The 135,615-nt window shown below is 59.7% G+C and overlaps 6 protein-coding genes and 2 long non-coding RNA genes across 15 annotated transcripts; 3 read left to right on the forward strand and 5 right to left on the reverse strand.

The window, feature by feature from the left end:
• Positions 1 to 8,725: 8,725 nt before the first annotated feature.
• Positions 8,726 to 32,484, forward strand: ONECUT3 (one cut homeobox 3). Its single transcript, XM_055247028.2, has 2 exons — positions 8,726 to 9,911; positions 31,337 to 32,484. The coding sequence occupies exons 1-2, from the start codon at positions 8,726 to 8,728 to the stop codon at positions 31,627 to 31,629; spliced, it is 1,479 nt and encodes a 492-aa protein (XP_055103003.1). The 3' UTR covers positions 31,630 to 32,484.
• On the reverse strand, positions 29,661 to 35,339 carry LOC129465247 (uncharacterized). Its single transcript, XR_010116518.1, has 6 exons — positions 35,192 to 35,339; positions 33,759 to 33,996; positions 32,445 to 33,417; positions 31,414 to 31,547; positions 30,448 to 30,790; positions 29,661 to 30,357 (listed from the first exon to the last, which is right to left on the reverse strand). It is a non-coding gene; the product is annotated as an uncharacterized lncRNA (long non-coding RNA).
• Positions 35,340 to 38,245: 2,906 nt separating this feature from the next.
• Positions 38,246 to 72,908, reverse strand: ATP8B3 (ATPase phospholipid transporting 8B3). 6 transcript variants are annotated; one of them, XM_063620613.1, is made up of 31 exons: positions 71,931 to 72,908; positions 70,824 to 70,980; positions 69,853 to 70,222; positions 69,167 to 69,550; positions 68,308 to 68,369; positions 67,005 to 67,096; positions 65,200 to 65,313; positions 64,133 to 64,231; positions 63,584 to 63,645; positions 63,052 to 63,124; positions 62,843 to 62,913; positions 62,325 to 62,407; positions 59,234 to 59,392; positions 58,379 to 58,494; positions 56,683 to 56,873; positions 56,370 to 56,578; positions 53,898 to 53,929; positions 53,635 to 53,803; positions 53,043 to 53,231; positions 52,838 to 52,950; positions 48,951 to 49,115; positions 48,730 to 48,841; positions 47,751 to 47,826; positions 46,667 to 46,766; positions 46,138 to 46,504; positions 45,627 to 45,850; positions 43,834 to 43,917; positions 41,905 to 42,144; positions 41,596 to 41,734; positions 41,238 to 41,365; positions 38,246 to 39,688 (listed from the first exon to the last, which is right to left on the reverse strand). In XM_063620613.1, the coding sequence occupies exons 4-31, from the start codon at positions 69,412 to 69,414 to the stop codon at positions 38,711 to 38,713; spliced, it is 4,695 nt and encodes a 1,564-aa protein (XP_063476683.1). In that variant the 5' UTR covers positions 69,415 to 69,550; positions 69,853 to 70,222; positions 70,824 to 70,980; positions 71,931 to 72,908; the 3' UTR covers positions 38,246 to 38,710. The 6 variants fall into 6 exon arrangements, with proteins under 6 accessions (XP_063476683.1, XP_055103222.2, XP_055103220.2 ...); XM_055247247.2 differs by lacking the exon at positions 63,584 to 63,645 and adding an exon at positions 63,276 to 63,379 and having other exon boundaries at positions 53,647 to 53,803; positions 58,379 to 58,467; positions 69,279 to 69,393; positions 69,864 to 70,980; XM_055247245.2 differs by lacking the exon at positions 63,584 to 63,645 and adding an exon at positions 63,276 to 63,379 and having other exon boundaries at positions 53,647 to 53,803; positions 58,379 to 58,467; positions 67,005 to 67,120; positions 69,279 to 69,393; positions 69,864 to 70,980.
• Positions 72,909 to 73,028: 120 nt separating this feature from the next.
• Positions 73,029 to 106,484, reverse strand: REXO1 (RNA exonuclease 1 homolog). 3 transcript variants are annotated; one of them, XM_055247251.2, is made up of 16 exons: positions 106,202 to 106,484; positions 85,098 to 86,842; positions 84,037 to 84,141; positions 81,591 to 81,804; positions 79,190 to 79,353; positions 77,905 to 78,036; positions 77,575 to 77,698; positions 76,663 to 76,776; positions 76,398 to 76,535; positions 76,174 to 76,287; positions 75,481 to 75,554; positions 74,995 to 75,105; positions 74,472 to 74,587; positions 74,211 to 74,349; positions 74,005 to 74,125; positions 73,029 to 73,934 (listed from the first exon to the last, which is right to left on the reverse strand). In XM_055247251.2, exons 1-16 carry the CDS (start codon positions 106,356 to 106,358, stop codon positions 73,846 to 73,848), a joined length of 3,657 nt encoding a protein of 1,218 aa, XP_055103226.2. In that variant the 5' UTR covers positions 106,359 to 106,484; the 3' UTR covers positions 73,029 to 73,845. The 3 variants fall into 3 exon arrangements, with proteins under 3 accessions (XP_055103226.2, XP_055103225.2, XP_063476684.1); XM_055247250.2 differs by having other exon boundaries at positions 73,029 to 74,125; positions 106,202 to 106,479; XM_063620614.1 differs by lacking the exons at positions 73,029 to 73,934; positions 74,005 to 74,125; positions 74,211 to 74,349; positions 74,472 to 74,587 and having other exon boundaries at positions 75,096 to 75,232; positions 106,202 to 106,479.
• Positions 79,790 to 80,865, forward strand: LOC134733008 (uncharacterized). Its single transcript, XR_010116519.1, has 2 exons — positions 79,790 to 79,856; positions 80,101 to 80,865. It is a non-coding gene; the product is annotated as an uncharacterized lncRNA (long non-coding RNA).
• LOC134733005 (histidine-rich glycoprotein-like) lies at positions 86,853 to 92,521 on the reverse strand. Its single transcript, XM_063620637.1, has 2 exons — positions 88,565 to 92,521; positions 86,853 to 88,404 (listed from the first exon to the last, which is right to left on the reverse strand). Exon 2 carries the CDS (start codon positions 88,146 to 88,148, stop codon positions 86,916 to 86,918), a length of 1,233 nt encoding a protein of 410 aa, XP_063476707.1. The 5' UTR covers positions 88,149 to 88,404; positions 88,565 to 92,521; the 3' UTR covers positions 86,853 to 86,915.
• A 3,968-nt stretch (positions 106,485 to 110,452) lies between the features above and the next one.
• Positions 110,453 to 121,946, reverse strand: KLF16 (KLF transcription factor 16). Its single transcript, XM_055247039.2, has 2 exons — positions 121,234 to 121,946; positions 110,453 to 112,831 (listed from the first exon to the last, which is right to left on the reverse strand). Exons 1-2 carry the CDS (start codon positions 121,688 to 121,690, stop codon positions 112,530 to 112,532), a joined length of 759 nt encoding a protein of 252 aa, XP_055103014.1. The 5' UTR covers positions 121,691 to 121,946; the 3' UTR covers positions 110,453 to 112,529.
• LOC134733007 (telomerase reverse transcriptase-like) lies at positions 118,581 to 120,179 on the forward strand. Its single transcript, XM_063620651.1, has 3 exons — positions 118,581 to 118,618; positions 119,665 to 119,825; positions 119,954 to 120,179. Exons 1-3 carry the CDS (start codon positions 118,595 to 118,597, stop codon positions 120,150 to 120,152), a joined length of 384 nt encoding a protein of 127 aa, XP_063476721.1. The 5' UTR covers positions 118,581 to 118,594; the 3' UTR covers positions 120,153 to 120,179.
• Positions 121,947 to 135,615: the final 13,669 nt, after the last annotated feature.

The following is a 135,615-nucleotide window of genomic DNA, read 5'->3' on the forward strand; positions in this document are numbered from 1 at the left end:
GCCGCCCTTGTCACAGCCTTTCCTGAGCGCTGTCAGATGTCCTCAAGGGTGCACTGTGTGTGTTTTATCCCCATTCCACAGATGGGGAAAGTGAGGCTCCAGAAGGGTCCCTGATGTGGGAAATGAAGGTGGGGCTGGCATTTGAGTCTGGAACCCACCCTCAACCCCAAGGGGGTGAAGCCCCGGACGCCACGCAGGCACTTTGGGAATGAGGCACACTTGGCGGATGGACTGGGCGGGCTGAGGTCAGAGGCCACCTGCCCCGCCAAGCAGCCCCATGGATATCACCCAGTAGCGCGCAGGAGCCGGGGCTCCCACCTGTGAACCGGGGACACCACCCATGGAGATGCAGAGCTGGCTGGACACGAGCCACCTCCATCTTTTATTCCCCTCTGAGAGCTGCGGGGGTCTTTGGCTTTTCTCCGGGGAATGAGAGGCGCCCTCTCTGGGGAGCAAGAGCCTTGGATCTGCCTCAGTTTCCTCATCCGTAAAAGCAAGGGGTCAACAGGATGACCCCATCCCTCCCCAACCCCCTCCTCTTCTTGCTGGCGCTATGACCCCTAGGGAGCCCCTGCCCCCCACGCCTGGCAGCCCCCAGGGACCCTCCTACTGGGGCCTGCCACGGGGAGGACGATGCTTCCCACTTTCTGTGGAGCCCCCCCCAACTCTCACCTCCAGGCAGAGGTGGGGTGATGAGGGGCTGGAGGAGGCTCCCCTCCAATTCCATCCCTGGGAAATGCCACCTTCTCACCTCCTGGCGCCCAAGGAGTTCAGTAAGAACAGAAACGTTTTGTTTGGTTTTGCTTAAAGCGAGCAGGAGGGAGAGCGTGAAGCCAAGGCTCCTGCCCAGCCCAAGTGTGGGGATTTATCACGGAGGCGATTACTGAGCGGAACTGCAGGCGGCTCTGCTAGGAGGGTCCCGTGCTTGTTAGGGAGGTGGGAGAAACAGCAATTACAGCTGTTAGCACCGAGGGGAGGGGAGGAGGAGGAAGGAGAAATGGAGGAAGCAGAGGAGAGGGGAGCAGGGAGAAGGAAGAGGGAAGAGTGGATGGGGGAGGGAGAGGAGGCTGGGAGGGAGGAGGGGAGGGCTGGAAGGAGGAGGAGGAGTAGAAGGAAGGAAAAGGAGGAGCCAGGAGGGAGACGAGGAATGGGAGGAGGGGGGAAGAGGGAGAGGAGGAGGGGGAAGGAGGGGGGAAGGGGGAAGGCGAGTAGAGGAGGGGGTAGGAGGAGTGGGAAGAATGGGGAAGGATGGGGAGGAGGGAGAAGGGGGGAGTAGAAGGGGGAAGGATGGGGAGGGAGGGGAGAGGACAAGTGGGAAGAATGGGGAAGGATGGGGAGGAGGGGGAGGAAGGGGGAAGAGGGAGAGGAGGAAGGGGATGGAGGAGTGGGGAGGAGGAGGGGGGATGGAGGAGGAGGGGGGATGGAGGAGGAGGATGGGGAGGAAGGACAGCAGGAGGGGGATGGGGGAGGAGGAAGAGGAGGAGGGGGATGGAGGAGGGGGGGAGGAGGATGGAGGAGGAGGGGGAGGAGGATCCTCACCCTTCAAGAGCATCAAGTTTTCCTTCCCAGTGGGAGAAGCTGAGGACCAGAGAGAAGTCTCTGCTCTGACACCCCACAAGCGCTTTCCCAACCAACAGGCCCCTCTGGGTCTCCCTCTATGCCCTGCCCAGGGCCCCACAGGGCTGGCTCTGCTTCCTGCTGGCTCGCTGCAGGCCTGGAGCTGGGAGGTGGGGAGGTGATGGCCAGTGCAGGAGGCGGCTGGCCCCTTCCCCTGTCTGCTGCCTCTAATAATTAACCAGTGCGGCTGGAGTGAGGAGCGGACGCTGGGAGCCGGTTCCTCAAATGCCCTCCCCACGCCTTTGGCCGGCTCATGGGCCAGAACGGGGAACCCCTCCAGCTCAGGCTGAAGAGCTCCCCCAACTGCTGCCGGGTCCAGGGGGTCCTGCATTCCTGGGATCGCCTGAAGGGCCGGGTCGGAGGGGGACCCTGGCGCAGGGAATGATCCTCGTTTCTACCCAGGAACTCAGCTGAGACTCCCTGCGTGGCCAACCCTCTCCAGAGACTGGCTCCACCGCCAGCCAGACTGGATGCTGAGGGTGTCCACATAGCACGCACACACTGGGACTCACCGTGTTGGGACTCAGCTCCAGGCTGCCCAGTCCCTCGGGCCTGAGGTCAGCTCGCCAGCTGGTGGCCTGAGGCAGATCTCAGGACCTCCCTGTGCCTCAGTTTCCTCATCTGAAAAACGGGAATAATTAGAGTTGCCTCCTCAAAGTACCCCCACCCCTAGCTCCCTGCAGATACAATGGGGATGGGGCGGGAGATAAAGTGGGGATCTGCAGGATGCACCCCTCCCCCAGGGAATTGGGGACACCATCCCCACCCCTGGGGAGCCCGGAAGGAGGCTGCTGATTGAACAAAGGGAGAAACAAGCTTTCTTCTAGCACAAGGTGACTCACCTGCTGGCCCAGGGACAAAGCTCCCCCAGCCACCCCCCACCGCCTGCCACACACACACACACACACACACACACACGCTGCACAGCACGGACGGGGGTGAGTCATTCTACCCCACCACGTCTGTGATGGCCTCCCTGGGTGTATACTAACCTGGGGGGTGGGGGGATTATTCTAAGGGCTGCCTGGGACCCTCCCTGCTTGGCCTCACAGCCAAGGAGAGAACGCCCAATCCCCCCCTTAGCCTGGCATTCAAGGCCTGGCTTTGAACACATCCCCCCCCCCACACACACACCCCAGCTTCATTCAGTTTTATCTCATTGACTCATTCAACAAACATTCCCTAATGAAGTCCTGTGAGGGCCCCGAAACTGGGCTAATGCCAGATGCCTCCCCAGCCCCACTGCCTCCTCCTCAGATGACAAAGAGTCTTTTCGTCCTTCCATTGGCCTACCTGACTTGGACTCCTACACATCCTACAAAACCCAACCTCAGGGCTCCTCCTGCAGGAAGGGAGGACTGCTACCTCCCCAGTCCTGATCTCAGGGGGATGGGGATGACTTTTTCCCTCCCTAACTATGGGAGCCCCAGCGGGAGGGACAGGGGCTGAGGCCGCAGCTCTAGGGTGGTGGGGGCAGGGGAGCAGGAGTGATCTGAGAAGTTTGTTAAATCCAGGGAATGGCCTGGTTCCCCTCCCCCATCCCCGGTCTGCAGATTCTGCCTAAGGAGGTGCGAATTCCTTCCCCTTTCCCCATTCCCCAGTCCAACACCCCCTCCCCACCCAGAGGTCCAGGAAGCGAGACAGACCCAAAGACAGAGGCAAGGACAGGGGCGTTGGTCGGTCTTGCGGGGAGAGGGTGCCCTGCCCTCCCCACTTCCTGACCCAGCAGAAAGGGCCCGGGCGTGTCCAGATAAACCGCGCCTTAATCGAGGCGCCATTCCTGCCCGGAACAGGCCAGGCCCAGGTGAGGCTCAGAGCCAGATGCGTCCAGCCTAACCCACCTGTGGACGCCCCTCGGACCCTCCCGGGGTGGGGTCCTCACTCCCCACCAGGACCTCTGTCTCTGCATCTGCGAAGTGGGCGCCCCCAGGGCTGTCCTCCCGCCACCCGCCTGTCGTCTCGTCTCGGCTTTCAGAGTGCAGAGTGGACACTCCCAGGTGTCCAAGCCGGCGAGCTCGGGTCCCGCAGAACCGGCGGCCCTAGAGACGCCCCGAGGGGCAGCCCCGCTGCAGCCTTGCTCGCGTCCCCTAGCCCAGGGCCTCCGCAAACCAACCCACCGCTGGCCGCCGAGCCCCGCTCCAGGACCCTCCGGCTGCCTCCATCCCACAGGAGTGCGCAGAGAATTAAATCTAGATATTTACATGTTTAATGGTCAAAGGAGCCTGTCTTCCGGCAGGGCAGGGAGGGCGCTCAGGTGGTTTAACTCAGCGCCGGGATCCCGCTCAGCTGCGGAGGCCGCGAACCCCGCCGCGGGGCCGACGATTGGGCCCCTCCGGAGCGCGGCGCCCAACACGGGTTTCGTTGCGTCGGGGAAGTCCGTGGCCTGCAGCGCCCAAGCCCCAGGCTGTCAGCCGAGTCTGGGAGTGGGGCGTTCTCCAGGTCCCCACCCCCTGATCCAGGCCGTTCCCCTCCCGCGCACCCTCCGGGGGGCTGCAACCCGCGCCCCTCGCCGCCAAGCCCCATTTTCCCAAACTGCAAACTGCAGCAAACGAACTGGTTTTCTCCTGAGCGCACGCTGCGGTGAGACGATTCCAACGGCGTCCAGTGAGGAGGGGTCCAGGCCTGGGAGAGGGGGCGCGTTCCTGTCCCCAGACCCCTCCCGCTGCGCCTCAGCCCCCAGCCCGGCTCTCTGACCTGCATTGGTCGGGCCGGGCACAGAGGAAGCAAAGCAGGCGGAGGCCGCGGGAGGAGAGCAGCCTGACCTCTCGCCTGAGCCCGGACCCTTCCCCTCCCCTCCGGCACCCTCGGATGCCCTCGCCCCAACGTGTTACTTTCTAGATGGGGAAACTGAGGCGCGGCCAGGGCGATGCGGCTGAAGTCCTGCGCCCGGCCGTCTCCCGCGCCTGCCGGACAGAGCCCCGAGAAGGGGGCATGGAATTCCCTCCTCTGATGTGTCCCAGAACTCCGGGACGACGGAGGCCAAGCTGCTGAGGGAGAGGACGAGGACGCGGGGCCCCAGGGACCACCCCCTCCGCTCCCCGGCCAGCCGCGGCCGCCCAGCCTCGGTGCCCCGGCGCAAACAAGCGCGGTGTTTGCCGAGCGCGAGACGGCCGGCGCGGCCCGAGAGCGATGAGGATTCGATGGAGCCGCTCGCCGCGGCGGGGGCAACGGAGCCCGGGCGGGCGCGGGAATCGATCGGGCACAGCTGTCGCCTAAGAGCCCGCGGGAGCATCCACCCGCGGGCCAGAGCTGCCCGGGCGCCCCGCAACTGCGGGCAGGAAATCCGGGACGTCGGGCCCGCCAGGGGCGAAACCCCAAAGTCGCGACACCCGGGGTGGGGAGGTCAGGACGTCCCCACGGCCAACGTGGAACCTTCGGGAGCTGTGCGCTCAGCCCCGCCGGGACCCCCGCCAGGCCGAAAAAGCCCAGAGTCTCCCCCCAAATCTAAATAAAATCCCCGGACCCCGCCTGAACGAAGGCGGCTGGAGTCCAGAGGGAGAACTCCTGCCACACACTAGGCGCCGGCGGCCGGGATGTGGGGCGCCCGCAGGTTTCGGGGGCCGGGAGTGGGAGCAGGGCGGATCTAGGGCTGGGGCTGGGCTTGGGTGGGGCGGGCATTCATTGCCATCGTTTAGTAAAAGCTCGCTTTAATAAAAGCAGGGAGGGGTGCGCAGAGCCCGGACACTTTCATTTCGGTGGGAGACAAATCCAATGAGAAAGTCAGTTGGGGGCGCACTGGGGAGGGTTCTGGGGGAGCCCCAGGAAAGGAAAACTTGAGGTATCTAACTCTGCCTTTGATATTTTTAGCTGCAATGGGAGAGTCAGTAACAACAGGGAAGGTGGTGTGTCCCAAAATGGGGGAGGTGTGGAGGATTAAAGAGGGGGTTCAAGCTTAGGGGGTCGGTTTAGGGAGGCTGAAGCCGTGGAGAGTGCGCACCCCTGGGGCGTGGGTGGAGCCCCCCAATCCTCCCCTCCACCCGCAGGACTCACCAAGCCCTGAGGTTGGCAGGACCAGAGGCTGCCCTTTTTGACTCCTCCCAGACGCAGGCCAGGCACAGAGAGGGTGGGCGTTGGTCTGACGCAGCCCAGCACCTGCTGAGGTCCCCCTCCCCAACTCCCAGACACAGACTCGGGCTCTGGGAGTCAAACTTTAATTTTCCTGGAGGGGACACTGAGGCCAGAGAGCTTCCTCGAGGTGGCTGAGGTCCCTGTGGGGCGGAGAAGGGGGACTTCTTGTCCCAATCCAGCCCACCCCTCCCCCTGCCCACAATTTGCCTAATGACCCAGGATCGATCTGGGCCTGGGCAGCCGGCCTACCCCGGCCGGCTCAATTCTATTTTACTAATTACTAAAAGGCCGCTGCTGGTAGAGAGAAGCAAGCTGGGGGCTCCAGGGGGCCACACTCCCTCTCTTGGGGCCAGCAAAATTCTGTTCAATCTCCCAGCTGGACCACAGCCTCTACAAGGAGTGAGATCCCCATCCCTGGGGGAGTCCAAGTCTCTATCAGCCGAAGGGAGGGGTGAGGGGCTTCGCAGACCTGGATAGGGTTAGGTCCACCGGGCTGGGCTGCCCCTTTCAAGTCTAGGGAGCTTTGGAAGGGGCCTGTGGCCACCTTAGGGTGTCCTGAGGCAGCAGAGGGGAGAGGCCCCCTTCCTCTCCGAGTCCCTGACCCTCCTCTTCTCTTTCAAAATGGATGCTTTCCCTGCTAGAAAAGCCACACACGCTTGCTATTAAAATGAACATGATAATCAAGCTGTAAAAAATATATTTAAAAGGAAGCCTGCAAAATCCCAGCTCCCTAGGAGCTCCCCCACATTGGCATTTGGGGGAACTTCCTTCCACCTTGGTATCCTCCCACCCAACCCACCCACAGAGACCCCCAGCCCCCACCTGGTCTGCACTTCCTTGAGCCTGGGATGCTAGCGTTTTATGGCGGGCGATTGATTTTTAGATCCCACGATTATTTTTAATTATCTGTGATTGTTGGAGGATGAGATTGAGGAGTGCAGGCTGGGGCTCTGTGCAGCCACTCCCCCCCCCGCCCCCCGAGATTCAGCATCTGCACGGGGAGTGGGGTATGCGACTGTTCAGACCTGCCCCTCTCTTCCCGCCTGGAAGATGGGTGTAATTATGTAAACTCCAGAAATTATACCTGAACCCTGGAACTGGAAAGTTTAGGGACCGACACTTCAGGGGGCGGGAGTTAGCACTTGGGCAGATGTAGGAATGAACGGGGGAACTTTAGGGCCACCACCACCCCCACCTTGGGCCAGAGACACCCAGAAAAATTGTGATTTGACTTCCCCCTCTCTGGGGCTGAGAGAGGAGAGTGTGCCTGGTAAATCGCAGGCACTTACTGATGCTGAGCCCTAAGCAGTGAGTACTAACAGGGGTCCCCTTCAGCCCTATCCCCTCCCCCCAGGACTTGGATCAGGCCACCTCAGGCTGGGGGCCCAGATCGTTCAGGCCCCCTCTCTCTCTGGCTGTTGTGGTCAGCACAGACTCACCTCCTGCCCCCAGCTGGGCAGGCTGGAAGGCACCCCCTCCCACACCAGAGAAGGGGAAACTGAGGCACAGAAAGGGCCCTATTCCAGAACCAAACCTAGTCTTGGTTCAGAAAATCGCATCTCCAATGTGTAGCCACGTCTACAGGGGCCAGGGAATCTGGATGCAGGTGCAAAGCTGGGGCTGGGCTTTGCCCAAAAGGTTTGCACCAAAGGGGAAGTGACAGCCTGACTGTGTCCTCCCCTCTTCCTTCAGCTTTGAGCCCTGATGCAACCCACTGAGATGGGGGTAACTGGGGGCTCCCGTGAACCGAATGCCTGACCCATCCTTTTCCTCTTCTAGAAAGTGCACAAGCGTTACCCCGGGGGGGCAGAGGCAATGGGGAAGCAGGAAGGGGCTGAGGCTGGTTTTTGGACTCTGCGCCCCAGCCGCTGGCCTACAAGACAGGGCATCCTCTAGGTTCTGGTCTGGCCCCTCCAGATCCCCAGCCCTGACCTTCCCCCACCGGATGAATCCAGTCCCCTGGGGGTCTCTCTGATTGTAGGAGCCCTTCCCCAACCTATCCCAGTTCCCAGGGGCCCCTGGAGCTCACCTGTCTCCAGGTGGTGAGAAAAAGGAGACCCCTGCCTCCCCCCACATTGAAGAGAAGCCCCAGGGACGTCTCAGAAGACAGGGCATCCAGCCTCAGCCTCTGTGGGCTGAGGGGTGACAGGGGCTCTTAGTGGTAACCCCCAGGCTCCAGTGCCTCTGGCGGCTGCACCGTAAAAAGGCCCTGTAATTAGAAGGGGCCTTTGGCAACCCTGAGGCCAGGCAGCCCATTGTACAGTTGGGGAAACGGAGGCCCAGGCGCCCACACATGGGCAGATGCTGACCCCTGGGGCGCACGGAGGCCCTGACCTAGCCTGAGGACCTCCCTTTTCCCCCACTTCCCCCACAAAGAGGTTGTGGGAACGGGGCTGTGACTCCGTAGGTGTGAGTGAGAGTCGGGGGGAGCTGAGCTTCAGTGGGGATCTAGCTCCTGGGGGTCTGTAGGGAAGGGGGGGGACACGTGCATTACAGGCGACCGTCCAGCCACACTCCCAGAAACTCCCTGGAGATGGACTTGGGGGCGCCAGGCAGGAAAGCCCCATCTGGGACTCTAGAGAGAATCACACAGAGACGCGAAATCGGAGACTCAGGGTCGAGGTCCCCAGCCCCACCTGGGCAGAGTCTGTCCTCGGACCCCCGCCCGCTGTCCCCCGGGTACGGCCTGCCCCGGGGGGCGCGGGCGGGCGCAGTGGCCAGGGACGCCGAAGCCCCAAGTCTGGCCGACTTCGGCCTGCCTGGTGCTCGAGGGGGCCGGGGCGGGCAGAGAGCGAGGCTGCGGGAGGCAGCGGTGGCGGGAGCGGGTGGGCGGGGGCGCTGACGTCAGACCCGGGCCCGGGCGCCGGCGGCCGCTCCCCTGCCACATCCTGGTGGCCGCGCTCGCAGCCGGGCCGGGCCGTGCGCCGCGCAGCCGGGCAGCCTCGCGCGCAGCCACCGGGGAGCGGGCGGGAGTCATGCAGCGGCCTTGAGCACGAGGGGCCGGCGCTGAGGAGCGCGCGCGGCGGGAGGGCGGCCGAGCATGGAGCTGAGCCTGGAGAGCCTGGGGGGCCTGCACAGCGTGGCCCACGCGCAGGCAGGCGAGCTGCTGAGCCCGGGCCACGCGCGCTCGGCGGCGGCGCAGCACCGCGGCCTGGTGGCGCCCGGGCGCCCGGGCCTGGTGGCCGGCATGGCGAGCCTGCTGGACGGCGGCGGTGGCGGCGGGAGCGCCGGGGGCGCGGGCGGCGCGGGCAGCGCGGGCGGCGGCGCGGACTTCCGCGGGGAACTGGCGGGCCCGCTGCACCCGGCAATGGGCATGGCCTGCGAGGCGCCGAGCCTGGGCGGCACCTACACGACGCTCACGCCCCTGCAGCACCTGCCGCCGCTTGCGGCAGTGGCCGATAAGTTCCACCAGCACGCGGCGGCCGCGGCCGTGGCCGGGGCGCACGGCGGCCATCCCCACGCGCACCCGCACCCGGCGGCCGCGCCGCCCCCGCCGCCCCCGCCGCAGCGTCTGGCGGCCAGCGTGAGCGGCAGCTTCACCCTCATGCGCGACGAGCGGGCGGCGCTCGCCTCCGTGGGCCACCTCTACGGACCCTACGGCAAGGAGTTGCCCGCCATGGGGTCGCCGCTGTCGCCGCTGCCCAACGCGCTGCCGCCCGCGCTGCACGGCGCCCCGCAGCCCCCGCCGCCGCCGCCACCCCCGCCGCTGGCCGCCTACGGCGCGCCAGGCCACCTGGCTGGGGACAAGCTGCTGCCGCCCGCCGCCTTCGAGCCGCACGCCGCGCTGCTGGGACGCGCGGAGGACGCACTGGCCCGCGGGCTGCCGGGAGGCGGCGGCGGCACAGGCTGCGGCGGAGCGGGCAGCGGGAGCGCCGCGGGGCTGCTGGCGCCGCTGGGCGGGCTGGCGGCGGCCGGGGCGCACGGGCCGCACGGGGGAGGCGGCGGCCCCGGCGGGAGCGGCGGCGGCCCCAGCGCGGGCGCAGCGGCCGAGGAGATCAACACCAAGGAGGTGGCGCAGCGCATCACGGCGGAGCTGAAGCGCTACAGCATCCCGCAGGCAATCTTCGCGCAGCGGATCCTGTGTCGCTCTCAGGGCACGCTCTCCGACCTGCTGCGCAACCCCAAGCCGTGGAGCAAGCTCAAATCCGGCCGCGAGACCTTCCGCAGAATGTGGAAGTGGCTGCAGGAGCCAGAGTTCCAGCGCATGTCGGCGCTGCGCTTGGCAGGTAGGAGCGTGGCGCGCACGGCCAGACCCTGGGGGCGCCGGCTTTGGACTCCCGAGCACCTAGCAGGGCGGCGGCCTGATGCCCGGGGCTAGCGCCCCAAGCCCCTCCCGTGCGCCCCGGCAGCCCGGGACCCCCTATCAGAAAGCTAGACAGCGATCCGCGCCGCTGCCTGTTTGTACCGTTGCCAAAAGGGAGAAAGGGATTGTGCCGCCTCCCCACCCCCGGTCGCCGCTTCTGCCCCTTTCGGGAGCGCGTAGGGGTTCTCTAGTCCTTGTTAGACTGCTGGGAGGCTCCGAGCCTCTCCCCAAGCCGCCCTCAGGAAAGCTCATTGTGTGTGTGTGTGTGTGTGCGTGTGTGTGTGAGCGCGCGCCTGTTGGGGGGAGCTGTGTCCCCGAACGAGCTGCTGTTGTCCGCTAAGGTGCCACTCCCCTCCTCCAGAATGGGTGGAGAGGGGCTGTTGAGCCCCCAGCCCTCGGCCACAGAGCTCCGAGACGTTGCGGCGGGCGCCCGCAGCTCAGCAGCAGAGGCCGAGCCCGCGCTCATCCCCCTCCCCGCCCCAGCACGCGCTTCTTTGTAGTTCGGCCCCGCGATCGATACCCCCTCCCTCTCCCCTCCGGCCGCTGGCAAAGGTCACCCGAGAATGGCGGGGGAGGGGCGGCCCGGGGGACCCTCGGCCCGCGCCGCCCGGAGGCCTTCACACGCCGACCCGGCGCCCGCCCCGCGCAGTTTGGTCGTGGCTCGGGTGCGCGCGCGCCCCTGCCCGCCTGGCTTTGGGGTTTTGTGTCTCATGTCCACTTCTCTCCTCTCTCGGTGGGAACACTGGTATCTCTATGCTTTTCTCTTGCTCTCCGTTTTGCTCTTGTTCCTGCTCATTTTCTCTTCGCCCTGTCAGTCTCTCTGCCTCTGTCTCTGTCTCATACTCAGCCACCGGCCCCCTGGGGACCCTCCTCCCTCCTCCCTCCCAGCTGACAACAGCTAAGTCCACACCTGCCCTCTGACAGGCAGCCCGGCCGGGCCCCCATTTCCTAGGTGGGGCTGTAGGGGTGCAGGAGGGCCCCTGGCCTCGGTGGGGTTTTCTTTCCCTGGTGGGGCTGGGGAGGGGGCTGTCCCCCCGGGCCACAGGGACAAACAGCCGCGGCGGCTGGCGCCTGATCGATCGCTTCTCCGAGCACAAGGGCGAGAAAGGCGGGGGCTCTGGGAGGCGCCCCACTAGCAAAGAGGCAGAGGGGGTTGCGGCTGTGCCCCCAGGCAGCCCGTTCAGGCAGGGGGGGCTGGGGAAAGAGACGAGAGCGGGGGTCCTGTGCTGTTCCTTCCTAGCAAGCCATTCCCTCCCGCCACCCCAGGAGGACCAGACAACCCCCTGGGAGCCTGGACCCACCGGCCGGCCTCAGTTTCCCCCTTCTGCAGAGCAAGCAAGGTGACTAGCTGGAACCTCTTATGGGATTCTTAGATTTTTCTGCTTTGGGGCACGGGAAAATAAATAGTCTTTCGCGTGTGGCAGGGTAACCTTGTGCTCAGGGAGGTCGCATGAACCTGGACGGTTTCAGTCTGTCCTGCTTCCCTCCCCATGACACATACAGCGGCACTCGTGTGCTTACCACAGACAGGCGGTCATATCCGCACACAGCCACGGCCCTCGAGGTGCAGTGCGAGGCCTCAGGTGGCAGAGGGCACAACCCTGGCAGCTCTATTTATTTATTGAGACGGAGTTTCACTCTTGTCGCCCAGGCTGTAGTGTAGTGGTGCTGCAGCCTCTGCCTCCCAGGTTCAAGCGATTCTTCCGCCTTAGCCTCCTGAATAGCTGGGATTACAGATGCCCGCCACCACGCCTGGCTATTTTTTTTTTTTTTTTTTTTTTTTGTATTTTTAGTAGAGATGGGGTTTCACCATGTTGGCCAGGCTGGTCTCAAACTCCTGACCTCAGGTGATCCGCCCGCCTCTGCCTCCCAAAGTGCTGGGATTACACAGGCTTGAGCCACCCCGCCGGGCCTAGCTCTGACGTTTAAACACCAAGTGGTTGCCATCACACCAGTAAGGCAGGGACAGTTTCTATATCCCGATACCCACCACCTCCTGCCTCCTCTCTAGCACATATTTGGGGGACATTGTGGCCACCGTGGGTGCACCCGGAGTCCACACCACTCTCCATTTTTCCCACTGTCACGTTATGTAACTAACGACCCGTTAGCAGTACTGGAATTGCAGATTTGGGGGCCACAGAAAACATCAGCCAGAGCGTCACAGAAGGGTAAACCGCAAGCGAGAATTCCCATGGGGCGTGGGCTCCCCACAGCCGGGTCAGCAGCACCCAGCACCCGCCCTGAGTGGACACCGCCTGCTTCTCCTGCACCCGACCCTGCACCCAGGTCGGTGTTCCCTTCTGCCCGCCCCACCGCCATCCAGGCCTCCGCCGTCCCCTTTCCGCCACGGTGAGAGTTGCAGATGGGGAAACAGGCTGCGTTTGTACCTCGCCTTCCTGACTTGTGACAATGACAGACAGTCTCAGCTCTGGGAGTCTGGGTTTCCCGTCGAGGAAGGGAGAGTTAGAACAGTCGCCGTCTCCGGGGTGCGTGGGGGAACCGGAGGGGTGAGTGCAGCTCCTGGCACCCCGGACCCTCCCGCAGGGCGCTGGGGTGTTGAGGATGATAAACCCGGACCACCCTGCCCGCCTCCTCTCTGCCGGGTCCGCTGCCCACGCCGTGGCCCCGCCGCGCGGCCCCGCAAAGCCCCGCGGCCGCGGGGTTCACGCCGTCAACCTTGCGCACCTGTCGCGTCTCAGGTGCCCTGGGGGCCGCATCTACATCACCGGACTCCGCCTGGGACGTAAGAGGGGCGGGGGCAAGGGCCGCGGGGTCATTAGGCTCCGGCCCAGGCCTTTAGTTCCGGTCGCTGCGCAAATGAAAAGCGGTTAAGTGGCGGCAAATCGCGGCGGTTAGGGGGAGATGGCCGGATGCGTCCCCATCTCCACCTAACACGGCGACGGCGACGCCCCAACGCTGGTGCTCGGAAAGGGAACTCTGCCCCCCACCGCCCCCGCACCATTTCGACCCCGCAGCAGAGGACTCGCCACCCTTTCTACTCATCCCCATCCCGCTCCGCGAGCACCGCGGGCCTCCCCAGGCCACCTCCAAGGAGAACTTTGCGCCCCGGGTCTCCCGTCGCGCTTGCCCGGCTCGGGCCGGCCACGCGTTTCCTCAAGTGCCGAGTGTCCCGCCGGGGCGCCGGGGCCAGGAGAGAGACGGGGACAGGGAGGGAGAAAGACCCGCAGGTGCAGACAGAGAGGGAGGGAGGGGGAGATGGAGAGAGAGGGAAGGGGAGAGGGGGAGATGGAGAGAGAGGGAAGGGGAGAGGGGGAGATGGAGAGAGAGGGAGGGGTCGCGAGACAAAACCAGAGAGTGGGGAGGGAGAGACCGGGAGCGGGAGAAACAGATGCGGAGGAGAGAAAAAGAAGCCCAGAAAGGAACAGAGGTGAAGGAGACACGAAAAGCGAGGCAGAGAGACAAAAAAAAAGAGAGAGAGAGAGAGAGAGGCAGAGACGGGAGAGGAACTCTGGGTGCTGGAGGCTGCCTCTGTGCCCACCCCCGCCCTCCCACAGCCCCCTCCTCTTCCCCATGGGGTAGGATTGGGAAGGGGGAATGGGTGGTTTCCTTGTTTCACCAAAGCACGCAAGAAATCCCACTGCAGACCTCGGAGTCCGGGCCCCACTGCCTGTTCTGCGTGCCTCAGTTTACCCATCTGTAAAATGTGCGTGTGGTGGGCCGAATTCTGGGTCTGACACTGTCAGATTCTGGACCCCGTCGTCTGGGAGTCCCGCAGCCCCCAAGCCCATTCCCATGGGGCTGGGAGCCTCACCCTACCCCCACCCCAAGGTCCTCTGAGTCCCGCACTTCGGAGCTGCCTCCTGGTCAAAGCCCTCCCCTGGCGCCGTCTCCAACAGTACTTATGGGAGAGGGGCTGGGGGAGGGGCGGGCGGGCTCCTCGGCGGGGGTGGGGGCGGTCGATGAATTCGAATTACCGTCTCTAATTCATCACGGTCTCCGGGTCGATAGCTTCGGCCGTCTTCAAATATTGTTTAAATTGCAACTCCGGAGGAAAAGTATTTTTTGTAACTGATCAGAAAAAAGCTATGTATATAGATAATACAAAGTTAGATGGAGGTGGTTGAAGGAAGGGCCTCATCTCCTCCTGTGGGCACCACGTGGAGGCAGGAGCCCAGAATCCTGAGGGATGGTGGAGCCCAGCATGGGGGAAACTGAGGCAGGGAGGACCCCCCACCCCCAGGTGGATGGGATGCTTTGCCCTTAAGCAGAACAAATTGTCCTAGGGACAAAAACCAGAGCTGTGTATGGAGTTCCATGCTGAGGGCACCTAGTGCAGGAATTGGGCACCTCTGTTTGGTGCTGGGTGAGCAAGGGGGATGCCAGGGACTGGGGACCTGAGGGGATGGACATGGAAAGGAAAAAGAGGCAGAACCTCTTTCCCACCCAGGGTCACACAGGCCCTCCCTCCCCCACTTCTCCCCCCTACCCGCTGCCACCGTCAAGGGCTGAGGTTGAAATGGGCGAGGCAATCTGGGAGTCCCCCTCAAAGGGACAGGTGCCCACCCCCCACAAGCACTCTGGAACCCCCACCCCAACTCTGGATGAAGGGGAGGGATGAGCAGGGAGAGGAGGAGGAGGAGGAGGAGGAGGAGAGGGAAGGGAGGGAAGGAAGGGGAAGAGAGGAGAGAGGTAAAGACCCCTGTGCCTTTTGCAAAAACCCCACTTTCCACTGCAAGAGGTCCACGCCTCTTACGGACACCCCCAGAAAAAGATGCCCCACGCCACTAGACAGTAGAGATAACCAAGGTCGGGGGCTTGGAGACCCGGGCCTCCCCTGGGCTCTGTCCCTGGCTGATCCCTGGCAAAAGGGCTTGAGCCTCAGTTTTCTTATCTGAGAAACGGGCAGAATGAAATGACGCCTAGGAGAGGGGGTATGAGGTGCTGGAGGGGCTCAGGGGTCTGAAGGGGACACCGTAGGTTTCCACAGGGATGCACGGAGTGTGGATAGACCCAGACCGTGCCCAGGGCCATGAGAACCAGACCCATGTGGGGCTGTGCGTGAGACCCAGGTGACTCTGGTGCACCCTCCCACAAAACTTCAGGGCTGGGGAGGAGCAGCCCTAGCTAGGGAGCTGGGCCAGGATCAGGCATCAGGCTCCCGCCTCCCGTGCAGAGGGGGAGGGAGATGGGGAGGGGTCCCACTGCGTGCCCACAGCCCTCCCCCTCCTCCTCAGCTCACCTGCCCGGAGGCCGAAGGGCGCTTGCCAGAGCGCCGCGCTGCTTCTGCTGTGGAGTCAGCTTCCGCCAGGAGGGGCCATGACAGGACCAGGGCATGGGGGGTTTCAGCTCCCCCGACCCCACTGAGTCTGGTGGGCCTAACACTAGGCTGGGGATGCCCAGGCTCCCTGATCTCCAGCAGAGATGGGGGAGCATTCCAGGAAGGTGACGCTTCGGGACGAAGGCTTGGAGGTGTACTGAGGTCAAGGATCACAGAGAAGGAACCAGAGGGGGGTGGCACTTTCCACGTTCTCAGCCACTTGGCCGATCCTCAGGTGGGGCCAGGTGACTGACCAGTTGCGCCTCCCCACCTCACAGGAGCCACATCCTTTAAGGGCGGTGAGGCCTTCGCTGCGCTTCCCCCTGTCCCCTGCCCCCGTCCCCCAGCTCCTCCAAGTATGATGGTGTGGGCATGTGAGTCCTCTTCCCTGGGAGACCACCGGAGACTCCCAGAGAGGATGGGGGGCCAGGTCCCAGCCTCATCAGGTCCAGCTCAGAGCCCCGAGGACCATCCCCACTTTTGCTTTTTCCAGAAGACCTCCCCCTCCCAACGCCAGCCTCAGCCCCAATAATTCCTTTCTGTAGCCTGGGAGACAGGGACACTCGCCCCCACATCACAGAGGAGTCTGGGGGAGTCTCTTGAGTGGTGAGGGGCTGGAGCTGGCCTTTGGCTCTGAAGTCCTCTTAGCCTGAAGTCCTAGAACTAATCACGAAACATTCATTCTTCTCCCTGAGTCTCCCTCGCATTCCGTGCTGCTTCTCCAACAACCATTACCACTGTAGTCTAAACCACTACGATGCTCTCCTCCTCCTCCTCCTCCTCCTCCTCCTCCTCCTCCTCCTCCTCCTCCTCCTCCTCCATCATGGCCTCCCAGCTCCATTCCCGCTCTTTTTTTTTTTTAGAGATGGAGTTTTGCTCTTGTCGTCCAGGCTGGAGTGCAGTGGCGCAACCTCGGCTCACTTCAACCTCTGCCTCCCAGGTTCAAGTGATTCTCCTGCCTCAGCCTCCCAAGTAGCTGAGATTACAGGCACCTGCCACCACGCCCAGCTAATTTTTGTGTTTTTAGTAGAGACCGGGTTTCACCATGTTGGCCAGGCTGGTCTCAACCTCCTGACCTCAGATGATCCACCCGCCTCGGCCACCCAAAGTCCTGGGATGACAGGCATGAGCCACCGCGCCCAGCCCACTCCTCCTTCTCGCTGCCATCGCCCCCACATCCTAAGGGAGCTTTCCATGGCCACTTTGGAGCTCGTGTGGCCCGGGTCGGCACCCTGCCCCGTGGCTCCCCAGAGCCCTAAGGTATAAATGTGGTTTCCTGTGGTGGCCTACAGTGCCTGACCCTGGCCTCCCGCGTGGATGTGGGAGGGGACTTCTGGCTGGTGGGACCAGCAGGGACAAAGGCTGGGAGGTGGGAAAGTCCTGAGCGGCTGTTAGGAGGGAGGCTGAGTCGCCAGCAGGTAGCCCGGCTTAACCGGGAGAGCTGGCGCTGGTTGGAGTCAAGTTCTTAATGAAATATGGGCCCTGATCAATAGGGAGGGAAGCACTGGTGGGGTAGGGGAGAGGCTGAACCAGGAGCCAGGAGACCCACCTGACCTTGGGCAGCCTTGGGACACCTACGGCCTCAGTCTCCCCCCTGCCAAGTAGGTGCTAATGCGAGAAGGGCTGAGAAACCAGCACCCCTCCTGAGTCCCGAGTCCCGAGTGTGGGCAGATGTGGGGGGCGATGGGGGACCCCTCCGAGCTACCAAGTCATGAGCGCAGAGCCACAGAGTCCCAGCAGAGAGAAACAAAGACTCAAAGATGCGCCTGGCACAGGCTGCTGGAGAGGCGTGCCCGGGTCACAGGTGTAGACGCACCCGGGGACACGTGTGTAGACGCCTCCGTTTACACTGGGACGAATGCAGACTGACCCAGGACCCCCATCCGCCCTCCGGCAGAGTCTTGAGCCAGCAACTCCCCAAAGTGGGGTGCGGGCACATCTGGAAGAAGCCCCATCTCCCCCTGGACGCAGCGGCTGCACCATCCGGAGACCCTCGTGCTGGCTGCTGGGGGTCCTTCGGGCCTTCCGTGCGCCCCCAGCTGCGCCCTCCAGCCCTCCTGCCCTCCTGCCCTCCTGCCCTCCTCTCTGGGAGTCGGGAGAGAAGCTGCTGGGCTCTCCTCCCTGGAGCTGGGGCTTTGGGAAGGTCGAGCCGACCCTCAGGGAGTGGGATGCGGGAGTGGGGGACGCTAGTTGCGGGGCAGCAGGGGTCCACGCATTTCCAAGCGCCCTTTCCCGTCCAAGGACCTGCTGGGGGGATGACTGTGCCTCAGTTTCCATCTCCCAGCAAACGCCGTCCCGCAGCACCCGGGAAGCTGCGGAGTCTGGCTGGGGCCGCCGCGTTGCGCACGTCGGTCCTTGGCGGGTGTGTGAATCCCCGAGCGCGCCCGGCCCTCATCAGCCTGACATGACCTGGACGCACGTGCCCTGGCGCCAGGAGACCCGGGACCCGGGACCACGCGCCCGCGGCCTTGGAGCCTCGGGGTCACTGGTGCGGGCTCCGCAGGAAAGCGCAGCCCCCAGCAGGCTCCCAGCATCCCACCCCCGCATCCCACCCCAGGGGAAACCGCGCTGCACCAGGCGCCAGTGGCTTTCCTCTCTGTCCGTCGCCCCAGAACCGCGGGCGGCCGTCCCGGGTAAGCTCCGCTCCAGCGCAGCGGGAGGACAAGACACGTTCCCCCTCCCCTCCCCCACCTCCCTTGGCTTTGCTCCCTGGTTCCCTAAAATATTCTACATTCTTTTGGCCCGGCGGGGGAGGCTCACGCCTGTAGTCCCAGCACTTTGGGAGGCCAAGGCAAGAGGATCTCTTGAGGCCAGGAGTTCCAGACCAGCCTGGGCAATAGGGAGACCCCATCTCTACAAAAATGTTTTTAAATTAGCCGGATGTGGCCGGGCGCGGTGGCTCACGCCTCTAATCTCAGCACCTTGGGAGGCCGAGGTGGGTGGATCATCTGAGGCCAGGAGTTCGAGACCAGCCTGGCCAACATGGTGAAACCCCATGTCTACTAAAAATACAAAAATTAGCCTGGCGTTGTGGCACATGCCTGTAATCCCAGCTACTCCGGAGGCTGCGGCAGGAGAATCGCTTGAACCCAGGAGGCAGAGGTTGCAGTGTGCCGAGATTGCACCATTGCACTCCAGCAGCCTGGGTGACAGAGCGAAACTCCATCTCAAAAAAACAAAAAAATTAGCCGATGTGGTGGTGTACACCTGTGGCCCCGGCTACTCACGAGGCTGAGCCGGGAGGACCTCTTGAGCAACGGAGGTCGAAGTTGCAGTGAGACATGACTGTGTCAGTTCATTCCAGCCTGGGCAACACAGGCAGACCCTGTCTGAAAAAATGATAAACAAATAAATAAATCTACATGATTTTACAATAGTTCGCGCATTCGCCAGATTCCGAATGTAAATGCAAGACGTGGGGGCCTCCATTGCCCTCCCTTCTGCAAATCACAGTCTGTATTTCTCCTTCTTGCAAAAGGCTGCGTTCCAGGGATAAATTCTTCTTATTTCCCTTTTTTGTTTTTTTAACAGAAAGGGGAGCTTCAGCTGCTCTGTGATTCTTCCCCCCAGCTCAGATCCGTGAAGTGCACATCCTGGTCATTTTTGCCGGCCGCCTAGTACTCTCTGACGCGGCGGTGGTGTCAGGCTTTCCTGAACCGCTTCCCCGCCCCGCTGACATTTAGGCTGTTTCCAGTCGTTCGCGGTCACCATAGCGGCTGCAATGAATACGTCCGGGGCGGATCATTTTATGAGTGTGAGTTTATCTGTGGATTAATTTCCCAATAATTGAAACGCTGGGTCAGCCTCCCCAGCCCCTTTCTGGGTGGCCGCTTCAGCCGCTTCTTATCACTGAGTCCTTTCCTGTCATCTTTTTCAAATCCATTTCCCACTGCAGGCGCTGCGTCTCTGTAACATTTTTTTTTTTTTAATTCAACGCCTTGTGCGTGTTTGTGTTTGCCCACTCGCTTTGCTCCTGTTTGAGGGTGCCTAAATGGGGTGGGTCTCTGTGGCTGAATGTCCGAGGGTGAGAGGTGCCCCCGACACCCCCCTGCCCCCATCCCATGGCGGCCCAGCCTCCAGATGGAGCCACGAAGGAGGGACAGCCCGAGAGTCCAAGTGGAAACGCGTTTCCCGGTTAAGTCTTTGAAGGCTCAGAACTAATTTGAAAATGCAGTCATTAAAATCCCATCAGGGGAGGCTGGCGGGGAAAGCTGGAGGCAGAGGGGTGGGGACAAGAGGGAGGCGGGTGGGGACCTTCCAAGGCTGGGCGCCTGCCAAGGCCAAGGTGGGCTCCGAGGTCGCGTGAGATGTGGGCAGGGCAGGCATGGGGAGGGTAAGCCACCCAGAGTGGAGGGGTAGCGGGAACAGAGTGGGGCCAGATGAGGGGCTGGGGAGGCCTCTGGGGGTCCACGCCTGGGGCATGACTCAGCCCTGTCTCCTTGGAGAAGGTTCCACTGCCTCCCACCTACGGGCATCAATTTTCCAGCTCCCCCAGGGGTGCAGGGTGTAGACAGAGGGTGTAGGTATGTGATCCGGGCCCCCCACAGTAACTGGACATGTGATCTTGGGTAAGTCACCCACTGACTTGGGTCTGGAGAGGCCATGGGTGGGATGTGCAGGGGGACAAGACACCACCATAGGGGGCCATCAGTACAACCCACATCTGGGGCCAGGAAGCTGGTGGCGGGGGCAGGACGCGTCGCCAAGGAAACCGGTTATCATCCCAGCGGGAGACTGGGCTCCATGTTGAATTATCTGCTCCATGAAGCCAGAGCTGAGCGCTAGAGGTGGCTGAGGGAGGGGATATCGGGCTCCAGGACACGGGGTGGGGGCAGGCACACAGCGGGGTAGACTCACGTGGCTTGGTGGTTTGGGTCACTGTACAGACTGTCGGGCACAGAGGGACAGGGGACGGTCACTTGAATCGCCCATTGATGCATCCTGGGCATCTTCTTCTTCTTTGGGCATTGCCCAGCTGGTCTCCATCTCCTCTAGTTGCTCTTTGATCTCCTCCCTGGACCTTGGGGACCCCCAGGAGCCTCCACGTCCCCCTCCTCCTGGTGCCACCCTGGCTTGTGCCTCTCCTGCTGTGCTGCCCCCAGCACTGCCAGCATCCACTGGGCTTCAGGGACCCTCCCTGCAGCTGTCCCGAAGCCTGGGCCTGGTCTTCTGGTCCATCCTCCCTCCCAGCCAGCTGTGTATCCACTCGGAGGCCTCACAGAGCCCAGTGCAGCCCGCGCCCCCCTCCAGTACCCACCCAAAGGCGTCCTCCCTCCCCCTTTCCTGGACTCAGAGCGGAGCTGGCCTCCTCGTTGGGGAACAGAGTCCCAGGCAGCCGCAGCTTCACGCTGCCCTGTGACTGTGAGCGGAGACCGGCTCCTGGAGCTGCCTCTCTCTGGCCTCACGCGGTAGCTGCTCCCTGAATGGTGAATGGATGAGTCGGTTGCAGGTCCGCGCTTCGGCGTTCATTCCTTCATGACTCTCGGGACTGCAGCCCGGTGGGGACACAGGGGTCTGGGTCACTGCGTCCACTTGGTAAACCAGGAAGCTGATGTCCAGAGAGGCCAGGGTGCACGTTCAAGGCCATTCGGCCCACAGAGCCCACCCGCGTCCCCGTGGCTGCAGTGGTGAGGGGAGCAGGGGGAGGCAGAGAGGAGCCACCCTGGGGCTGGGCGGACATGGATGCGTATCCCACACTGCAGGCTTCTGCGGGGTGACACCCACACTCACCCCAAGACCCTGCACACCCCACAGCTCTCACGTCTCACGTCCACACCGCGAGCCTGCTGCATCCCACACAGGGATGTCACACCGAGATCCGTGGCCTCATCCACCGCCTGTCCAGGGCCCCACAGGCTGACCCCTGTTTTCCCCCCAGAACAGGATCAGCTTTCCTAACAGTCATGGGTTTCTTAGCTTCTCACTTCGGTGGGGTTTGGATGTGCAGGGCTGCCGACCCCCATCGTGGTTAAGCGCCTGTGCAGGCGCCGCCCACCCACACACAGTACCTCGCTCAGACTTCACTCTCCACCCCGCCGGGACATTTGGGCAGCCTCAGGCAGCCCCACGCGGGCACACCCGATGGCGGACGGAGGCTGGCACCCTCAGCCCGCACGCGGCCAACATCAGGCGCGCGCAGAGGCACCCACGGGCCCGCCTCCAGGGGCGAGGCGGATGCTGCATCCTGAAGGCTCCCCCGTTACAAGCCCAGCCCCTCCAAAGGCCTCTGGATGAAGGGGAGGATGAAGGGGGAGAGGAGGAAGAGGAGGGGGAGAGGGAAGGGAGGGAAGTGAGGGAAGGAAGGGGAAGAGGGGAGGGAGGTAAAGAGAGGGAGGGAAGGAAAGGGAGGAAAATAGGAGCAGAGAGGGGAGAGAGAGGGAGGGTGAGTGGAAAAGGGGGGGTGAGGAGGAGGAGAGGGGCTGGTCCCCTGTTGGAGGGTGATGGGGGTTGACAGATGGGCCCCAGCTTGGGCTGCAGCAATGAGTGAATTCAGGGCCCCTGCTCAGCTACCGGCCTCCTGCTGAGGGCACTTGGGGAGCCCCACTGTCCCACCCGGCACGCCAGGGCAGTGGCTGCTGGTCTTCCTCAGCAGGGTCTTGCAGTCAGGGCTGAGACCCCCCCCCCCGATGCTCCACCACCCTCATGTGGGACAACCCAGGAACGTGTTAGTCACTGCACAGTCACTCAGCCACTGCCTATACCTCCACTCTGTGCTGGGCCACAGAAAGATCTCAGGCCCCACGAGGCTAAAAGGAGGAACAGTGGCCCCTGGGAGTCCCAGAGGAGGGGCCCCGGGCTCCGCTGCGGGGGGAGGGAGGGACTTCCTGGGGAGAGGCCATTGCTCCTGGGCGTTGAGGAATGTGTAGGAGTTCTCTGGCTGGAGTGACCCGACTTTCTACTCTTGGCCCCAGTTTCTCCATGTCTCCCCTCTCCAGGAAGATCCTGAGAGAAAACCTGAGGCTCAAGGCCTTCCTTGAGGGAGGGGGAAACTTTATGGTTGGAAGGCAAGTGTCACCCAGAGCCAGCTCCTCTCCCTCTCAGGGACCCCCAGATGGGAGCTGGGAGCCTCTTGTTAGCCCTGCCGTGTTCATTCAGGACTTTTCTGGCCAGACCCTTCCCCACAGCCCAACCATGATCAAGACTATCTACAGTTGGGGAAACTGAAGCTAAGATGGTCCAACACCAGGCAGGGCCCAAGAGGTCAGAAGGTCAGACCACCCTCTCGGGCCCCGGGGTAGTCGGCTGTCCCCAGCAACTTTTAGAAAGGCAGGAGGTGGGACAGAGCTGGTGTGTGGGGGCCAAATCCCAGGGGGTCTGCAGGAAATGCCTTCATCCGGGACTTGAGGATCTCCCGCTGTCCAGCCCCCTTCCGCCGCCATGAGACACAGCCTACAACCCTGGCCCTTTCCTGGGTTGGGGCAGGGACGGCTGCCCTCTGCTGGACCCAGCGGGAACAGCAGGGATAACTGAGCGAAGGGGCGGCCACGCTCCCGGGACCTCCCCGCCCAGAGATTTCCTGATCCCACCTGCCCAGAAAATAAAACGACCGCCTTGTTGATGCTGGGGCATCAACATGGAGGCGGCAGGGCAGGCCCAGGACGGTGCCCTGGGGCGGGAGGCTGGACGCTACGGTAAAGCCACCATGACTGCGTTTGCCGGGCTCCCTGTGCATGGGCTCAGATGTGGGCGTGGGGTCTCCGTCTCTTCTAGTTGATCTTTGATCTCCTCCCAGGGCCCCGGGGACCCCCAGGAACCAGCCCCAGATCCTCCTCATCCTTAGATTCCAAAAAGACTGATAACCGTTGGGGAGACGGGATGGGTAGGGTACCTGGAGTTCTCAGATCAGAGCCTCTCGGGGGTCATTGCTCCTGGAATCAGGGCCTCAGCCTCCAGGGTCCTGGAGGAGGTGCAGGGCTGGCTGCAAGAAGTGGGCATCCTGTCGGGACCCAAACCCTCACTCAGTGGGGCCCCTGGACACAGCGGGTGAATTGTTGTAAAAAGAAGAAGGGGTGTGGCCGGGGTGACAGGGAGAGTTGTGGGATTAGACAAGGGGTGTTGGGGTAACCTCGCAGGGAAGGAGATACCTGAGCAGAGACTAGAAGGAGCTGAGGAGGGCGGGAGGGGACTTGGGGAAGAGCAACCAGGAAGACAGAACCGTCGTGCAAAGGCCCCAGGCTGGACCCTGCCAGGGAGGCGGAGCTGAGTGAGTGAGGCCAGGGCGGGAGGCTGGACAGAGAGGTGGCTGGTGGTGGATGGGGTGAGGGAAGGGCCTGGAAAAGCTCAGGAGCCCAGGGAGGACTGGCCTGCACCGGGACATGCCTGAAGGGGGCGCACTGTCTTTACAAAGGAAGGGACTGAGGCCTCCAAGGGAATGAGACTCGCCTGGGGTCCCAGAGCAAGCCTGAGAGCCTGGCCCCGCCCCACTCCTCCTCCAGCTTGGTGGCCAAGGTCTGTGTTGGGGGCCACTCTCTATCCCCCCAACTACAGATCGGGAGCCGCTGGTGATGGAACCAGGGGCTGAGTATCCAGTGCTGGCCACATACTAGGAGAATCCCAGGATGGGGTTCAGCAGTGTTGATGAGGATAATGAAGGAAATCAGGGGGAGGTGAAGAAAACAGAGGAAGGGGATGAGTAAAAGAAAGGTCATAGAGGAGGTGTGGGGAGGTGGAAGGTGGAGGTGATGGAGGTGGAGGTGATGGGGGTGGAAGGTGAAGGTGATGGAGGAGGTGGTGGAGGTGGAGGTGGTGGAGGTGGAGGTGGAGATGGTGGAGGTGGAGGTGATGGGAATAGAGGTGATGGAGGAAGTGGTGAAGGTAGAGGTGGAGGTGGTGGATGTGGAGGTGATGGGGGTAGAGGTGATGGAGGTGGTGGTGGAGGTAGAGGTGGAGGTGCTGGAGGTGGAGGTGATGGAGGTGATAGAGGTGGAAGTGATGGATGTAGGGGTGATGAGGGTGGAGGTGGAGGTGGTGGAGGTGGAGGTGGTGGAGGTGATGGAGGTAGGGGTGATGGAGGTGGAGGTGGAGGTGGTGGAGGTGGTGGAGGAGGTGGAGGTGATGGAGGTAGGGGTGATGGGGTGATGGAGGTGGAGGTGGTGGAGGTGGAGGAGGTGGAGGTGATGGAGGTAGGGGTGATGGAGGTGGAGGTGGAGGTGGTGGAGGTGGTGGAGGAGGTGGAGGTGATGGAGGTAGGGGTGACAGAGGTGATGGTGGAGGGGGTGATGGAGGTAGGGGTGATGGGGTGGAAGTGGAGGTGGAGGTGGAGGACGTGGAGGTGCTGGAGCTGGAGGTAATGGAGGTAGAAGTGGAGGTGATGGTGGTGGAGAAGGTGGAGGTAGAAGTGCTGGAGGTGGAGATAATGGAGTTGAGGTAGTGGAGATTATGGTGGAGGTGGAGGTGGAAGAGATGGAGGTGGTGGAGGTGATGGTGGAGGTGCTGGAGGAGGTGGAGGTGGTGGAGGTGATGGTGGAGGTGGAGGTGGTGGAAGTGATGGAGGTGGAGGTAACGGAGGTGGAGGTGGTGGTGGAGGTGGAGGTGGAAAACGAGGAGGTGGTGGAGGTGATGGAGGTGGAGGTGGTGGAGGTGATGGAGATGGAGGTGGTGGAGGTGAAGGTGGAGGAGGTAGAGGTAGAGGTGCTGGAGGTGGAGGTAACGGAGGTGGAGGTGGTGGTGGAGGTGGAGGTGGAAAACGAGGAGGTGGTGGAGGTGATGGAGGTGGAGGTGGTGGAGGTGATGGAGATGGAGGTGGTGGAGGTGAAGGTGGAGGAGGTAGAGGTAGAGGTGCTGGAGGTGGAGGTAATGGAGGTGGAAGTGGAGGTGGAGGTGATGGTGGAGGTGGTGGAGGTGGAGGTGGTGGAAGTGGAGGTGGAGGTGATGGAGGAGGAGGTGCTGGAGGTGGAGATGATGGAGATGGAGGTGGAGGTCGTGGAGGTGGAAGTGGTGAAGGAAGAGGTGCTAGAGGTGGAGGTGGTGCTGGAGGAGGTGGAGGTGATGGAGGTGGAGGTGGAGGTGGTAAGGAAGAGGTGATGGAGGAGGAGGTGCTGGAGGTGGAGGTGGTGCTGGAGGAGGTGGAGGTGATGGAGGAGGAGGTGCTGGAGGTGGAGGTGATGGAGGTGGAGGTGGTGAAGGAAGAGGTGATGGAGCAGGAGGTGCTGGAGGTGGAGATGATGGAGGTGGAGGTGTTGCAGGAAGAGGTGATGGAGCAGGAGGTGGAGGTGCTGGAGATTGTGGTGGAGGAGGAGGTGCTGGAGTTGGAGGTGATATGGAGGGTGTGAAGGGATAGGACTGACATTGGTGGTGCAGGAGTGATGGTGGAGGAGAGGACAGAGGTGGAGGCCGCACTGGAGGCTGGTGGAGGTCGCGTGGCAGAGGTGGCAATGGTGGGCCCTGGCAGCATGAGGCTGGTGGTTGGTACCAGGGCCAAGTCCAGGGCTTCACCCCCGTCCCCACTCTAAGCCCCGTCAGTCCTTCTCTCCAAGCCTCAGTTTTCACTTCTGCACAAGGGGTCCATAACCACCATGGTCTCTGGGGTTGGCACAGGGGTGGTCTTTAGGACTAGCGTGGGGGTGAACCTGATGTCGGGTGGGGTGCTGGCGGGGGTCAGGTGGCGATGGTGATGGGTAGGGGACGCACGGAGGGGGCGTCCAAGAGGCCCCCCTACTCCAACTCACACCTCTGTCGGCGGCCGTGGGGGATGGGAGCGATGACAAAGCTGCTCGCGGTAAACAACTCCGACTGGATCGATCTGGGCTGTGAGGAGCTGTAATTAGATTGAACGCCGGGAAGGGGGGCAGCAGAGCCTCTTTTTGCTGCGATCGACAAAACGAGAAGTTTTTTCAGACTCTGCCTGGCCCGGCCCCTCCCCCAGCCTCTGCCTCTGGGGTCCCCATTAAGCACCAGATTGAAGCCTGGGAGGTGGGGTGGGAAAGGGACTGTATGCATCCTACCTCCCTCCCCCATCTAGGCCAGTGGACTCTGTTTTCTGGGCTGCCCTATTGGGACTGGATGGGCAAGCTTGAGGGTGGCTCACATTCTCTGAGTAAATTAGGAGAAAACCTCTTGCCTTGTAGAATTATTGTAAGGATTGAGGCTGGGTACTGTGATTCATGCCTGTAACCCTAGCACTTTGGGAAGCCGAAGCTAGAGGATTGTTTGAACCCAGGAGTTAGAGACCAGCCTAGACAACATAGTGAGACCACATTTCTACAAACAAAAAAAAACATATATATGTGTTTGTGTGTTTTTTTGTTTTTTGTTTTTTTTTTTAATTAGCCCGATATGGTGGTGTGCACCCATGGTCCCACCTACTTGGGAAGCTGAAGTGGAAGGACTGCTTGAGCCCAGGAGTTCAAGGCTGCAGTGAGTCGTGATTGCACCACTGCACTCCAGCCTGGGCGACAGAGCAAGACCCTGTCTCAAAACAAAACAAGAATTATTGTTAAGAATTGAGTGACCAGATACATGTAAAGCTGTTGACACAAACATCTTGTGAGCTTTCTGAGGAGCATTTGTATTTCTGTCCCTACTGTAAATGTAGGATAAATTTGTGAGTAAATTGCTAACTGAATGAATGAATGAGTGAGTGAGTGAATGAACATTACAACAGGTGAGCAAGAAGGGCCTCCCTTGGAATTTCAAGGCCCCAGTTGAGTTTTGACTCAGCTTGCCCTTTGAAAGAATGGAGGACTGGGTCCTCTCCTATAATCCTCACAGGGTGGCCGAGTGCCAAAGAGGTGAGAGGTCAATTCAGTTTTTTGCATTTCCTTCCATGTTTCTTTATGCAGATAAAATATAAACATAGGTTCTTGTCTCTCCTTTCACACATAAAAGGCTCCCTGGTACACCGTTCACCCTTCAGGTTTTCCTTTGCCATCTTTCCAGATTCATACCCATACCCTCCCTCTCTGTCAGTCTCTCAATATAATTACAAATACAGTCTGTTGCCTAAATTAACATTTAGTAATTAACATTATTATGCTTTTGCAAACATTGTCCACAGCTGAGCCATGTAGAGTACTAGGACTGCATTTCCTTTCCTGTACAACTCTTTGGTTTTCCAGGAGTTGATAGCTGCCAAACAAAAATTCTTCCCATGCTCCCCAACAAAATTTGAAACCAACTCAATAGGACTTTCCACACATATTAGGTCATCTCTGATCTGGGCGGGGCTGCCCTCCATACCCTGGGTCCTTTTGTCTAGCTGTCTTCCAGGGTCCTCCTCGTCCTCATTTGGAGGACCCCTTTTCTCTTTCAGCTAGGTTGGATCACATTTTCTGAATCCCACACCATCCTTTTTTGATTTACCTCCTCGTTTGAATGGAACACATCCTCCAGTAGCTTTCTGAGAAAGGGTATGTGGGAAGTCAAGTTTTGGAGTCCTCGAACATCTGATTATATCTTTATTGCACCTTTATGTTTGGTCTTTTGGTATTTAGCAATTCTAGCTGAAAATAACTTTTCCTTGGAATTTTGAAAGCCTTGCTCTGTTGTCTGCTAGTTTTTGCACACCCAAAGCTGCTTGGATTCTTGATCCTTCGCATGACATCTGGCTTTCCTCTAAACGCTTTTTAGGATTTTCTCTTTATTCTTGGTGCTCTGAAATTTCACAATGAGCCTTGACTGTCTTTTTCATTCATCGAGCTGGGGACTTGATGTCCCACCCCCATTTTTTTAGAGCTGGGGTCTCGCTCTGTCATCCAGGCTGGAGTACAGTATCATGATAACTCACTGCAGCCTTGACCTCCTGGGCTCAAATGATCCTCCTACCTCAGCATCCTGAATAACTGGGACCACAGGTGTGAGTCACCATGCCTGGCTAATTTTAAATTTTTTGTAGCAATGGGGTCTCGCTATATTGTCCAGGCTGCTCTCAACATCTTGGGCTCAAGTGATCCTCCCACCTCGGCTTCCCAAAGTGCTGGGATTAGAGGCATGAGCCACTTCATCCAGCCTATTTATTTATTTATTTATTTTTGAGACGGAGTCTTGCTCTGTGCTCAGGCTGGAGTGAGTGGTGATCTCGGTTCACACCTCTGCTTACTGGGTTCAAGCAACTCTCCTGCCTCAGCCTCCCCAGTAGCTGGGATTACAAGTGCCTGCCACCACACTCAGCTAATTTTTTTTTTGTATTTTTTGTAGAGACAGGGTTTCATCATGTTGGCCAGGCTGGTCTTGAACTCCTGACCTCAAGTGATCCACCTACCTCAGCCTTCCAAAGTGCTGGGATTACAGGAATGAGCCACCATGCCCGGTGGGCCTATTTATTTTTAAAAATTATTTTAAGAGAGAGTCTTACTCTGTCACCCAGGCTGGAGTGCAGTGGTGAGACCATGCTCACTGTACCCTTGAACCCCCAGCCTCAAGTGATCCTCCTGCCTCAGCCTCCCAAAATGCTGAGATTACAGGCATGAGCCACTGCACCTGACCACCTTTAAACTGGAAACTCATCTTTCAATACTAGATGTTTTTTCATTATTTGATCATCTCTTCCTCTATTTTTGAACTGTCTCTTGATCAGGTGACAACCCTGCTTCATCTTAATTCATCCTCTAACTTTTTATTCTCTTTCATTTCCCATCTTTGCAGCTGCTTGTGTTCCATTTTCTGGGATATCTGCTTAACTTTTTTTTTTTTTTTGAGATGGAGTTTCGCTCTTGTTGCCCAGGCTGAAAAGTGCAAAGGCACAATCTTGGCTCACCACAACCTCTGCCTCTCAGGTTCAAGCAATTCTCCTGCCTCAGCCTCCCGAGTAGCTGGGATTACAGGCATGCACCACCATGCCCAGCTAATTTTTTTTTTTTATTTTTTTTTTTAGTAGAGACGGGGTTTCACCGTGTTAGCCAGGATGGTCTCGATCTCCTGACCTTGTGATCCACCTGCCTCAGCCTCCCAAAGTGCTGGGATTACAGGCGTGAGCCACTGCGCCCGGCCAATATCTGCTTAACTTTATCTTCCAGCCTTTACATGGAATTATTTTACTCTGGCTGTTATATATTCACAGTTCAAGAGCATTTCCTCACTCTCTAATGGTCGCTTTTACTTAACAGCATCCTGTACTTGTTTCATGGATACGATATTTTTCTCTTACCCCTCTGGGAATATTAATTATAGCTTTGCCCGCCTTATCGGTTCCTTCTGAGTTTATTCCTCCCCCACCAAACCATTTTTCTCCATTGTTCTCCCCCCCCTCCCTCCCTCCCTCTCTCTCTCCCTCTCTTTTTCATGTTAGACGCTTTCCTAAAATGTGCAGTAACCCACAGGCATCACTTGCATTTAATCATAAAACCTGAAACCGCAGTTAGAAGCCCCACACATTCCAGGTCACAGGGAGTGAAGTGTGTGTCAGCTCACACCCTAGACGGGTGAACCTGTTGTCCCCGAGACATGAGTCACGGCAGAGGGAACATTCATTTATTTCTGTGGACGTGTATGGGCATTGATCTAGCATGTCATGTTCCAGGCTGTTCTGCAACCGAAAGAAAAGCTCTCTGTGCCATCCCAGTAGGCCACCACGGCTGGCACAGAGAAGAGACTGGGAGCAGAGACCCACTAGTACAACCTGCACCACCGGCCACTTCTGGGGGTCACAGAGTAGCTGGAACTCTGGGATGGAGACAAGGGCAGGACAGCCTCTCCAGCACCACAGTCCCAGTCTGGATGCAGGAGAGAAACTGAGATTCTGATGGAGTTTCAAGCTGATGCCACAAATGAGCCCATCTGACTTGTGGCCCAGCTCCTAGGTGGGGAAGCCTGTGTTTTGTACCCACTGACACCCACTGCATTGACGGGAGGGGTCCGCTTTGCTGCTGGAGCAGGAAGAGCAGGACTCGGCTTCAGCCCTGCTGCATCACCCCGTGCCTTTGCTTTTCTCCCCTTTGCAAGTGTCTGGTCTGCAGGCCATGGGGCAGCCTCCTTCAGCCCTCTCCCCGATCTGTGCGGGCTGACCAAGAGGAAGGGTGACCTGCTCATCTGGGTGAGGAAGAGGTGGTCCCTGCACTCTCCCCTCCTCCTCCAAAGTCTTCTTCCTTAGATGTTCTGTGCTCCAGAGGGTCCACTGGATGCTCGAGGGAGGCCAAGTCTGGGTGGTCTCAGCCTGTGGATAAGGACAGGGGCAGGAGGCAGGGCTTCAGATGTCAGAATTGGGCTGTGGACTCACAGAGTCCCTAAGGGTATCAGGCCTTACAGGAGTGTCGCTGCTGTTCATTCATAGAGCTTGGTTGTCAGAGTCAGTTGCCATGGCACACACCTGTAATCCCAGTGCTTTGGGAGGCTGAGGCCAGAGGATCACTTGAGGCCAGGAGTTCGAGACCAGGCTGGGCAACATAGCAAGACTTCCCCTCCCAAAAAAAAAGAAAAGAAAGAAAGGAAAGGCCCTGGGTGGCTCATCAATTCTGGGGAAGACTTCTGGGTTTTGTGACGCACCCCAGGACCTAGTAATTAACCAGTTATTTCACCCAAGTCTCCACTGAGCCACAAACTCACATGTGCAGTTTCCATGTCATTTCCCCAACACCCCCAGGTTGGGGCTGCAGAAAGGAGAAGAGAAAGTTACCAATATCAATTTCTGTGGTCTTTTAGGTCGGGAGCGTTTGAGGGGAGGACGGGGTTTTGCGGGGTATGAGGCTTGGGGGGTACCTGAGTGGGCTCCATGGAGAAGGGGGCTGGAGGGGGTGGTAGCCATGCCTGCAGAGGGGCACTCACACTGTGTCCCCTTCTTTGTCCTCCCCCCACCCCCACCGCATCTGCTTTCCCTGCCTGTCCTCGCCTTCCATTCTGTCTCCACCGCCCTCTGGGTGCATCCTGGACTTTCCTGTTGTCTCCCTGTTGACCTTGCTGTTTCCCTGTCTCTCTGTCTCTGTCTCCGTGCGTCCCTGTGTTCCCGGCTGTCTCCCCCTCCGCCTCTCCCTGAATTCTTGTTGCTTCTGGGCTCTCCCTGGGTCCTTATGTGCATCCGCCTTTCCCCAACGCGTCCCTTCTCGCCTCCTCCTCCTCCTCCCGGCGGCGTGCGCCGCCTGCCTCTCCCCGGCCGGCCACACGGCGGCGCTGTGTCCCGCTCGCCCGCCCGCCCGCAGCCTGCAAGCGCAAGGAACAGGAGCAGCAGAAGGAACGGGCGCTGCAGCCCAAGAAGCAGCGCCTGGTGTTCACCGACCTGCAGCGACGCACGCTGATCGCCATCTTCAAGGAGAATAAGCGGCCGTCCAAGGAGATGCAGGTCACCATCTCGCAGCAGCTCGGCTTGGAGCTCAACACCGTCAGCAACTTCTTCATGAACGCACGGCGCCGCTGCATGAACCGCTGGGCTGAGGAGCCCAGCACGGCCCCCGGGGGCCCCGCCGGCGCCACGGCCACTTTCTCCAAGGCCTGAGGCGCCCCGGCCCCGCGCCCTCCCTGCCTCCACGGCCTGGGCGCTGTGCCCCCACGTCTCCTCCCCCCATCCTGCCGGCCCAGAGACCCGCCCCCAGGGGGCACCTGGAGGGGGTGCTATCCGGGCCCCCCAGACCCGGGGAGGGAGAAGCAGCACACCCCCCAGCCCAAGTGCACAAAAAGGGCCCCCCTCCTCCCTCCATGCCCACTCCCTCCAGGCCAAAGGAAGCCCTCCACCCCCCTGGAGGGGAGGGAGTGACAGAAAGGGGTTTCCCAGCCCCCTCTCCATTCAGGACGCCCAGAGGGCCTCGAGAAAAACCGGGGCTCACTGTGTTGTCCCCTAAAGCGGGTCAAGAAGCACATACTAGAAATATAAACCGGGTATTTAAAAAAGGAATTTTAAAGAATAACCCCTCCTCCGTCAGATCCCCTGCCCCACCGAGGGAGGTAGGAGAAACCTTCCTTCCTCCCCACCCGCCCCGGCCCCCTCCCCAGAGACCTCAGCCTTTTCCAAAGTCGCCAAAAACCCACATCAAGCCGGATCCTTACGGACCCCCACCCTCCCCAAAACCAACCCCACCCGCTGGCAGGACGGCCCCTGCGGCCGAGAACTGAGCTGCCCCTCTCAGCGGCCAGGATTCCTCGTGCCAAGAATCGCCTGCCTTAAAGTCTGGGGAGGGGCCTGCGGCGGGCGCCCAGCACCCACGGGCGAGCACCCTTCCCACCCCATCCCAGGCCGCAGAGGACGGGGGGGCTCCCACATGCGGGTAAATTCCAGACGCCCCCGCCCCGCCCCGTCTGTTGAGTTCACTTTACCTTTAGGCACCTTCGTGGAGCGCAGGGATGGACGCAGCTCCGGACACGGGAGACCACGCCCAGGCTCCCAGGAGAAGGGGACCCGGACGGAGAAGGCGCCGCTGGGGCCGCCCGGAGGAGCCGCTCTGCACGGGCCCGACGAGACTCTTCCTGCGTGGAAGCGTGGAACCTTGGAACCTTCTGGAATTCACCGCCCCCCTTTCCGCCCGCGTCGGGGGCTGAACTGGGCTTGCAGGGGGCAGCGGGGTTGAGCCTGGTGTTGGTTTCCACTCTCGCCAGAGAGAGAAGAAGCCGAAGAAGGTGGAATCCGCTTGCTCCATTTTTTGCCAAAAAAATTTACAAATGGGAAGGGTCGGAAATGAAGATGAGCGCCCCCCGCCACCCCGTGCCCTCCCCCGCTCCTCTCATCTGGTCTGGGTGACCTCCGAGACTGGCCGGCCGCGGGATCCCAGGAGCCCGCCTCCTCCGGGGGTTCAAGATCCGAGGCCGGAAGGAACCCCCTCCCTTAAATCCCCCCACCCATCGGCTGCCTCCCAGGGAGGAGGCGGCCCGCCCACCCCCCTTGAAAATGCAAAAGACATTTCTAGTGAAATGCCCCTCCCCTCCCCCAGGTAAAGGCTACCTCACTCAAGCTCATGTCTGTGATTGGAAAATCACGCCTGATACCAAAGATTTCTCCCAAGGATTTGTGCTGGATGACAGGATTCCCTGGCCTGGGACCCGGCCCGGGGTCCCGCCTGCCGGGTGCCACCCCTTCCCGAACCTGAGAGCGAAAGAGAGAGAGAGAGAGAAAGAGAGAGAGAGAGACCAGGAGAGAGGGAGGGAGAGGATCGTGAGGTCGATGAGTGCCTTCTTCTTGAACCAAACACGTGTATGGAGTGTTCTCTTGTCCTTATCGACTTGCTCTGCTCCCAGCTTTCCAAGCGACCGGATCTGAGTGATGCTTCTAGAACATTTGGGTGTTGGGGGGTTCCTAATAGTAGAAAGGGTCCCCATTCCTGCTCAGCACCCCACCTCTCCCCGCCCCACAGACACACATGCAGACACACACATGCAGACAACACGCAGACACACACATGCAGGCACTCACATGCAGACACATGCACACACACATGCGCACACACGCAAAGACACGCAGGCACACACGCACACATGCAGAGACACGCATGCAGGCGCACACACGCAGACACACACATGCAGATACACATGCACACACACTGGCTCCTGTTTTCCTGTGGTGTCACTGGGTGCCAGCAACTCAGTATCTCCCACCTCCCACTAAAACCTGGGCCTCAATTTCTCTCCCGTCCTCACCCCTAAGTTCCTGATGGATGAACCTAAGCTGTCCTGTCCACTCCAGGCCGGACTGACATAGCCTATGGGCCCAGCAGGTCCGGGGTCCACGTTTTAATTTCTTCTTAAAAAGCTTTAGGTCTTGCCGGGCGCGGTGGCTCACGCCTGTAATCCCAGCATTTTGGGAGGCCGAGGCGGGTGGATCACAAGGTCAGCAGTTCGAGACCAGCCTGACCAACACGGTGAAACCCTGTCTCTACTAAAAATACAAAAAAATTAGCTGGGCGTGGTGGCGGGCACCTGTAATCCCAGCTACTTGGGAGGCTGAGGCAGGAGAATCTCTTGCAACTGGAAGGCAGAGGTTGCAGTGAGCCCAGATTGTGCCACTACACTCTAGCCTGGGCAACGAGAGCAAAACTCCATCTCAAAAAAAAAAAAAGCTTTAGGTCCAAGAAGGTGCAGCCTATTCAACATACCACATTATTTGTCTTTATACCGAGGTAGCCTATAGATATACAATGTTTTAAATTTCTTTTTTAGAAACAGGGTTTTGCTCTGTTACCCAGGCTGGAGTGCAGTGGTGCAATCGTAGCTCACTGCAGCCTCGACCACCTGGGCTCAAGTGATCCTCCTGCCTCAGCCTCCCAGTAGCTGGGGCCACAAGCATGCACCACCATGCCCAGTTAATTTTTTAAGGGATTTCTTGTAGAGATGGGGTCTCGCTATGTTGCCCAGGCTGGTCTCAAACTCCTGGCCCCAAAGGGTCCTCCTGCCTCGGCCTCCAAAAGTGCTAGGATTACAGGTAGATAGATATTTAGTGGAGGAAGAGGCTCTCAAAGGCAATAAAATGCTTCTGATCCAAGAGAATCACACTGCAGCCCTGGCCCAGTGAGCTTCTTAGAAAATCAATGCCTGGGCCTCAGGCACGGGCCTGCGGGGAGCTGGGTCTCCTAGATGCCCTCTGCTTGGCCTTCAAGGCCCCAAGGGTAAGACGCTAGGGGGCCTCCAGTTTTGTCCCCTGCTGGAAATTTAGGACTTGGCTTGGGATCGTTCTGGTTGTGGAACGTTTTAGCTATGCTGAACTGTGGTCAGATCGGGTCAAGCCTCTTGGTCACAGAAGTGGCCCAGCAGCACTTTGGGAGGCTGAGACAGGAGGATTGCTTGAGGCCAGGAGTTTGGGACCAGCCTGGGCAACACAGAAAGACCCCACCTCTACAAAAAAAATAAATAAAGTGGCCCAGGACTCCTGGATCCTTTTCAGATATCTTCATATCTCTCTCTCTCTCACACACACACACACACACACACACACACACACACACACACACAACCTGTTTCCGGACCCCACCCCAAACTTGGCCAGACCCCCACAGAAGGCTCTATCCCCGACCTGCCCCCCCTGCCCCTCGGGCCCTCTCCTGCTGCCCCTCCATGCCCACTTGGCTGTCACATACCAAAGAGCATCCGTTAGGCCGGGCGCGGTGGCTCACGCTTGTAATCCCAGCACTTTGGGAGGCCGAGGCGGGCGAATCACGAGGTCAGGAGATCGAGACCACGGTGAAACCCCGTCTCTACTAAAAATACGAAAAATTAGCCGGGCGTGGTGGCAGGCGCCTGTAGTCCCAGCTACTCGGAGAGGCTGAGGCAGGAGAATGGCGTGAACCCGGGAGGCGGAGCTTGCAGTGAGCCGAGATCGCGCCACTGCACTCCAGCCTGGGCGACAGAGCGAGACTCCGTCTCAAAAAAAAAAAAAAAAAAAAAAAAAAAACAAAGAGCATCCGTTCTCCATGCAGGGAACACCACCTCCAGCACAATTCCTTCGAGCCTTTGACAATTTTCTCTGAAATACCTCAAAATATTTAATGTATAGTTTATGTGATTAAAAAAAATCCTTAGCTAGTTTTTGGAATACGTGACTTGAAGCTTTATACCGTTAAATTATAATTCTGCAGACGATGGCATGTCGTTTCTTTGACGAGTTCCGTGGGAGACGCATTGAATGTCAGGGCTGGAGACCAGAGGGAAAGTCAGAGGCAGCGTGATCGCGAGAGAGACTGCGGCAGAAAGGACCAGTGGCGTTTACAGATTTCTTATTTAAACGAGTCCTTTGGAAAGACAGGGAGAGAGAGAGAGAGAGCAAGAGAGAGAGAGGGAGAGAGAAAGGGAGAGAGAGAGGCAGAGGTATACTTTTCTGTTCTCTGGCTTGTTCTGTTTCTTGTTTTCTGGAGTCATGTCTTATAAGAGTATTTATTATTCTCTGTGTTCTGTGTTCAAATGTAATTTAAGAAAAAAAAAGGAAGAAAAATGCAAAAAAAAAAGACAAAATGGAATTTGAGTTGGTGCATGACTAATGTACTCTTTCTTGAAGCTAATTGTAATAAAGTGGTCGGGGTGGGGGGCGGGGGGCATGGCCCGGTTCCGTGTCGCATCTGTGTGTCTGGTGCCTGATTGGTGCTGTTCGGTGGTTTTTCGTTACTGTTTCTTTCCTCCTTTCTAAGGAACTGTGTACAGCCAGGACAGGCAGATGGGGCCCCAGGTAGAGGGGGCAGGAGCAGAGCCTCAGTACCCGGGTCTCCTCCACCTCCCAGCCCCGAGATGCCACCTGCCTGCCCCAGCCAGGTGGGAGCCATCGAGCGCCCCCCGCCCAGTTCCCGGTTCTTGGGGGAGCTCCGGTGTCATCGACATCTTAGACCACCCCAACCCCCCATCACCCGGTTGGTTTCACTTTAGCATGAACTCCCAAGTGTCTTGTTCAGAGGAGAGAGACAATCAGCCTATTCTTGTCTTGTCGCCCAGGGTGGTGGGGGACAGGGGTGCGCCCCAACTTCCTGAGATCTGAAGGACCCTCCTGAGGGCCCCAACAGCAGGCACCAGCACCCCCCCACCTCCACCCAGACAGCCTCGGCCTCCCTCCCTGGGCTGGGCCTGAGTCCGCCTTTCTGTCTAGCCCAGGAGGCAGGGGGTGTACGCCTGCAGAGACCCCTCCCTCCCAGCCCACTTTGGGAGCCTAGAGAACAGAGGACTCCCCAAAATCATCAAAGGGGACTCTGGGACAATGTCCTCTGCCTCTGACTCCTCTTGTGCCATGAGGCCATGTCCCTGAGCCATCCCCAGATAGCCCCTGGAGGTGGAAAGGGGCACAGATGTGCCGGCTTGGGAACAGAGGCTGGAGGAGAGGGCGGCAGGGGAGAGATGAGAGGGGCCGCTTTCGGGGACAGGCCCCAGTTGGGGGGACGGGGTAGCTAAACGGGGTGCTTCTCACCCCATAAAGCAGAAAGCCCTGGTCTGGAGGGCTGGGCCTGGGGCTGAGGGCTCAGCCGACCTCAAATCTGAAATGATGACGGGGCCAAGATGCTCCTTGCACCAGCCGGAGCTTGGGCCATTTCACATTCTCTGCCCCAAGCGGTTTAAGCAAAATCAGGCCAGTAGACTCCTGGGGTTCCTCCCAGTGGCCATGGGACCCCGCAGGGGCTGGTTTTGGTGGAATGAGCTCAGCCGGGGGTGAGGGAAGAGCCAGGAGGCCCTGTGGCCTTGAGTGTTTTGAATAGACTGGAACTGAGGGCTGCTTTCAGGGCAGACACCACTTGGACCCTCCAAAGTCCCCTCCCCTCCAGGGACAGGGGGAGAGAAGCCCTTTTCCACCTTCACCCTCGGGCGACAGGCTTGAAAGTTAAAAAAAAAAAAAAAAAAATCTCGTCATTGTTAACCATTGCTGTGCTGGGTTTGTTGATTTGTTTTTCTTCAATAAATTATTTTCTAGTCACTCACCTGGGCGCGTGTGTTGGCCGACGGGTCGGGCACAGATAGGGGGCGGGAACGGAACTCGTCCACCTCGAGGCCGGGGAGGCAGGACTGGAGTGCAGGGAAGACGGACTTTGCTTCCACCCAGCTCGCCCCTCTCTGCTCTGAGTCCCGTCTTCTTCCTGGGCCAGTGGCCTGCTCTGAGCCTCCACCACCCACACAACTCCACCACCCACAGGGAATGGTTAAGAATCAGAAAGAGGCCAGGTGCGGTGGCTCACACCTGTAATCCCAGCACTTTGGGAGGCCAAGGCGGGCAGATCATGAGGTCAGGAGACGGAGACCATCCTGGCCAACATGGTGAAACCCCCTCTCTACTAAAAATACAAAAAATTAGCCAGGCTTGGTGGCGGGCGCCTGTAGTCCCAGCTACTTGGGAGACTGAGGCAGGAGAATGCCGTGACCAGGAGATGGAGCTTGCAGTGAGCCGAGATGGCACCACTGCACTCCAGCCTGGGTGACAGAGTGAGACTCCGTCTCAAAAAAAAAAAAAAAAAAAAAGTCAGAAAGAAAAGCTTGGCATCTTTGAAAGAAAAGCTTGGCGTCTTTGAGTCAACCAAGCCCCAAGATGCAAACCTTGTCAGGACCTGCTTCTGTGACATCACTGCTCATTGCTTTCTGGGGTCTAAAGTGAACGGAGGCCCCAGTGAATGAAGGTGTATTTGAATGGGAGAAACCAGGGCTTCCCGATAGAAGAAGCAGCTAGATGGTACCAGAACGGGAATTTATAAACTTTCTTGGGAGGGGCCAGCTGTCAGGCAGTGGGGGAGCCACAGCTTTTAATAAGCAACTTTTGAGAGCAATGAAGCTTTACCCACATTATCTTACCCCAGTATGAAGAAAAGTTTTCCCTGCAAATACCCAGCTGGACCACGAGAGGTCAGTGCTTTGATTTTAAAAACCAGGAAGCAATATTCCATCACAAAAAAAGTGTGGGGAAAGAGTGAGCCTGAATCAGCGCTGGGGTCAGATGGACCCTGGTTTATTAGAAAAAGAAAAGCATGAGAGACCTTGTCTTTAGAGGAAGGTCCCCTGCATGCTAGTTGACTTGCAGCAGATCTGGCTGGTGCTGCTTCTTCCCCAGGAAGGACTTCTTCCTGAGGTGCCAATGTGACTCCTCTGGGCTCGAAGATGCCTCTTCATCAGATGGGTCTAGGGATTCAGACGCTGTGTCACTGCTGACCCCTGGTCCCCTCCGCAGACGGCAATGACTGCTCCTCTGGGGGCAAGGATGGCTGCTCCTCCCCGGGCACCAGCAGCCACTCCATGGATGATGATGACTGCTTCTCTGCGGGCCAGGGCTCCACCTCCATAGGCTGCTCGCTCGTGGACGTGGACGATTCTTCCAGACTTGGTGGCCGAGTCTCCACCTGAGATTTGTGGGTCTTGTCTGGAAGTGGCACCGTCCCCTCCTTGGGGGTGTGGGGCTCCTTTTGCCAGCTCTTCCAGAACGGTGTGGAAGGCTTCAAAAATGCTGACTTCTCCTCTGAGGAGTCTGGCTGGCTCTCCAACGTCAGCTGGCCTGAAAGCAATGGCTGGCTCCCCAGAGGCTGTGACTGGCTCTCAGATGATGACGGCTGGCTTTCTCTGTGCAACGGTGGTTTCTCCTGAAGAGATTGTGACCTCTCCTTGGTCAACAGCAACTTCTCAGGAGAAGGTGGCCTCTGCTTGGGTGACAGTGGCCTCTCCTGTACCCTTGGCAATTGCTCTTGGAAAGATCCAGATAGCCTGTTGGTGCTGGTGAGCACATATTTGGGGAGGGCACGTTGGTTTTCTGAATGAAGAGCGGATTGTCTATCCATAGAAAATGATGAGCTAGGTGTAGGGAGGTGCTGTACTTCCTGGGAGGACACCAGCCCCTGTGGCTGGCACTTCTTCTTCCCTAGGAAGGACTTCTTCCTGAGGTGCCAGTGTGACTCCTTTGGGCTCGAAGATGCCTCTTCATCAGATAAGTCTAGGGATTCAGATGCTATGTCACTGCTGACCCCTGGTCCCCTCCGCAGAATTGTGCCCTGAGTGATGAGGTCTGCGTATCCCTCATGGTGGGAGAAAGCATAGCTGGAACGCCGGGCACAAGACTCCCAGTATACATGAGGCAGGGGCTCCACGGTGAAAATGTCCTCACTGGGGCCCTCCTCCACCTTCTCCTCCTGAAAAGCAAAGGGGAGAGCAGGGGAATCAGACTCCTATGCTTGGCTGATGGCTCTCAGGTCCCCCAAGTAGGAGAGGCAGGATTCAAAGCCCTTGACCACTGTTGATTGGCTAGGTTCTTCCCTACCCAAGTTGAGCCAATCAGAGTCCTCAACTCCCAGTGTTGAGTTCTAAGGAGGACTCTAGTCCTTTGTTTTCAAGACCCACTAATTGGCCTTGCCCTGGAAACTAACCCTGGATCAGCCAATCAGAGTTATTCCCTGGGACTTAACTCTGGACCATCCAATCAGAGTCCTTCCCTGGGACTTAACCCTGGCTCAGCCAATCAGAGTCCTTCCCTGAGACAACTCTGGACCAGCCACCAGGTGCCTTGGCTGCCCTTTGGTGGCAAATCCAGGAGAGGTGAGCCTGGGACAGCCAGGTGTCCAGCCTATGCAGTAAAGGTGGCAGGAGCTGGGCAGGGAGAACAGAGATGGCAGGGCAGGTACACCATTCCAGTCAATTCTGGGGCCCATCTCAGCTGCAACCTGCTTTTCCATGCATATTTTGGTTACATGGGCTAGTAAGTCCCCCTCTCTTTTTTTTGAGGTGGGGTCTTGCTCTGTTGCCCGGATAGGAGTAGAGTGGCAAAAATCATAGCTCACTGCAGCCTCAACCTCCCAGGCTCAAGCAAGCCACCTGCTTCGGCCTCTCGAAGTGCTGGGATTACAGGTGTGAGCTGCTGCGCCTGGCCTTCAGCACATGTCCTCAAGGTGCATCCACGCTGTGGCCTGTGTCAGAGCCTCACTCCTTCTCACGGCTCAGGCGTGTTTCATCGCACAGATGGAGCATGCTGTGTTGACCCACTCATCTGTCAACGGACTCTCATTTCTAACTTCCTCCTTTTGCCTAAACCATTTCAAGGTTGTTTCCGTCATCTCAACCCCCAAGCCCTAGATCGTTCACGGTAGAATCTGATGGTGTCAGCCAGGCACAGTGTGCCTCATGCCTGAAATTCCAACATGTTATGAGGCCAAGGCAGGAGGATTGCGTGAGCCCAGGAGTTTGAACCAGCCTGGGCACCATAAGGAGACTCCATCTCTAGAAAATAACTACAAAATTAGCTGGGCGTGGTGGTGCATGCTCGTGGTCTCAGCTACTTGGAAGGCTGAGGTGGGAAGATCCTTTGAGCTCGGAAGGTCGAGGCTGCAGTGAGCCGAGATTGTGCCACTGCACTCCAGCCTGGGTGACAGCACAAGACCCTTCTCAAAAAGTAAAAGTAAATAAATAAAACCTTAAGAGCCGGATGGCATCAGCACTGGAACCTAGGGCGGCCTTTGGGTGCTGTCTGCTGCGTTGTCTGGGGAGTGAGGTCTCCCTTCTTGGGAAATCGGGCCCCGTGGGCACTGGGTGTGTGTCCGGGGCTCCGCACCCACCCTTCCCCACAGCCCAGTGTCTTGGAGGGCCGAAAGGGGCCGGGACACCTTGCAGTCCCTACGCCCTGCATGGCTCCCCAACCAGGGTCCTGGAATGTACCGGGTGAGGACCCCGGGCCCAGGCCCACCTCACCTTGGCGCGTAGCTCCTTCAAGGCTGGGAAGATGACTCGGAGGGCCAGGACAGGGACGGTGTTTATGGACACGCTCAGCAGGACCACCAGCAGGATGGAGGGAGAGGACAGCACGCTGAGGTCGGCGTCTGGGGACAGGGCAGGGTAGCAGCAGAACCTGCTCGGAGGCTGCGCCGCCTTCCCTGCCCCCTGCTCCGAGGATGCCCCCAGGCTACGGAGCGCCTTGGTGCCTGGTTCATAAAGGAGCCCCTTCCCCAGGACACTTTGCCGGACGACTGTCATGAGCAACCTGCAACCTCTTCCATTGGGGCCCCCCCTGCACCACGACCACCCGTCCCACTTCCCCATGGAGGCTCACACAGAAACGGGAAGGTCTTGGGGGATACTCTGAAGAGCCAGAAGCTCTGGGTGGTGGTAGTCATGACAGCGTAGAAACCAAGGCTGAGGAGGATGGTCGCCACGCACAGGGCGGTCCAGTACTTGATGATAAGAATGACCTGGACAGGCAGCGTGGGGTCAATCCGGGGCCCAGCAGGGCGTGCACCAGGACACCAGCCCCTGGGGTCCAGGAAGGGCACCTGGCAATGCCCCCAAAGCAGGGGTCCCCAGGGGAGGAGGCCTCCACAGGCCATGTCCAAGGCCCCGGGGAGGTGAGGACTTTGCCCACCTCCATGGTGATGGACAGCAGGCAGGACAGGGCCACCACGACCGCAAAGGACTGGTGGTCGCTGAAGCTGGCGGGTCCCGCCGTGTCGCGGCTGATCCACAGCGTCATGAAGAAGTTGACCAGAGAGGTGGTCACGCCATGGGCAATGGCTTGGACAAAGACCCAGTAGTTGAAGAGCTCGTCCTTCTGCCCTGCCACATACAGCTCCGGCTTCTCCAGGCTCTGCTCTGCGCTCACGTCCTTGGGGCAAGGGGAAGCTCTTGGGATCAGGTGGGGGGCAGGGGACCCCCACCAGAGATCAGGACCTCCTCAGGCAGGTCAGTAGGGTGGCCACTCTCTGTGTGTGGCTCTTTTTTTTTTTTTTTTTTTTTTTTTTTGAGACGGAGTCTCGCTCTGTCACCCAGGCTGGAGTGCAGTGGCGCAGTCTCGGCTCACTGCAAGCTCCACCTCCCAGGTTCACGCCATTCTCCTGCCTCAGCCTCTCCGAGTAGCTGGGACTACAGGCGCCCGCCACCACGCCCGGCTAATTTTTTGTATTTTTAGTAGAGACGGGGTTTCACCGTGGTCTCGATCTCCTGACCTCGTGATCCGCCCGCCTCGGCCTCCCAAAGTGCTGGGATTACAAGCGTGAGCCACCGCGCCCGGCTGTGTGTGGCTCTTTAAGTGAATTAAAGTAAGGCCAGGCACGGTGGCACATGCCTGTCATCTCAGCAGTTTAGGAGGTCAAGGTGGGAGGATCGCTTAAGGCCAGGAGTTTGAGACCAGCCTGGACAACACAGTGAGACCCCCCCATCTCTAAAAAAAACCTTTTAAAGTAGCCTGGTGTGGTGGTGGCACCCGTAATCCCATCTACTTGGGAGGCTGAGGCAGGAGGATCATTTGAGCCCAGGAGTGGAGGCTGCAGTGAGCTGTGACCGCACCACTGCACTCCAGCCTGGGTGAGAGAATGGGACCTTGTCTACGGAATAAAATAAAATGAAATGGAAAGAGCTCTGGAGGTTGGTCCCTTGGCCACATGAATGCACTAGGTGCTGCTGAGCTGTGCGCATGAGTCTGGCTGAGACAGGGCAGTTTACGTGATTTGTATTCCACCACGGTTAAAGATGCCAGCAAGGCCGGGCGCGGTGGCTCACGCCTGTAATCCCAGCACTTGGGGAAATGAGGTGGGAGGATCACCTGAGGTCAGGAGTTCAAGACCAGCCTGGCCAACATGGTGAAATCCTGTCTCTACTAAAAATAAAAAAATTAGCCGGGCACGGTGGTGCACGCCTGTAATCCCAGCTACTCAGGAGGCTGAGGCAGAAGAATCGCTTGAACCCCAGAGGCAGAGGTTGCAGTGAGCTGAGATCGTGCCACTGCACTCCAGCCCGGGCGACAGAGCGAGACCCTGTCTCAAAAAAAAAAAAAAGATTCTAGCAAACATGAAATGAGATGTAAAATCCGGTCCCTGGGTCACACAAGCCGCAACACAAGCGTTCCTCCCTGGGCACGTGCGGCTGCTGGCTTCTGTGCTGGATTGCATAGCTGTGGGACACTTCCATCACCTGGAACGTTCCACGTGACCCACCCTCCCAACCCCGGATCATGTAGCCAGGGCCTCTTGGAGCTGGGGGATGACAAACCTAGCAGAATCATCTGCTCTGATCCCCTCTCCCCATTGCACGGATGGGTAGACAGACGCACGGGGGCTCCAGCACGGGGTGGGGGCTCCCACACACAGGAGGATCTGGATGACCCCAGGATGGGTGTAGGCTCCGGTGGGAGAAGGTCAATGGCAGTGGGCAGGGAGAGGTACTGGACTGCACCCCCTGAGCCCCACCCCATGGCCTGAAGGTCTCCCAGGCTCCCCCTCCCTGCCCCAAGGAGCGGAGGAGAGGAGGCGAGGCTGAGCAGAGACCTGGAAGGAGGACCCAGCCTTGCCCTGCTCACCTGCTCAAAGAGCCCAATGTAGAGAACTGGCAGGGTGCTGTACAGGAGGTTGAAAAGAGCCAGGAACCATCCTTCGTACAGGGGCTGAGCCGGGGGAGAAGGGCACGGAGAACAAGTCAGCCTCCAGGCGCCCAAGGAGCCTGCCAAGCAGGCACCCAGGGAGGGTTCTGGGTGAGGTAGAAAGTTGAGTTACACTCAAGGTTGGGGCTGGGACTGGGGTGGGGTGAAGTGCGGCCTGATAAAGGCGGCAAGATAAAGAGAGGGAGAAAACCATGATCAAATTCCCTCATAATGGCACCTCTGAGTTTTTGTTTTAATTGGATGGCATCAAAAAAGGATACAGGCTGGGCACGGTGGCTCACATCTGTAATCTCAGCACTTTGGAATGCCGCGGCGGGCAGATCACTTGAGGCCAGGAGTTCGAGACCAGCCTGGCCAACACAGTGAAACCCCGTCTCTACTAAAAATATAAAAGTTAGCTGGGCGTGGTGGTGGGCGCCTGTAATCCCAGCTACTTGGGAGGCTGAGACAGAAGAATCGCTTGAACCCAGGAGACGGAGGTTGCAGTGAGCCGAGATCACACCATTGCACTCCAGCCTGGGCAACAACAGTGAAACTCTGTCTAAAAAAAAAAAAAAAAAGGCTGAGTGCAATTGCTCATGCCTGTAATCCCAGCACTTTGGGAGGCTGAGGCAGGCAGATCACGAGGTCAGGAGTTCGAGACCAGACTGGCCAACATGGCAAAACCCTGTCTCTACTAAAAATACAAGAATTAGCCAGGCGTGGTGGCGGGTGCCTGTAATCTCAGCCACTAGAGGGGCTGAGGCAGGAGGATCACTTGAACCTGGGAGGCAGAGGTTGCAGTGAGCCAAGATCGTGCCATTGCACTACAGCCTGGGCAACAGGGCGAGACTCTGTCTCAAATGATAATAATGATAATGATAATAATAATAATAATAATAATAAAAACAGAAACCAATATATAACTAAGGGGTTTCTGTAAAATCCCTCTCAAATGCCCAGGTATTAGTGATGGGAGCTCATTCCTTCTCCAAGGCACCTGATTCCCAGCAGTTTCCCTACACACAGGGAATAGCAGTGCCCTGGGGCTCTTCTAGTCCTTGTCGGGATACCGCTCAGAGTCTTGAGCAGAGCCCCAGCTCCCACAATCGGATCTTCTCTGGGGTTCAAGGTCTTGTTCGCTCAACTCTCCCAGAAGAGGAGGCCCATGTGCAGTGCCTGCCCTTGCTTGAAAGCTCTGAGTGTGCCGGACACGGTGGCTCACGCTGTAATCCCAGCACTTTGGGAGGCCGAAGTGGGCAGGTCACCTGAGGTCAGGAGTTCGAGACCAGCCTGGCCAACATGGTGAAACCCCATCTCTACTAAAAATACAAAAATTAGCCAGGCGTGATGGTGCACACCTGTAATCCCAGCCACTAGGGAGGTGGAGGCAGGAGAATCACTTGAACCTGGGAGGCGGAGGCTGTAGTGAGCCAAGATCGTGCCATTGCACTCCAACCTGGGTGACAGAGCGAGACTCTGTCTCAAAACAAAACAAAACAAAACAAATGTCCTGGAAGGTGTTGGGTACAGAGCTAGACAGGGACCATTACCTCCCTTCACCTGGACTCTAGGCCTGTACTAACGCAGCCTTGCCATGTGGCCTCAGGCAAGCGCTGTCCACCGAGGATCCCGGGGTTCTCAGTGTGTCCATTGCTGCTCCTGGCAGCTATGGGAGGGGCACGGTATCCCCAGAGGCCCTGGTCATGGGGCAGCCAGGGTGGGGGATGCACCTGGCCGGTGAAGCCGTTGTAGCACGCGAACCAGACCTGCACCATCATGCTGGCCATGGTCTTGTAGAAGGAGTAGCGCAGGAACTTGCAGATCCGTACGTAGGACCAGCGGCCATGCACCAGCAGGAGGCGCTGCAGGAAGCAGAACTGGCCCAGCACGAAGTCGCTGTTCTGAACTGCCTGCATGCCCTCCTGGCCCGCCAGCCCCACGCCCACGTCCGCGGCTGCGGGGCACAAGCAGCTGGTCAGCCCCCCGCACGCCCCCCGTCCCACCCGCCCCAGGCCCCCCCACCGTTCTGCCCCTTATCAGCCCCCCCAACCTGCTTCAAGTCCCCCCAGTCCCACCGCCGCCCGCATCAGCCACCCCCCACCTGTCCCAGGTCTCTCCAGTCCCACCGCCGCCCGCATCAGCCACCCCCCACCTGTCCCAGGTCTCTCCAGTACCACCACCGCCTCCATCAGCCGCCCCCCACTCGTCCTAGGCACCCCCAGCCCCGCCGCTGCCACCCACTCTTGATCATGTTGATGTCGTTGGCGCCGTCCCCGATGGCTAGGGTCACCACCTGGTGGTACTTCTTGACCAGGGCCACGATCAGGGCCTTCTGCTTGGGTGTCACGCGGCAGCAGATGACCGCCTGGCACTTGGACGCCAGGTCCACGAAGGCGCGCTCCTGCAGCACCTCGGAGCTACGGCGGGCTCCGGAGTCCTGGGCCAGCGGCGCGGCCAGCGGGAGCCCAAACCTCCGGCGCAGCAGGGACAGGCGCCTGGCGTAGAGGAAATCCCTCCTGGACTGGCCGGGCTCCTGCCACGCCTCGTCCATGTTCACGTTCTGCACCAGGGCGCGCGGCTCCTTCCGCAGGGACACCAGCAGCTTGTCCTGCCCGGCGGGGAGGGGGCTGTGCCAGGCGCCGTGGCCTCCAGTCCAGACTGGACCCTGCCCGGCCCTCGGCCTCACCAGCAGCCCCCACCCCGAGCCCGCCGCCTCTCCAGGCCCCTCCCTGGCGCCGGGACCCCGCCGTCCACTCTGAGTGACACTGACCAGGAAATCTCCGTTAATGACCAATGCCAGCTTGACCTGCGACAGGGACTTCTTGGTTAGAAGGTTGTTACTGTTTTCCCTGTAGGTCTCCAGGATGCGGCTGCGGGGCGCAGGGATCAGCGAGGCAGGGGAGGGGGCGGGCTTCTCCCCACTTTCCCGGGGGCTCCACTGCCCCTCCCACCCCTTCCACTGCCCACTCCCCCACCCCTGCCCCTCCTCCTCCCCCTTTCCCTCTTCCTCCCCTCCCCTTCCCTCCTCCCCTCCCCTTCCCTCCTCCCCTCCCCTTCCCTCCTCCCTTCCCCTCCACTCCCTCTCCCCTCCCACCTCCCTCCACTGCCCCTCCCCTCCCCCTCCACTACCCCTCATCCTCCTCCTCCACTGCCCACTCCCCCACCGCTGCCCTTCCCCCTCCCCTCCCTTTCTCTTTCCCTGTGGCTCCACTGCCCACTCCCCCACCCCTGACCCTCCCCCTCCCCTCTCCCCATCCCTCCTCCCCTCCCCTTTCCTCCTCCCCTCCCTCTCCCCTCCTCCTCCCTCCACTGCCCCCCCTTCCCCTCCACTGCCCCTCATCCTTCCCCTCCACTGCCCACTCCCCCACCCCTGCCCCTCCCCCTTCCCAATCTCCTCCCCTCTGCCTCCTCTCTGCCTCCACTGCCCCCTCCCCCACCCATGCCTTTCCCCCTCCCTTCCTTCTCCCCTCCCCCTCCACTGCCCACTCCCCCCCGCTGCTCCCCCTTCCCCTTCCCTCCCCCCTCCCCTTCCCTCCTCCCCTCTGCTTTCCCTCCCCTCCCTCTCCCCTCCCCGTCCCTCCACTGCCCCTCCCCTCCTCCCCACTGCCCCTCATCCTTCCCCTCCACTGCCCACTCTCTCACCCCTGCACCTCCCCCTCCCCTCCCTTCCCTCTCCCCTACCCTCCCCCTCCACTGCCCACTTCCCCACCCCTGCCCCTCCCCCTCTCCCTCACCTTCCCTCCCTCTCCCCTCCCCCTCCCTCCTCTGCTCATCCCCCTCCTCTGCCTCTGCCCCCTCCCTCCATTGCCCCCCCCACTCCCCTTGCTCACCCCCCCCAACTCCCCACTTCTTACCTAATCTCCTTCTCCTCCAGAATGAGCATATTCTCTGACAGCAGCTCGCAGGCGAAGCCGACGTTCACAGCCGTCTCTGCAAACCAGACCTGCTCAGCACCTCTGCGACCCGCCCTGCACTGGCTGCCTGGGGGCCACGCCCACTGTGCCCAGTGAACATCGCCCGACCAATGACAGCCACATGCTCCACCCCCTGGTCATGGTGATTGGTTCAGAGAAGGGCTTGTAACCCAGGCTCGCCAATGAGAGCCAGCCCTGAGATTTTGGCTGCAGCTCTGGCTGCCCAGAGATGTGTCTGAGGCCAGGATCATCAGGCACATGTGCCTAGGATCCATGGTGCCTTCAGGAACCCACAAAATGTCTTAATATCTTTTTAAATCAGAAGGGAAATGATTGAATATGTTTCCCTGGGCTGGCTCCTGGCCAACAGAGGGCACCCTGAAAATCACTTTTTTTTTTTTTTTGACAAGGGCTCACTCTGTCACCCAGGCTGGATGGCAGTGGCACGATCACGGCTCACTGCAGCCTCAACCTCCTGGGCATAAGAGAGCCTCCTGCCTCAGTCTCTGGAGTAGCTGAGACCACAGGCATGCGCCAGTGCGCCCCTCAGAGAGTTGCAGCTTTTTTTTTTTTTTTTTTTTTTAAGACAGAGTCTCACTCTGGCTCCTAGGCTGGAGTGCAATGGCGCGATCTTGGCTCACTGCAACCTCCGCCTCCCAGGTTCATGCGATTCTCCTGCCTCAGCCTCCTGAGTAGCTGGGATTACAGATGCGCACCACCACACCCGGTCAGGCCCATTTTTGTATTTTTAGTAGAGACGGGGTTAGACCATGTTGGCCCTGCTGGTCTCGAACTTCTGACCTCAAGTGATCCACCTGCCTCGGCCTCCCAAAGTGCTGGGATGACAGGCATGAGTCTTCAAACTTCAAACTTCCCCATGCTGCAGGGGCTCAGCCACCCAGAGCCGCCCGGTACTCACCCTGCTTGTCCCCGGTGAGCACCCATATTTTGATGTTGCTCTTCTTGAGACATTTGATGGTTTCAGGGACGCCGTCCTGGAGTCTGTCCTCAATGGCTGTGGCTCCCAGCAGCTGGTGGGGGAGGGGGGCAGGGCGGGGAAGATGCTGAGCAGCCGCCCAGCTCCCTGGCAGGGGCAGGAGAGTCCCAGGGCCCCCTTGGGTGCCCCCGCTGCCCACCCACCTTGAGGTTCTGCTCCATCTTGTTGTACACCTGTTGCAGGGCCTGCGCCCGGTTCTGCAGCAGGAGGCTGGCCTCCTGGTGGCGCTGCTGCCAATCCTCGTAAATGTCCTCAGCCACCTCCCTGTAGGCCAGGCACAGTGTCCGCAGGGTCTCCTGGGCAAAGGCCTGGGGGCCGGGCAGATGGAAGCTGTCACCATCCTGAAGCCGACATCCGAGGCTCAGCCCTCCCCAACCCCCTGCCGGGCTCTGGAGCCTGGGCCCCCCAACCAAAAGCCTGTTGCCTCCCCTGCCAACAACAGCCAGAAGGGGTTCAGAAAACTGGTCTGCGGCTGGGTGCAGTGGCTCATGCCTGTAATCCCAGCAAGTTGGGAAGCTGAGGCAGGCGGATCATTTGAGGCCAGGAGTTCGAGACCAGGTTGGCCAACATGTTGAAACCCTGTCTCTACTAAAAACACAAAGATTAGCCAGGCTTGGTGGTGGGCGCCTGTAGTCCCAGCTACTTGAGAGGCTGAGGCAGGAGAATTGATTGAACCCAGGAGGTGGACGTTGCAGTGAGCCGAGATCATACCACTGCACTCCAGCCTGGGCGACAAAGTGAGACTCCATCTCAAAAAAAAAAAAAAAGAAAGAAAGAAAGAAAGAAAAAACAACAGAAAGAAAGTGGGGAAGAGGGCTGGGTGCGGTGGCTCATGCCTGTAATCCCAACACTTTGGGAGGCCAAGACAGGCGGATCACTTGAGGCCAGGAGTTTGAGACCAGCTTGACCAACATGGTGAAACTGCGTCTCCACTCAAAACACATAAAAAATTAGCCAGGTGTGGTGGCACACGCCTGGAATCCCAGCTACTCAGGAGGCTGAGGTGGGAGGATCCCTTGAACCTGGGAGGCCGACGTTGCAGTGAGCTGAGATCACCCCCTTGCACTCCAGCCTGAGTATCAGAGCAAGATTCCGTTTCAAAAAAAAAAAAAAAGAAAACTGAGCCGCCCCTGCTCCCCACCTGCTCTGTCTCAGACACCCGCTCCCACCCCCAGACTCTCAGCTCTCTTTTGCCTCCAGACCTTCTCGGAAGACTGTTTCCCTGCCAGGAACACCTTCCCTATGCTTTGCACAGCCAATTCTTTTTTTTTTTTTTTCGGGGGTGGGGGATAGGGTCTCACTTTGTCACCCAGGCTGGAGTGCAGTGGCTCGATCATAGCTCACTGCAGCCTCAAACTCCTGGGCTCAAGCGATTCTCCTGTCTCTACCTTCCAAATAGCTGGGATCATAGGTGCATGCCATCACACCCGGCTAATTTCTTTGTATATATATATTTTTTAAATACAAGTGGTCTCACCATGTTGCCTGGGCTGGTCTCGAACTCCATCTGGCACAAGCAAGCTGCACACCTGAGCCTCAAAATGCTGAGATTACAGGCAGAAGCCACCACACCTGGCCTGCATGGTGAATTCTGACTATCGCTCAAGACCTTCTATGCAGTCCACCCACCCGGAACCTTCCCCAGCCAAGGCTCCCCCAGTCCCAGGACCCTCCCTCTGACCGCTCAACTTTGGGATCTCTGAGCCCCTTCCTTGGGCCCCTCACTTCTCAAGAGCCGGACCCAGGGTTGGGGCCTCTAGGGGCTGGGAGGAAACTGGGCAGGCCCAGAGAGCAGGCACCCCAAGGGTGGCCTGAGGGTCAAGGGGGTCCCCAAGGAAGGTGCCCTTATGGCTTCTTACCCCCCGACCCTGCCCCCAGCTTTCTGCTCCAAGGGGTGGCCTTAGGTCTCAAATTTATTTACTTATTTTTATTTATTTTTTGAGATGGAGTCTCACTCTGTTGCACAGGCTGGAGTGCAGTAGCGTGCTTTCGGCTCACTGCAACCTCTGCCTCCCAGGTTCAAGCGATTCTCCTGCCTCAGCCTCCTGAGTGGCTGGGACTACAGGCCTGCACCACCACACCTGGCTAATTTTTTTGTATTTTTAGTAGAGACGGGGTTTCACCAGGTTGTTCAGGCTGGCCTCGAACTCCTGACCTCAAATGATCTGCCCGCCTCCCAAAGCACTGGGATTACAGGCATGAGCCATCGCGCCAGCCTGTTTATTTAGAGACGGGTCTCGCCCTGTCGCCCAGGCTGGAGTGCAGTGGTGCGATCACAGCTTGCTGTAGCCTCCACCTCCTAGGCTCAAGCGATCCTCCTGCCTCAGGCTCCCAAAGTGCTGGGACCACGGGCGCGCGCCACCATGTCTGATTTCACTTTTATTGTTGATTGGGCATGGGTCCAAGAGTTTGGGCTTGACACAGCAGAGGAGCTTCACGGACATCGGCAGCCTCCCACAGGCCTTGACACTTCTTTGGGCCTCAATTTACCCATCCATTCCCTGGGGTGGCTGAGCTAAGCCGACCTGCTGAGCTCCTGGGCTCTAGGTCATTATTGTGACTGCACTTCCAGTTCAGAGTCCCCCCACATCCTGGCAGAGTAGGGGACACAGGACATCTTCCCACACGCACCCCGCTGCCCTGTGCTCCATGCTGCTGGGGCCCCAGCAGAACCTGTGAGGAGCCCCCGGGCTGGACACAGAATCCTCTGGCCCTGTAGGGTCAGGGCTGGACCAGGGGGAGGCAGCCTGGGGTGATGACAGCCCCATGTTGGCAGGGGGTGGGGCAGGAAAGGCCCCCTGTGTGGGGAGCTTGTGGCTGAGCCATGAGGACATCAAAAGCTTCTGAATGACAAAGGTGCAGGGAAGACCCTCCGAGCAGAGGGAACAGCATGTGCAAAGGTTCCAAGGCATCACCTGAGCATGGGGAAGTCACAAGCCACAAACTGGGGTCCTGGGGAGTCCGTTGGTGAGGCCAAAGAGAGACCAAGCTGGAGAGGTCAGCAGGGGACAGAAAAAGCCTCAAATCCTGGGCCGAGGAGTTCGGGCTTCACCCAGAGTGGAAAGCTTTGGAGTAGACAGAGCTGAGTGTGTCCTGGCAGCTGGACCAGCTCAACCACGTGGTGGTCTTGTGCAAATGGAAAAATACACCCTCGGCCGGGCACGGTGGCTCACACCTGTCATCCCAACACTTTGAGAGGCCGAGGCGGGCAGATCACCTGAGGTCAGGAGTTGGAGACCAGCCTGGCAACATGGTGAAACCCCATCTCTACTAAAAATACAAAATTGGCCGGGCGTGGTGGCGGGCGCCTGTAATCTCAGCTACTCGAGAGGCTGAGGCAGAAGGATAGCTTGAGCCTGGGAGGCAGAGGTTGCAGTGAGCCAAGATTGCGCCATTGCACTCCAGCCTGGGCAACAGCGCAAGACTCCCTCTCAAAAAAGAAAAGGAAGGCTGGGCGCGATGGCTCATGCCTGTAATCCCAGCACTTTGGGAGGCCAAGAGGGGCAGATCCCCTGAGGTCAGGAGTTCAAGACCAGCCTGGCCCACATGGCGAAAACCCATCTCTACTAAAAATATTAAAATTAGCTGAGTGCACTGGCGTGTGCCTGTAATTCCAGCTCCTCGGGAGACTGAGGCAGGAGAATCACTTGAACCCGGGAGGCGGAGGTTGCAGTGAGCCAAGACCGTGCCACTGCACTCCAGCCTGGGCGACAGAGCAAGACTCTGTCTCAGAAAAGAAAAGAAAGACAAGACAAGAGAAGACAAAGAAAAAGATGCTCTCTCTCCGGGGGGCTACACTTTGGAGTTCAGCTGCCTCCCAGCCTGTGTGTGTATTGTGTGTTGCCGGGGGAGGGTGTTTTGTACAGTGCACAACATACCTAACTGTACATGGCCATCCCAGGTACCTGCAGCCATCCATTTCTCTGTACAGTCTCCTCCCCTGCCTCCTCCTCCTCCTGTCCCTACACACACACACACACACATACACACACACACACACAAGCCAGCCCTCCTCCCTGCAGGGACTCACAGCCAAGGCCTCCTCTGTGGCAAATTCCGTTGCCCCTCTCCTGTGCAAGCGTTCAAAGATGACCGTGTCGGCGCCCTTGGTGTACAGGCAGATGGTGCCCTCTGGCTTTCGGACTGTGGGGGAACAGGCCCTGCTGCTGCCCATAGAGGCTCCCCGTCTGCCCGCCCCACCTCGGGGGGCCCAGGGCTTGGGCAGCAGGGCTCACCCAGCACCGACATCCGTTTGCGCATGCTGTTGAAGTCCATTATGGCCAGGACCTGGTAGACCCGCTCCTCCCCCAGCTCCACGATCGTGATGGTGTCCTGGGTGCGGGACAGGAACACGTAGCCGAAGTTCCGGGCCGCGGTGACCAGCGCCTCCTCGTCGGGGCAGGCCGCCTGGTACAACAGCTGGTCTGGTGGGGAGGGGGGCCGTTTTGGGGTCACATGGTGGAGCCCATCTCCATCTCTACAGTGCAGGGAGGAGATGGGTATCGCCAGGGCTACACCTTTATTGATGGTGGCCGGGGACCCCCGCCTGTACAACCTCTCAGCCCAATGCATGGAGGTGAGCACTTGAGACTAGACGAGCTTCCCGATCAACAACAGATCCTTGGGCTGCAGCCGCAGGCCTGGACATCCTTTAGCCCTGATGATGACACGCCCACCCTCGAGGTGCAGCTGGGGTCACCGGCCACAGCGCCCCCTAAGCCAGGTGAAAGGAGCCCTGGAAGGTGAGCTGGGTGAGCTGTGGGGCTGGGACACTGCCATGCCCCGGGGGCTGAGCGGCCTCAGAGATGGGGAGGTGGGTGGGCGCGCCTGGGCACTCACGGTGGCTCTCCCGCACCATCACCGTGTGGCAGATGGCCAGCAGGCGCCAGAACTCCCGCACGGCCTCGTCCCTGTTGCTTCGCACGAGGTGCAGCAGGGCCGCGTTGTGGAAGAGCAGCTTCCCGTCGGCGAACTTGTTCCAGAGGTAGGGGTTCTCCTGGGGGTGGCAGGGGCACGGGCCGGCTGTGGGCAGGCCACTCCCTGTGCCCCATCCCCCTCACCGTCCCACGCTGCAGGGCAGGCAGGCTCACCTTAGGTCGGGTCGTGGCCTCTGAATCCGGCCCTGGGGAAAGACACAGCCTCATGCTTCAGCTCCCACAGGCCCCCCATTCGGGATCCCACAGCCCCTGACCCCTAGTCTCAGGCTTCCGGGGGCCACTGGATGCACCCACACAAGCCAGGCCTGCGGCCCTGGAACTGACACCCTGAGCAATCTTGGGGCGAAAGCTGACCCCAGTTTCCACCATCTGCAGAAAGCAGGGAAGAGGGGAGCATGCCCGTCCTGTCTCCCAGGGACCCCAAAAGGACAGCCTGGAGCGGGATGCGGCCCCGTCCGTGGGACACATTTCGTTCCCTCCTCCTGGGGTGAGTTTTTGTTTTTATTTATTTGTTTATTTTTAAGACAGAGTCCTGCTCTGTCACCCAGGCTGGAGTGCAAGTGGCATAAGCTCAGCTCACTGCAACCTCAGCCTCCTGGGTTCAAGCGATTCTCCTGTCTCGGCCTCCCAAATAGCTGGGATTACAGGCTCATGTCACCACACCCGGCTCATTTTTGTATTTTTTAGTAGAGATGGCCTTTCACCATGTTGGCCAGGCTGGTCTCAAACTCCTGACCTCAGGTGATCCGCCCACCTCGGCCTCCCAAAGTGCTGGGATTACAGGCGTAGCCACCGCACCTGGCCACGTTTGATTCTTTATTGTTCTTAGAGATGGGGTCCTACTCTGTGGTCCAGGCTGGAGTGCAGTGGTGCGATCACAGCTCACTGCAGCCTCAACCTCCCAGGCTCAAGGCATCTTCCCTCTTCAGCCTTCCAAGTTGCTGCGGCAACAGGTGTATGCCAGCCCTTTGTGGTGTTTTTTTTTTTTTTTTTTTTTTTGAGATGGAGTCTCTATCATCCAGGCTGCTGGAGTGCAGTGGCATGACCTTGGCTCACTGCAACCTCCACCTCTGGCTTCAAGCAGTTCTCCTGCCTCAGCGTCCTAAGTAGCTGGGACCACAGGTGCGCACCACCATACCTGGCTAATTTTTGTATTTTTAGTAGAGACGGGGTTTTGCCACGTTGGCCAGGCTGCTCTCGAACTCCTGACCTCAGGTGATCCACCTGCCTCAAACTCGGGCCCATTTTCCTATAGCTGAACTTGAACCATTTCTTGGGGACTTCTAACTACACTAAATTATGACCCAGTCCAAACCACGTGCCCTGGTTATAAATTAGACCCGGGGCTGTCAAACTACACCCCACCACATCATCAATTTTTGTACGGCCTGTGAGCTAAGAATTGTTTTTGGATTTTTAATGGCCAGGAAAAAAAATGACTAGAATAATACTATTTTGTGGCCAGGCGCGGTGGCTCACCCCTATAATCCCAGCACTTTGGGGGGCCAAGACGGGCGGATCACGAGGTCAGGAAATCGAAACCGTCTTGGCTAACACAGTGAAACCCCGTCTCTACTAAAAATACAAAAAAATTAGCCAGGCATGGTGGCGGGCGCCTGTAGTCCCAGCTACTCGGGAGGCTAGAGGCAGGAGAATGGCGTGAACCCAGGAGGCGGAGCTTGCACTAAGCCGAGCCGAGATCGCGCCACTGCACTCCAGCCTGAGCGACAGAGCGAGACTGTCTCAAAAAAAAAAGAAAAAAACTATTTTGTGATCTAGGAAATACTCAGAAATTCGAATTTCAGCATCCACAAATAAAGGCTTGTGAAAGTCAAAAGAAGAGCAGTGGCCGGGTGTGGTGCCTCACATCTGTAATTCCAGTGCTTTGGGAAGCAGAGGCAGGCGGATCGCTTAAGCCCAGGAGTTCAAGACCAGCCTGGGCAACGTAAGGATACCCTCTCTTGACAAAAAATACAAAAATAAGCTGGGTATGGTGGCATGCTCCTGTAGTCCTGGCTACTTGGGAAGCTGAAGTGGGAGGATGGCTTGAGCCTAGGAATTCGAGGCTGCAATAAGCTATGATTGCACCACTGCACTCCAGCCTGGGCAGCAGAGCAAGACCCCATCTCAAAAAAAAAAAAGTACTGTTTAAAAGTTTGGCTAGGTGTGGTGGCTCATGCCTGCGATGCCAATATTTTGGAGGCTGAGGCAGGCGGATCACCTAAGGTCAGGAGTTCGAGACCAGCCTGGGCAACATGGTGAAACCCTGTCTCTACTGAAAAGAAATACAAAAATTAGCCAGTCGGGGTGGCACGCAATTGTAATCCCAGCTACTTGGGAGGCTGAGGCAAGAGAATCAACCCGGGAGGCGGAGGTTTCAGTGAGCCAAGATCGTGCCATTGCACTCCAGCCTGGGCAACGAGAGCAAAACTCCATCTCAAAGAGAAAAAAAAAAAAAATTTGCTGGCCCCCTCCAAAGGAAACCACGCCATCTGGCTACAGTTCTCTGGTTCAGGTTCGGGCAGGGGTGCCGGGCATCGGGCCAGACGTGGCTGTGGTCCTCGGGCACCCTGAGCCCCTTGAAGATGGAGGACCCAGCCAGGAGCTCAAGTGTTGGGGCCGCACCGTAGACACGGCCGTTGATGCAGCACTTGTTGAAGGTCAAGATGTTCTGCGTGAGCGTGCCCGTCTTGTCCGAGAAGATGTATTCCACCTGGCCCAGGTGGTCGTTGAGGCTGGTGCTGCGGGCCTTGGCGGGCACGTCCTGCGGCTTGTAGTACATCTGCACGTCCCAGTCGATGAAGATGCTGTTCCCCAGGTAGATGAACTCAGACCTGCAGAGGCACTCGGGGTCACGGTCAGCCCCGCCTGCTGTGTGCCATCCCCCATGCCTCCCCGTTCCGTGTTTGCACCGGGGATGCGGCCGGCAGGGACTCACAGGATGAACATGGACATCGGGACGGTGACACTGAGCAGGATGAGGAAGCCCCAGAAGGTGAAGAAGGACTCTGCGGCCACGCTGCTCCCATGCAGCCCCGAGAGGTAGTAGTGGTGGTCTTTGAATTCTTTGACCGAGAAACCGAAGCTGAAGGCCAACACCAGGCAGACAAGCACCACGGAGATGAGGATCTGGAAGGCGGACGCGACAGGGTGGGTGAGGGGGCGGGGGTCCCCCACTCTGCCATCAGGATGGTGTAAACACAAAGATAAGGCTGGGGCTGGGCACCATGGCTCACGCCTGTAATCTCAGCACTTCGGGAAGCTAACGCAGGCGGATGGCTTGAGGTCAGGAGTTCAAGACCAGCCTGGGTGACAAAGTGAGACCTCATCTTGACGAAAAACTTAAAAAATAAATTAGTCAGGCATGGTGGCACACACCTGTAGTCTCAGCTGCTCAGGACGCTGAGGCCAGAGGATCGCTTGAGCCTAGGAGGCTGCAGTGAGCTATCATGGCGCCACTGCACTCCATCCTGGGCAATAGAGTGAGATAGAAAAACATTTATTTATATTTTTTAATTTTTTTTTTTTGAGACAGAGTCTCGCTCTCTCTCCCAGTCTGGAGCGCAGTGGCGCGATCTTGGCTCACTGCAAGCTCCGCCTCCTGGGTTCACGCCATTCTCCTGCCTCAGCCTCCCGAGTACCTGGGACTACAGGCGCCCCCCACCATGCCCGGCTAATTTTTTGTATTTTTAGTAGAGAGGGGGTTTCACCATGTTGCCCAGGATGGTCTCGATCTCCTGACCTCGTGATCCGCCCGCCTCAGCCTCCCAAAGTGCCAGGATTACAGGTGTGAGCCACTGCACCTGGCCGAAAAACATTTATTTATTTTTATTTTTTTTATTTATTTGAGAGAGTCTTGCTCTGTTGCCCAGGCTGGAGTGCAGTAGTGCAATCTCAGCTCAGTGCAACCTCCACCTCCGGGGTTCAAGTGATTCTCCTGCCTCAGTCTCCCAAGTAGCTGGGATTGCAGGCGTGAGCCACCATGCCCAGCTAATTTTCAATTTTCTGTAGAGATGGGGTTTCACCATGTTGTTCAGGCTGGTCTCGAACTCCCAACCTCAGGTGATCCACCCACCTCGGCCCCAGAACGTGCTGGGATTACAGGCATGAGTCATCTCACCCAGCCTAAAAAAATATTTATTTTGGCCGGGCATGGTGGCTTATGCCTGTAATCCTAGCACTTTGGGAGGCTGAGGAGGGCGGATTGCTTGAGCTCAGGAGTTGGAGACCAGCCTGGGCAACATGGTGAAACCCTGTCTCTACTAAAATACAAAAAAATTAGCCAGGCGTGGCGGCGTGCACCTATAGTCCCAGCTACTCGAGAGGCTGAGGCAGGAGAATTGCTTGAACCCGGGAGGCAGAGGTTGCAGTGAACCAAGATCGTGCCACTGCACTCCGGCCTGGGTGACAGGGCAAGACTCCGTATCTAAAAAATAAATAAACAAATCATTATTATTATTTTATAAAACTATTTTTAAAAATTACTTTAATGAAAGATTTTTCTGGCCCAAAGACCTGCCCACAGGATCAGGCTGCACATTTTGCAGAAGAAGGAAACTGAGGCCTGGAAGATGACATCCCTGACCCTGCCCTCCTCTGTGTTCCTGGGGCAGGGGTACTTGTTGGCAGCTCACCACAACCACCAACTTGTTCATCAGGAGGTCCAGCTTGGTTCTCTTCAAATGGATCTTGCCACAGTTCTTCATAATTTTTGTGTCAAAACCTGCAGGGTTTGCAAACATGTATCCATCTATCCACCTATCCACCCACCCACCCACCCATCACTCACCCATCCACTCACCCCCCACGCATCCACCCACCCATCACCCACCCATCGCTCACCCACCCACCCACTCATCCACCCACCCACCCAACCATCACCCACCCACCCATCACTCACCCACCCACCCACTCAGCTACCCACCCACCCACCCATCACCCACCCATCACTCACCCATCTACCCACCCACCCATCCACTCATCACCCACCCGTCACTCAGCCATCCACCCACCCCTCACCCACCCATCCATCACTCACCTATCCACCCACCCACCCACTCAGGCACCCACCCACCCACTCATCCACCCACTCACCCACCCACCCATCACCCACTCATCTACCCATTCATTCATACACCCACCACCCACCTACCATTCATCCATTCATCCATCCATTCACTCACCCATCCAAGCACCCATAGATCCATCCCCCTACCCATCTACTCATCTATTTGTCTATCCATCCATGCACTCATCCTTTCACACATCCATCCTCCCACCCACCCACCCATCCCCACATCCATCCACCCAGCCACCCACCCATCCCCACATCCATCCACCCAGCCATCCATCCACCCATCTATTTGTCTATCCATCCATGCACTCATCCTCTCACATATCCATCCACCCAGCCACCCACCCATCCCCACATCCATCCACCACGCCCCCATCGGTACAGCTCCCACTCCAGGACCCTGGAGCGGCCATACCAGCATAAATGACCAGTCCATAGCAGGTGTCTGTGTTGCGAATCCTGCAGCCTCGGAGGAGGAGGTTGCCAATGTCCAGGGAGTATTTCTTGTCATTCCATTCCAGGCACCCCACGAAGTGGTGCATCCGACTGTTGGGTGCCTCACACATCACTGTGCCTGTGGGAGGCCAGGTGGTCAGTGGGTCAGTGGGCTCAGGCCCTCTTCCCCAGGTTCCCTGCGCCGGGTGCAGGTGAGAACATTCCGGCCACCCTCATGAGCCCCAGTGCCCCAAACTTGCCCTATAGCACCCCAGCACAGGGCCACCTCAGGAAGGCTCCAAAGCCTTCCTGTCCCTGCGTGGCCTCAGGGACTTTAGGCAGGCTGTTCCTTCCACGGGGACTCACACTTCCCTGATCCTCCAGCCAGATCAGCCCCTCCTAGCTCCTAGCTCCCTCCCTCGTGGTTCTGATCTCAGCATGTGATAAGATGTTTATTCATGCAAAGCTATTGTTAGTGTCTGTGAGCTCCATGAGAACTGGTGCCAGCCTCGTCTCAGCCACACTCTGACCCCAGGGCACGGCCCAGCACCTGCACATAGTAGGTGCTCAGTAAATGTGTCAAGGGGGAAGAGGAGAAGGGACACCTGATCGATGAGCCTCCTTTTGGGTGCCGGAGCCTGTCCACAACCACCACCACCCCCCCATTCACCAACACCCTGCAATGACCTCACTTCCATTGGAGAAAACAGGTTCAGACTACACAGACTGGCCCGGGGCAGCATTCAGTGAGGGTTAAAATGACCATGGGGCATGGGTTGGGACCCCAGAAGGGAGAGGGGCCACAGGGTTCCTGAAGGGTCCTCACCTGCCTCCCCATCACGTCTTAGGGATGGGGAGCCTGACTCCATCCTGGATGTAGGAATTGGAGACACCCATGGTGGGATGGCCAGAAGGCAGAGAACCATAGGGCAAGCCCACACCTCAGGCCACCTCTCTGAACCTCAGTCTCTTCCTCTGAAAAATGGGTCCATGCCCAGCGAGAATGCTGGGGCAGATGGACAAGGCCAGGGCCCACAAAAGCCTCCTTGCTCAGCCCGGGAGGAAAGGCTAGAGGAAGAGTCACTGCCTGTCTATGATTCTGTGTCCCGATGGTGTTAAATAAGGGAGCCGGCCGGGCGCAGTGGCTACGCCTGTCATCCCAGCAATTTCAGAGGCTGAGGCAGGTGGATCACCTGAGGTCAGGAGTTCGAGACCAGCCTCACCAACATGGTGAAACCCTGTCTCTACTAAAAATACAAAAAAATTAGCTGGGCGTGGTGGTGGGCGCCTGGGATCCCAGCTGCTCGGGAGGCTGAGGCAGGAGAATCGCTTGAACCCGGGAGGCGGAGGTTGCAGTGAACCAAGACTGCGCCACTGCACTCCAGCCTGGGCGACAAGAACAAGACTCTGTCTCAAAAAAAAAAAAGAGGGAACCTTTAGCCGAGTTCTGGGACTGTCAGGGAAGTTAGAGAGGATGGGTGTGGCCCCCTCCACCAGGGCTAAGCCTTTCCCCAGATATCACAGACAGATGGGGAAAAACTGTTTGGGTGTGAGGAGCAAGGAAAAGATTCTGTCCTCAAACCAATTAGAGTGACTCTCCTTCGCAATAAGACAAGAAAACCAAACAAAACTGTACCCCCAGGCTGGGCTGCAGCAAAGAGTAACTGTTCCCACATCACCTGTGAAACATCTCCAGGTGGAAAATAAGAAACAGTCACGCAGGCCGGGCGCAGTGGCTCACACCTGTCATCCCAGAACTTTGGGAGGCCGAGGTGGGTGGATCACCTGAGGTGAGGAGTTCGAGACCAGCCTGACCAATATGATGAAACCCCATCTCATGCCGGGCGCGGTGGCTCACGCTTGTAATCCCAGCACTTTGGGAGGCCGAGGCGGGCGGATCACGAGGTCAGGAGATCGAGACCACGGTGAAACCCCGTCTCTACTAAAAATACAAAAAATTAGCCGGGCGTGGTGGCAGGCGCCTGTAGTCCCAGCTACTCAGAGAGGCTGAGGTAGGAGAATGGCATGAACCCGGGAGGCGGAGCTTGCAGTGAGCCGAGATCGCGCCACTGCACTCCAGCCTGGGCGACAGAGCGAGACTCCGTCTCAAAAAAAACAAAAAGAAACCCCATCTCTACTAAAATACAAAAATTAGCCAGGCGTGGTGGCAGGTGCCTGTAGTCCCAGCTACTCAGAGAGGCTGAGGTAGGAGAATGGCGTGAACCCGGGAGGCAGAGCTTGCAGTGAGCCGAGATCGCGCCACTGCACTCCAGCCTGGGCGACAGAGCGAGACTCCGTCTCAAAAAAAAAAAAAAAAAAAAAGAAACCCCATCTCTACTAAAATACAAAAATTAGCTGGGCGTGGTGGTGTGCACCTGTAATCCCAGCTACTCAGGAGGCTGAGGCAGGAGAATCGCTTGAACCTGGGAGGTGGAGGTTGCAGTGAACCAAGACCACACCACTGCACTCCAGCCTGGGAGACAAAAGTGAAATGCTGTCTCAAAAAAAGAAAAGAAAAAGAAACAGCCAAGCAGTAGAGGGGGTCAGCACTCTGTTCTTAGAGGCCTTCCCGCCACAGGAATTGCCAGCCCACGCACACAGGTGCCTTTTCAATGAAACAACCAAATGTGACTGTGTTATGGTTAAATTTTACACTTAATAGAATGTAGCACTTTATTTTTGGTTTTGACACAGGGGTCTCACTCTGCTGCCCAGGCTGAGTGCAGTGATGTGATCACAGCTCACTGCAGCCTCAGCCTCCCTGAGCTCAAGCGAGCCTCCCACCTCAGCCTCCCAAGTAGCTGGGACCACCGGCACGTGCCACCACGTCCAGCTACTTGTTTTATTTTTTGTAGAGATGGGATCTCGCTATGTTGCCCAGGCTGGTCTTGAATTCCTGGGCTCAAGTGATTCTCCTGCCTCAGCCTCCCAAAGTGCTGAGATTCCAGGCATGAGCCAGTGGGCCTGGCCAGCACATTTTTTTAAAAAAACAGAAATACCAACAACAAAATACCCTAACTTTTAACTTTTACAGATTCGGGGGACGTGACTCCCTGCTCAATGCCTCTCACCTTGAAAGGACGCCATCTTCTTTGTAGTGGTCAGTTCTTTGTGGGTGACCATCAGGGCCTGTCTGAACTTCAAGTTGGTCTCCCTGGTGACGAGGAGAGGAGGGAGGTGAAAAGAGGTGAAAATGGAGGTGACGGATGCTTCGAGGAGCCCCCAGACCCCTTCTGGAGTCACTCAAACATTTTCACTGAGCACCTACTAGTTTGCCAGCTGCCAGTCGGATGGCTGAGTCCCAGAGAGGGAGAAAGCCTTGCCCAAGGCCACACAGCATGTTTGCCAAAGTGCTGAGGCCAGGGCCTAGGGCCTCCTGCCCGTATGCACCCAGTGGAAACAATGCGGACCGTGGGCATCTTCCTCCCCTCAGTGCCTGGCAGCACCCACCCCCCAGACACTCTTGGGGTGAGTGACCAAAGTCTCTGAGCGACCTTGGCTGGCCGCCTCCTTGGTGACCGGGGAAGGGGGCTTCTCCGGGCCATGCGCCCCACCCCCCAGGGTCCCCAGTGATGCCACAGCTCCTCACCCGTCAATGTCCACCGTCTCCACATAGCACAGGCTGCTGGGCTCCGTGCTGGCCAGCAAGAGCACGTCGGCCTGGGGTGGAGTTGGGGGAAGCATCGCAAGAGGGGATGCAAGACAAGTTGGGGGCGCGGCCGCCCTCCCCACCCTGGGAGGGGCGCTCTCGGTGCAGGGGCGCGTGGTTCTGGGACCTCGGGGTCAACCCCAGCTCACTGGGACGATGTTGTCTTTGCGGAGACAGACCACATCCCCCACGCACAGATCCTGCCATTTCTTCCACTTGAAGCTGAGGGAAGAGGGGGTTGCGAAGGAGGCCCCTCCCTCTGCCGACCCTCCCCACACCGGGAGAGCAGAGGCACGGGATGATGTGGGGCCCGCAGCTGCAGTCCCCACCTCCAGGCATTTACCCCCTCAGGAAGCCTTCCCCAGCCTCCCACCCTACTCCCCGAGGGTCCACGCTCCCACCCGGTGATCTCCAGGGTCCTGCACCCACATCCTCTTCAGACTTTCCTTGTCCTCCCCATCGCCCGAGCCCCGAGCTCTGCAAGGGTTCGCCATCAGGGCCTCGGCCTCTGTCCTCATCCCGGCCACACGCCTAATGAATGCAGGCCTGGTTCCTGTCGGACTCAACCAGCCGGGAGATCGGGGAGAGTGGAAGGTGATGGACACTTGCTGAGGCCGATGACCCTGCTGGGCTGGAGCCCCCCATGTCCCCGTGGATCCCCAGCTGCAGCCCCAGCCTCACCTCTTCCCCATTAGAATCTGGCAGGGTCTGTTGTTGATGGCTCTGTCACTCTTGTGCCTCCCCTGGGCCAGGAGGGAAAGGATCAGAGAGACCATCTAGCCTCTCCTGCCCCTGCCCGGGCCGCTGCCGCGTCGCAGCCCAGCAGTGCCCGTGCCTGCCCGCAACACAGGGTCCCTGTCCACTGGCCCCATGCCACGTTGCGTCTGCCCAGGGATCCCGGGCATGGGGGCCGCTGGACCCACTGCTGCTGGCGGGGAGAAGACAGGCGAGCTGCCCACCACCTAGTGTGCCTGCCAGACCACTACCCCACCAAAGCTCAACGGCCCCAAAACCACGCAGCCGACAGAGCCAACGCCACCAGCAGCACCTGCCCAATGTGGGTGCTGGCAGATAAGGACAATGTAGCCCAACAGCTGAGGCTCCCAGGCCCATGTTCCCCTAATGCTCCAGGAAGCCCAGCCCTCCTCCCGCTCTCGCCCAGGGCTCAAGAGATGCCCCCCACTCGGCCCCTGCTCCCTCCCCCAGGCAGCTGCGTCCAACAGCACTCACGATGTCGTCCACCAGGTCCCGGGCGGCACGGATGAAGAGGAGGCAGACCATGGGGGCACCGAGCGAGAACCAGGGCAGCGTGGAGATGTCGGGAATGCTCTGATGAGGAGGCGGCCGCAGGAAGGGTCACAGCAGCCCACTCCCCCGTCCCCTGCCCTTCCACCGAGCCAACCCAGCCCCGCACTTGACACCATGTGACGCATCTGCTGGCCACCTTGGCCGGAGTCCAGCCATCACCCCCACCCCCCAGCCCTCGGGACAAACCCCCCGGCATCCCTCCACCTGCCTGGAACTTCTCCCACACGCCTCGTCTCCCCAGCAAACTCCTCTTCTCCCATCCAAGCCCAGCTCCCACATTGCCTCCTCCAGGGAGCCTTCACCAGCCCCAAGCTTGGCCGCCACTGCTCCCCCTCCCTCCCGTGTCCCTGCTTCCCCAGGTCACCCTGCAGGTGTGAGCTCCACCATCCCCCACCCTGGTGCCCGGCCAGTGGCCTGCACACAGTAGGTATTCCATTAATGCTGAATGACTCGATAGATAAAAGGAGAACCTCTCTATCCAGAACAGAAATGAGATGTCGGGTGAGAGTGGGTGCTCTGAAAACAGCACCGCTGGCTGGCTGCTGGCCCCACACTGGCCTGGACCACCCAGGTACCAGGAAGTGGCTCTGCAGGTCCCAAGAACATGCTCTGGGGCTCCTCCTTCCCCCTCGCCTCTGAGGTCAGCTAGGAGGGCGGGGGCCAGGGGAGCTGCGTGGCCAAGGCCATCTAGGCTGGGGAACAGCTATGCCTCCCGACGCCCAGCCCTGCCCAGCAGGAACCAACGGGGTGTGGAGAGGGTGCTCGTCATCAGACCTGGAGGGTCTGTCCATCCACCTTCGTCATTCAACGTGTATTGAGTGCCTTTTGTGTGCCAGGCCCTGGGCAGGGTAGTAGGGACTCAGCACTGAGGGTCCCAGTCTGTGGGGAGTCTGTGGGGAGTGGGACGTGAACCCACCCATCACATAGACGAATACATCGATGCTGCCAGGTGGCTGGGGGGACTTCCTGGAGGAGGCGACGCGCCTCACCTGCAGGATGATGATGAGGAGGAAGTACAGGTTGGACACTCGGTGGAACTGCTCGTACAGGTTCAGCGGCAAGAATGAGAAGAAGCTGTACTTGGCCGTGCGGACGACGTTGGTCTGGAACGAGAGCCGCAGGCCGCCTGGCAGGGGGTGCCATCCAGGCCAGGGGATGGGGGTGCCCGAGGCCAGACCTGCCCCACTTGGCCTTGCCCAGCATCCTCTGGGCTATGGGACACCTCATTAAGCACCTACTGAGCCAGCGGTTACCGAGCACCTGCTGAATGCAAGGCCTCAGGCCAACATTTACTGAGCATCTGCTGAATGCAAAGCTTCAAGCCAGCATTATTAATAAATGAAAGACCTCAAGCCAGCATTTACTGAGCACCTGCTGAATGCAAGGCCTCAGGGCAGCATTTACTGAGCACCTGCGGAATGCAAGGCCTCAGGGCAGCATTTACTGAGCACCTGCTGAATGCAAGGCCTCAGGGCAGCATTTACTGAGCACCCGCTCAGTAATGCAAAAGCCTGCAGCCAGCATTAATTGAGCTTCTACTGAGTGCAAAGACTCATTGAGCTGTGACCAAAGCAAGACACCCAAGAGGATTTCAGGTAGGGCCCCGATGGACACATTGTACTTTCAGGTTGGGTATTAACTGACCCTCACGTGCACTGGGACAGGGCAAATGAGATGCACAGAACTCTTGTGCCAAACCAGTGATTTGGTTAGGACAGGCGCTTTGGTCCTCGAGAGGAAAATAAAAATGTCGGCCAGACATGGTGGCTCATCCCTGTAATCCCAGCATTTTGGGAGGTTGAGGCGGGTGGATCACTTGAAGTCAGGAGTTCCAGACCAGCCTGGCCAAAATGATGAAACCCCATCTCTACTAAAGATGCAAAAAATCAGCCGGGTGTGGTGGTGGGTGCCTGTAATCCCAGCTACTCGGGAGTCTCAGGCAGGAGAATTGCTTGAACCCGGGAGGCAGAGGTTGCAGTGGACCGAGATCTCGCCACTGCACTCCAGCCTGGGCGACAGAGCGAGATTCCATCTCAAAACAGAAAAAAGAAAAAAGAGGCCGGGCGCAGTGGCTCACACCTGTAATCCCAGCACTTTGGGAGGCCGAGGTGGATGGATCACCTGAGGTCAGGAGTTCGAGACCAGCCTGGCCAACATGGTGAAGCTTCGTCTCTACTAAAAATACAAAAATTGCGCCGGGCGCGGTGGCTCACGCTTGTAATCCCAGCACTTTGGGAGGCCGAGGCGGGTGGATCACGAGGTCAGGAGATCGAGACCGCTGTGAAACCCCGTCTCTACTACAAATACAAAAAATTAGCCGGGCGTGGTGGCGGGCGCCTGTAGTCCCAGCTACTCGGAGAGGCTGAGGCAGGAGAATGGCGTGAACCTGGGAGGCGGAGCTTGCAGTGAGCCGAGATTGAGCCACTGCACTCCAGCCTGGGCGACAGAGCGAGACTCCGTCTCAAAAAAAAAAAAAAAAAAAAAAAAAATACAAAAATTAGCCAGGCGTGGTTGTGCACGCCTGTAATCCCAGCTACTTGGGAAGCTGAGGCAGGAGAATTGCTTGAGCCCCGGAGGTGGAGGCTGCAGTGAGCAGAGATCTCGCCACTGCACTCCAGCCTGGTCGACAGAGGGAGACTCTGTCTCAAAAAAAAAAGAGAAAAAGAAAAAGAAAAAAGAAAACTATCGAGCAAATACAAGCAGAGGCAGGACTCAGGAGGTGCAAAAAATAGATTCTCCAGGGGTACCAGGCAGCTCCTCTGGGGGCCGGGGAGGTGCGGGAGGGGCCACCCACCTTGTACTTCTTCCTCCGCCAGCACAGGAACACCTTCTCCTTGAACTGTGCGTTGTAGGCGCGGTTGTTGGCCTGGACCTCCCAAGTGAATGCTGCAGCGAGACAGCCGGGCGTCGCTGGAGATTGAGGCCCAGGACAAACACCCCTAATGACTGCCTGCAGGAGGGCTAATGGGGCCCACGGGACGGGATGCAGGCGCCGGGGAGGCCAGAGATGTCGGAGCCCGTAAACAGTCGGGCAGTGGGCGCCACCTGGGGACCTACCAGACCCCTGCCCATAGTTGGCGCCGGCACAAGTGGATTCCGAGAGTGGCCACCCACGCCCCCCGGCCACGGGCCAGTCCTGAGACGCAGAGAACAGGCCCTGGGAGACCCATTCAGGCCTATATATATATATATTTTTTTTTTTTTTGAGACGGAGTCTCGCTCTGTCGCCCAGGCTGGAGTGCAGTGGCGCAATCTCGGTTCACTGCAAGCTCCGCCTCCCGGGTTCACACCATTCTCCTGCCTCAGCCTCCTGAGTAGCTGGGGCTACAGGTGCCCGCCACCACGCCCGGCTAATTTTTTGTATTTTTTAGTAGACATGGGGTTTCACTGTGTTAGCCAGGATGGTCTCGATCTCCTGACCTCGTGATCCACTGCCTTGGCCTCTCAAAGTGCTGGGATGACAGGCGTGAGCCACCGCGCCCGGCCCAGGCCTATACATTTTACAGAGGGGGGTAAACTGAGGCTCGGTGATGGGCTGTCGGGTGTCCAAGGCCATACATCCAGCTGGCGGCCCAGATCTTTCTGGGCATGCAGCCCCCAAATCCTGAGCCAAATCCCCCAAACCCAGTCAGTACTAGGGTTGGAGACTACTAGAAACCAAATGAGAATCCTAGGCAAGGCCTGAGGTGCAGGTCTGGGGGGCCCCAGCCTGTCTCAGCCTCAGCCTCAGCCCTGCACTTTTTTTTTTTTTTTTTTTTTGAGATGGAGGCTCGCTCTGTCACCCAGGCTGGAGTGCAGTAGCACAATCTCAGCTCACTGCAACCTCCACCTCCTGGGTTCCAGTGATTCTCCTGTCTCAGCCTCCCCAGTAGCTGTAATTACAGGCATGCGCCACCACGCCCAGCTAATTTTCGTATATTTAGTAGAAACGGGGTTTCTCCATGTTGCCCAGGCTTTCGAACCCCTGACCTCAAGTGATCCACCCGCCTCAGCCTCCCAAAGTGCTGGGATTATAGGCGAGACCCACCACGGCCTTGCCAGCCCTGAACTTCGTAATCCCTCCCACCTGCACCGCCCCCTCTGCCCAGGATCAGCACCTGAGTTCCTGTCCTCATCTTGGAGATCTTCTCTCTGGCCGAGGCTGCCCATGCTGGTTGGGCTGTGGGAGAGAGGGGCCCCGGGTCACAGCAGCGGCCCCAGCCCTTGCTGGGCACCACTCCGTCTTCAAGGAGCTCACAGCCTAGGGGCCAGCCCTCTCAAATGCTACCTCCCACACTCATCTGCAGCCTCCCCTCCAGGCTCTGAATGTCCAGCCATAGGCTGTGTGTCTTGCCTTGGACACCCTGAGACCAAGGGGACCCCAAGATGATCCTCAAACATGCAAAAGCCCATCTGCCAGTGTCCCCCACCAGCCACCCTGGTCACCTCCCACCAGTACAGCCTAGAAGGACTCTCCCGCCAGCCATGCCAGCCTCTGGCCATGCCAGCCTCCAGCCACTGCTCCCCACACCTCGCTTTTCCTGGAAGGACCACTCTCACCTCCTGGTTTCACTGACGGCCTCCTGCCCCTCTCCCCATGTGGCACCAGCTTAGGGGCTCAGTCGTCTGTTCACTGACTGAATGGGACCCCCGGGCTATATGTTATATCTCAAAACACAGCATGAGGGTCAGGCACGGCCACCCGCCTCCTCACCCCTCCGGCTGGGCAGCAAACTCTGATGGGGGCAATGCAGGCAGACGGCATATCGTCGGAAGATCCTGGAATCTTCTCCACTAGCAGGTTCAGGAATGTGGGTCTAGCTCTAGCCCTGCACCGGCAGCCCTGATTTGGCCCCCTATGAGGCAAACCACCCCTAGACGCCAGCAATTGGCCCCCCACCTGCCAGCTCTCTAGCAGCACCCTCTCCACCAAGCCCCTGCCCCTGGGTTCCGGCCGCCCGGTGCACCCGTCCTCACCCTTCCAGTCTCTGTTCATACTTCCCAACCCGGCCAGCCTGGGCCTTGTGCCTCCTCTGGGGTGCCCCTCTGTCTGGGGAGTCCCCCATCCCAGCTCTGATCACCTTCTCACCTTCGCGGATGCCAGCAGGACCTGAGACTTCCTGAGTCACGTCTGAGTCACCCGTGTCGCCAGGTCCTGGTGGGGCAGGGCTTGGCTCAGGGCCAGCTCTGGTGCTCCTGGGAGTCTGAGCGGAGCCAGTGCCCATTCACCACATGAGGAAAAGGGAGGTTCAGGGCCAAGAGGGGTTTAGGCTGTGGGATGGGGGAGAGGTGGGGGAGACCCCCGTGGGGGCAGACTAGGGGTTGGAGAGTTGGAGAGAATGCTCAAATGGCCAGAATCTACTCAAAGTGTATCTGGGGGCAGAAACAGACACGGACACAGCGCTGGCTTCCTGCCCCCTCACTAACCGGGACGCCCATTACTCGGAAGCCCCCCACCCCGTCTTCCCGCAGCCGCAGAGGCACAGGGACCGCCCTGGACAGGGCTCCAGAGTCCAGGGCTGTCTGCACCCGCCCCGGGGCCCCGACCGCGCGAACCTCTAGGGGCGCCCTCTCCACCCCCGCCACCACGACCCCAGCTCTCAACCCGGGTGGAGCCCAGAGAGGGTACGCGGGCTCCCGGGGACGCACAGCAGTGGGAGCACCCGCCGCTCACCTGCGCAGGACAGGCAGGGAGGGGCAGGCCGCGGGCGTCCAGGGCGGCGGACGTGGTGGAACCGTTAGCCCGGTGCCAACGGTCCTGAAACGGGTGACGGGGTCTCGGGGCGGGGCCTCGGGGCCCGGCCAAGGCGAAGGTGGAGCCAGTTCGGAGCCCAGAAAGGGGCCGAGGGCGGGGCCTGGAGGGGTGGGTGGGGCCAAGGCGAAGGGGCGGGGCCTCGAGGGTGGGGTCGAGCGGAGCACGGCCGAGCAGGATCCGGGCCAGGCCTCAGGGACATGGTCATGGCAGAAGGGCGGGCCGAGCAGAGCCTCGCAGAAAAGGCCAGGATAGAAGACACTCGGGAGCGCTGCCTGGGTCTGGGGAGGGGCCGGGACTTTAGGGAAGGGGCTAGAAGGAAGGCGAGGCCAAGGGTGGTCTCGCTGAGCAGAGTCAGAGTAGGGGCGGGGCCAGGACCCAGGGGCTTGGCCAAAGCGGGAGGCGGGGTTGAGCGCGGCCTTGCGGAGCAGTGTTATGGTAGGGGCGGGGGCTGCGATCCGGAGCTGTTACAAAGGAGGAAGGCGGGGCCGAACGGGGATGTCGCTGAGCAGAGTCAGAGTAGGGGCGGGGCCAGTACCCGGGGCTTGGCCAAAGGGGGAGGCGGGGCCGCGCAAAGCAGGGTTTAGGTAGCGGCGGGGCCAGGATCCAGGGGCGTGGCCAAAGAGGGAGGCGGGGTTGAGCCTGGCCTTGCAAAGCAGGCTCAAGGTAGGGGCAGGGCTAGGATCGGGGGCGTGACAAAGCAGGAAGGCGGGGCCGCGCAGAGCAGGGTCAGGGTAGGAGGGCGTTCAGGTTAGGACAGAAGGCAGGGCCTTGGGAGGGCCTTAGGGAGCAGTGCCAGTGCAGGGGCGGAGCCTGAAAGGGAAGAGGGTGTCAGGGCACGGCCGGGCCGGGCTTGGTCAGGCTGGAATGGGCCTTGCAGACCTGACGGGGCTGAGGCTGGTGGGGCCAGCGTGGCAGAGAGCAGGAGGAAGGACCACAGGTAACGGCCGGTGTGTAAGTCGTGTCTGATCCGTGTCCTGTGTTCGTTCATTCATCCCATACACGTTCAACGAGCGCAGATGCAGGGCTGAGCACCAGGCTGGGGAGAGGCGGTTATAGCCATTGAGACCACTCTAAGGCCAGGAGGAAGCCCGCAGGGTTCTGTCCAGCAGGTGGCAAGGGCTCAGGGATCCTTAATGAAGAAGTGGCAAGGGTGAGTTCAGCGACAAGGCTAGGGCGGGTCCAGGCCAGAGATAGGGCCGGGAGCCAGGGTCAGAAAGTGTGTGCGGAGGGGCTGCTGAAGATGAAATGCCCCCAAGAGTGAGGCTACCTGGGGTGAGGGCCCAAAGGGAGAGGCAAACATGGGTGGAGGGGGATAGGGAGGCCACCTCCCCCATCGAAGTGGCAACCACCTGAGGGCTCTCGGTGATCACAAACCCTCTTTCTTTGGAAGCCCAAACTGGAAGACTGCTTGGCCCTGGAGGCTGCCAGGGAACCTCTCTTTTTTTAGACAGAGTTTCACTGTGTCACCCGGGCTGGAGTGCAGTGGTGTGATCAGAGCTCACTGCAGCCTCCGCCTCCTGGGCTCAAGCGATCCTCCTGCCTCAGCCGCCAGAGTAGCTGGGACCACAAGCAGGCAGGCAGGCCACTGTGTTTAACTTCTCTCCTTTCATTCCTTCAACACTTCCCCTGCGCTTGCTTGCTCAGTGGTTATGAAAAAGAGCCAGGGCTGGGGGTTTGAACACACCGTTCTCATAAACTGTAGAAGAGACCCGGTTGGGTGCAGCTGTGAGGACCAGATTCCCCCACCCCAGCCTTCGCAGGGGGCACCATCTGGGGGCAGGAGCTTGCCCAGGGCACTTGTGCAAAGGCCCTGAAGCCTCCAGTGGCAACAGGTGGCTTCACAAGCTGAAGGGAGTCCCTGGGGGCTGAAGCCAGGGCAGGCCAGCCTTGGGACCCCCCGTGGGCTGTGTCCTGAGGCACCACGTGCGTTCTGGGAAGGGGGAGGCTGACATCACATGGGAATGCACAGAAACAGCGAATACACACCTGCGCCATTTATTTAGAACACAGAGCCGGGCACAGTGGCTCACGCCTGTAATCCCAACACTTTGGGAGGCCGAGGCAGGTGGATCACTTGACGTCAGGAGTTCGAGACCAGCTTGGCCAACGTGGTGAAACCCCATCTCTACTAAAAATACAAAATTAGCCAGGTGTGATGGCACGGCCATAATCCCAGCTACTCAGCAGACAGAGGTTGCAGCAAGCTGAGATTGCGTGACAAAGCGAGACTGTGTCTCAAAAATAAAGAAAACTCCTTTACAGAAGAGGTGGGGAGAGTCACCTAGTCACAGGAACAGCCCTCGAGGGTGGAGGGCCCTGGAGGGATGCAGAACCCAGAACCGGGAAGGTAACCCTTCTACCTCTGCAGCCTTGGGACGGAGTCCTCTGGGGAGGGCCCCCACGTCCTCATCCCGGGCCCTGCGCCCTTGGCCTTGCCCTTCAGCAGAAGCCTGAGACCAGGGTGGCAGGAAACCCCCTCCAGGCAACCTGCCCCCAGCTGCTGGGTCCTGTCCCACGAGGCTCATCACTTTTTCTACTTGAGGTCAATAAAAAGTGGGGCCCAAAGACCCCTGGGCCTCCCATTCCCAAGTGGGGTCCCGACGCAACCAAGATTGCCTGAGATGTCTGTGCACCACACGATGTGTGGCATTTCCTGGTAAGGGCCGGAACAGCTTTTCGTGTCTGCACTCCATCCTTTGACGGGCAACACGCAGCAGCTCCCAGTCTCTTTAACCCCCTCACCATCTGTGTGCAGTCCCTATCTCTGGGCAAGACAGAGAGGGATGCCAGCTCTGTGCGCAGGGCCCAGCTCCACACAGGACTGGGGACACCACCCACTGTCCAAGAGGCACTAGAAGCTACAGGATGGTGGCCCATGATCTGGGGCTGGAACTGGGACCCCACAGCAGGTGTGGCCCAGCCCTGGGGGAGCCAGCACTGGGCGAGCTTTTGTGAGGGAAAGTTTCACTGCTGTTTTCTCTGCGTTGATGGGAAGAGAATCAGTCCTGGCTGCAGGGACAGTGGCCTCCCTGGGGCACATGCAGAGGGCTCACCAAGTACCAAGACCAAGACCACCACAAAATCTAAAATCCATACAAACATTTATTCTGTCCCTGCCTGGAGGTGAGGGGGAAGGGGGTCCGGAGAGCCCCGCAGAGGAGGACGGGGCTCTGGCGGGAAGACAGTGTCCGGAGGCCAGTGGGCTCCCTCCGGACGACGGACCCTGGGGCTAATGAGGGGCCGCCTGGGTTCTCAGAGGTCACGGAGTGCAGGGGTCGGGCGGCGAGTGGTGGAAGCCGGCGCCCCGAAGACAGGCCAGCCCCTGGAGCACAGAGGCCGGTCCAGCCCACGCTGGGCTGAGTGCGGCCCTGGCCCCCACTGGGGTCTGTCCCACCCCCACCCTCCAGGAGGGAAGGCAGCAGGCCCGCTCTTCCCGGTGGGAAAGATGCTGTGCAAGTCATCAGGTTTAAATTAAAAATAATAAAAATAACAATACAAAATAAAAAAAGACTGTCTCAAACAAACCCGGGACAAGCCCGCCCCTCGACCCATGTGAGGAGCAGAGGTGCTGGCCACCACCTGGGGAGGAAGGCCTGGCAGGAGGGGCAGGAGGGGCTGCAGGCCGGGTGGGGGCGGACTCTGTCCTGGTCTCCGTCAGCAGCAGTTTCTAGAGACGCCAGAGGGCTGGGGGGCAGAGGGTGGGGACGGGCGGAGGGGTGGGGCAGGACGTGAGCAGGGGTGGGCTGGGCTGGGCGTTCTCTGGCCGCCAGCTCCTCCCGCTGCTCTGGGCTGCCTCGGCCAGGTGGACGGGTTACCAGAGATTTATTGCACTGTTTTGGAAGAGGCCTGGGGCTAAGGACCAGTGGGGAGGCAGGAGAGGCGGGTGGGAGGCGGGCAGGCGTCATCGCTTGGTCTTGGCGTCTTCTCGAACCTTCCAGATCACCAGGTGCATGCAGGCGCCGGCGTCCTCGCTGGAACTGTGCCCATCCACTGCGGGGCAGATGCGGTGAGCACGTGGCCCCTGCGCAGGGACGGCCCCAGGGCAGGCACCGGCACTCACCATTGTCCTGGATGATCTGTCTGAGGTAGTCGGCCATGAGGTTCCGCAGGGACCGCTTGTAGGGGAGGCCCAGGCGGTGGGGGAAGAGCACAGACGTGTCCACCACGGTGCTGTGGATGACCTGCGGGCAGCGGCAGAGGTCAGCGCACGTGGGGCCTGCGCAGGTCCTGCTGGAGAACCGCGCGGGACCCGGGCCGGCAGGGCACCTTCAGGGCCAGGAGGTCGCTCTCCAGGCTGTGTCCAATGAGGATGGTGTCAGCGCTGAACATGCTCAGCAGAACGGCCTGGACGTCACGCAGCGTGACGCTTGTGTCAGCAAGGTCAGCCTCCGTCACCCCCGAAAACCTGGGGGAGCGGGCAGGAGGGGCACCAGGGCTCAGCCTGGAAGCTCCCCTGGGTGGGGAGGGTGGGTCCCTGGGGAGAGGCAGCGGGGAGGGCTCCCGGCTCCCGGAGGGCACTGGCCACACCTGGTGTTGTAGTCCACGATCTCGTTGTCGGGCTTCACGAAGGTGTCATAAACCACATGCACGTCCGTGTCGACCACCGTGACGCGCGTCAGCTCCAGGCCATACGTGGTGTAGGACTGCGGGTGAGGGATGTGCCTCAGATGTGCTCCAGGCACCGGCCTCCCTCCCTCCCCTCTCCTGCCCCCTTTCGGGTCTCCAGAACCCCGCAAGGCAGAGGCAGTGGCCAGAGACTCTGTGGGACTTCTAGGAGAGGCCAAGTGGGGTGTCACCTCAGCAACCCCCTTTCCCAAAGCCCTCCTGCCTCCCATTCACAGGCAGAGCCAGGGCCCAGTGCCCGGTGCACTTGGCTCTGCTGGGAAGTATGGGGTGTTGGTCCAGGGCAGGAGCCACAGGCACCAGTGCTGCGAGAGAAACCCTGAGCACTGGCCGGTGAGCCAGGCCCAGATGGGGCCATATGGGGCAGCTGCACCAGGCCAGGTCCTCCCCCATCCTAAACCGGAGGCTGGGCAGAGAACGGCCTCACCATCTCGCAGTCCAGGGCGTAGATCCCCGGGTGGGCGTCTCCTGAGAGCTCTTTCTCAAAGGTCTTCACGAAGCCCTCAAGGCGCTCCTTCCGGCCATCCTGCACATGTTGCTGGGGGGTGGAGAAGGCAGGTGAGGGCGGCTTCGGGGTGCAGTGGGGGCGGGGGTGGCAGCAGCACATCTCTGAGCCCTTCGGGACCGTTCTATCCATCCATCACGCCCGTTCACTGGTTGGGACCCTGGTGAGCAGGTGGGGAAGGGGGCTTGCCAAGAAGACACAGGGAGGACGGCTTCCCAGGATGGGAAGTGGCCAGGGACAGGGCCTGGGGCCTACGGGTGCTACGTTCTCTGGGTAACACAAAAAAGGCTGCCCAGGGACCCAGACCCTGAGCCCAGGACTGTGCTGTGTCCTGAGACCCCACACCAACGACGGGGAGGCAGAAGTCTGTTGAGAACAGGCAGAGGGGACCAAGACGCCAGGGCTCACCTTTGCGACCTGGCAGCCGACAGAGCCGGCAGCAGCTGAGCAGCACATGTACTGGGTCTCCCAGCCTCCGGCCACTGTAGGGGACACAGACACACAATCAGGGCCCGGCCAGGCCCACTCCACAGTCCCCAGGGCACTGACCACCTGCATCTGCCGAGCCCTACTAGGGAGTGAGGACTGAGGACGGGAGGCCTCAGCCTCTTGGCAGAGCTGGAAGCAGACCAGGCTCCGGCAATAGTCTGGCAGCCAAGACACCCAGGCCTGGATCCAGGGAGACCAACACACTCTGCAGAGGCCTCTCGGGCAGCGCTGCCTCTGGCAGGACCCTCCAGGTACCCCCGAGGCGATGGCTTTAGGGGCCGCCACAAGGCTGTGCAAGGCTGGCCATGTGTCCTGAGCATGGCTGCGTGGTTGCCTGGGGGATTGAATGGAACCACCAGGCCAAGGGTGGGAAAAGCCCCTCCGCTCCTGGGGCCAGCAGCCTCCACATTTCCATGGACCAAGGGCACAGGAAGGCAGGGACACAGGGCCTTTCAGGTGGTGGCATTTGAACACTGTCATGGGAAAGCTCGTCTTACTTTTGCATAAAGAACAGGTGGAGAGAAAATGAGGCCAAGGGCTAGTCCCGGCTCTGCCAGGGATGGTGCAGCCCAGGGACCCTGGGTGGGATGGAGGACCTGGGTAAGGCCTTACCCCGGTTCCGGCGCAGCCGTCCCCAGTGGTAGTAACACTCCTCATCCCGGACGCAGCGGCCTGAAGAGGACACGAGGTACTCGGTGCCACAGCGGCAGCAGGTCCTGCAGGAAGCTGTGGGTGGGGACCCGGGTGGAAGCTGAGGCTCACGCTGGGGCCCGCGTGCCCGGCCTTGCCCATGTCCTGCACCTGCCCGCCTAGGCCATCGCAGGCCAGCGACTCACAGTCCTTGGGCCTCTTCTCCTCAGCTGTGAAGATGATTGCGCCCCCGGGCCGCTCTGGGTGCGGGAAGGGGTAGCCGTTCTCCTTGAGCTGGTCCTGGGTAAGCAGGTACTCCCTGAGGCGGCTGTACAGGGCAGCCCCTGTGGACAGGCACGGTGGTCAGCCCCTGCCTGGGACGGCCCACGGGGCGGTGGACACCACCGGGAAAGGCGGCTGGGCCGGCAGAGGCCCACAAAGCACCACCGCAGAGCAGGGGCGGGGCCTTACCTTTCAGGTCCTCCACCCGGGGGCTGCTTGGACGGCTGAGCGAGAAGCTGGTCTTGGCGGCCAGCCTGCCTCCCAGCACCACCTCATGGGACACAACCCTGCGGCCGCTGGTCTCTGGAAGGGGGCGGTGGGGGGAGGAGGGTGTTAACTAGCTGGCTCAGACCCCCGCCCCGCCTGCTCTCCCACCCACCCTGCCCTCCTCAGACCTCTGCCTCAACTCCCCCTTCCTGGGACAGCACCCCACTGACCCCGGGTTCCAGCCTGACCCGAACAGGAGAGGCAGACATGTGGTGGGCCGGGGACGCAGGGCAGCCCCCAGCTCTGCAGGCCCCAGAGCTGCACAGAGGCCCCACGGCCGAAGTCTTCGTCCCCTCCCCTAAAGCGAAGGGAGAAGGGCTGGGAGAACAGCACGGGGGATCTAATGGCTTTCGAGGGCTTTGAGCCTCCATGGGCCACCCAGCCTGCGACGCCAACCCCGGGCCCCTCCGAGTGCTAATGGAGGCGGGGACAGGGGTGGGGGCCGGTGATAGCTTAATGCAGCCTGGAGAGGCTGCAATGAAACGCCCAGGTCTCCGCTTTCTTCCTCTGCAGAGCTTAACGCATGGAGCTCGCCCAGCCCTGGGCCTCCTGCTTTGAAGAGGCTGCGGCGGCTCCATTAGCAGGTGGCCCCTCGGCTCGGCTCAGAGACCCGACTCAGCAGAGGAAGGTGGCTGACAGAGAGGACGCCAGGGCCAGGCCCGTCCTACACAGAAGCCTGGGAACCATGCAGCAGGCAGCCCCCTCACAGCACCCGCGCTTTCCTTTTGTCTGAGACTGTGGCTGAGCTCAGGGCTGTGAAGGTCCCAGCGAGGGTCCCAGCCCAGCTGCCACCCCAAGAGCAACCCTGAGCCTCCCCCACCCACCGGGACTCACTGCTGAGGCCGGGCACGGCGCTGGGGGCCAGGCCCCTGAGCTTCTTGAGAGTGTTCACGGCCACATTCAGGTAGATGTTCTTGCTGGGGCTGCGGTCATAGGCCACCTTCTCCTCGTTCAGTGCCTGGGGGACACGCGGTGCCCAGCTGAGGCCATGCCTGCCTGGTGCCGGGGAGCCCCAGTGGTGGGGTCGCCATGGGGTCAGGGACTTGCATCTCTCCCAGGCAGCTCCGGGTCGCAGCTGCGGCTGAGAGGCCGGGGGATGTCTGGGGACCACCCTGGACCCCTGGTCCCCACCCGGCCGGCCAGACAGGAACTCCAGGACCTCACCTTCTCTATGGCCTCCTGGTTGGAGGTACAGAACTTGAGACACTCCTCGATGAACAGGTTGAGATAGCGCTGGCGGATGACAGTGGGGACTTTGCCCCCAAACTCTTTGGGGATAATGGGTTTCTTTAAACTCTAGGGGGAAGGCAAAAGCAGCCGTGGGTGAGGGCCTCTGCAAGGCCTCCAGCGGGAAACGCAGACGTGATGAGGCTGTGACCGTGGCTGGAGGCAACAGTGAGGTGCGCTGTGACAGATCAGCCTGGCTCCAGTAGGGACAGACACTCCAAGGCAAGACAGGAGCGGCAGGGGAAACTGAGGGCAGGGGGAACTAAGGGCGTGGGAAACTGAGGCCATGGGGGCACATGGGAACTTGCTGTACTTTCTGCTCAATTTTCCTAGAAACCTAAAGTTGCTCAAAAAACATAAAGTCTATTAATTAAAAACAAAATAAGGCCAGGTGTGGTGGCTCATGCCTATAATCCCAGCACTTTGGGAGGCTGAGGCAGGAGGATCACTTGAGGCCAAGAGTTCAAGATCAGCCTGGACAACATGGCAAAACCCTGTCTCTACAAAATAAAAAACAACATTATTAGCTGGGGTGTGATGACACCAGTTTGTGGTCCCAGCTACTCAGGAGGCTGAGGTGGAAGGATCGCTTGAGCCCAGGAGGTCGAGGCTGCAGTGAGCCATGATTGCGCCCCTGCACTCTAGCCTGGGCAACAGAGACCCTGTCTCTAAAGAAAAAAAAAAAAAAATACCAACCGACAAAAAACAAGACAAAAAAAAAACCACCAGGGTGGTCGGGTGCGGTGGCTCACGCCTGTAATCCCAGCACTTTGGGAGGCAGAGGCGGGTGAATCACGAGGTCAGAAGATCGAGACCATCCTGGCTAACACAGTGAAACCCCATCTCTACTAAAAATACAAAAACTTAGCCAGGAGTAGTGGCGGGCACCTGTAGTCCCAGCTACTCAGGAGGCTGAGGCCGGAGAATGGCGTGAACCCAGGAGGCAGAGCTTGCAGTAAGCCGAGATCGCACCACTGCACTCCAGCCTGAGGGACAAAGCAAGACTCCTGTCTCAAAAACAAACAAACAAACAAAAACCACCAGGGCATGGGGAGGGAAGGTGAAGGCTGTACTGCAGTGTGGAGCACGAAGGCCCGCAGGGCAGGGGCGAGGCTGGCCCTCTGCAGGTCCCATGTGGCCAAAAGGGGCTGGGCCATCATGAGGCCGGGCCTCAGGGCGTGGTCTTGGGGGTGGTGGTCCTGGCCGAGATGGGAGGGGCTACCTGTAAGGATGGACTGTGGGCAATTCGCTTAGGGGTGATGGTGGTGGTAGTCTTGGACGCCATCCCCGACAATGTGCGTGTTTTCAGCTGCTGGCCGCCCGGCTCGGGGCCGTTGGAAGGCTGGCTGCCGCTGGCCACAAGGGTCCTCTTGACACCTGTGGGGGCTGGCGGGGCACAGGGGGTGAGGGCGCAGGGTGAGTGGCTGCCCATCACCACGCGGCGGAGCACCAGGCAGCCGCGGCCGCTCAGCGCCAGCAGCACGTGCATCTCTGCGTGCAGGGGGCCAGGTCGGGGCGAGGGGCGAGGGCTGCGCAATGACATCAGGCTCTAGCTGCCTTCAGGGAAGTCCATCGAGGCTGAGGACACAGGTCAGGCTGTGGAGGCCGCTCAGGCCAAGTCACCGGTGGGGCAGTCCAGGCCTCTGCCACGTGTTCTGACCCCAAGCCCAAGGCATCGATGTCTGAGGGAAAGGCCCTGGCTCCCAGACAGAGGACCGGAGGGGTCTGGGTGCCCCCAACCTGCTCATTGTGACTAGCGGCTAGCCCTGCCCTGCGGCCTCTTGTGTTCTGCCTCGCCCTTTGATGAAGTCACAAACCAGAGGGAGGCGGCCAGGCCTGCAGGGGCTGTTTTGGAGGGCTGGCCATGCGGGCAGCTGCAACCTGGGCATGTATGTCTGTGTGGCAGGGGGGCGCTTCTGGACTGGGGGCTCGGCACCGACCCAGGAAGGGGAGCTGTGAGCGGGGACATCTGGCCCTAGTCTCAGAGCAACATCCCTCGAAATGCCATCTGGCCCCGGAAGGTGCAAGGGAGGCAGGCTGAGTCTGCTCATGCTACCGTGGGCCGCCCAGGAAGGAAGCAGGCTGCCCGCCAGGCTGGCATGTGCCTTTTGCAGTGGAGGGTTTACTCTTCAGGAACAGACAGAGACCCTCCAAGCTCCCTCGGCCGCACGCTGGGGGTGAGCACAGGCAGCCACAGGCGTCTTCCAAGCCAGATGAGCCCGCCCTGCAGCACTGCGAGCACTTGGGACGCCAGACTCTCCTCAGGCGGCGGGCCCCGAGGGCGCTGCGACAGCTCAGCACCCACTACAGATCAGCGACAGGACAACCCCAGTGCAGAGACACAGACGGGAAGCGTGTGGGGGTCCTGGCATAGGCCCAGTTCAACGATTTCCCCTCCCTGGGGCTAAGGTCTCAGCCGTGAAGGGCTCTAGGGAGGGGAGGTCAGAGTGGCCTGGAGAGCTCTCCCTAAGGAGGGGCCTCAGTCCAGGTCCAGCACGGGAGGGCCGTGGGGTCCGTGGGATCTGCAGGGGAATCGCCGGGGCTGGCCCTAAGGCTCTCCGGCCAGCGCCAGGGAGGCAGGGGCTCCAAACCAGCAGGCTGCTCAGGGTGGTCCTCGGACAGCAGCCATGCCCTCCCAGGGAGCGTGCCAGACACACAGACCTTTCCCAGCCTCCAGACCAGAACCTGCATTTTTTTAGGAGCTTTCTGGGGCACCCTCATCTGTGACCTGCCTCCAGGGACACTTTCTCACTCTACAGACAACACTGATGTGAAGATGCAGGAGACAGGACAACCCCCCATGAAGGGTCCTGTCCACCTACCACTGAGGCCTGGCCCGACTTTCTACAAGGCTGCTGGGGGGAAGTGCCTGTCGGAGTAAAGGAAACACAGCCCCACTCCTGGGCAGACAGTGCTCATTTCCATCAGAGGCCATGCCCCCCACTCACACGCCAGGCAGAGAGCCACACCTGCAGGAGCCTGCTCCCCACCCAATGCCAGGCACCCCGACATGGCTCCCCATTCCCTGGAACCACAGGCTCAGGCCCTGGTTCAGCCCAATCCCCAACAGGCTGTTGGACTCCTAGTAACCCCAAGCTGGGCCAGGGAAGGAAGGTGCTGGGCCAGGGAAGGAAGGTGCTGGGCCAGGGAAGGAAGGTGCTGGGTCAGGGAAGGAAGGTGCTGGGCCAGGGAAGGAAGGTGCTGGGCCAGGGAAGGAAGGTGCTGGGTCAGGGAAGGAAGGTGCTGGGCCAGGGAAGGAAGGTGCTGGGCCAGGTAAGGAAGGTGCTGGGCCAGGGAAGGAAGGTGCTGGGTCAGGGAAGGAAGGTGCTGGGCCAGGGAAGGAAGGTGCTGGGCCAGGGAAGGAAGGTGCTGGGCCAGGGAAGGAAGGTGCTGGGCCAGGGAAGGAAGGTGCTGGGCCAGGGAAGGAAGGTGCTGGGCCAGGCCTCTTGTACCCCTCAACAGTCCCCATTTCACAGGCAGGCTGAGGGCCCCAAGGAGGGGGCCCAAGGTCACCCCATGAGCAAGCACCATGTGGTTCGGGTGAGCTCAGAGACCTCAGGGTGCCACTCTCCTGCCCACATGCCCACGGCTCCCCGGCACAGGCCTCCTGGGCCAGGACTCACCTGCAGCCAGGCGAGGGTTGGGGATGTGGGCGATCCTCCTCTTCTCGCCAGGGGCGGAAATGTGGACGGAGGGCGACTTCTCCGCCAGCCTGGGGGGGGCCTGCAGCAAGCTCGCCGATGCCCTCTGCGCCTGCTGGGCCCGCAGGTAGCACACCTCCTGCGCCGTCGGGGGCCGGGCCGGGGGCACCGCGGGACTCCTCCTCGGGGGCTCCGCCTGTGTTACCACAAATGCTAAGGCCTGGCAGCACAGCGGGGGCACCTGAAGCAGGCGGCCCCGGGCAGGCTTGGGAGAGCGTGGCTGGAGCTCGGGGGCCGGAGGCACCACCTCCCTGGCTGCCTTCTGAGCTGCTGGGCACACTGGGGGGAAGCAGCATGGGGCAGTGGTCCTCAATGCCATGTGGCTCCAGGCTCCCCACTCCCAGTGTCTCCTGGTGCCCAGGCTGTGTCCTCAGCCCTGAGAAGGCATGGGTGGGCAAGGCTACCCTGATCAGACTGGCACTGCAATCCAATCCCACTAGGCCTAATCTTCCTCAAAGCCCCTCCTCTGGGGAGTCTCTGGGACTGGATCAACTGGGACTCTCCTGGCTGCTGACCCCGGGGCCAGTCTCTCTGCTTTTCCCGTACTACCTCGCCACATCTGCACAGTGGCCTGACAAATACTACTGTCTCTGGGCTACAGAGGACACCGGGGCTCAGAGCTGGACAACTGGCCCAGGCCCAGGCCGCACACGGCACAGCAGGCAGTCTGCCGCACTCTGCGGGAGGTCACCCTGGGGCTGCTGACCTGCTCTGGCCCCCGCCCCAGCACCGTGGGCAATCTAAGAGGAAGGGGCAGGGGCCAGTTCTCTCTGGGACTCGGGCAGTGTCAAAGATAAGGTGTCTTCAAAAAGCTCATGGAAAACGTGCGTTGTGACGAAACTTGCATGGCTTTCAAGTTTTTTGCCCCAAAATAAACTGATACTAACTTGTCATAACATGTCTGAACCAGACGGAGTTTGAGGCACTAAAAAAAAGTAAGACATCAGTTAGAACAGAGCCCCAGCCAGAGCAACAGGAGTTCTGCTAAAATTGAAGCAAATGTTAAGCATCAAATTTATGGTGAAACTTGGGTGGAAGAACGAATGGGGAAATCACTGATGCTTTACAAAAAGCATCACAAATTGACAGGAACAACGTCCCAAAGAAATCAGAAGTTTATGAATGGATAACTCACTTTATTTTATTTATTCATCTATCTTTTTGAGACAGAGTCTTGCCTTGTCGCCCAGGCTAGAGCGCAATGGCATGATCTTGGCTCACTGAATCCTCCGCCTCCCGGGTTCAAGCAATTCTCCTGCCTCAGCCTCCCAAGTAGCTGGAATTACAGGTGCGTGCCACCGTGCCCGGCTAATTTTTTTTTTTGTGTGTGTATTTTTTTTTTTTTTTTTTTTTTTTTCAGTAGAGACGTGGTTTCACAGTGTTAGCCAGGATGGTCTCGATCTCCTGACCTCGTGATCCGCCCGCCTCGGCCTCCCAAAGTGCTGGGATTACAGGCTTGGGCCACCATGCCCGGCCTCCGGCTAATTTTTTGAATCTTTAGTAGAGACGGGGTTTCACCATGTTGGCCAGGCTGGTCTCGAACTCCTGACCTCGTGATCCGCCCACCTCTGGGCACAGTGGCTCACAACTGTAATCCCAGCATTTTGGGAGGCCGAGGTAGGCGGATCACAAGACCAGCCTGGCCAACATGGTGAAACCCCGTCCCTACTAAAGATACAAAAATTAGCCTGGTGTGGTGGTGGGCACCTGTAATCCCAGGTACTCGGGAGGCTGAGGCAGGAAAATCACTTAAGCCCGGGAGGCGGAGGTTGCAGTGAGCGGAGATCGTGCCACTGCACTCCAGACTGGGTAACAGAGCGAGACTCCGTCACATAAAAAAAAAAACACACACAAACAAACAAAAATAACGGAGGGATGAAGCTGGGTGCAGTGGCTCACACCTGTAATCCCAACAATGGGAAGCTGAGGCAGGAGGATCACTTGAGGTCAGGAGTTGGAAGACCAGCCTGGGTGACAAAACAAGACGCCCCTTTTTTTATAATTTTTTTTTTTTTTTTTGAGACAGAGTCTTGCTCTGTCACCCACGCTGGAGTGCAGTAGAGCAATCTTGGCTCATTGTAACCTCTGCCTCCCGAGTTCAAGTGATTCTCCTGCCTCAGCCTCCCTAGTAGCTGGTATTACAGGCACCTGCCACCACGCCCAGCTAATTTTTGTATTTTTAGTACAGATGGGGTTTTGCCATGCTGGCCAGGCTGGTCTCGAACTCCTGACCTCAGGTGATCCACCCGCCTTGGCCTCCCAAAGTGCTGGGATTACAGGCGTGAGCCACCGAGCCAGGCCAACCTCGTCCTTAAAAAAAAAAAAAAAAAAAAAAAGCTCCTGCTGGCCTGGCCTCTGCGGACCTTACCTCCTGGCCTTGCTTGGAAAGGTGGGAGATCCTCCTCTTCTGCCCAGGGAACAGAGTGGTCAGACCCGAAAGCCCCTTCTCCTCGCTCTTCTCTTCCTTGGGGGGCTAAGACACATGTCCGTCCGTCAGCACAGGACGGCCCTCGCTGCCAACGCCAACACACCCCAACCTCAAACTGCCCCCCGCAAGGGAGGAATGGAACAGTCCAACCCCCAGGCACAGCAGCTGAGGGCTCAGGGTCACCAGTCCAGGACTCAGGGCCAAAAGTCCCTGGGCTTTATGTGGGTGCAGTCGGGGGGGTGGGGAGGTGGGCAGGTGTCACACGTTCTGCAGATGCCCAAGGCTACCTCTCTTGTGCACCCAGGGCCCTGGCTTGGAGACCCCAGGGCTGCAGAATGAAAGCACACTGGGAAAGCGAGGCCACCTTGGGCCGCACCAGCTGCTGCGGGCTGAGCACCTGAGCTCAGTCTGTGCGGAGTGAGCTCCCCCTGGTGGCCAATGTGGGGACACGGGGCCAGTAGACCCAGGAGTCCAGGGCTGGCCCAGGAGAGCAAGAGCTCCCCACGCTGGGGGTAGGGAAGAGGGAGGGGAGGAGAGAGCGGCAGGAGGGGATGAGGAGCGGGCGAGGAGAGGAGACAGAGGAGCTGGAAGAGAAAAGACAGAGATGGGGGGAAGGGAGGAGGGGAGAGGAGAGGGGGAAGGGAGGAAGGGGAGGGGAGAGGGGCTAGAAGGGTGTGCCGGAGGTGGATTCCTGTGGATTCCCGGGTTGGGTAGGTGGGCCAATATCCCCCTGCCAGTCAGTGGGAACAGACCGTGTGCACGTGACCACAGGAGCCTGGCTGGTGGCCACGGGCCAGTGACCTCTGGGTGGGTGAGGGGCAACAGGGCCGCCTGGGCGCTCCTGAGTTCCTGAGATTTCAAGGGGCTCAGGGGCCAGCACTGAGGAGCTGCCTCCACCCCATGCCTCCGAGCCAACTGGAAACCACTCCAGATAGAACGTCCCTCGCCAGGCCCTCGGCTCTGCCTCCGCCCAAGCCCAGCCCGAGCACCCGCGCCCTCACCTGCCGGGCCAGCCGGCCTCTGTCCTCCGTCTTGACGCTGGTGGACTCGTTGAAGATCCGCAGGCACTCCTCCATGGGGTCGGAGTCAAAGTCCACCTCCTTCTCCAAGGCCGAGTAGTCCACATCCGCCCCCACACTGGAGGACGACGAGGAGGAGGAGGATGGGGCGGGGGAGGGGGGCGGGGAGGCCTTGAGCCGCTTGGGCGGCCCCTGCGCCTCCGGGAAGCCCAGGCTGGAGTCTGAGTCGGAGTCGGAGTCGGAGCTAAGGCTGGGGAGGGCAGAGGGCCCCACGCTTGGCACCCCCGGCCCCGCGGCCTCGTCCTCACTCTCGTCCCCAAAGAGGTCGGCGTGGCTCAGGGCCCGCTTCTGCAGCTTGGGGGCGTCCTGGGAGGCGCCCTCGTCCAGTGAGCGGGCTTTCCGCTGCACCAGCCTCCCCGACGGGGCCTTGGTGCTCTTCCTGTCGGGGAGCTGGAAGGGGCGGGGTGGGCCTCTGCCGGCCGCTGGTCGGGAGTCCCCGCTTGTGGGGCTCGGCCGCCGCGCTGGCCGGTCAGGCCTCCCTTTCCCTGAGCTGGCCACAGGAGTGGCCGAAGATGGCTTCTTCTTGGTCCCTTCCGGCCGCTCTGCCTTGCACCGGGGGCTGCTGGCCTGCGGGCCCTTCTTGTCCGCACGGGGCTTCTCTGCAGGCCGCCCTCGGCCCTTGTCCCTGGTCTTGTCCTTCCTCTGGGCCCCGTCTTTGCAGCTGGGGGCAGGTGGGGCCCCACTTTTTTTCTTCTTGGGTTTTCCCTCCTTGGGGCAGCCCCCATCCTGTGAGGACTGGACCTGGGCTGGGGAGGCGGGCTTGGCTGGGGGCGGCTGGAGGTCCCCCACATCGCACTGCACGGCCGTCTCCTTGGTCTCCCGCAGGCCGCCCCCCTCGGCCTCCAGGCCCTCTTTGGAGGGTGGCTGCCCAGTGGCCTTGCTCTCAGGGTCGGCCCTGGCCTTGGGGGTGCTGGCCGTGGTGGGTTCATTACCTGGGACCGTGGCGGCCTCATCTTCTGAGTCTGAGAACCTTGCATCGCAACTGCCAAAGGGATCACAGAGCTTCTTGGGAGCAGGTGTGTAGGGCTCGCTGCCGCGGGAGCCCCGGGGCCGCTTGGTGGCCCGCTCATCCCGGGAGCTGGCCCTGCTGAGGTGCCGGGCCGAGTAGTTGGAGAGAGGGTCATACTCCAGGTCTGTGGGTGGCCTGGAGTTGTCCACCACGTACTTGCCACTGGGAACGGGGCGGCTGTGCCGCCGGGGCTGGCTCACAGCCTTGGGGACGTATTCCAGGGCACTGCCACCCCCTCCGCCTCTGCCCTGACCCCTGTCCAGGGACACCAGCGAGTACTTGCTGCCCGGCTCGGCAGGGGCGGCCAGTGGGGTGGGCTGGTAGCCGGCATCAGGGCTTAACAGGCCGTGGCTGCCGGGGCTGTAGTCGAAGGCCAGTGGGAAGGCATCCTCGTCCAGGCCCACCGTGGGGCTGGCGTTCGGGCCGCGGGGTGCCAGGGCGGGGGCCTCGGCGGAGCGGTGCTCACGGGCCGTCTCCAGCAGCTCCCGGTAGCGCCGCTGCTCCAGCTCCACCTCACTGCGCACGGCCTCGATGGCCTGGTTGACCAGCTCCAACTCCAGCACATCCGGGCGCGGCTCCTCCCCCAGGCCCAGGGTGCCATTCTCCCTCTGCGCAGGGGGCTTGGGCAGCTCAGGGTTGTAGGGGTCGTAACCCAGCCCTGAAGGGAACAGACAGCACAGCTGTGACCAGCCTGCCAGAGAGGAGCCCGCAGCGTGGGGGCAGCCCCGGCCTCAAACTGCAGGGAAGGGAAGAGACCCGCCTCCGAAACCCACCGCGCACTGGCACCCGCCAAGGCTCTGGGGTGCCCAGCTGGGTACAGGCCATGGCGCCTTCTCAGGCCCTGTGCCGGGCCCCGCCCTGCCCTGACCAATGGGCGCTCGACGGGCCTGGGCTGCGTGACACACAGCTCCATGGGTCCTGGAGGCTCCCTCACACGGCTCATGGAATGAGCACAATGACCACGGCGGGGTGGACAGGCGACAGGCTAGAACTCCCCGGGGCAGGCAGGTGTGGAGCTCCCAGCATTCAGAGTGCTGGGCTGAGGCAGGCCTGGGCTGGGCCGACAACCACAGCCTGACGGTGGACACAGGAGAGCCCTTCCTCGGCCAACACGGCCCCACCCAGCCAGCAGTGTGCCTGTGGTGTGCCTGTAGTGTGGCTGTGGTGTGCCTGCGGTGGTGTGGTGGCATGTGCCTGTGGTGTGCCTGTGGTGTGGCTGTGGTGTGGCTGTGGTGTGCCTGCGGTGTGCCTGCGGTGTGGCTGTGGTGTGCCTGTGGTGTGGCTGCGGTGTGCCTGTGGTGTGGTTGTGGTGTGGCTGCGGTGTGCCTGTGGTGTGGTTGTGGTGTGCCTGTGGTGTGGCTGTGGTGTGCCTGCGGTGTGGCTGCGGTGTGCCTGTCGTGTGGCTGCGGTGTGGCTGTGGTGTGGTTGTGGTGTGGCTGCGGTGTGCCTGTGGTGTGGTTGTGGTGTGCCTGCGGTGTGCCTGTGGTGTGCCTGTGGTGTGGCTGCGGTGTGCCTGTGGTGTGGTTGCGGAGTGGCTGCGGTGTGCCTGCGGTGTGGTTGCGGTGTGGCTGCGGTGTGCCTGCGGTGTGGTTGCGGTGTGGCTGCGGTGTGCCTGCGGTGTGGTTGCGGTGTGGCTGCGGTGTGCCTGCGGTGTGGCTGCGGTGTGCCTGCGGTGTGGCTGCGGTGTGCCTGCGGTGTGGCTGTGGTGTGTCTGCGGTGTGGCTGTGGTGTGCCTGTGGTGTGGCTGTGGTGTGCCTGTGGTGTGGCTGTGGTGTGCCTGTGGTGTGGCTGTGGTGTGCCTGCGGTGTGGCGGCCATGTGCCATGTGTCCGGCGGGGGTGAGCTCAGGGCTCTGTCCCACGGGCTTTCCTGCCTATAGGAACATTCACTGGGCTGTACCTGTCCTGCAGAAACAGAGGTCACAGAAGTGGCCATGGCTGAGCAGGGCCAGGGGGATGGGGACATGCTCAGTTGATGGGTCACCCTGCAAAATCCACAGTAAGATTTTTTTTTTTTTTTTTTTTGAGACAGTCTCTCTGCCACCCAAGCTGCAGTGTAGTGGTGCAACCTTGGCTCACCGCAGCCTCTATCTCCCGAATTCAAGCAACTCTCCTGCCTCAGCCTCCCAAGTAGCTGGGATTACAGGCATGCGCCATCACACCCAGCTAATTTTTGTATTTTTAGTAGATAGAGTTTCACTATGTTGGCCAGTCTTGAACTCCTGACCTCAAGTGATCGATCCACTGCACCTGGCCTACTTTAAATAAATTTTTTAATTTTAAAATTTTTTGTAGCTGGGCGCGGTGGCTCACGTCTGTAATCCCAACATTTTGGGAGGCCAAGGCGGGCAGATCACCTGAGGTCGGGAGTTCGAGACCAACCAGACCAACATGGAGAAACCCCATCTCTACTAAAAATACAAAAGTAGCCGGGTGTGGTGGCGTGCGCCTGTAATCCCAGCTACTCAGGAGGCTGAGGCAGGAGAATCGCTTGAACCTGGGAGGCAGAGGTTTCGGTGAGCCGAGATCACACCATTGCACTCCAGCCTGGGCGACAAGAGTGAAACCCTTGTAGAGGTGGGGTCTCACCATGTCGGCCAGGTTGGCTTTGAACTCCTAGACTCAAGCAATCCTCCCACCTCAGCCTCCAAGATAGCTGGGACTATAGCCAGAGCTGCTGTGCCTGGCTTGAAGCACACAGCTGAACTGTCTTCCCGGGGGGCAGCTGGGAACATGTGACTCATATGTTATTTACATGGTTCCAGGACACATTCTAGCAGACCCTCACAACCTCAGTGCCACCAATGTCAGCACAGAAGTCAGAACCACAGGAGCCTCCCGTGGGGACAGGCTGAAGGAGTCTAAAGAAAACACAAGCAAGTGGAGCCCAATATTCCAGCGAAGGAATAAAAACCAAGTTCAAATACTTCCTCCAGAAACTTACAAGTTGACCATCAGAAATTCGACTGGGCACAGCCAGGCACAGTGGCTCACGCCGATCACCTCAGCACCTTGGGAGGCCGAGGCGGGAGGATATTGCTTGAGCTCAGGAGTTTAAGACCAGCCTGGATGACACAGATCCCATCTCTTAAAAAAATACTTAAAACTAAGCTGAGCACGGTGACACGCACCTGTGGTCCTAGCTGTGTGGGAGGCTGAAGTGGGAGAATCACTCGAGCCCAGGGGCTTGAGGCTGCAGTGAGCCAGGACTGTGCCTCTGCACTCTGGCCTTGGCAACAAAGCAAGACCCCAACTCTTAAAAAAAAAAAAAAATAAAGTTCCACCGAATGTAATTCCGTAACATCTCTAAAGGTCTCTAAAGGTCAATAGGTCTGATCCTCTGGAGTTGGCAGGAAACGGCGCCAAAGACCCCTGCGTCCTAATTCCTGGAACCTGTAGATGCTATATCCCCTTAGATGGCAAATGAGGCTCTAGATGGGGTGAAATCTCCCTTGCCCGTCACTGAGGGGGCCATGCACAGGCCGAGATCTCGCAGAACAGTTTCGCAACCATCCCATGCAGCTTCAACACCACACCTTCAGACTCAGAATCCTCAGAACCCGTGCCACAGACAGACCGCACAGGGCGGAGGTACAGATGCGTCCGCTGCGGACTTCACTGCAAAAACACAACAATAAATAATGCAGGAGATGACCTAGAAGCCTAAACGCAGGTCACCTGGGGTTAAGGGGGAGTCGTGCGCCCTGCAGGGACCTCCAAGTCACACTGCTACGGGGAAGAAGAGGGGGAAGGAATGCTGCACACTCTCGCCTTTGAAAAGCAGCTCCACAAACCCAGCGAGATCAAAGATTCCAACAAAGGCGCAGCCGGGCCCACACCAAGCCCGCAGTCCCACGGGGTACAGCAAATGCAATTTGGCCTTCATTCATGCTGCACCCAACGCCGACTACCAAGAGGGACGTGAATGCTGACACACATCCCCGATAGGCTGATAAGGAGCCGTGACACCATGTAGCAAAAGGCAACGGCCCCACGGGAACCTGCCCGTGCCAAGACACCGCTTGGCTCTGACTTGATTCTGACTGAACGTGCAGCTTGTCTGAAGGTCCTGCCTGCCCTTCGGCCCACCTGGAGATCGACTCCCACAGGGTGCTAAGACCTCCGTGCAAAGAAATGGCTGGACACAGCCAAGGGGAGGCAGGCATAAGACCTCCCACTGTGGGCGGCGCGGAGAACAGCAACAGAACTGGAGGCTCCCCCTATGGCTCCCACACACACCCCCTCAAACCCCAGCAGGCATAGGAAAGAAATGGCTGGTTTCGGACGGGCGTGGTGGCTCACACCTGTAATCCCAGCACTTTGAGAGGCCGAGGCGGGCGGATCACCTGAGGTCAGGAGTTCGAGACCAGCCTGACCAAGAAGGAGAAACCCCATCTCTACTAAAAATACAAAACAATTACCCAGCCGTGGTGACCCATGCCTGTAATCCCAGCTACTCGGGAGGCTGAGGCAAGAGAATCGCTCGAACCTGGGAGGCGGAGGTTGCAGTGAGCCGAGACTGAGCCATTGCACTCTATCCTGGGCAATAAGAGCAAAACTCCATCTCAAAAAAACAAAAAAAGAAAAAGAAAAAGGAAAAAAGAAATGGCTGGTTTCCCAAGCTGCTCCCCTGAGACATACCCGCCAGCAGAACAAGCGCCTCCCCAAGCAAGTCCCCATCCTAATCCCTGGGACCTGTGGCCAGGCCACCTCACTCAGCCAGAGACTGCAGGTGCGACTTGAATGAAGGACCCTGAGGGTGGGTGAACATCCTGTGTTATCACAGGGTCCTTTAAAGAGGGAGGCAGGAGGGTGACAGTCAGAGAGACTGAAGAGGCTGTGCTGTGGGTTTGAAGGGGAGGAAGGGCCCTGAGCCGAGGGATGCAGGGTCCTCCAGATGCTGGGAAAGGCTGGCACTGACTCTCCCCTGGAGCCTCCGGGAGGCCCAGCCCTGCCCACAGCTTGACCTGAGCCCAGCAAGGCTGACTTTGGACTTCCCAGCCCAGCGCTGAGAGTGTGCTGCTTTAAGGCCCACGGGGAACGAATGCAGCTCACTCGGTGATGAAAGCGCAGTGGAAAACAGCTGCCTGTTGCCTATGCCTGTGAAGGCGGAAGGCCCTCCTGTTCCCGGGAACCCTGCAGGGACAGCTGGAGGCCGGGAACTGGAGGCTGCAGAGGAGGTGGGAGGAGGGCTAGTCACGGGCAGCTGCCGCCTTTCCCTTGAAATCACATCAGTGTTGTACCCATCTTTAAAATTACATTTAGGGGCCGGGCGCAGTGGCTCATGCCTGTCATCCCAGCACTTTGGGAGACCAAGGCGGGTGGATCACCAGGTCAGGAGTTCGAGACCATCCTGGCCAACATGGTGAAACCCCACCTCTACTAAAAATACAAAATTAGCCAGGCATGGGGCGTGCACCTGTAATCCCAGCTACTCAGGAGGCTGAGGCAAGAGAATCGCTTGAACCCAGGAGGCAGAGGTTGCAGTGAGCCAGGATCACACCACTGCACTCCAGCCTGGCGACAGAGCAAGACTCTGTCTCTAACAAACAAAAAAATTACATTTAGTGCCAGGCTCAGTGGCTCATGCCTGTAATCCCATCACTTTGGAAGGCCAAGATGAGCAGATTGCTTGAGTTCAAGACCAGCCTAGGCAACATGGCAAGACCCCATCTCTACAAAAAATATAAAAAATGAGCTGGGTGTGGTGGTTGGGTGCCTGTGGTCCCAGCTACTTGGGAGGCTAAGGTGGGAGGATCTCTTGAGCCTAGGAGGTCAAGGCTTCAGTGAGCTGTGAACACACCACCACATTCCAGCCTGGGCAACAGAGCAAGATCCTGTCTCTAAAACAAATAAAATTAAGTAGCATTTAAACAGGAAGAAGGATCCCTGTGTCTGTTTTGGACCACCCGGAACTCCGCAGGACTGTGTGCAGGGCCACGAGGTACGGGCAGGCAGAGGAACATCACACAGAAGCCACAGGCTCTTCTTTGCCTGTGCCAGGCCACAGCCAAGGCCTTTCCAGGAAACGTCACCCCACGTGTCCAGCAGGCACAGAGGGGCCCATTCTGGCACCATCTCACAGCCACGGACCCTGGGAGTCAGCGAGGGCACCCAACTAGGATCAGCAACTGTGGCTGCCGGTTCCTCTGCACGGGGAGGGACGGCTCCCAGGCCAGGAGGATGCTCCTGGCAGGGAAACGGCCGGCTGGGGCTGGGTGTCAGCCCCCACCCAGGGGGAGGGCTGCGGAGGCCAGCAGCAAGCTCAAGGGCACCCTCCCGGCCCACTTCACTGGGGGAGGCTCCGGCTCCTCCCTGACCCAGCCAGCTGCAGAGCATGCCACCCTGCCACCCGCAGAGCATGCCACCCTGCCACCCGCAGAGCATGCCACCCTGCCACCCGCAGAGCATGCCACCCTGCCACCCACAGAGCATGCCACCCTGCCACCCGACTGGTGAACAGGGCAACTAGTGCCAGCCCTCCCCAAGCCCCGGAAGTCCCGGCTGCCCAGTGACGTGGAGGGGCCAGGCCAAGGCCACTGTGGAGTGAGCTGCAGAGATTCATGGAGGGGAGGTGACAGAGCACAATTACTGAGGAGGAGCAAGGCCATGTCAGGGAGACATTGGTCTCCCCTCTCAAGGCTCCAGCTAACGGGGGTGCAGAGAGGAAGAGGAGCCCGCCTAACGGGAAGGCTCTCCTCCCCAGGCAGGAGTGGGCAGCAGTGAGACTGGGCCCCAGGAGGGCAGGCGGGGGTGGAGGGGACTGAGGCATCTCTAAGCAGCTAAGGATAAGGGACTCCACTCAGGGGCTTCCACCTCCTTTCCCTGGACCCCAGGGCTCTAAGACATAGCCTGCAAGATCAACCCAGCCCAGGGGAGCCAAGAGTCATGGGCAATACACACACCAGCCAGCAGATACCCTCAAGCCCTTCCCAAAGGAAGGAAATTCAGACCTCCAGACACTGTGGACTCCGAGAGGAGAGACCATTTCCCCAAAAGGTGCTTTTGGAAGGTCTTGGAAGGAATAGTACCTGCCTCCCAGGAATGGAGCCAGGTCCCCGAGCAGAGGGCAGGACCGGGGGACAGGTGATAAGGGTCCAGTCTGGGGGACGTGGGCTTGTCTTTCTAACTAGAAGCCTGTGTGAGTACTTGTTTTGTTGTTTTGTGGAGGCAGGCATTGCCCAGGCTGGAGTGCAGTGGTGCCATGATAGCTCACTGAAGCTTTGCCTCCCCGGCTCAAGCAATCCTTCCGCCTCAGCCTCGCAAGTAGCTGGGACCACCTGCGTGCACCACCACATCCAGCAAATTCTTTTCTTTTTTTGGTAGAGACAGAGGTCTCGCTGTAATTGCCCAGGCTGGTCTCAAACTTCTAAGCTCAAGCGGTCCTCTCGCCTCGGCCTCCCAAAGCACTGCTTGTCTTTTAAGGGCTGTGAAACCTGCCCCAGCCTTCAGCCAACAGATGGGAAAGAGCAGGGGCACCTGGAGGCCGGAGGGCACACTCTGCAGAGGGGGTTTCAGCATTTTCACTCCTGGGTGGACGCTGCTACCACCTCCACAAAGGCTGCACCAAAAAGAAAGCAGGCACGCTAGGCGGGTCCGAGAAGACTGACGTCAGGATCTGCACCAAGGTCTCTCCTCCCTCTGGTCACTGGGCTCCCCGACCCTGCAGCCTGTGACCCGCTGGTGCTGGAAGGCAGCGTCCTGGCCTGGGCGCTCCAGACAGCTCTGGAAGTTTCACACAAGAAGCTGCCTGGGGCTCGGCCATGGCTGCCTGCAGCTCAGAACAGGGGGCACGGCGTGCTGAGCCCCTGAAAGGACACCTGAAGCTGGTACGCACCACTGCCTCCCTGGGCCGCCCTGTCCCACTATGCCTCAGAGGGCTGGGTCTGGGTACCTGTCAGGACTAGAAAGGCCCCAGGGTGGCATCTGCATGCTGCTGGGTGCCCTGGGAGCTCACCCAGGGGGTCACATCTAAAGGCCGAGTCTGGGCCAGGCACGGTGGCTCACACCTGTAATCCTAGCACTTTGGGAGGCGGAGGCAGGAGGATCACCGAGGTCAGGAGTTTGAAACCAGCCTGGCCAACATGGTGAAACTCCATCTCTACTAAAAAATACAAAAAAAATGTAGCCAGGCCTGGTGGCAGGCGCCTGTAATCCCAGCTATTCGGGAAGCTGAGGCAGGAGAATCACCTGAACCTGGGAAGTGGAGGTTGCAGTGAGCCGAGATCGCACCACTGCACTCCAACCTGGGCGACAGAGCTATACAATCCACCCACACAGCTGTCCTGTCCCCAGCATTGGGGAGAACCTGGCATGAGTTCCAACCCCACACGGAGACTGGAGGGCAGCGAAAATGACAAGACCATGGAGCATGAAGACCCCAACCTGAACTTCCAGAACGTTCTCTCGTGAGACCCGTCCAAGCTCCTGTCTTCTCTCAGTCAGCCCATTTCAAAGATGAGGACACCCAGTGCCAGCAAGAGCCGGCAGCTCCCAGCCCTGCAAGGAGCCCCAGGCCCCTCCCACCCAGACAGGGAGACTCGTGGCTCTAAAGAACCCGGCAGGCTGGCTGGACGCAATGGCTCATGCCTGTAATCCCAGTATTTTAGGAGGCCGAGACGGGTGGATCACCTGAGGTGAGGAGTTCGAGACCAGCCTGAACAGTAAGGGGAAACCCCGTCTCTACTAAGAAAACACAAATTAGCCGGGCATGGTGACAGGCGCCTGTAGTCCCAGCTACTTGGGAGGCTGAGACAGGAGAATCACTTGAACCCGGGAGGCGGAGACTGCAGTGATCCAAGATTATGCCATTGCACTCCAGCCTGGGCGACAGAGCAAGACTCTGTCTCAAAAAAAAAAAAAAAAAAAGAACCCGGCAGGCCCAGCCCCCTGCTCCGGAGACCGTTCAGTGGGCCCACAGGGCTCTCACCGCAACCAGGCATCAGCAGGACCGGCCCCTCCAGCTGAGGCGGTGGGACCCACATGCTGGCCCAGAACAGGCCAGGCAGAGACCCCAGAGGGAAACAGTCCCTCCCGCCTGGGGCTTAGCCAGACAAAAAAGATAAGCCGGACACTGCAGCATGACAGATAAACAAGACTACCCCCAATCTAGCCCCCAGGGGAGCCATCTGGGCGGCCTGAGGCTTTGAAGGTGGAGACAGGAGAGGACATTCCCAAAACAGCCACAGCGGCAGAGGACGCACGGGGCTGACCCTCGTGAAGCCCAAGGCAGGGGCTGGTTGCGTCCACAGGAGCGCCCACCCCGTAACAGACCCTCTGGGAAGAGCACCCCTGAAGTCCACCTCCTGTGGACGGCAGAGTAACCATAAGGTCCCCACAAATGGCCATACGTCCATTCTGGGGGTCCCTGCTCCTGGGGCCTCCCCTCCAGCCCCATTCCTGGACATGCGGGCGCCCGGGGCCCTCTACGCACAGCCCACTGGACAGATAGGAACCCGCTGCTCAGAGGCAAAGGGACCAGCACTCTGCACCCAGAGGAGGTCCCACAGCTCCTGGACCACACAGGGCAGAAACAGGGTCACCTGGAGAGGGCTTCGAGGAGAAGTCCAGCCAATGCTAGGGGCCTGGACCTCCACCACCCAGCAGCTTCCAAGACCCTCTCTGAAATCCAAGGTGGCCCAGCTCTGCCCCACCCCCCACACCAGACTCCGCCCAGGTCTTAGAGCTTGCTGTGGAGGCTGGGCTGTGCCTGCAGCAGCAGCGCCTGGGGTCCACCCCACCACCCCCAGGGTCCTCCTCCACCCCCAGGGCTGAGATCCGAGCCTCCCCTCTGCTCCAAGACACGGCCCTCCCCACCTCGACAGTGCAGTGTGCAGTGCCAGGACTGCCCAGCAGGTGGAGCCACAAGGCAGGGTGCAGGGGAGAAAAAGAAAAAGGTCCCGGCCTGACCTGGGACCACCAGCTCTGCTCTCTGGGGCGTCCTGGGCATTTACTCACCTCATGGGGCGGCCGTCCCCACACGCCATGACTGGACGTGCTGCTGTCCCAAGGCTTACAGCTCGAGGCTAGGGCACAGGGATGGTAACCAGGACAGAGGTCGCTGCCTTTCCAAAACAATATAGAAACAGGCTGGGCGCAATAGCTCACACCTGTAATCCCAGCACTTTGGGAGGCGGAGCCCGAGGCCGAGGCAGGTGGATGAACTGAGGTGAGGAGTTTGAGACCAGCCTGGCCAACATGGGGAAACCCGTCCCTACTAAAACTACAAAAAATTAGCCGGGTGTGGGGATGCCTGTAATCCCAGCTACTCAGGAGGCTGAGGCAGGAGAATTGCTTGAACCCGGAAGGCGGAGTCTGCAGTGAGCTGAGATGGCGCCACCGCACTCCAGCCTGGGCAACAAGAACGAAACTCCATCTCAAAAAAAAAAAAAAAAAACCCCAGCTGGGCGCTGTGGCTCACACCTGTAATCCCAGCACTTTGGGAGGTCGAGGCAGGCAGATCACCTGAGGTCGAGAGTTCGAGACCAGCCTGAGCAACATGCAGAAACCCTGTCTCTACTTAAAAAAATACAAAATTAGCCAGGTGTGGTGGCGCATGCCTGTAATCCCAGGTAATCCCATGCCTGGGCACAGTAGCTCACGCCTGTAATCCCAGCTACTCGGGAGGCTGGGGCAGGGGAATCATTTGAACCCGGGAGGCGGAGGTTGCGGTGAGCCGAGATCGTGACATTGCTCTCCAGCCTGGGTGACAGGGCGAGACTCCTTTTCAAAAAAAAAAAAAAAAAAAAACTGAAACAGAAGGGTACAAACGGCAAAGGACAAGAACCGGCGGGGAGGGTCCAGCGGGGCCTTCTCCCCCTGTGCCTCTCCATCCCTGCCAAGAGCGCACCTTGGCTGTGAGCCACTTTCATGGTCCACACAGAGCAAGTTAAGAGTCCAGCTCTCAGCCGGGCATGGTAGCTCACGCCCTGTAACGCCAGCACTTGGGAGGCCAAGGCAGGTGAATCTCGAGCCCAGGAGTTCGAGACCAGCCTGGGCAACATGGTGAAACCCTGTGTCTACTAAAAATACAAAAATTAGCAGCTGGGCACAGTGGCTCACGCCTGTAATCCCAGCACTTTGGAAAGCCGAGGCGGGCGGACTGCCTGAGCTCAGGAGTTCGAGACCAGCCTGGGCAACACGGTGAAACTCTTTTCTCTACTAAAATACAAAAAATTAGCCAGGCATGGCGGCGTGCTCCTGTAACCCCAGCTACTCGGGAGGCTGAGGCAAGAACATCACTTGAACCCAGCAGTGGAGGTTGCAGTGAGCCGAGATCACGCCACTGCACTCCAGCCAGGGCGACAGAGTGAGACTCTGTCTCAAAAAACAAACAAAAAAAGAGTCCAGCTCGCAGCTCCTCCTCATCCCAGGGCCTTTTCTGTCCCCAAAGCACATTTCCTAGTGGGTGTTTCCGGGGCTCCTGTGCTCCCTGTCGGGCACAGAGGACTAAAAGCATCCAGGAGCCCTGCAGCCTCTTCCAGGGGCTCACAGAGAAGTTGGAATGGGCACCTCCGCGGGGCGCTGCCCCTCAGCCAGGGGTTCACAGGCTGTTCCGAGGATGGGTGCTTCGGCGCCTAAGAAGGAACCCACACACCAGGGTGACGCAAGCACGAGCTGTTTTTGTTACTTGGTGACCTGTGTGCAAGTGCTGGGGGGACGGGGTGCTGGTTGGCAAGGTGGGCCAACCCCAGCCCCATCATTCATTCCTCCAGCATATGTTCTCTGAAGACCTGCCCAGGACCTCAGAGAGGGCATGCAGCCTGCAGAGCGCAAAGGGCAGGGCCCTCCCTCCCTGTCTCGTCCACTCCCCCAAAGTCCACTTCCTCCAGGCAGCCCTCCAAAGTCCTCCCTGCAGAAGCAGCAGTGCCTGGCATGGTGCCTGGGATACAGAGGTGGAAGGCATGGTGGAGCCCTCACCTCACTCCACCTCCTCGGCTGGGGTGCACGGGGCGGTGGCCAACTCCGGCCTGCCCAGGCCCACTTCCATGGCTTCCAGATCCTGTCTCCCTAGGGCCTGCTCCTGAGGCAGTGTTGGCTCCCTTTTGGTCTCTGAGGGCCTCTGAGCCACTGTGAGAGGAGGAGGGAGTCCTCAGAAAAAAGGACTGTGACTCGTGACCGTTAACAGGGTGGGGATGGACCTGTCGCCAAGACAAATGGACAGGCTGGGAAGCCACAGGGCGGGGATACACCTGGAGTGCACGCCAGGCCCATACCCCCAAGCACACGCTCTCTGCCACCTTCCTGGCCCTGCCCCCTGCCCCCTGCCAGTCCTCTGAGCACCCCAGCCTTGATGGAGCTGGCCCAGGGCAGGTGTCTGCAGAGATCTGAGGAAGGAAGGAAGGAAGGAAAGTGGGAAGGGGAAGGGAACACTGAGCCAGAGGCGCGGGCCCCTCCACACCTGCAGCACATCGACTCTCCAGACACGAGTTTCTGTGCGAACAGGAAGAGACTCCAGAAAGCTGAGAATCACAGACTGCCCAACCACAGGAGCACTCCCAGCCTGGGCACAGATGAGAGCATTATCAATAGTGAGCCCCCGTCGGCTGCAAGCTCCCAAGCAGCCCCAAGCCCAGAGCGTGCGAACATCCCAGGTTTTCAGCGGGCTGTCTCCATCCCCAGAGCCCACAGCCTTAACCCCACTTCCAGCCACAGGCAAACTCCTATTCATCCTCCAAAACCCAGCCCAGTAATCCTGTGCTTGGAAACACTCGCCCCACCCCCCCCCCGGAACTCTGAGTGACACCCGGGCCCACCCCACGTCACCCCTCCACTCCCCGCAACTCCAAGTGACAGCTGCCCTCCTTCCTGGACCCGGGCCCACCCGTCACCCCCTCCGCTTCTGCTTCCCGAGTCCCCTCAGCCTGGCCCCACAGACACTGAGTCCAGATGGACCTAGAAAGGGCCTTGGAGAGCACCAGGACCAGCTGCTGGCTTTACAGAGAACACTGAAGTCCTGTGGTGTGTGTGTCCAGGCTCAGCCCACAGCTCGTCCCGAGTCCTCCCCCAACCACTCCTTTCCTGAGGCCGGAAGCAGGGGCAGGTCCCAGAACCCCAGGCTCCAGGCATGCAGCCTGTCATGGGACGGGAGGCGCTCCGTCCTGGCAGCCGTTCCCAAAAACCTCTTGGAGCCTAAGGAAGGGACCGCCCCGAAACAGCCAGTGCACATGCGGCTCCTCCAAGGGTCCCAGAGGACTCGGCTGTTAGAGGAGGAAGAGGAATGGTGACGCGAGAGGCCCCCGTGAGGCTCAGGGACCCCCAGGACTGCCCTGACAGGCTCCTGGCTCCCTGGGACCCGGGCGTCTCCTTCTACCCTGTTTATTTCCTTTTCAGGTTTGTGCTTTTTGTTCTGCAACAGATCACACCAACAGAATCTACCCACCGCGTGCACAGCGTAAGGAACAAGCCACGGCCCTGCGCAGCCAGCGCTCCCCGGAAACCTGCCTGCTCCTCTCTAGGGACTGCTTTGCAGAAGGGATTCTGAGGGTGGGGAGGAGGGCAGAGGAGGACAGCGTTTCCTAGTCAAAGTGAGGCCTGCTACGGCACAGCCCGCACGACGCTTCCCGTCACACTCAGAGGCCACAACCCCATTGTGCAGAAGAGCTCACGGAGGCCGAGGGAGGTTCGGGAGGCAGCAGGCTCAAGGGGGTACCGCCCACCAGGAGGCGGCCGGGGCCTTCCTAGCGGGCTCTGCCCCACAGAAAGCCAGGCAAGATGCCTTCATTCCGGGCTGTGGTCTCCGGAGGGACAGGGGCCGGCCACTGGCACCTGAGCCTCAAGTCTGCAGTCCCTGGAGGAGACGGTAAAGCTGCAGAGGGCTCTGGGGGGAAAGCAGGGGGCGGCTCAGGCACCGCAAGAGTCCCCAGAACCCCTCCCAGCAGGCACGTTTGTCCCTGCTGACCCCAGCCCCAGCGAGCTCCACCTCTCCCATCTCAGGCTCTGGGGGCAGGGACAGTGCTTCTCAGGGCTTCTGCTTCTCCCTACAGGCAGACCGCCAGCTCAGCCATCCCTCTCGAAAACACAAAAACAGGTCCAGCACAGTGGCTCACGCCTGTAATCCCAGCACTTTGGGAGGCTGAGGCCGGTGGATCACCTGAGGCCAGGAGTTCGAGACCAGCCTGGCCAACATGGTGAAACCCAGTCTCTACTAAAAATACAAAAATTAGCCAGGTGTGGTAGCAGACACCTGTAATCCCAGCTACTTGGGATGCTGAGGCAGGAGAATCACTTGAATCCAGGAGGCGGAGGTTACAGGGAGCTAAGGTGGAGCCACTGCACTCCAACAGCCTAGACGACAGAGCCAGATTCTGTTGCAAAAAAGAAAAAAAAGAAAGAAAGAAAACACAAAAACAGGCCGGGCCACCAGACCAGCATCCTCATCCTCGGGACTACTGCCCCAAGCTAGATAGATCTCTGTCTGTGGGGCTGTCCCGGGCACTGAAGGGTGCTGAGCAGCATCCCTGGCCTCTGCCCTCTCTGTGTCTGCACCCCCAAACTGGCAACCAAAACATCTCCAGACATCTCCTAACATTCCCAGGGTTCAGAACTGCCCTGTCGGGATCAGTCACTGCTCTACTGAAGACCTAAGCAAAGAATCCTAAAACATGAATACCAAAACCAGCCTCGACTGGCACGGCCCACGCCTGGAGGCAGCTCCGGAAGTCAGGTGAGGACCTCAGAACCTTGGGAAAAGCCCCCCCAAAGAAATAGAATCCAACCTCATCTGTGAGGCAGGGTCCCAGCCATGGCTCAAGCACAGCAAGCCCGGGGCCCCTGGTGTGGGGTCTGGAGGGGGCCCGGCAAGCGGCCTGGTGCCGGACTCGGCAGAGGAAGCCACACTTCTCCTGTGGCTCTTCCGTACTCTCCCAAGTTTCTAAAACAAACATTTCCCCACGCCAGAAAACAGTACCTTCAAAAGTAAAGTGCCCAGAGAATGTGGCAACACGGACAGGCCCCCAGGCCCTGGGAACCCGGCGCTTTTCCCCTCGCCATCCACCTGGGGGAGAGCTGCCAGCGCAATCCTGCCGGCATCTGCAAGAAGGCGGCTGCTCTGGAAACCCCAGGCCCCTTTCCTCTAACCCCCCCACACAGGAACATCAACAGCCACGGGGCAGCAGAGCCACCCACTCTGTGGTAGGAGTGTGGGCTGGGGGCTCCTCCTCCTCGAGGCCAGGGCAAAGCTTCAGCCCCTAGCCAGGAGGGTCCCAGCTCCCCAGGGCCCAGAGCCACAGCTGGACTCGCAGGCTCCCCGGCGAGGGCTGAAAAAGAAATGGCCTCAGCACCACCGCTGGTTGTCACCATTGGGGTCGGGGAAGCCCAGAGATGCTGCTCAACGTCCTACAATGCGAAGGACGGCCCACCAGACAAATCTGGCCCCCAATGTCCCTAGCACCGACCGTCCCTCCAGCAAGCTCCACAGCTGCCACTCCAGGCCAGGCAGGCGGCCCCGCTGGCCCTACTGCCCACCTGCCACCCACTGGTAAAATCACCCCCAGGGCCTCATACGCCCTGGTCAGGCCTGGGGAAGCAAAAGACAATATCGCTGGCTGCGGGGCTTCCCCCCTAGAGTCCATTCCTTCCTGGACGCGGCTCACTGCGGATGAAAAGTCGGACCGAGGAGAGCACACACTGTCAGGCCTCTGAAGGTGGCACAGGTGGTCAGACGGCGCCTTCACTGCCCGACGGAAAGCCGGCTGTCTCCCATCCACCAGAAGGAGGCAGCACAGGACGCAGCCAGCGAGAGCTCCCAACCCTCCTGCGAGGCCAGAGATGAAGGCAAGCCGCCCTCTGCAGCGAGGCGCCATTCTTGGCCTCCTCCTCCCTTCTCGCCTGACTCGGGGCCTCAGAGTTTCCCAGGAGAGCCGGCAAGCCCTGACACATCAGTAGGGTCCTGGGGCTCACCTGCCTAGCAGGGGGAGGAGAGGCTGTCACCATCACCAGAGAGCCAGGCCTGCTTCAGGCCCATCCTTGGAAGGTTTCAAGTTCCCTTCTGTGCCCAGCCCACAGAGGCTGGCAGCAGAAACGGCAGAGGAGGCAGGCAGGGCCCCGGCCCACCCACATCCAACCCAGCACCCCCAGTCATCAGCCACGCGTACACAGGTGAGCAGCTTCCCGGCGCTGGCCCTCAGTTCCCTCATCTGTAAACTGGGAAGAGCCACTGCTACTGCTGTTCGGGGGTCACAGGCAGAGTCCGCCCAGTACTGCTGTGGTAGTGGCCAAGTCCAGAGGTAGGGAGCCCAGAGCCCATGCGGGGGGCCGCATCTGAAGAGCCAGAAGGAGAAGGGCCCCTGCCTAACCCGACTCTGCTGGAAGGCTCAGGAGATACTGGGTACACGGTGGGTGGGTTCAGGAGATACTGGGTACACGGTGGCTGGACTTCAGGGCTCCCCATGTACTTGGGGCTGCTCCCTGAGCACCTACCCCAGGACCCCTGCCCTCTACAGATGCAGTTCTGGAGAGTCGCCTGGAGCCCCAGCTGAGACGCCGCCAACGGCCCCACCCAGAACCACTGGCACCAGGCTGCCAGATCCTGAACCCGACTGCGGGATCCCCGAGGGCAGGAGCTGTGCGCCCCACACACACGTCTGCTGCTCACCTTGCAGTATAGGATGGCCCCTTCCCCACGCCTGGGACTGTCCTGCTGAGGCTTGAGTCAGCCTGTGGCGCAGCACCAGCATCCCCTCAACGTGGTGCCCTCAGCCTCTGCCTCCCTCGGGAGAAGCATCATCTGGGAGCGCGTTCCTGCCGGAGCCGTGAAGCCCTGAGCTGGGGCCCACTACACCTCTGGAGAGCCCTGGACTTTCCTGCAATCCTCCCCGGAAGGGTTCCCTCTCCTGGAAGACAGCGTCCTGCCTCTCAGTAGGACACAGATGCCCTGAGATGCCGCAGGGAGTGTGGGGCATTGGGCAGGGGCCTGGGCTCTGAGGTCAGATGGGAGGAAGGTGGGATCTAGCCCTGCCTGCTCCACACAGACAACCGAGGCCCCTCACCTACCACCAGGCTGCAGCCAAGGCCCAGGCAGCAGAGAGCGGCCACTCGGGGGAGAGTAATGCTCATTCCCAACTCACAAGGCTGGGATAGCACATGCCCCTCTAGGCCAGGGCTGCACGTCCCTGCGTCCCGGGGCTACATGATGACCACTGTAAGGGCTGCAGGACCATCCCTCCAAGCCACCCTGGGCAGGTCCAGCCGGCTCTGAAATGGCTGAGCAGCCCAGCACGGTGCTTCCCGCCTGTCATCCCAGCACTTCGCGAGGCTGAGGAGAGAGAATCGCTCGAGTCCAGGAGCTCAAGACCAGCATGGGCAACAAAGTGAGACCCCGTCTCGGCAAAAAGTTTAAACATTAGCAAGGTGTGATGTCACATGCCTGTGGTCTCAGCTACTCAGGAGGCTGAACCAGGTGGATCCCTTGAGCCCAGGAGGTCGAGGCTGCAGTGAGCTGTGATCCCACCACTGCACTCCAGCCTGGGTGACAAAGTAAGACCCTGTCTCAAAAATTAATTAATTAAATAAAATGGCTGAGCAAGTCCAGGGGTAAGAGCCCAGAAGGAAACCTGAGTCCTTCAGCCATGCTGCTCGAGGTCGCCAATGACCCACTGAGCCTGTGACCCAGGGCCCAGGAGCACCAGCCATCTTCCTGTTCCCGTCGCAGCTCCGCCAAGCCTCCCAACCCTGCCTGCCTTGGTGCCCTCATCAGATACCCTCTCCTTCTCCCAGAGGCCCTGGAGGCTCCAGACCTGCCCTGGCCAGGTGGTAGTATGGACAAAACACGTTCCTTGATAAGCCTCCGTTTCCCCACCGGCAGCAAATGGCTCACAGGGTCACCATGCAGCGCGTGTCCAGCACACAGCATGGCCCCACAGGTGCTCCAGGGCTAGCTGAGGGCTTTTCACCTGAACCTCTGTCCACTCTCAATCCTGGGAGGCCAGCGTTCCTGTCTATCTCCTCTCTGGAGGCTGCTGCCCTGTTCACCCTGAAATCCCCTTGAGAGAACATGGCAAACGCTAGATCACACCAGCCTCTTCAAACCCCATAGAAAACTGGGCGTGTGTAAATCTGGAGGGGTGGACATGGGACGTGCATTCCCCCGTCCTCAGAGGGCAGCCTGATGAGCATGTCACAGAGGAGGACACAGAGGGTCAGAGAAAGCTCACGGCAAGGAAGATGGATCCTGCCTTCTGCGGGGGAGGCAGTCTTCTACCAGACAGTTAACAAGAAGCCCTACCACCCCACCAGAGATGGGAAAAGGAGTTCATTCTCACCAGCAAAAGGGAAATGCAGACATACCATGGTAAGAGGCAGGCAGCTGCATTTTTCCCATAGGAACGCGGGGCAGACAGAAGACTACGTCACCAAAGGGACCCTCAAAAATGAGCCTTTGGGCAACAAATGGGCCATTTGGGATGCAGACAGATATCAAAAGCCTGACTTGCGCCGGGTGCAGTGGCTCACACCTGTAACCCCAGCACTTTGGGTGGCCGAAGCAGGAGGACTGCTCGAGGCCAAGAGTTTGAGACAAGCCTGGACAACATAGCAAGACCCTATCTCCACAAAAAAATACAAGTTAGCCAGGCGTGGTGGCACACGCCGCCCATAGTCCCAGCTACTCAGGAGGTTCAGGCAGGAGGATCCCTTGAGCCCAGGAGGTCGAGGCCTCAAAGAGCTGCGATCGCACCACTGCACTCCACCCTGGACTACAGAGTGAGACCCTGTCTCTAAAAATACGGTGAAAATGAGCATCGTGAGTCGGGTGTCACAGCCTTCGAGAAGCCTCTCCCACGCACTGCCTTCTTCACCAACTCCCAGCCCCCGCCAAAGCCGGCTGCGTGCTCCCAGGACATCACGACCTATGCTAAGGGATCTGTAGGCACAGCTGTCGGCAGGTCCCTGAGAGCACAGCCAGCATCGTAAGCAGCCCTGAATTCCCCGCCTCAAGCATAGCAAAGCCGCTGGGCGGTGGGGAGCTGACAAATGATTGCTTGCATCTGTCCACCTGCAAACAACCGCCCACAGGTGCAGGTGTCCTAAGCACACTTATCAGGGAAATCAGAAAAAAATGCTACCTTTTCTGGCAAAACAGGAAAATAAGCCTATTCTTAAAGCCTAGAGAAGATGTTTCTCTTTTGCAGGAAAAGGTTCTGAGCTGAGACTGTTTCATGGTTAAAGTAAAAACAATGCTTGAAACTCACGCCCAATGAGGAAATCTGGGACGAAAGAAGTCAGGGGCTGGGGGAAGCAGAGAGCCACTATCAAAGGACACAGGTAACGGGGGAGTCTGAATGACATCACACTCGATAACGCTCCCTCCATGACTTTCCTTGCGATGTCCCTCTTTTTCTCCAATCCAAATCCCACATCTCCTCCAAGAAACACTGCCATGACGATGAAAACCACCATGACGCTTGAGGTGGAGTCCACCAACGTCCTCTATCCGACCAAAAGCATGGAATTCCTCAGAGCCCACTCGAGTAAGCTTTGACTTCCTCCCTGCCAGTCATGCTGGACACAGGGCTCGACAAACACAGGAGACGATCCTCCGACCATCCTGACTCAACGACTGGAGACTGAGGTGGCCGCTGCCAGAGGCGCGGCAGGAGGAAACGTCATGGAAATAAACAAGGGCGGCCACAAGCATATGGGGTCGAGGAAGCGGCGGGCGCGAATCAGAGGCAGGAGTCCAGGGCCTGCCTAGCGCCGGCCGCGCCCGTCTCCCGAGCCCCCTCGTGTCAGGCCCGGTGCCCGGTACTCAACATGCGCTCGCACTTCGCCCTCTAGACAGCCCTGGCAGGACGCGTCCTCCTAGTTGACATTTCACACTCGTGAAGACAAAGGCTTAGGAACATCTAGTGCTTTGCACCGGGTCCCAGGGTGGATGGTCCCGGTCCCGACTGGGGAAACCGTCGCCCGCGAACGTGTGGGGAGGGGGCTGGGCCGAGAACGGGGACCCCGAGCGGGACCAGAGGTGGGGTCCAGACCCGGGCAGGGGAGCCGAGCCCAAGGCAAGCAGGCGGGCGGCATTACCTGCTGCGGGGGGCGCCTCTCCGCCGTCACCGGGTGCGCCGGGGACCCGGGCCCCGCGGTGCCGGAAGTGGCAGTAGGGCCGCCGGCAGGGCCCCCCGGGCGCCTCAGACCAATAGGGGCAGTCAATGGCCCGGAAGAAGCCAGTGGAGCGTAGCATGGTCCGTCCCGCGGCGGGGCCCCGGCCCGGAGCCGCCCGGGCCCCAGGGCCCCCTCACTGGCGCCGCGGTCGCCGCCGCCCGCGCCTCACGGACCCCGCCGCCGCCATCTTGCTCCGAGGCCCCCGGAGGCCCTCGGGACGCCGCCGCAAGGGACCCCGGGAGGGGCTGCCCGCAGCGCGCCTGCTCAGAAACGCCTGCTCCTGCGCGACCGAGGCTGTTGGCAGACCCCTGGGCCGGGACAGACGGCCGCGGGAGGAAGTAAGGAGGGCGGGGGCTGCCCTGCCTGCGGTCTCCGGGAGCCTCGCCAGCGCCGCCGCCTGACCTTCGGCGGCTGTAGCGGCGCCATCTTGAGCCCCAGGCCCCTGCGGCGCCAGGGCTGTCCACGGCGCGCCTGACCAAAAAAGCCCCGCGGGGCCCGCTATTACTTATTTGCATATCATTTCCATCGTTAGCATGTCACCTTAAAGCGCCCTCTGCTGGACGAGGAGAGTTCTGCGGGGAGGTGGCCTTAAACCTGGGCCAGGTGAAACCCACGGGTGAATTACTCCGTTCATACTCTAAAATAATCTCCTCGCCCTGGTATACAGCTGGCTCTCAGGAAACGCCTTAATCTCCCCAACCGAGGTAGTCAGTCTAATGACCAGGTCCACGTTCACTCATTTGTTCAACAAATATTGAGCGCCTACTGTATACGGGGCTAGATGGTGCATTTTAACAGACAAACGAGGAACAAGGCTGGGATGGAGCAACTCTGTAGTCGGGTGGAGTAGGCCCACGTCTTAATGGGAAGTTTAACCTGGTGCATTTTGGTGGGATTGTAAAATAGTGCCACTGCTATGTAAAACAAAAAACCCAAAAAGTTTGTTTTTAAGAGTCAGGGTCTTGCTCTGTCACCCAGGCTGGAGTGCAGTGGTGCGATCACGGCTCACTGCAGCCTCGACTTGCCTGGCTCAGGTGATTCTCCCACCTCAGCCTCCCGAGTAGCTAAAACCACAGGTGCGCACCATCATGCCTGGCTAATTTTTTGTATTTTGTGTAGAGACGGAAAAAGTTCAACAGAGTTACCCTATTAGCAACTCTATTCCTGGGTATACACCGAAAAACAATAGAGAGCAAAGCCTTAGGTCGGGCACCGTGGCTCATGTCTGTAATCCCAACACTCTGGGAGGCTGAGGCGGGTGGATCACTTGGGCCCAGGATTTCAAGACCAGCTTGGCCAACATGGCAAAACCCCAGTAAAAAATACAAAATTAGTAAAAATACAAAAATTAGCTGGGCGCGATGGCTCATGCCTGTAATCCCGGCTGTTTGGGAGGCCGAGGAGGGAAGATCAACCGAGGTCAGGAGTTTGAGACCAGCCTGGCCAAGATGGCAAAACCACGCCTCTATTAAAAATACAAAAATTAGCTGGGCGTGGTGGCGGGCGCCTGTAGTCCCAACTACTTGGGAGGCTGAGGCAGGAGAATCACTTGAACCTGGGAAGTGGAGGTTGCAGTGAGCCAAGATCGCACCACTGCACTCCAGCCTGGGTGACAGAATGAGACTCCGTCTCAAATAACAATAATAATACAATGGTTAAGATGACAAATTTTATGTTATGTGCATGTGATTTTACCACAATTTAAATGACGGGATGCAATGATGGGGGCATGTGGGTTGGGATGGGTCATGGGCGACTCTGCAGAGGACCTGATCTAATCTCAAAGCTGTCCCATCACGGGCAGTGGAGGCGTAGACTCCCTGTCGTGGCTCCTGATGATGCGTGGGAAATGAAGTCTCATTTGTGCGATTGCTCCATCCATGCCAGCCGGTCTTGGTCATTCATTCATCAAATAGTTACTGAGCACCTACTGTGTGCCACACAATGCTAGAAACATTCATAAGCAGAGCAGAGAACCCCACTCTGGTGGAGGTGGTGGTGTAGGCAGGGAGGCAGACAGTGAACACAGGGATAAGTGAGACAGCCTGAGGCCAGGTGGAAGGTGCTTTGAGAACAGAAACAGGAGAAGAGCCTGGACTGGGCACAGGGCTGGTCTGGGTGATTCTATGGGGAAGGCGGGATTTGTGCGGTTTTAAAGAAAATTAGGGGCCGGGCATGGTGCCTCTCGCCTGTAATCCCAGCACTTTGGGAGGCTGAGGCAGGCAGATCACTTGAAGTCAGGAGTTCAAGACCAGCCTGGCTAACATGGTGAAACCCCGTCTCTACTAAGATTACAAAAATTAACTGGGTATGGTGGCACATGCCTGTAGTCCCAGCCACTCTGGAGGCTGAGGCAGGAGAATCCCTTGAACCTGGGAGGCGGAGGTTGCAGTGAGCCAAGATTGCACCACTGCACTCCAGCCTGGGTGACAGAGCGAGACGGTGTCTCGGAAAAATAAAAAATAAATAAATAAATAAATAAATAAATAAATAAATAAATAAATAAAAGATGATGAGGGAGCCAAGCAGGTTTCTGGAGGAAAGGCATTCTAGGCAGGGAGCACAGGCCGTGGGGCAAGACTACGCCTGGTGTGTTGGAGGAACAGTGAGGAGGCCAGTGTGGCTGCAGCAGGGTGAGGAGGGGGAGAGAGGGAGGAGGGAAGAGCAAGGAGAGGATGAGGCAGGTCGTGCAGAACCCTATGGGCCCCAGGGAGGACTTGGGCTTTGACTGTGAGGGCAGTGGGAGCCATGGAGGGTTGCGGGCAGAGGAGGAACCAGACTTGCCCCAGGTGCTCACGGACGCCCTCTGGTGGCCTTGGGGAGGACAAACCGTGAGGGCACCGGGAGATCACGGCGAGGGTGATTGCACTGGTTCAGGTGAGTCGTGAGGAGGCTAGACCATCGCGGTGGAGGCCCTTACAGCAGGGAAAGGCGGCCAGATTCTGGATCTATTTTGAAGGTAGAGCCCAAGGAGGTTTCAGATGGGCCAGATGTGGGTGGTGAGACACACGGTGGGGTCCAGGGTGACTCCCCAAGGATGTTGGCCTTGCAGGATGGAACTGCCCTCGACTGAGCCAGGGGGCATGGCAAGGGCCGCCTGCGGGCGGGAGGGACGCCCAGGAGGGTCGGGGTCCCAAAGGCACCAAAAGGATGGTGCTGTTTCTGGGCACGTGTGTGTGTTGGGGGTGGGGGGATGTAATTTAAAAGCCTAATGCGAGTGTGTCCGTCAGAGACAGGGGTGAGGCTGCGAGTGTAGACCCCATATTCTAGACATTTTGCTCCAGAGGGGCAGAAAACCAGGCAGGAGCTGGAGGGGTGCTAGAGTCCCGGAGGTGATGTTTGTGGGGCGTCCGGTAGAATGGGAGGATGGGTCTGGCAGGATTGGGGGGTGCACGAGGGAGGCTGCCCTGGAGTAAAGCCGGGAACTTGCCGCCCAGGTTGGGGAGGGGTCTGGCATGAGCCGGCGCCGGCTGCGCGATACCAGAGGCCGACCACCCCCTACCCCGGGGCGGGCAGCAGGCGAAGCCCCAGGGCTCAGCAGGTGTGTAGGAGTGGCCTGCCCGACCCCATCCCAGCCCCGCCGGCCTCCAGGCTCTGGGAAGCGCTGGGGTCCAGAGTGGTTTTTTCCTGGGGAGGGCTTCAAAGCTTTCACCGGCCCCTCTTCCCAATTCCCACTAGGGGAGCTGGCATACAGCAGGCGCTCAATACAAGAGCACAGGAGCCTGGGAAGCGGCCGGAGGACCCTCCGTGGAGGAGCCTGTCCCGCGCCTGCGAGCAGCCCCGGGGGCGCAGGCTCCCCCATCCCCTGCGGCACCGGAAGGGGCGGGCGGCGGACGCCCCCGGGCGCCGTGTCACCGTGCCTCTGTTGCCAGGCAACGGGGCGGGCGGGAAGCTGGGCGGGGGGGCGCAGCTGCGCCAGGCGTGGGTGACACCCGGCGGGCGCAGCACGCACTGCTGCAGGCAGCCCCCTCCGCAGGGCTTAGGGCTAGGGGCAGGGCATTTTGTGTCTCAGCCAGAGGGGCCTTCTGGCCAAGACCCTCTTCACTAGCCCCCTGCCTCAGTTTCCCCACGAGGTAGATGAACTTGGGACCACACTCGTGGGTGGGACAGAGGGGTTCAGAGCGTGCCCACAGGCTGGGGACTGCCACGGGAGAGACCACACACACGCTGGAGTAGGGTTTAAAAAGGGGCTTGTTTTAATTAATTAAATACAAGGATGAGGCCAGGCAGGGCGGGGGAGGGGCGCCACCCATGGAAAGCACACGCCCCTTGGAGCCACCTCCCCTGCAAACGGCTGGAACCAGGTCCCTCCTAGTGATCAGCGACTCCTGGGAGAGTGGAGGGGTGGTAGCAGGTCTCTCCAAGCCCCTGGACACTGGAGAGGGGCCCAGTTAGAGAGTTCTGGAACCCACAGCCCTACCCGCCCCTGCTCCAGACAGGCCCCTGCCAGGGCTGGGGCCAACCAAGACTCACAAAGGAAAACGGGGCCCTAGTCCCCCACCCACCCCCACAGACTAAGGCATCTCACTAGCGCTGCCAGAAGAGGGTTTGAGGCTAGGGACAGAGAACAGAGAGCAGAGGGCTGGACGAGGCAGAGCCTCCGAGCCCAGCTCCAGAAGGGCGTCCCCTGCCTCCCTCCCCCCAGGATCCCAGGCACCCATCCCTGGATCCTGCCAGGTCGGGGCTGGGTCCAGGTGCACACCAACGCCATCTAAAGCCCCCCTGTCCCCACGCGAGAGGCAGGACGGTTCTGGAACAAAAGGGGGTACCAAAAACCTCCTGCAGCCAACAGTGGGGGGATCCACCTTTCTGGGTCTGACATGGAACCTGGGACCCTTCTCATTCCAGGCTGGGGGTCCTCAATACCCCCCAAGAGAAAATGCAACCCAGGCCACAGCAGGATGACCCCTGGCAAGGACACAAAGGTGGCCCCCGAGGGACAAGTCCCCACCCCACCCAAGTTCAGCTCAGAGACCCCCCCCATACACACTCACACCCCCTGAGGATGCCGGACCACCCAACAGGGGCCCAGAAAAAAAAAATCCGTGCCTGAAAAAATATTCTACCCGGTGCAAAAAAAACGAGCTACCCCAGGAGGCTGCACAGCCAGCCCTCTGCTTCCAGTCCACGAGGCAAGACCTCGACCACGGGCCAGGGCCCACCTCTTCCAAGCACCCAGGAGGAGGAGGGGAGGCCGGGGAAGCAGGGCCGGGCCAGGTTACAGCCCAGGCCCGGAAGAGCCTGCAACCCCGGCGGGCATGAGCTCTACGGCCCCACCTGCAGGCCAGGGAGGGCAGCGCAGCCCAACAGCCGCAGGCGTCGCTAAGGGAGCGTTGATTGTCACGTGATACCGCAAAGGCCAAAGTCAGCAAGGCAGGGACTGGAGGGCCAGGACCGGTGCCAGCCTCCCCTGCAGCCTCTCTCACCCACCCACCCAGAGAGGGGGAGCTAGGGCCCCCACACCCGAGGACAGAGGAAAATAAATAAGCCAGCATTCCCTTCTGACCCCGATATCCGCCTCCCACCTCCCGACCCCACTGAGTCGAATGTTCTTTGGAAGAACCCAGAGGTCCCCTCCCTCCCCATCCCAGGTCTCAGAAGCAACACCTGGAACCCCTCAGGGCATCCTAACGCCGCCCCGCTCCTGGCTCTACCCCCGAGGTCTGGGGGGCCGGGCAGCCCCTACCGTGGGCAGAACCTGTGGACACCTGAGATTGAGTACCCGAATGGGGGGCGGCTGGGCTGCACCCCCATTTCCCTGAACTACTCCCATGGCTTTCGGTGGGGTGGGGAGAGGCAGGGGCCATGTCAACCCCCGACTCCTCTATGGCTGTCTGCACACTTCATCCCAACCTGCAGGGATGGGGCAGGGGGTGCCTTCCCAGGGCCAGCTCCCAGAAATCCACTCCACCCCCCCAAACCCCACCCCAGGAGTGGGGCAGCAAGGGGTGGTGGAGAGGAGAGGGAAGGACCTCCTAGCTGCCCTGGGGGGCCCCGTTGCACAGATGGGAAGAAAGTTAGTATCATGGCTATTTACAGATACAAGCCCCCGTCACCCATCCTGAGAGCCACCTCTGAGGTCAGGCAGACCCAGGTCCAGTCTCAGGCCCCCTCCTCACTCTCTGGAGGGGGGCAGGGGCGTCTTCAGGGTTTGCCCATGGCTGGAAGGGGCCCAGGCTCCCCGTGGGTCCTCACTACACCCCTAGATGGCAGAAGCATCCTGACGGTCAGGGTGGGCTGCACGAGGGCCCTACAGGCCTGCGGGGGCTGGGCTGGGCGCGGGGCTGGGCGCAGGGCTCCCAGCCAGGCTGCAGGGCAGCGAGTCGCTGGGGGAGGTACTGCGGGCACCAGGGCGCCGGAGCAGGTCTGGGTGGAAGCCGGGGTGGCGGCGGGCGTGCTTGGCCAGGTGGTCACTGCGGGTGAAGCGCTTGGAACACAGAGGGCAGGAGAAGCGCTTCTCGCCCGTGTGCGTCCGGTGGTGGCGGGCCAGCTCGTCGGAGCGGGCGAACTTCTTGTCACAGCCCTGCCAGTCACAAGCAAAAGGGCGTTCCCCTGGACAGAGAGACAGAAACAGCGGTCAGCGGTGGGGGGGCAGATGACAGACATTCCAGCAAATCCCAAAGGGTGGCGGGCATTTGTCCCGTGCCGTTTTAGAGGCTGAGTTCTGAGTGTGAATTTAAAACATGGAAAAGCACAAAGACTACAACCCTTACCCACCCTCTGGTGGCCCTACACGAGACCCTAATAAATAATCCTCTTATTTCCTACCAGCTCTTAGAAAGGACTCTCCGGCGAGCCCAGAATCTGTTAACCATAAGTAACCCCCACAGACCCCCAAGGCTGAAGCTCCCCAGGCCTCCACAGCCTCTGGCCCCAGGCGGGACCCTGGCAGGGATTAGCAAAGGACAGACACTGGGAGCAGTGTCTGTCCCAGGCACAGGCGCGTTCAGAAGGCATGCTCGACTTTCGGAGCACAAGGGTCAGGCTGTCCCTGCCCCTCCCGAGGAGCATTCGGGGCCTCTCGTCTGCGCATGATCCCCTCCTTTTCCAAATGACCACCTGGGATGCAAAGGCTGGGTTAAGGGGGTACAATCATGGCAACTTCCCTAATCCTCCTGGCCCCTCCACGAGCAGGGGGACATGGGAGGAACCCGCAGGCACAGTCAGTCTGGGCCCTGATCTCGCGGTGTGGTTAGATGGAAGACAGGCAGGAAAGCTCACAGGGAGGGGAGGGGGCGGGGTCTCCCGGGAAGGGGCGGGGCCCGACTGGCTGTACTCGCCCCGCCCCCGCGGGACAGATGGCGCTGGGCAGGGGCGGGCCACCACCCGGCCACTTCCTCCACAGTCCCCTCCCACCGCCAAGGCCGGGCCTCGCCCATCCTACCCCTAACCAGCAGTCGCCATCCGAGCCTGCCTGTGCGCCTCCACTCGGTGTGGGTCTTTGCTCTAGAACTGTGCCGCCCGACCCCCTTCCTTTAGCCGGGGTCTCACGCCCACAGCATGTGGCATCGCGATGTCAGCGTCTCCCTAGCAGATATGGGTCTCCAACGACTGGGGAGGGGCAGGTCAGTCCACCTCCACCCAGGGCCCGGAGCAGGTCAAAGGGCCCTGCATCCCCGAAGTTCCCACCCTTTCGGGCCCTGCACCAGGTACCCGGGACCCTGGCGTTCCCGGACGTTATTCCCGTGACACCCCAGGGTTTTACAGGGCGGGTTGTGTGGATGGAGACTGGATGCGCGTGCCCCTCGTGGCACTGGTTGGAGCCCTGAGTAGCAAGACAGACGTCAGAACCAACTCCCCTGAGTGACCTCAAAGCCTATTCCCAAGGAAGCCACAGCAGGGCCAGGGCGGCCAGGAGGGTGGTCACCCGGTGGGTTACAAACTGGGCGGCCCACACCCAGCACTGGAGGTTGCTCTGGCCCTAGGAGCACTCCCACCAGTCAGTGAAGAACTGCAGACAGCCAGGGGCCTGGAAGGACCCACAGCAGGGACCATGGGGAGGGATACACAGCCGGCGGGAGGTGACCCAGTGACATCTCTGCTCTAAGATCAGGGGCTGCCCTGGGGAGCCCAGCTGAGGAGGGGGAGGGGAAGGTGGAGGGGTCTGCCCGCTGAGGGGCACCAGCGATCACCCGTGACCCAAGGTGGAAGAAAAAACCTTCCCTTCTCCTCATCTCATCCTTCCTCCCTGCCACACCCCCACACCCTCAGCAAAACAAGACCGCAGACAGAGACCAGCAGCCCCTCCCCAAGAGGTTGTGAATCCAGGCAGCTGGAGAGGGAGAGAGACCAACTGTCACCAAGACCAACAGTAGCCTCAAATCCCTGGGGCTGCCTGCTCCACACCCCAAGTCTCCCCCAAGCAACCCAGGATGCAGCTGGGGTCGGGGGTCCCCCCAGCTGGGGGCCGTCTACAACCCAAGCAAGAGGCGCAAGGCAGCCCTGTTAAGGACCCCACTCCCATCTCAACCACCGGGCCCTGACAGCTCCCAAGGGCCTCAGTCTGGGGAGGGGGTCTGGCTGTGGGAGCGCGGCCGGAGCAGACCACGGGATTGCGGCGCGCGCCCCTCCAGGGAACATGCCGCCGTGTCGCCATCTTGCACGGCACAGGCGGGGAGGCGGCAGGAGGGAAGGGGGAACATCCCACGGCTGGGTGCCGCGCAGTCAGTTGGTTCACTTCCCCTTTCAGGGCGGCGGGGCTGGTCCCCACTCCCTCTCCCCTAGTTCTACTTTGCGAGGAGCAGGTTGCCAGGGGGGCGAGCGGGGCAGGGGCGCGCAGCCGCTGGGAACACAGCTGCCGCACGTAGCTCGGCGGCGGCGGCGGCGGCGGCGGCGGGGACATCCGCAGCCCCAGCCGGCCCCGCTCACGTGGGCCCACTCCCGCCGGGGCCAGGGGGCCCGGGCCAGGGTCGCCTCGCCGGCCTGGGTGCCTGCCAGCCCCGCCCCGCGCTCGGAGACTGGGGCGCGCACATGCGCACGTGGGTGGCGGGGCAGGGGGTGCACGGGCTACCCACCCCCGCTGCTCTGGGCGAAGCCCGTCTTTGAAATGCCAGGCCCTGCCACTCACACAATCCGCTCGCAGAGAAGAGGGTGGGGTGAACTTGTGGGGGCCCAGAGTGCGCTGGCTCCTAGCCGGCCGGGCCCCCAGGTGCACAGCCACCCAGCTTCTCGGCGCTACCTGGCCGCGACGCAGCGCCCGGAGGATGCGGTGGGTGGGGACGACGCGGGAGGGCAGTGTGGGCGGGGCCGCGGTGGACTTGACCCTCTGACTCAGGATGGGCCCGGGTGAGCTCAGGACAGCCTCGGAAACAGGCAGGCTCAGAAAAATGGAGTCCAGGAAGTCCTGGAAACCTGGCCCGGCCCCGTCTGAGCCCGCACAGGAGGGGCCTGGAGACGGGACTGCCGGACTGTGCCAATGGCCCTGGTTCCGACAGGGAAGCCTCACCTCCTGACCTTGTCTGGGGGGCCTTGGGGTGGGGAGGGGGGCTGTGGCTGGCCGCCTGCCGGGGCACTCACGTCCACCTAACAGGTGGGGTCGGGTCTGTAGGGGAGGGCACAGGTGGGGAAGACCAGCCCCAGCCGCAAAGCAAGCATCCCAGGACAGCCAGGAAAGGCTGGGGTTGGGGAGGCCTCTTACCCACCCAGGGAGGGCAGGAGCTCCTGAAGTGATCCTTGAGCAGGTTCTATAGAACCTATAAGGCAGCTGCTTCTGGGAGCTGCTGCAGAAAGGGAGGAACACTGGTGGTGAGGCCCTACCAGCCTGGGGGTGGGGTCTCGAATACTATCTGGGCCATAGCAACCCCCACACCCACTCTGCCCCCAGCTCCCCTGACTTCCGAAAGCCAAAGCTTCCTTCCTCCCCCACCCCCACTCCTCCAGGAGACTTCCCTTTTCCAAACCCTCTGCTGTTCCCGCCAAACACGCAGGCAGGCATACCCGCCCTTGTGTCAATCCCGTACCTCCCCACGTGCCACCTGCCAGCCAAATCCCATCGCCTTCGGGATCTGTCCAGACCTCACCCTGCCCCTCCCAGCTCACGCCTGGACTAGTGCAGTAGTCTAGCAGCTCCTGCCTGGGCCACCCAGACTGCGTTTGGCTTTCCTGAGTTCTGCCCTGGCCTAGGGTCAAAACTGATGGCTGATCCTGCCCGGAGCTTCTCTGAGCAGCAGTGCTCCTCACAGTGGCCTGGTGCCCCCCAAGCACCCTTGGTCAGCTTCTCTGTCCTTGTACCAGGCTTCCAAAAACGCGTGCATCTTGTGGGTATAATATCTGCACCCCTGCACTCCAATGGGAGCTGAAGGCAGGCACTTCATTGACGGCTGGGTCCCCAGCAATGCCCAGCACAGGCCTGGTATAGCAGGTGCTTAATGCATATCTGTGGAAAGGGAGAGTGCAGGCCTAGGGGATCAGGCTCTGGCTCCAACAAGAGCAAGGGCAGATAACTGCTCAGCATCTTGAATACTCCTGTCCTCCCCACCCCGCCGCCGAACTATCACTACTCCCGTCCACATAAAAGGAGGCCCACCTGAGGCCCAACCCAGGCCAGGATCTCCTGACCTCCTGCACCAGACTCTGGGCACCTGGGGGTTGGCAGGGAGGACAACCCCCTCAAGGACCCTGGTGCCTGTGTAACCTCTGTTTCAGAAATGGTCTAAGCCAGGGCCAGGACGGTGCCCCCGCCCCCACAGCTCGCCCTGCTGGTATCATCTGCCTCCTCCCCGCCGATCTGGGCTGCTTTTATCAGAGAGCCTGGGTGGGGGGGTGGTTATCACCCCCCACAACCCTGGGGGAGCCCTCCCCATCCCACTAGCTGGGGCACCTGCAGGCAGTTCCAGCTGCTCTCTGCACTCTGCAGGCTGGAGAGGCGGTGGGTGGGGGAGGGCGGTCCCTGGCCCCCTACCCCCCACCCCTGTGGCCTGGCACTGCCCCACCCCAGCCCTCCCCAGATAAGCTGCCAGTTCTCCCAAGCTCTGCCCACCAGCACTGCCATCCCAACCCTACAGGAGTGCATAGTTCTGCCTGGGGGTGGAGGGAAGAATGAAGTGGGGCATGGCTGCTTCCCCCTCTGGGCCTCAGTTTCCCCACCCACCTGTCCTCCTGGGGCCCTCTTCAGCAAGGGATCAGAATCCTGGCAGGCACTCAGACACTCCTCTGCACACCTCGTCCTGAGGAGTCTCCCTCCAACCCAGTGCACAGACCAGCACGCCTGGCTCCCTCCCACATCTCGTCCTGCCCTCCTCAACCCCTCTCTGATCCTAATCCCTTCTCCATAAACGGATTTGCCTCTGCAAAATCCAGCCTGCCTCACTGCCGCCCCCAGCGTCCCCACCCTCGGGATTAAGTACAGGGATTCACCTTGCTGAAGTGCCCCCTCCCCACCTCAAGTCCCTACCTCCACAGCAGACCCCAGAGCCAGCACGCCCTTCCTCTCCCATTCCCTGCCCCACCCAGCCCAGTGGGCCTCAGGCTGCCTCCTCCAGGAAGCGCTTTCCGTCATCACTAGCATCCCTGTTGCCACTCCCCACCCTGCCCCCCCCCTGCCCCCCCCCCCCCCCCCCGCCACCACGGACACAGTTCCCTAAGTCCTGGGGCGCAGGGACTAGGATGCTCGGCGCTGGCCTGCAGCAGGGGCTCACCAAGACCTCTCAGATGCAAATAAACGGGACTTCAGAGTGGGATACAACTGGAGCTGACCCTGCAGCCCCCTGGGGGGGCACCTGACAAGGTCTGGGGACATTTGTGATTGTCACGACTGGGGAGGGGGTGCTCCTGGCATGGAGTGGTAGAGGCTGGGGACACTGCATAGCCCCCTGCAGTGCCCAGCACAGCCCCTCCCCAGAAAACCATCAGGCCCCAAATGTCTCAGTAAGTGCGGAGGGGAGAAGCCGTGGGTGAGAAGACCCCTTCCAGGTCTGAGCCCCTCTCCTGGGGAGGGCCTCGGCAAACCCTCAGGAGGCGCCGGCTGCCAGTGTGCCGGGCACTGGCAAGCCGGGGGTGGGGGGGCCCCCTCCGGGGATGCAGGGGGTTTGGAGAGCAGGGAGCCGACAGCCAGCCTCTCCTCCCGCCCCCGCCCCAACTCGCTGGCTCGCTCACTCTCCGTAACCATAGCAACGGCGTCAACATCACCCACAGCTTCCAAAGTCCTTCCCCGCCCCACGCAAGGGAGAGAGAGCTGAGAGCCGGCCGGGCTAGGATAGGGGCTGTGGGCCAGACCCAGGGGATGGGAGGTGCAGCCCTGCCGCCTGCTGCCCCCATGAAGAACATCCCACTGCTCCCCTGGCCTCTCCGCTCCCAGGGCCAAATGTGGCCGAAATCATGGGAGCACCATGCTTTGCACAGGTGGGGCTCCTCCAGTGTGCCTCAGTTGGTTTATCTGTAAAAATGGGGCCAGGCCACGACTGGTGTTCCAGTTCCTCCTTTACAGAGGAGAAGCACCCCAGGCAGGGGTGGGTGGGGGCGGAACTCGTTCTCAGGGGCCCCCGGGACAGCCCTGCGGCCGCCGGTGACTCGGGTTCGTCTGCGGATCTTTCCCAGCCTCCACTCCATTCAGGGACAGCCCTGCAATGGGGCTCCCTCCCAAAAAAACACACGGCCTTCCTGTCCCCCAAAACCAGCTTAACGGCAGCCATTCCCTCCCTCCTCCGGGGGCTGAAAAAACCAGACCACCTTCCACTAAAAGAGACCGTTTACACAGACCCCTTGGTGGTCCTGGGGGCTGGGGAGGCCCGGAAGAGGAACCTGGAAAGCCACAAGTATCCAAACCCTTTGGAAACCGAATCCAAGGTGCCTGGGCCTGGGACTGCCCTCCCAGTCCCCAAATAGTTACTGTAAAGGGGGCTTTGGAATGGGACGTCAGCAGGCTCCCAAGGGGTGGGGGAGGGTGCCAGGAGATCCACCCTGCCCTCCCCCACCGCAGAGGATAGACGGTGGCGCGTCATCAGCACATCTGCATCCACCCCTGGGGATGCCCGACTGGGCACCCCCAGGCCTCAGTTTCTTACTGCAATCCCGGGATAACAATGCTGCCTTCCCAGGACTCCAAACTCATCCCTCCCCTCCCTGCTGGCTTAGGGACCGCTGCCCCAATACCCGGGGGCCTATGGAAGTGCCTCTTGGGTGCCACTCTGGGAGGTGGCCATCACGTCCACTTAACCCAGAAACTCAGAAAACCCAAATGGAGCTCTCGAGCCACGCCATCTGGCAAGCGAAGAATGACCTGGGTAGGCAGGTGGGAGTCGCTTTCCCAACAGGCTCCCACTTCAGCCCCTTGTCTGTTCAGATCGGCCAACTCACCCCCAACAAGCCAGGGCACTCCTGGACCCCTGCCCACCGCCCGGAGAGGCACCTCCCTTTCTGTTCCCAACGCTGCCTCGCCATCTTCACAGACCCCCAATGTCCCTCCCCGCGGAGATACACGGACCCCATTGCCCTCAAAAAGAGGTAACACCCTGGGACCCCTCCGCCGAAGATGTGTGGCTCCTCGCAGAAAACGCAGACCCCACCCAAGTCCTGTCTTGACGCCCTCGGTTCCCGTCTGTGTCTCAAGGTGGGCAGACCCTCCAGGCCCCTGGGACCAGGACAGGGACTGCGCGAGGGGTGAAAAGAGTGGAGAATAGAGAGGGGGCGGCCTGCAGGCTACACACCACCGCCCCCACCCGCCCTCCTGCTCTCCAGCCTCAGGCGTCCCAGCGCGGCTCCCCATACCCTCAATTCTTCCACAAGGCATTCGCGGCCCCTGCTCATCTCAGCCCACCACTCTGGACAGCCCACTTCCCTCCGGCCGCTCCACGTGTCCCTACAATCCGAGCCCACGGACCAAGCCCCTTGGAGTGTCCCGCTGCCCAAAGCGGCCCCCGCTACGGCTATGAAATAGAGGCAGCATCGCACTCTTGATAGAGATGAGAAATTAAGACCCAGATCGGGTAGAGGTCCTCTGTTTGGTGGCAAGGCCAGAATGCCAAGGCCAAGGGCAGCCCCACAGCTTTCCCCCAGCCCCCCACCCTCCCCGGAAGGGACAAGCACCTCTAATGCCCAAACCCCGGCCGGCCATTAAGGCCCACTGTCCCCTGTTCCCCAGTCCAAACTCCCAGTCCAGAAAGTGGAACCCTAGGAGGGGATGGAGTGAAAAAATATGGCCAGGCCCACCAGGCTCCCGGTTCCCCTCGCCGCCCCGGGGACTGCGCTAGGAGGGGCGTTGGTGTAGCCGGAGCGCTCCCCGCTCCAACCATGAGCACCTTCCCGAATCGCCCGCCAGACAGGGGTGAAAAAACACGCCGGGGAAATACACGTAGTGTGGACCCAAGCCCCTCGAGGGTCCTCCTATAAAGTCTCCCGGCTCCAGACTCAGGCCCCAACCCGCACTCCTAGCCTCGCACTCCCACTCGTTAAAATACAGAGAACGCACAGAAAACGTGCCGGGCTCCCCCCATCCTGGCCCCACGCCAGGTGCTCTGCCGACCTCTGGGGAGAATCCGCGCGGCCACCCCGGCGGCGGCGACGCAGTTCCTCCTCCATTTTCACAGATAAGGAAACTGAGGCTGGGGGAGGGGGAGGACCCAGAACCCCAGAGCCGGATGCTCCAACCACAGTGCCCACCGCCCAGAGCAGAACGCAAAAGAAAAAAAAAAAAACAAAAAAAAACGGAACAAGACCCAGAGAGAGAGAGAGAGAGGTGGTCTGCCCAGGAGTCTCAATCCCGCCCGCAGACCTCGCTGGGCCCCCGGAGCCCCCGCCACTGCTGCCGGGGCGGCCATCCGCTCGCCGCCCGACCGCGTGGCCGCCACGCCCCCCGCGCGCGCCCCACCCACCGAGGCCCCGCCCTGCCGGCCGGCGCGGCGGCGGCCCGGGCGCGCCCCCCTCCCCGCCCCCCACGCGCCACGCAGTTTCGGGGTCCTGGCGGGGGAGGGGTCTCAGGCGGCCGCCCCCGCGCGGGCCGGAATCGCGGCTGCACTCACCTGTGTGCGTCCGCAGGTGCGACTTTAGGTGCGAGGACTTGTAGTAGGCTTTGGCGCAGTCCGGGAAGGGACAGCGGTGGCTCTTGGCGGCGGCGGAGGGCGCGGCGCCGGGGGCGCGGCCCGAGGACGGGGACGAGGCGGCTGAGGAGGAGGAGGCGGGCGAGGCGCCCCCCGGGGCAGCTCCGGGCCCGCCGCGCAGGTCGGCCAGGATGCTGGCGGCCAGCAGGTGGGGCGCCGCGGCGGCGCCGGGGCCCGGGCCAGACGCGGCGGGGGGCGGCGGGGGTGGCCCCGGGATCCCGGGCGAGGCGGCCTCGCGGCGCGCCGCGCGCACATCCAGGCTGGCGGCGGGGCCCGCGCCCTCGGGGCCGGGCCGCCCGCGGTGCACCACGGCGCCCGAAGAGATCGCCATGAGCACGTCGGCGGCGAAGTAATCCACGCACGCCACGGCCGCCGACATGCCGGGCAAGGGCGCGCGGCGCGGCAGGCGGAGCGGAGGCGGCAGGAACGGCGTCCGGCCGGCGGCGGCTGCTCGAGTGCGGGAGGCGGAGGAGGAGGAGGAGGAGGAGGCCCGGCGCGCGCCGCCGCCGCCGCCCGCGCTCGGCCTGCCCCGCCCCGCCTGACGCGCCCTGACGCACCGGAGCCCGCGGGGGCGGCCACAGCCCGCCCCGCCCGGAGGACGCCCCCTCGGGGCGCTGCAGCCACGCCCCCCGCCCGGCGCGCCCTCCACCACTCTCGGAGCCGCGCGCGGCCGCCGGGGGCGGGGCTCGGGCCGGAGGAACCCGCCCCCTGGCGCGCCCACTCCGGCCTCCGCGAGCGCTCAGCGTCTTAGGCCCGGAGCGCGCCCTCCCCGCGCTGGAGTGCAAGGCCGGGGATCCCGGCCCCCTCCCGGCGCGCCCCACTCCAGCGCGCGCCCCCGTACCCTTTCCCGGAGCACCACCCCCTCAAGCCGGGGCGGGAGGCCGAGGACCCCGCCCCCTCTCCAACACGCCCCTCCTTCCAAGAGCGCGCCCCGCCCCATCCCGGCACGCCCCTCCCTCCCAGAGCGCGCCCCGCCTCCTCGCTGGCGCGCCCACCCCACGCCGGGGCGCGCGGCCGTCGGGAGCCCGCCCCCTCCCCGGATGCTTCCCCCCTGGCCCCGGGCGCGCCCCCGTTCGCGATGGAGGAGGGCTCTGATCCCCACGTGGCCGGGGTTGGGGGGGTGCGGAAGCGGCCGGCCCCGCCCCCAGGCCACGTGCGCGACCCTTCCCCCCTCTTCTCCCGGCCTGGGGCCCTGTTTTGACCCCGCACTCAGGCATCTGCTCGTCCTCTTCTCTGGGGTTCCCCCTCGCCGCTCACAGAGCCCCTCGGAGCCTCCCGGCCGAGACACCCGGTATCCCGCGTCCGCGGCGGGGCCCGGGAGGGTGGGGCAAGCCTGCGTTCGTTCCTCTTTTTGCACCCAGTTCCGGAGCTACTAGAGCGCGCCCCACTGGGGGTGGGGAGGGCCGGTTGGGTCCCAGAGGGTCGGAATAGGGGGACGGGAAGAGGGGGCCAAACGCAAAGGGCTAGGCTAGGCTGGGGGCGCCTGAGCTAGTCAGAGGTTCCCCGCCCTGCTGGGACACGGGGGTCCGGGGCTTCTCTTTGCATTCCCAGGCATCTATCCTTGGGGTTCGAACGGGAAAACTGAGGCCAGGTATTGGGGCCTCCCGGCCGCGAAGACGTCCAGGCCAAGTTATTAAATATTGGCGGGGATACCAGGGACGCGGATGGCCCAGTTCGCAGGCCTAAGGCGGCGGGGGCACAGAAACTGGGCGGTCCCCTTCAGTCCCGACTGCGCTCCCGCCCCTTGCCAGCTCCCGCGGGGCGGCGGGGACTGCGCGGTGGCTGGAGCGGCCTCCAGGGGGCGGAGCTGCTTTGGCCTGCGGCGACCTCCTGCTCTGGGTTGGGCATGGACAGAGGCCCTGACCCGATTCGGGGCTTCTGTAGCCCCATCCCCCGCCCACCTGCAACCCCAGCTGACGCCCTGAGGCTGACCACTGTCCCCTGGGTCGCCCGCACTGCGCCTGGGCTCAACCATGCTTGGTTATGCCAGCTGAGCCTTCCCTGGGCCCCAGTAAACCCACTCCACGTGGCTGGACAGAGCGGAGCTGAGAGAGAGGAGGTTCAGCGAGTGGGGGAGGGCACAGGGTACCCTGCACACACTTGCTCCTCTCCTAGGCCTGGGCTCCAGAGCTCTCTCTGCACCCCTACCGTTCGGTGGGTGCTGGGGGTCGGCGTTCCTGCTCATGCTGGGCCTCTGTTGTCTTTGAACTTCTAGGACGGTGGGCCACCTGGGCAGGTCCCCCAGGCCTCCACCATCCCAGCAGCCCCCAGGGTCCTGGGACCCCGCATTGGCTTGTGGACAGGTGTGTCTTGAGACCTCAGGGTCCACACCCAAGCATGCGTCTTCCACTGATGTTTCCTGGGCTTAGAGCAGAACCAACCAGCCCTGCCCTCAAGAGGCTTACAGTTGTGACTGGGAGGTTAACGATGGGATGGGCAGGGGTGAGCAGCCTCCAGGGGTGGGCCATGGGTCCAGGCTGCCCTCTCTGGGCCACATGGCCCCAGGCGGGACCTTCACTGTGAGACTCCACTGTCTGCCCACTCCAGCCATTATCAGGGTTTCAAGTGAGTGGCCTCATCTGCCGGTCATGCCAGCCACTGCACAGGCAGGAGCCCCCAGGTGGGGGGCACACAGCCCACACCCCACCTATGAGGCTTCTAGTCACACCCCTGAGCCCCAGGAACACTCAGGCAACCCATGACCCCTGTGGTGAACATGGACAAACCGCCAGCAGCGCCTGGCACAGGGCTCTGTCCTCTCTTCCTTACTCTCCTCTCTATGACCCTGTAAGTTCTCCACCGGGCGCGGTGGCTCACACCTGGAATGCCAGCACTTTGAGAGGCCAGGGTAGGAGGATCACTTGAAGCTATGAGTTCAAGACCAGCCAGGGCAATATAATGAGACCCCCCCCCGCCCCCGACTCTCCACATTAAAAAATTAGCTGCAGGCCGGGCGCAGTGGCTCACGCCTGTAATCCCAACACTTTGGGAGGCCGAGGCGGGCAGATCACCTGAGGTCAGGAGTTCGAGACCAGCCTGGCCAACGTGGTGAAACCCCGTCTCTACTAAAAATACAAGAAAAAATTAGCCGGGCCAGGGGGTGGGCGCCTGTAATCCCAGGTATTCAGAAGGCTGAGGCAGGAGAATCACTTGAATCTGGGAGGTGGAGGTTGCAGTGAGTTGAGATTGAGCATTGTAATTCAACCTGGGCGACAAGAGCAAAAACTCCATCTCAAAAAAAAAAAATTAGCTGGAGGCCAGGCATGGTGGCTCACGCCTGTAATCCCAGCACTTTGGGAGGCCGAGGCAGGCGGATGACCTGAGGTCAAGAGTTCGAGACCAGCCTGACCAACATGAAGAAACCCCGTCTCTACTAGAAATACAAAAAAAATTAGCGGGGCCTGGTGGCGCGTGCCTGTAATCCCAGCTACTCAGGAGGCTGGGATAGGAGAACCGCTTGAACCCAGGAGGTGGAGGTTGCAGTGAGCCAAGATCGTGCCACTGCACTCTAGCATGGGTGACAAGAGAGAAACTCTGTCTCAAAAAAAAAAAAAAAAAAAAAAATTAGCTGGGCGCAGTGGCCCCACTCCTGTAGTCCCAGCTACTTAGGAGGCTAAGGTGGAAGGGTCGCTTGAGCCCGGGAGGTCAAGGCTGCAGTGAGCTGTGATTGCACCACTGCACTCCAGCCTGGGTGACACAGCAGGACCCTGTCTCAAAAAAAAAAAAAAAAAAAAGGAGCCGTCATTCCCATTCTACAGATGAAAAAATCAAGACTGGGAGAGGACCGAGAACAGCTGACACCTGCTCACAGCTAAGAGGTAGCAGACAGTTTGGGGCATCCATAACTCAGCCCCTTCTTTCTTCAAACCTGTTCCTTACCTGTAAATGGGGGGTCACATCTACCCTTCCCTGACAGTACCCAAGAGGTTTGGGGGGACAGCTCCTCCCAGCCCCACAGATGGAGTTCCCAAGCCTGAATGGCTATGGAGCAAAGCTCAGCAGGGGACAGACAGCACCCAGGTGTTGCTGGGGGTGGTTCTCTAGCACGGCAGGAAGAACACGACAGCGGGACTCTCAGAGGGGCCACGAAGCCAGGAACTGGGGCCCTGCCTCATAGAGGGCAAAGAACACAGTCTCCCAGAGGACAGATGAGGGCAGAGGTTACATAACCAGGGGTGTACCCACAACATGGATACCCCAAGGTAGGTGAGGGCCAAAAACAAGGGTGCAGGGCCAGGTGCAGTGGCTCACGCCTATAACCCCAACACTTTAGAGGGCCGAGATGGGAGGACTGCTTGAGCCCAGGAGTTCAAGACCAGCCTGGGCAACATAGTGAGACCCCTGTCTGCACAAAAAAAAATTCAAAACTTACCCAGGCATGGTAGTGCACGCCTGTAGTCCCAGCTCTTCGGGAGGCCGAGGCGGGAGGATTGCTTTCGGCCCAGAGGTCAAGGCTGCAGTGAGCTGTGATACACCCCAGCCAGGGCAACAGAGCGAGATCCTGTCTCTAAAAGTAATGATAGATTGTCTGGGTGTGGTGGCTCATGCCTGTAATGTCAGCACTTTGGAGGCTAAGGCGGGTGTATCATCTGAGGTCAGGAGTTCAAGAACAGCCTGGTAGACATGGTGAAACCCTGTCTCTACTAACAGTACAAAAATTAGCCACGCGTGGTGGGGGGCCGCCTGTAATCCCAGCTACTCGGGAGGCTGAGGCAGGAGAATTGCTTGAACTGGGGAGGCGGAGGTTACAGTGAGCCAAGATTATACTACTGCACTCCAGCCTGAGTGACAGCAAGCTATCTCTCAAATAAATAAAAACAATAATGAATAACAAAGGTGCAGCAGAAGAGGGGGTAATGTCTAAGGACGTGTGTGTGTGTGTGTGTGTGTGTGCATGCACTGGAACTGCCACATCCTCTTAAGACAGTCAGGTCTTTGTGATAGTTTTTATAGTACTTTTCTGTAGTACTCAAACATTTTTTTTTTCCCATGTGTATTTACTACATGCCTCTAAACGTCAACAGGCATCTAAGCAATGCAATGATGGGCCATTTGTCCCTTCATTTTTAGGCTTTTCTGTATGAAAATTCATCTTCTAAATAAAACCTCCCCCCACCCCCTGCCCAGTGTGGGCTGGACCGAGGGACTCGCTGCCGCAGAACAGGGCAGGGACAGATGATGGCGATGGGCCCCGGGAGATCCAGGGACCCCACCTGCACCAGGGGGCCGAGGTCAACATCATGGGTGAAGTCGTGGGGGTCTCGGCCACCCATGCTAGGATGTGAGGAGAAAGGGGCCGCCAGTGGGGTGTCCTGCCCCAAACCCTGTCACCTCAGTGTGACCTCAGGAAGACAGGCAAACCGAGATTAGGGGACCTTTTTTGATTTTTTTTTTTTTTTTTTTTTTGAAACAGTCTCACTGTCGCCCAGGCTGGAGTGCAGTGACGTGATCTCGGCTCACTGCAGCCTCTGCCTCCCAGGTTTCAGCGATTCTCCTGCCTCAGCCTCCTGAGTAGCTGGGATTACAGGCGCCCGCCACCATGCCGGGCTTTTTTTTTTTTTTTGAGATAGAATTTCGCTCTTGTCCAGGGTGGAGTGCAATGGCACAATCTCGGCTCACTGCAACCTCTCCCTCCTGGGTTCAAGCAATTTTCCAGCCTCGGCTTCTCGAGTAGCTGCGATTACGAGTGTATACCACCACGCCCAGCTAATTTTTGTATTTTTACTAGAGACGGGGTTTCATCATGTTGACCAGGCTGGTCTTGAACCCCTGACCTCAGGTGATCCACCCACCTTGGCCTCCCAAAGTGCTAGGATTACAGGTGTGAGCCACCACGCCTGGCCAATTAGGGAACGTTATACAGAACACCTCAGTAGGCCTCTTCAAGACTGTCAGAGTCATTAAAGACAAAGAAAGCCTGAAGAACCATGATAGACATTTAAGAGACTCAAGAGACATAAGGATGAAATGCCATGTGGGACCCTGGATGGGGGCCGGGCCAGGAAAGGAAAAGACTTTGGGGGAAAACAGGAAACTGGAACAGAGAGCCCGGGGTTTCACTGTCAGAGCTGTACCCATGTTAATTTCCTGGCTTTGGCCAGGCGTGATGACTCATGCCCGTAATCCCAGCACTTTGAGAGGCTGGGACAGGTGGATCACTTGAGGTCAGGAGTTCGAAACCAGCCTTGCCAACATGGTGAAACCCCATCTCTACTAAAAATACAAAAAAAATTAGCCAGGTGTGGTGATGGGCACCTGTAATCCCAGCTACTCAGGAGGCTGAGGCAGGAAAATCACTTGATCCCTGGAGGTGGAGGTTGCAGTGAGCCGAGATCACACCACTGCACTCCAGCCTGTGTGAAAGAGTGAAACTCCAGCTCAATAAAAAAAGAAAACGTTCTGGCTTTGACAGGGTGTTACCACAAGGGAAGCCGGTGAAGGGCTGATGGGATTCTCTGCACCACACGTGCAGCTCTTCTGTAGACCTCAAACTATTCCAAAATAAAAAATGTTTTATTATTGTCTTTAAGATGAGATTTCACTGTTGCCCAGGCTGGAGTGCAGTGGAGCAATCATAGCTCACTGTAGCCTCTACCTCCTGGGCTCAAGTGATCCTGACACCTCAGCTTCCCAAGTAACTGGGACCGCAGGTGCATACTGCCATGACCGGCTAATTTTTTAAAATTTTATTTTCTAGAGATAGGGTTTTACTTTTGCTGCCCAGGCTGGTCTCCAACTTCTGGGCTCAAACAATCCTCCTGCTTTGGCCTCCCAAAGTGCTAGGACTACAGGCGTGAGCCACCACACCAAGCCCAAGATAAAAACTTTTTTTTTTTGAGACGGGAGTCTCCCTCTGTCGCCAGGCTGGAGTGCAGTGGCGCAACCTCGGCTCACTGCAGCCTCTGACTCTCTGGTTCAAGTGATTCTCCTGCCTCAGCCTCCTGAGTAGCTGGGATTACAGCCACGTGCCACCAGACCTGGCTAATTTTGTATTTTTAGTAGAGACGGGGTTTCTCCATGTTGGCCAGGCTGATCTCAAACTGCTGACCTCATGATCTGCCCACCTCGGCCTCCCAAAGTGCTGGGATTACAGGCGTGAGCCACCACACCCGGCCGAAACTTACTTTTTAAACAAATATGAAAAGTGGGCCGGGCGTGGTGGCTCATGCTTGTAATCCTAGCACTTTGGGAGGCCGCGGCGGGCGGATCAGGAGGTCAGGAGATCGAGACCACAGTGAAACCCCGTCTCTACTAAAAATACAAAAAAATTAGCCAGGCGTGGTGGCGGGCGCCTGTAGTCCCAGCTACTCGAGAGGCTGAGGCAGGAGAATGGCGTGAACCCAGGAGGCAGAGCTTGCAGTGAGCCGAGATCACGCCACTGCACTCCAGCCTGGGCGATAGAGCGAGACTCTGTCTCAAAAAAAAAAAAAGAAAAAAAAGAGGCCGGGCGCGGTGGCTCACGCTTGTAATCCCAGCACTTTGGGAGGCCGAGGCGGGCGGATCACGAGGTCAGGAGATCGAGACCACGGTGAAACCCCGTCTCCACTAAAAATACAAAAAATTAGCCGGGCGCAGTGGCGGGCGCCTGTAGTCCCAGCTACTCAGGAGGCTGAGGCAGGAGAATGGCGTGAACCTGGGAGGCGGAGCTTGCAGTGAGCCGAGATCGCGCCACTGCACTCCAGCCTGGGCGACAGAGTGAGACTCCGTCTCAAAAAAAAAAAAAAAAAAAAAAAAAGACTGCATTTCTACACAAAATACAATTAGCCAAGTGTGGTAACGTGTGCCTGTGGTCCCAGGTAATTGGGAGGCTGAGGTGGGAGGATCACTCGAGCCTGGGAGGTTGGGGCTGCAGGGAGCCATGATCACACCACTACACTCCAGCCCGGGTAACAGGGTGACAGTCTGACTCAAAAGAAAGAAAAAAAGAAAGATTCCTGATTCCTGGCCTGGCACGGTGGCTCACGCCTGTAATCCCAGCACTTGGGGAGGCAGAGGCGGGCGGGTCACCTGAGGTCAGGAGTTTCAGACCAGCTTTGCCAACATGGTGAAACCCCGTCTCTACTAAAAATACAAAAATTAACCAGGCGTGGTGGCGCGCGCCTGTAATCCCAGCTACTTGGGAGGCTGAGGCGGGAGAATCACTTGAACCCAGGAGGAGGAGATTGCAGTGAGCCGAGATTGCACCACTGCACTCCAGCCTGGGCCACAGAGTGAGACTGTGTCTCAAAACAAGAAAAAAGAAAGATCCGTAAGGAAGAGTGCATAGGGCTGTGCACTGTACTGCTGGTAACAGAAAAAACAGAACGGGCCCCAGTGTCAGTGGCGGGGTCGCAGAGACCCTGTGGCTGCTGGAGAATCAGGCAGAACCGTCAGTCCTGCCGCGGAGCCTCACGGATGGGGTGGGAAAAGCAAGCTTCACGGTGAAGCCTGTGCCCCAGATATGGCCTTAATTCTCCGGGTGTTGTCACCTGTACCCACAAGCTGTTTATTCACGGCTGACTTTTGCCAACCTGTGGAAGCCACCTCTGGGCAGGCCTGCAGGGACCCAGGGCCATAGCAGGAGGGAGCGGACGGGTTGCGGAGGTGGCCATGAGGCCTGCAGACGCACTCAGCGGTCTCTGCCACCCATTTGAGTATCTGACAGTGTGACCCTGACCTCTCCCGATGATCCTGATTGTCAACAAAATCCTGAACGCCAGGGACTGGCGTTCCTGCAGGACACTGTGGTCTGGTGATAAAGCCTTTATTGACATTACTGCACGTGTTGCATTATGTGACCAAAACACCGACCCCCAAAGCCACTCAGGGTGTATTTCTGTGTGACAGCGTTAAATCACTTCCCATGGTCCAGTCCAGGGGGGCCACCACACACAGTGGGGGCGGGGGGGCAGCTGCAAGCTTCTGGGGGACACAGGACAAGGTTCTACCAGCCAGGTGGGAAGGTGGGGCAGCGGCTGCCACCCTCCAACCAGAGGACACAACAAGGTCACCCTGCTGGCCGACTGCAAGGAAGCCCCTGCGTGGGGTCCTGCAGGGAGCATCTCTGGGGTCCACGGCCTCCATGCTAGGAGCTGCTGCAGGGACACCAAGGCCTCCTCCATCCTGCACAGGGTGGGCAGCAGGGGCAGGATCCGGCTGGCATTTCCTTTCCTGTGCGAATCCCCAGCCCCCTGCACCCCCAGCCCCTCCTCAGCAGGACTGCAGGGCCAGGGCCGGGGATTTTGTCTGCACGGAGCCGGGAGTGGACCCCCAGGCCCCCCGCTTCCTTGGCCTCCCAAAGATGATGAAAAGCTTCCGTAAGAGCTTTCCTCCTTGAACAGGGTCGGACAGGTGGTGGTGTTTTTTTGTTTTATTTTGTTTTAAGATGGAGTCTCACTCTGTTGCCCAGGCTGGAGTGCAATGGCATGATCTCGGCTCACTGCAACCTCCACCCCCTGGGTTCAAGCGATTCTCCTACCTCAGCCTCCCAAGTAGCTGGGATTACAGGCACATGCCACCATGCCGTCTAATTTTTGTACCTTTTTAGTAGAGACGGTTTCACCATGTTGGTCAAGCTGGTCTCGACCTCCTGACCTCAGGTCACCCACGGCCTCTGTCTCCCAAAGTGCTGGGATTACAGGCATGGGCCATCACACCCGGCCTAGTGGTGGGGTTTCAGGGCACTCTGCTAACAGCCACAGGCTTCACATAAAGCACCCCGCCTGGGCCCGATCCCTCTGGGAGGCTGTGGGGAAGGGCCGGTCCCAGAGGTGCACTCTCATCCCCCACGGACACACACGGTACTTGTTCTGAGCTCTGCTTCCGGCTGGGTGCAGGGGAGAGAACAGGCCCTGGTCTGGAGGGAGAGCTCGCTGTCTGGCCGGGCAGATCTGTGTCCCGGGACCTTATTTCTGAGCCACCTGTGCTTTCGTGGCTGGGAGACGCCGAGTGCCAAGGGAGCACAGGCCTGGCCGGGGTCTCGGCTACTTCTCTCAGTGGGGAAGCAGGGACAGTGACCCCAGCGGCCCAGAGTCGTTGTGAAGATCGACCAGGGGCTCGTGCAAGCTGGCCCTGCGCTCCCACCTTGATCCTGACACCCAGACTCAGAAGTGGACAGGCAGGTACCTGCCATAGGGGAGGAAAGAGGAGGCGCCTGCTCCCAGAGGCCCCACCTCAGGTCACAGCCACCACAGGCCAAGAGGACAGAATCACAGCCAAGCAGGGATGGTCTCCATCCTCTTCCAGTGGGCCCTCAGGTCATGCAGAACAGAGCCAGTGGGGTGGGTCCCACCAGCTTGGCATTAATGGGACGACAGATGAACGCAGCCACAGCATTGTAAGAGCTTAGTCAGCCGCCCACACACACATACTGGGACCCCATGAATCCCAGTCAGGGCTGACAGGCCACTGGACCCCTGGGGAGCAGCTTGAGGGTGCACAGCCCTGGGCACCACCCCAGACCTGACCCACTGGAAGGGCCTAGCCCACATCTCAGGGAAGCCTCTGCCACACCCACAGCCATGCTCCAGCCGCTGGCCCTGGGCAGAGTCTGCCCTCCCCCCCGGGCTCCAGGTACCAGAGTGGGCCTAGGCCACAGGGTCACCTGGCTGGTGTCTGTCCCGTCACCCAGGGCCTCGTGCTGGGGTGTACCAGGGGCAGGTGACACAGGGTAGACCAGAGACTCAGCCCCCAGGCACCCTACCCAGGAGAATGCTGCTGCAGGGCTCGAACAAGTGTGTCCTGGAAAATCCACAAAATGGAGAATGGGAAGTTGGCCCTACTCCCAGGTGGCCTGGCCCCAGGCCATACCAAGTGGGAGGTGGGGAGAGCGTGCGTCCTGGAATACAGTGCTGGCCTCCCCTGTCACCACCCCGGCGGGGTCCTCCCGGGTCCCAAGAGCAGGGGGTGGTGGGGAGCGGCTGAGAGTGGAAGTTGGCCTGAGGGCCTGCAGCCTGAAGGCCCGGACTCAGTTTACCCCATGTGAGAGGGACAGGCAGAGGGAACACAGACGTATACGCTGAAGGCGTCTGGGAGCCCTACCGAAGCCTCGGTGCCGAGTTCGCAGCAGTTTGAGAATGGGGCTGCCTGAAATCAAGGCCAGCATCGCACACAGTGAATATCCACAGCCCGCAGGGAGGGAGGGGCGGCCCCAAATACTTAGATTTCCAAAATCCTCTTCACCACAGTGTCTTGTGGAACTAGTACCACATGGATCAGTTGAAGTCGTCAACTATTTTAAGATGAGAATTTTATCTCAGTTTGATCTATAAATCTAAGAATCTAAGCAATCTCAATGTTTTCAAAGAAGATCACGGTGGGAGAACCAGATGAACTTGCCTGCTGTTCAGGAGAAAAAAGAAACCTGCAAAATAATGCAAGGAAGCGGGGCCTCCGGACATTAGGTCATGAAGACAATGGGGTTCTGGAAAACTGGGATAAGAGTCTAGGGACAGACCCAAATCTACTTGCCATAAAGACAGCACTTCAGGCCGGGCGCGGTGACTCACGCTTGTAATCCCAGCACTTTGGGAGGCCGAGGCGGGCAGATCACGAGGTCAGGAGATCGAGACCACGGTGATACCCCGTCTCTACTAAAAAAAAAAAAAAAAAAATACAAAAAATGAGCCTGGCGTGCTGACGGGCGCCTGTAGTCCCAGCTACTCGGAGAGGCTGAGGCAGGAGAATGGTGTGAACCCGGGAGGCGGAGCTTGCAGTGAGCCGAGATTGCGCCACTGCACTCCAGCCTGGGCGACAGAGCGAGACTCCGTCTCAAAAAAAAAAAAAAAAAAAAAAAAAAAAGACAGCACTTCAGTGGGGAAAAGAATGCTTTTTTGGGAAATAAAGTTGGGACAATTTGTGGAAAAAAAGTTTTGCTTCCTACCTTACTCCTTACCAGGAATACTTTCTAAAATTAGACATAAACATTTAAATATATGGCGAAAAAAAAAAACCCACTACATTTCTAGAAGAAAATCTCAAATATTTTATAATCTCACAGTGGAGAAGATATTCCTGAGATGACACAAAAATGCAGGAGCCGTAAAGAGAAAAAAAACTAATGACCAGTAACAATTTTAGATGCCTGGCTTAAAGAAAAAAATACACACAAAGTCAAAGACTAATGACAGATAAAAAAAATAAACACTTCTACTAGACAGAAAGCGAATTTCCTTAATCTGTAAAATGCACCCAGAGACCACCACCATCATCCACCCAACAGAAAAATGAGCCAAGAAGATAAAATACAAATGGCTTTTAAATAGTCAAACGTTTATAATAAACATATTGTCCAATCTCGAAATGATTATCAGTGGTAACAATGATCAACGTAAAACAGATGTGACAGGAGCATCACGATGTTCGATTATACTTACAGGAAACACAAAGCTACAGTGAAATACTATCTCACGCCTACCAGGTCTGCAAAATCCAGCTTGGGCAAGGGTGTCACCGGCCCCCTCTTATGCTGGTGGGGCAGGGCAATTTGATACCACTCCTTTAGGGGCCTAAATACAGCCCTCGCACTTCTGCACCAAGGAATTTAACCTAAGAAAATAGTCCCACTTGGGCAAAAAAGGGTTTGTACAAGGAATAGTCAAGCTAGCATTGTTCGTTATAAAAGACAGCAAAACCCTAAATTTCCACAGGAAAGGGGATAAATTCTGGTGCTATAAAACTCCGTTTCCGGATGAATCCCACCTGTATCTGAATGCACGGGGCGCTCTCCAAGCTACGTTAAGTATAAGGGCCCCAAGTAAAGTAACTGACCTTTTGCAGAAACGCACGTAGATGTTCCTGCATAGACTTTCTTTGTAGACACGTAAGAAACGGGTTTCTCTCTGCCCCAGGGGAGGAGAACTGGCTGGGCCTTGGAGGTTAGGACTGGGAAAAACAAATCAAGTCTTCACCAAATACCCTTTCAGGCTCCTTGAATTTTCTACTCTGTGCACCTGAACACACTTTTGTTCTCTTGCAAGCAGTTGCTTTGCACTGGAGGCAATGAGGACACGGCGGGGTCCCAGCTCGCAGGGAGCTCAGGTTCTGATGGCGTCACAGGACAACACGCTCTGGACGAGCGCAGCGCCCAGGGGTCAGCGGCAGCAGCGAGCGGCGGGCACGGGATGCGGCGAGGTTCCTCGGCAGGCATGAAAGTCAGACGTGTTCCGAAACGTGAGCCGCGCTGGGGGGGCACGGCGCACGACCGGGGACAGGAGGAGGACACTGCGGTCGCAAAGCCCAGGCCGTGCAAAGGCCCGGTGGTCAGCCAGGAGCCCAGGCGTCCCCTACTCTAGCGAGGTTTCCTTCCGAACGTCCCGTAGCACCGCTTACCATGGAACGGCGGTTGGTGCCTCGCAGCCCCGCCCCCGCGGCGGCTCCCACGCGCCCACGAGAAACTCGAGGCCGAGGGAAGGCGTGAGAGCGGCCGGAAAGGGGCAGGGCCGAGCCGGACGGGTACCTGGCTGAGTCCCAGCGGCCGCCACTTACCACCGAGGCTGCCTCTTCGTCCACAGCCCTGACGCCAGCCACCGCCGCCACCGTCTCCACTTCCGCACGCACGCCGCCACTTCCGCTTCCGTCCGTGCTGCGGCCCCGCACGTGACGCGGCGCCATTCTCGCACCCGGACTGAAGCACCGCCCCCTCTTAAAGGGGCCGCGGACTAGAGCTAGCTAGAGGCAGCCTGGGGTCCCGGCCTCGCCACCGCCTGGTCGCGCGACAGAGGCCGAACCCTGCCCAACCCTAAGGTGGACAACAGGCCACCGGTTCCCGAGTCCTCCCGGTCCTAAGGCTTCTGCCCTAGAGATCGTAGGAACTCTTCTCGTGATCCCAGCTCCAGGGTCGGCTCCCTCTTCCAGGGGAGCGCCTCAGGGCCCAAGCACCTGCCACCGCCCTCTGTTGGACCCCAGCATCGCCATCTACAAAGGAAGCGGCCTGCCCGAGCTCTGGGGTCGTCAAGCGCGGCACCTCAGGACCCAGAGTGCGCTGTCCTGGCCCCTCTGCAGTAGGACTGACGAGAAGCTGTCGAGGGGGCAGTCCCACGATGGCAGCAGGGCCCCACGCCTGGCGTCCTCATCGCGCCCACCCGGCAGGGCTCACCAGCCTCCGCAGGAGGCAGGCAGGGGTCCTGGACTCAAATGCTGCCCTCACCCATCATCGCCCAGGCAACCAGCTCCCTAAGGGCTCCCCGGACTAGACGGAGACCCACCCCGCTTCCGCAAGGAGTAAAACCCATAAGGGGGTCCGTGCCGATCTCTCCTAGGGACTCAGGGACGAAACCTGGGAACCCCGGCCCCCTTTCGAGCTTGCTGATCCCTGGAGAGAGTGAG

The sequence above is a fragment of the Symphalangus syndactylus genome, chromosome 17 (assembly GCF_028878055.3).
Source record: "Symphalangus syndactylus isolate Jambi chromosome 17, NHGRI_mSymSyn1-v2.1_pri, whole genome shotgun sequence".
NCBI classification, from domain to species: Eukaryota; Metazoa; Chordata; class Mammalia; order Primates; family Hylobatidae; genus Symphalangus; species Symphalangus syndactylus.

Coding starts and splice junctions, on each gene's coding strand:
- ONECUT3 (XM_055247028.2), top strand. CDS start 8,726: ATGGAGCTGAGCCTGGAGAGCCTGGGGGGCCTGCACAGCGTGGCCCAC. Junction 9,912..31,336: donor GTCGGCGCTGCGCTTGGCAG/GTAGGAGCGTGG, acceptor GCCCGCCCGCAG/CCTGCAAGCGCAAGGAACAG.
- ATP8B3 (XM_063620613.1), bottom strand. CDS start 69,414: ATGGGCACTGGCTCCGCTCAGACTCCCAGGAGCACCAGAGCTGGCCCT. Junction 63,646..64,132: donor GGGACCTGGTGGACGACATC/GTGAGTGCTGTT, acceptor CTCCTGGCCCAG/GGGAGGCACAAGAGTGACAG. Junction 49,116..52,837: donor CCACAGAGGAGGCCTTGGCT/GTGAGTCCCTGC, acceptor CCCGGCCCCCAG/GCCTTTGCCCAGGAGACCCT.
- LOC134733005 (XM_063620637.1), bottom strand. CDS start 88,148: ATGTCCCCATCCCCCTGGCCCTGCTCAGCCATGGCCACTTCTGTGACC.
- REXO1 (XM_055247250.2), bottom strand. CDS start 106,358: ATGCTACGCTCCACTGGCTTCTTCCGGGCCATTGACTGCCCCTATTGG. Junction 81,805..84,036: donor TTTCCAAGCAAGGCCAGGAG/GTAAGGTCCGCA, acceptor GTGGTAACACAG/GCGGAGCCCCCGAGGAGGAG. Junction 76,777..77,574: donor CGCCGTGCCCGGCCTCAGCA/GTGAGTCCCGGT, acceptor GCCCCCTTCCAG/AGACCAGCGGCCGCAGGGTT.
- LOC134733007 (XM_063620651.1), top strand. CDS start 118,595: ATGGGAGCACCATGCTTTGCACAG. Junction 118,619..119,664: donor GAGCACCATGCTTTGCACAG/GTGGGGCTCCTC, acceptor CCATCTTCACAG/ACCCCCAATGTCCCTCCCCG. Junction 119,826..119,953: donor GTTCCCGTCTGTGTCTCAAG/GTGGGCAGACCC, acceptor CCTGCTCTCCAG/CCTCAGGCGTCCCAGCGCGG.
- KLF16 (XM_055247039.2), bottom strand. CDS start 121,690: ATGTCGGCGGCCGTGGCGTGCGTGGATTACTTCGCCGCCGACGTGCTC. Junction 112,832..121,233: donor GCACCTGCGGACGCACACAG/GTGAGTGCAGCC, acceptor CTCTCTGTCCAG/GGGAACGCCCTTTTGCTTGT.